The sequence below is a fragment of the Haemaphysalis longicornis genome, unplaced genomic scaffold (assembly GCF_048455015.1).
Source record: "Haemaphysalis longicornis isolate Haplotype H1 unplaced genomic scaffold, Haemaphysalis longicornis Haplotype H1 scaffold_11, whole genome shotgun sequence".
NCBI lineage: Eukaryota > Metazoa > Arthropoda > Arachnida > Ixodida > Ixodidae > Haemaphysalis > Haemaphysalis longicornis.
In genome coordinates, this window is record NW_027526214.1 from 117,007,727 (window position 1) to 117,151,905 (window position 144,179).

At 48.3% G+C, this 144,179-nt stretch overlaps 1 protein-coding gene across 1 annotated transcript; it reads left to right on the top strand.

Annotated features, from left to right (window-relative positions):
* Positions 1-17,375: 17,375 nt before the first annotated feature.
* LOC144160769 (activity-regulated cytoskeleton-associated protein-like) lies at positions 17,376-83,909 on the top strand. The gene is made up of 3 exons (XM_077691943.1): positions 17,376-17,519; positions 78,792-79,452; positions 83,734-83,909. The coding sequence occupies exons 1-3, from the start codon at positions 17,376-17,378 to the stop codon at positions 83,907-83,909; spliced, it is 981 nt and encodes a 326-aa protein (XP_077548069.1).
* Positions 83,910-144,179: the final 60,270 nt, after the last annotated feature.

Consider the following 144,179-nt stretch of genomic DNA (forward strand, 5'->3'; position numbering starts at 1 on the left):
TTATATTTACTAGAAGTGTATCTGACGCTTTAGGGTGGTAGCCAGCGCCACTCTGACTACACGGGGAGAAGGCGACCTTCTTTTCAACCCCCAGGGCGTGACTCGAACGTCTACTGCCTGTCATGAGTGGGTTACTGGCGGGAAGCCCTCTTATGCTACCTAGGCATCAAGGCTGCCAGAACCGAGACCCTCGCTAGGCTTTCGCAGAATAATATAGTAAGGAAATGAGGGGCTCGTTGAGGAAATACAGAAAGATAGGTCAGCAGTCTACAACGCCAAAGGAGGCATAGGGGTGTGGTTAGGCTCTTTTCTTTTTCACTACGGTTAATTAAGTAAACATTTTTTTTAATTATACAGAAGAAAGAAAGAAAGAAAAACACGCGCCCAGAGTGGGGACCGAACCCACGCCTTTCGATTACATGTCGAATGCCTTACCAATTCGGCTATCTGGGCGACTGTGTTCTCCTTCACTTTATGGGCTATTTATATTTACTAGAAGTGTATCTGACACTTGAGGGTGGTAGCCAGCGCCACTCTGACTACACGGGGAGAAGGCAACCTTCTTTTCAACCCCCAGGGCATGACTCGAACGTCTACAGCCTGTCATGAGTGGGTTACTGGCGGGAAGCCCTCTTATGCTACCTAGGCATCAATGCTGCCAGAACCGAGACCCTCGCTAGGCTTTCGCAGAATAATATAGTAAGGAAATGAGGGGCGCGTTGAGGAAATACAGAAAGATAGGTCAGCAGTCTACAACGCCAAAGGAGGCATAGGGGTGTGGTTAGGCTCTTTTCTTTTTCACTATGGTTAATTAAGTAAACATTTTTTTAATTATACAGAAGAAAGAAAGAAAGAAAAACACGCGCCCAGAGTGGGGACCGAACCCACGCCTTTCGATTACATGTCCAATGCCTTACCAATTCGGCTATCTGGGCGACTGTGTTCTCCTTCACTTTCTGGGCTATTTATATTTACAAGAAGTGTATCTGACGCTTGAGGGTGGTAGCCAGCGCCACTCTGACTACACGGGGAGAAGGCGACCTTCTTTTCAACCCCCAGGGCGTGACTCGAACGTCTACAGCCTGTCATGAGTGGGTTACTGGCGGGAAGGCCTCTTATGCTACCTAGGCGTCAAGGCTGCCAGAACCGACACCCTCGCTAGGCTTTCGCAGAATAATATAGTAAGGAAATGAGGGCCTCGTTGAGGAAATACAGAAAGATAGGTCAGCAGTCTACAACGCCAAAGGAGGCATAGGGGTGTGGTTAGGCGCTTTTCTTTTTCACTACGGTTAATTAAGTAAACATTTTTTTAATTATACAGAAGAAAGAAAGAAAGAAAAACACGCGCCCAGAGTGGGGACCGAACCCACGCCTTTCGATTACATGTCGAATGCCTTACCAATTCGGCTATCTGGGCGACTGGGTTCTCCTTCACTTTCTGGGCTATTTATATTTACTAGAAGTGTATCTGACGCTTGAGGGTGGTAGCCAGCGCCACTCTGACTACACGGGGAGAAGGCGACCTTCTTTGCAACCCCCAGGGCGTGACTCGAACGTCTACAGCCTGTCATGAGTGGGTTACTGGCGGGAAGCCCTCTTATGCTACCTAGGCATCAAGGCTGCTTAGAACCGAGACCCTCGCTAGGCTTTCGCAGAATAATATAGTAAGGAAATGAGAGTCTCGTTGAGGAAATACAGAAAGATAGGTCAGCAGTCTACAATGCCAAAGGAGGCATAGGGGTGTGGTTAGGCTCTTTTCTTTTTCACTACGGTTAATTAAGTAAAAATTTTTTTTAATTATACAGAAGAAAGAAAGAATGAAAAACACGCGCCCAGAGTGGGGACCGAACCCACGCCTTTCTATTACATGTCGAATGCCTTACCAATTTGGCTATCTGGGCGACTGTGTTCTCCTTCACTTTCTGGGCTATTTATATTTACTAGAAGTGTATCTGACGCTTGAGGGTGGTAGCCAGCGCCACTCTGACTACACGGGGAGAAGGCGACCTTCTTTTCAACCCCCAGGGCGTGACTCGAACGTCTACAGCCTGTCATGAGTGGGTTACTGGCGGGAAGCCCTCTTATGCTACCTAGGCATCAAGGCTCTAAGAACCGAGACCCTCGCTAGGCTTTCGCAGAATAATATAGTAAGGAAATGAGGGGCTCGTTGAGGAAATACAGAAAGATAGGTCAGCAGTCTACAACGCCAAAGGAGGCATAGGGGTGTGGTTAGGCTCTTTTCTTTTTCACTACGGTTAATTAAGTAAACATTTTTGAATTATACAGAAGAAAGAAAGAAAGAAAAACGCGCCCAGAGTGGGGACCGAACCCACGCCTTTCGATTACATGTCGAATGCCTTACCAATTCGGCTATCTGGGCGACTGTGTTCTCCTTCACTTTCTGGGCTATTTATATTTACTAGAAGTGTATCTGACGCTTTAGGGTGGTAGCCAGCGCCACTCTGACTACACGGGGAGAAGGCGACCTTCTTTTCAACCCCCAGGGCGTGACTCGAACGTCTACAGCCTGTCATGAGTGGGTTACTGGCGGGAAGCCCTCTTATGCTACCTAGGCATCAAGGCTGCCAGAACCGACACCCTCGCTAGGCTTTCGCAGAATAATATAGTAAGGAAATGAGGGGCTCGTTGAGGAAATACAGAAAGATAGGTCAGCAGTCTACAACGCCAAAGGAGGCATAGGGGTGTGGTTAGGCTCTTTTCTTTTTCACTACGGTTAATTAAGTAAACATTTTTGAATTATACAGAAGAAAGAAAGAAAGAAAAACACGCGCCCAGAGTGGGGACCGAACCCACGCCTTTCGATTACATGTCGAATGCCTTACCAATTCGGCTATCTGGGCGACTGTGTTCTCCTTCACTTTCTGGGCTATTTATATTTACTAGAAGTGTATCTGACGCTTTAGGGTGGTAGCCAGCGCCTTTCTGACTACACGGGGAGAAGGCGACCTTCTTTTCAACCCCCAGGGCGTGACTCGAACGTCTACAGCCTGTCATGAGTGGGTTACTGGCGGGAAGCCCTCTTATGCTACCTAGGCATCAAGGCTGCCAGAACCGAGACCCTCGCTAGGCTTTCGCAGAATAATATAGTAAGGAAATGAGGGGCTCGTTGAGGAAATACAGAAAGATAGGTCAGCAGTCTACAACGCCAAAGGAGGCATAGGGGTGTGGTTAGGCTCTTTTCTTTTTCACTACAGTTAATTAAGTAAACATTTTTTTTAATTATACAGAAGAAAGAAAGAAAGAAAAACACGCGCCCAGAGTGGGGACCGAACCCACGCCTTTCGATTACATGTCGAATGCCTTACCAATTCGGCTATCTGGGCGACTGTGTTCTCCTTCACTTTCTGGGCTATTTATATTTACTAGAAGTGTATCTGACACTTGAGGGTGGTAGCCAGCGCCACTCTGACTACACGGGGAGAAGGCAACCTTCTTTTCAACCCCCAGGGCGTGACTCGAACGTCTACAGCCTGTCATGAGTGGGTTACTGGCGGGAAGCCCTCTTATGCTACCTAGGCATCAAGGCTGCCAGAACCGAGACCCTCGCTAGGCTTTTGCAGAATAATATAGTAAGGAAATGAGGGGCTCGTTCAGGAAATACAGAAAGATAGGTCAGCAGTCTACAACGCCAAACGAGGCATAGGGGTGTGGTTAGGCTCTTTTCTTTTTCACTACGGTTAATTAAGTAAACATTTTTTTTAATTATACAGAAGAAAGAAAGAAAGAAAAACACGCGCCCAGAGTGGGGACCGAACCCACGCCTTTCGATTACATGTCGAATGCCTTACCAATTCGGCTATCTGGGCGACTGTGTTCTCCTTCACTTTCTGGGCTATTTATATTTACTAGAAGTGTATCTGACGCTTGAGGGTGGTAGCCAGCGCCACTCTGACTACACGGGGAGAAGGCGACCTTCTTTTCAACCCCCAGGGCGTGACTCGAACGTCTACAGCCTGTCATGAGTGGGTTACTGGCGGGAAGCCCTCTTATGCTACCTAGGCATCAAGGCTGCCAGAACCGAGACCCTCGCTAGGCTTTCGCAGAATAATATAGTAAGGAAATGAGGGGCTCGTTGAGGAAATACAGAAAGATAGGTCAGCAGTCTACAACGCCAAAGGAGGCATAGGGGTGTGGTTAGGCTCTTTTCTTTTTCACTACGGTTAATTAAGTAAACATTTTTTTTAATTATACAGAAGAAAGAAAGAAAGAAAAACACGCGCCCAGAGTGGGGACCGAACCCACGCCTTTCGATTACATGTCGAATGCCTTACCAATTCGGCTATCTGGGCGACTGTGTTCTCCTTCACTTTCTGGGCTATTTATATTTACTAGAAGTGTATCTGACACTTGAGGGTGGTAGCCAGCGCCACTCTGACTACACGGGGAGAAGGCAACCTTCTTTTCAACCCCCAGGGCGTGACTCGAACGTCTACAGCCTGTCATGAGTGGGTTACTGGCGGGAAGCCCCCTTATGCTACCTAGGCATCAAGGCTGCCAGAACCGAGACCCTCGCTAGGCTTTCGCAGAATAATATAGTAAGGAAATGAGGGGCTCGTTCAGGAAATACAGAAAGATAGGTCAGCAGTCTACAACGCCAAACGAGGCATAGGGGTGTGGTTAGGCTCTTTTCTTTTTCACTACGGTTAATTAGGTAAACATTTTTTTTAATTATACAGAAGAAAGAAAGAAAGAAAAACACGCGCCCAGAGTGGGGACCGAACCCACGCCTTTCGATTACATGTCGAATGCCTTACCAATTCGGCTATCTGGGCGACTGTGTTCTCCTTCACTTTCTGGGCTATTTATATTTACTAGAAGTGTATCTGACGCTTGAGGGTGGTAGACAGCGCCACTCTGACTACACGGGGAGAAGGTGACCTTTTTTGCAACCCCCAGGGCGTGACTCGAACGTCTACAGCCTGTCATGAGTGGGTTACTGGCGGGAAGCCCTCTTATGCTACCTAGGCATCAAGGCTGCCAGAACCGAGACCCTCGCTAGGCTTTCGCAGAATAATATAGTAAGGAAATGAGGGGCTCGTTGAGGAAATACAGAAAGATAGGTCAGCAGTCTACAACGCCAAAGGAGGCATAGGGGTGTGGTTAGGCTCTTTTCTTTTTCACTATGGTTAATTAAGTAAACATTTTTTTAATTATACAGAAGAAAGAAAGAAAGAAAAACACGCGCCCAGAGTGGGGACCGAACCCACGCCTTTCGATTACATGTCCAATGCCTTACCAATTCGGCTATCTGGGCGACTGTGTTCTCCTTCACTTTCTGGGCTATTTATATTTACAAGAAGTGTATCTGACGCTTGAGGGGTTGTAGCCAGCGCCACTCTGACTACACGGGGAGAAGGCGACCTTCTTTTCAACCCCCAGGGCGTGACTCGAACGTCTACAGCCTGTCATGAGTGGGTTACTGGCGGGAAGGCCTCTTATGCTACCTAGGCATCAAGGCTGCCAGAACCGAGACCCTCGCTAGGCATTCGCAGAATAATATAGTAAGGAAATGAGGGCCTCGTTGAGGAAATACAGAAAGATAGGTCAGCAGTCTACAACGCCAAAGGAGGCATAGGGGTGTGGTTAGGCGCTTTTCTTTTTCACTACGGTTAATTAAGTAAACATTTTTTTAATTATACAGAAGAAAGAAAGAAAGAAAAACACGCGCCCAGAGTGGGGACCGAACCCACGCCTTTCGATTACATGTCGAATGCCTTACCAATTCGGCTATCTGGGCGACTGTGTTCTCCTTCACTTTCTGGGCTATTTATATTTACTAGAAGTGTATCTGACGCTTGAGGGTGGTAGCCAGCGCCACTCTGACTACACGGGGAGAAGGCGACCTTCTTTGCAACCCCCAGGGCGTGACTCGAACGTCTACAGCCTGTCATGAGTGGGTTACTGGCGGGAAGCCCTCTTATGCTACCTAGGCATCAAGGCTGCCAGAACCGAGACCCTCGCTAGGCTTTCGCAGAATAATATAGTAAGGAAATGAGGGGCTCGTTGAGGAAATACAGAAAGATAGGTCAGCAGTCTACAACGCCAAAGGAGGCATAGGGGTGTGGTTAGGCTCTTTTCTTTTTCACTACGGTTAATTAAGTAAACATTTTTGAATTATACAGGAGAAAGAAAGAAAGAAAAACACGCGCCCAGAGTGGGGACCGAACCCACGCCTTTCGATTACATGTCGAATGCCTTACCAATTCGGCTATCTGGGCGACTGTGTTCTCCTTCACTTTCTGGGCTATTTATATATACTAGAAGTGTATCTGACGCTTGAGGGTGGTAGCCAGCGCCACTCTGACTACACGATAGAAGGCGACCTTCTTTTGAACCCCCAGGGCGTGACTCGAACGTCTACAGCCTGTCATGAGTGGGTTACTCGCGGGAAGCCCTCGTATGCTACCTAGGCATCAAGGCTGCCAGAACCGAGACCCTCGCTAGGCTTTCGCAGAATAATATAGTAAGGAAATGAGGGGCTCGTTGAGGAAATACAGAAAGATAGGTCAGCAGTCTACAACGCCAAAGGAGGCATAGGGGTGTGGTTAGGCTCTTTTCTTGTTCACTACGGTTAATTAAGTAAACATTTTTTTTAATTATACAGAAGAAAGAAAGAAAGAAAAACACGCGCCCAGAGTGGGGACCGAACCCACGCCTTTCGATTACATGTCGAATGCCTTACCAATTCGGCTGTTTGGGCGACTGTGTTCTCCTTACTTTCTGGGCTATTTATATTTACTAGAAGTGTATCTGACACTTGAGGGGTGTAGCCAGCACCACTCTGACTACACGGGGAGAAGGCAACCTTCTTTTCAACCCCCAGGGCGTGACTCGAAGGTCTACAGCCTGTCATGAGTGGGTTACTGGCGGGAAGCCCTCTTATGCTACCTAGGCATCAAGGCTGCCAGAACCGAGACCCTCGCTAGGCTTTCGCAGAATAATATAGTAAGGAAATGAGGGGCTCGTTCAGGAAATACAGAAAGATAGGTCAGCAGTCTACAACGCCAAAGGAGGCATAGGGGTGTGGTAAGGCTCTTTTCTTTTTCACTACGGTTAATAGGGTAAACATTTTTTTTAATTATACAGAAGAAAGAAAGAAAGAAAAACACGCGCCCAGAGTGGGGACCGAACCCACGCCTTTCGATTACATGTCGAATGCCTTACCAATTCGGCTATCTGGGCGACTGTGTTCTCCTTCACTTTCTGGGCTATTTATATTTACTAGAAGTGTATCTGACGCTTGAGGGTGGTAGCCAGCGCCACTCTGACTACACGGGGAGAAGGCGACCTACTTTTCAACCCCCAGGGCGTGACTCGAACGTCTACAGCCTGTCATGAGTGGGTTACTGGCGGGAAGCCCTCTTATGCTACCTAGGCATAAAGGCTGCCAGAACCGAGACCCTCGCTAGGCTTTCGCAGAATAATATAGTAAGAAAATGAGGCGCCTGTTGAGGAAATACAGAAAGATAGGTCAGCAGTCTACAACGCCAAAGGAGGCATAGGGGTGTGCTTAGGCTCTTTTCTTTCTCACTACGGTTAATTAAGTAAACATTTTTTTAATTATACAGAAGAAAGAAAGAAAAACATGCGCCCAGAGTGGGGACCGAACCCACGCCTTTCGATTACATGTCGAATGCCTTACCAATTCGGCTATCTGGGCGACTGTGTTCTCCTTCACTTTCTGGGCTATTTATATTTACTAGAAGTGTATCTGACGCTTGAGGGTGGTAGCCAGCGCCAATCTGACTACACGGGGAGAAGGCGTCCTTCTTTTCAACCCCCAGGGCGTGACTCGAACGTCTACAGCCTGTCACGAGTGTCTTACTGGCGGAAAGCCCTCTTATGCTACCTAGGCATCAAGGCTGCCAGAACCGAGACCCTCGCTAGGCTTTCGCAGAATAATATAGTAAGGAAATGAGGGGCTCGTTGAGGAAATACAGAAAGATAGGTCAGCAGTCTACAACGCCAAAGGAGGCATAGGGGTGTGGTTAGGCTCTTTTCTTTTTCACTACAGTTAATTGAGTAAACATTTTTTTAATTATACAGAAGAAAGAAAGAAAGAAAAACAAGCGCCCAGAGTGGGGACCGAACCCACGCCTTTCGATTACATGTCGAATGCCTTGCCAATTCGGCTATCGACATCGGCTAGCGGTAAGGCATTCGACATGTAATCGAAAGGCGTGGGTTCGGTCCCCACTCTGGGCCCGTGTTTTTCTTTCTTTCTTTCTTCTGTATAATTAAAAAAATGTTTACTTAATTAACCGTAGTGAAAAGGAAAAGAGCCTAACCACACCCCTATGCCTCCTTTGGCATTGTAGACTGCTGACCTATCTTTCTGTATTTCCTCAACGAGCCCCTCATTTCCTTACTATATTATTCTGCGAAAGCCTAGCGAGGGTCTCGGTTCTGGCAGCCTTGATGCCTAGGTAGCATAAGAGGGCTTCCCGCGAGTAACCCACTCATGACAGGCTGTAGACGTTCGAGTCACGCCCTGGGGGTAGAAAAGAAGGGCGCCTTCTCCCCGTGTAGTCAGAGTGGCGCTGGCTACCACCCTCAAGCGTCAGATACACTTCAAGTAAATGTAAATAGCCCAGAAAGTGAAGGAGAACACAGTCGCCCAGATAGCCGAATTGGTAAGGCATTCGACATGTAATCGAAAGGCGTGGGTTCGGTCCCCACTCTGGGCGCGTGTTTTTCTTTCTTTCTGTCTTCTGTATAATTAAAAAAAATGTTTACTTAATTAACCGTAGTGAAAAAGAAAAGAGCCTAACCACACCCCTATGCCTCCTTTGGCGTTGTAGACTGCTGACCTATCTTTCTGTATTTCCTCAACGAGCCCCTCATTTCCTTACTATATTATTCTGCGAAAGCCTAGGGAGGGTCTCGGTTCTGGCAGCCTTGATGCCTAGGTAGCATAAAGGGCATCCCGCCAGTAACCCACTCATGACAGGCTGTAGACGTTCTAGTCACGCCCTGGGGGTTGAAAAGAAGGTCGCCTTCTCCCCGTGTAGTCAGAGTGGCGCTGGCTACCACCCTCAAGCGTCAGATACACTTCTAGTAAATATAAATAGCCCAGAAAGTGAAGGAGAACACAGTCGCCCAGATAGCCGAATTGGTAAGGCATTCGACATGTGATCGAAAGGCGTGGGTTCGGTCCCCACTCTGGGCGCGTTTTTCTTTCTTTCTTTCTTCTGTATAATTAAAAAATGTTTACTTAATTAACCGTAGTGAAAAAGAAAAGAGCCTAACCACACCCCTATGCCTCCTTTGGCGTTGTAGACTGCTGACCTATCTTTCTGTATTTCCTCAACGAGCCTCTCATTTCCTTACTATATTATTCTGCGAAAGCCTAGCGAGGGTCTCGGTTCTGGCAGCCTTGATGCCTAGGTAGCATAAGAGGGCTTCCCGCCAGTAACCCACTCATGACAGGCTGTAGACGTTCGAGTCACGCCCTGGGGGTTGAAAAGAAGGTCGCCTTCTCCCGTGTAGTCAGAGTGGCGCTGGCTACCACCCTCAAGCGTCAGATACACTTCTAGTAAATATAAATAGCCCAGAAAGTGAAGGAGAACACAGGCGCCCAGATAGCCGAATTGGTAAGGCATTCGACATGTAATCGAAAGGCGTGGGTTCGGTCCCCACTCTGGGCGCGTGTTTTTCTTTCTTTCTTTCTTCTGTATAATTAAAAAAATGTTTACATAATTAACCGAAGTGAAAAAGAAAAGAGCCTAACCACACCCCTATGCCTCCTTTGGCGTTGTAGACTGCTGACCTATCTTTCTGTATTTCCTCAACGAGGCCCTCATTTCCTTACAATATATATATATATATATATAAATATATATATATATATATATATTTATATATACATATATATATATATATATATATATATATATCAATGACGGGCTCGTCGAAAATAACACAGAAATAAGAGTTGGCAGTCAAGAAAACCTAGGAAAGCAAAGAGGAGAATGTGGTAGGTCATTGAAACAGATAAAGAATTTGGAAAATACGAAAGATAGTGGAGAAAAAATGCCCGCCAGGTTGGATCCGAACCCACGACCATCAGACGATTGGTCTGGGGCGAGAACAACTACGCTACCGGCGGGGCGATTTTCCCCTCCACTTTCTAGTGCATTTATGTTCAGGTATTCTTGTTTCCTGTCCTTGGGGTTGGTAGCCAGCGCCACTCGGACTACTCGGGGTGAAGATGACCTTCTTTTTAACTCCCGGGCCATGACTAGAGTGTCTACGACATGTCGAAAGTGGTCGAACAGCGTTGAACCCTCTTAAGGTTCCTATGGCACCACGACTGCCAGAACAGAGGCCCCCGCTATGTATGTAGCGAATCAGAATAGGAAATAAGGGGCTCGTTGAAAATAGACAGAAATAACAGTTCGCAGTCGAGAAAACCTCGGAAAGCAAAGGGGAGGATATGGTAGGTCATTGAAACAGGTAAACAATTTGGAAAGAAAGTAGAGAAAAAAAAATGTTCTCTAGTTTGATTTTCAGCGTTTTCTTGACTGCCAAATTCTATTTCTGTGGTATTATCAACGAGCACCTCATCTCCTGTTCTGATTCGCTACATGCATAGCGATGGCTTCTGCTCTGGCATTCTTGGTGCCATAGGAATCTTAAGAGGGTTCAACGCTGGTCGACCACTCTCGACAAGTCGTAGACACTCGAGTCACGGCCCGGGGGTTAAAAGGAAGCTCCCCTTCATCCCGAGTATTCCGAGTGGCGCTGGCTACCACCCCCAAGCACACGACACATAAATACCTGAACATAAATACCCCAAAAAGTGCAGGGGAAAATCGCCCCGCCGGTAGCGTTGTGGTTATCGCAACAGACCGATGTTCTGATGGTCGTGGGTTCGGATCCCACCTGGCTGGCATTTTTCCTCCACTTTCTTTCGTTCTTTCCGAATTCGTTAGCTGTTTCAATCACCTACCCCATTTTCCCCTTTGCTTTCCGAGGTTTTCTTGGCTGCCAACTCCTATTTCTCTGTTATTTTCAACAAGCCCCTTATTTCCTATTCTGATTCGCTACATGCATAGCGAGGGCCTCTGTTCTGGCAGTCTTGTTGCCATAGGAAGCTTAACAGGGTTCAACGCTGGTCAACCACTCTCGACATGTCGTAGACACTCGAGTAACGGCCCGGGGGTTAAAAAGAAGGTCCTCTTCACACCAATTAGTCCGAGTGGCGCTGGCTACCAGCCCCAAGCACAGGAAACAAAAATACCTGAACATAAACACCCCACAAAGTGGAGAGGAAAATCGCCCCGCCGTTCGCGTATTGTTTATCGCATCAGACCGGCATTCTGTAGGTCCTGAGTTGGGATCCCACATGGCGGGAATTTTTTCTCTACTTTCTTTCTTCCTTTCCAAATTCTTTATCTGTTTCAATGACCTACCACTGCCTCCCCTTTGCTTTCAGAGGTTTTCTTGACTGCCAACTCTTATTTCTATATATGTTAAAGTATATATATATATATATATATATTGTAATGCGGGTTTATTGCCTTGAAAGCGAGGAGGAGGAGGGGCACTCAGAAGTGGCAAGCGGATAAGTGTTCCAGCCGGCAGTATATCTCGAGCACTTCACGAGCTTCACGCCGATGGCGATGCCGCTGCGGTGGCTCACCGTGCTGCCTCGTCGTCATCTGCACAATTCATGTGGTCAATCTCCTTGAGTGGCGTACGCCAATCACAATGACATTGCTGACGGTTGTTGTGGCCGCGTAGCTTATTAGTTGCACGGTAGTGCTCGCATGGTGGCTGCGCGCCACTTGCTCGTCTTTCGCACTACAATTACCCCCCACCGGGAAGGTAGCCACCCTGGCGACCTAAGGGCACATTCACGACGGAAGGGTCGTAGTACGGCTTGAGGCGATGCACGTGTACCGTTTCGCGGCCGCGGCAGCGTAGATCAGACGATGGTGTGAGCGGCTCCACAACGTAATTAACGGCGGAGGTTCGTTCGAGTACGCGGTACGGCCCATGGAACTTGGAAAGGAGCTTGCTAGAAAGTCCAGGGGTAGTGGCTGGTACCCAAAGCCATACGAGAGAGCCGGGAGAAAAAACCACTTGTGGGTTGTCACCATCACGCCGATGTTTTTGGTGGAATTGGTCCTCGGAAGTAAAATAGCGAGCAAGCTGACGGCACTCCTCAGCGTGGCTGCAGAGCAGAGAAACAGGCGTGTATTCGGATGCGTCGGGTCGATAGGGTAAAATGATGTCTAGAGGGCAGGATGCTTCACGGCCATAGAGGAAGAAGTACGGCGAGAACCCTGTAGTAGTCTGCGTCGCAGTGTTGTACGCGTAAGTCACAAAAGGGAGAATCGCGTCCCAATCGGAGTGGTCCGAAGACACGCACTTAGCGAGCACGTCGCCGAGGGTGCGGTTAAATCTCTCAGTCAATCCATTAGTCTGGGGATGGTAGGCTGTAGTGCTGCGGTGGGTGACGTTGCATTCTTTCATTAGAGCCTCGACCACTTCTGACAAAAAGACACGGCCCCGGTCACTTAGAAGTTCTCGTGGTGCTCCATGACGCAGGATGAAATGGTGCAAAATGAAGGTAGCAACTTCGCGCGCTGTGGCAGCCGGTAGGGCAGCAGTCTCCGCGTATCGCGTAAGGTGATCCACGGCGACGATAACCCACCGGTTGCCGGCCGCAGTCAGGGGCAGAGGGCCGTATAAGTCTATCCCGACTCGGTCGAAAGGGCGCGCGGGGCAGGGCAAAGGTTGTAACGGGGCGGTTTGTGACTGCGGCGGAGACTTGCGACGTTGGCATTCTCGGCATGATTTGATGAACTTCGTTACAAAGGAATACATTCCTCGCCAAAAGTAGCGCAGCCGCAACCGCTGGTACGACTTAAAGACTCCTGCATGGGCGAATTGCGCATTCGTGTGGAAGTTAGCACAGATTGTAGAGCGTAGGGTGCGAGGGATCACGAACAACCACTTGCGGCCTTCGGGGAGGTAATTCCTGCCATACAGAAGCCCGTCACGAATGGAAAAATGCACGGCCTGACGTCGCAGTGCCCGCGAGCCACTACGTTCTGTAGGGTTCGAAATCAGGTCAAAAATGGAAGATATCCAAGGGTCCTTGCGTTGCTGCCCTGCCATGTCCTCAAGTGGCTCAGATGCCTGTATGCAATCAATGGCCATAATTTCGGACGAATCAGTGGATAAAGGTGAGTGGGATAAAGCATCTGCGTGGCTGTGCTTGCGTCCAGACCGATATATCACTCGGATGTCATATTCCTGAAGGCGAAGGGACCAGCGTGCAAGGCGACCGGAGGGATCCTTCAGCGACGATAGCGAACAAAGGGCATGGTGATCTGTGACCACATCAAAAGTTCGACCGTAGAGGTAAGGCCGGAACTGTGAAATAGCCCACACGATGGCCAAACACTCTTTCTCTGTAACAGAGTAATTACATTGCGCCTTTGTAAGAGTGCGGCTCGCGTATGCGACGACGTACTCGTCGAATCCCGCCTTTCTTTGGGCAAGCACAGCTCCCAGACCTAAGCCGCTGGCGTCGGTATGGATCTCGGTGGGCGCGGAGGGATCAAAATGACGCAAAATGGGAGGTGACGTAAGTAAGCGGCGTAGGGTTACAAAGGCTTCATCGCAAGCAGGTGACCAGGTAGACAGGTCATGACTTCCGCTCAGTAACTTCGTTAGAAGCGCAATGACGGATGCAAAGTTGGGCACGAAGCGTCGGAAGTAGGAGCAGAGTCCGACAAAACTGCGCAGGGCTTTCACGGTAGTCGGTTTCGGGAAGGCGGCAACAGCTCGAAGTTCAGCAGGGTCGGGAAGAATGCCGTCCTTTGAAACAACATGACCTAAAATTGTCAGTTTGCGGGCAGCAAAATGACACTTTTTAACATTCAGCTGTAGCTCAGCGTCGGTAAGGCACTGCAGAACTTGTTCCAGGGGACTGAGGTGGGTGTCAAAATTGGGCGCAAATACCACGATGTCATCCAAGTAGCATAAGCAAGTTTTCCACTTGAGGCCACGAAGAATGTCGTCCATCATGCGCTCAAAAGTGGCAGGCGCATTACATAACCCGAACGGCATCACGTTGAATTCGTATAACCCGTCGGGGGTCACGAACGCGGTCTTGCGGCGGTCGTCGTCTGCCATCGGCACCTGCCAGTAACCCGAGCGGAGGTCTAAGGAAGAGAAGAACTCGGCGCCTTGCAGATAATCTAATGCGTCGTCGATGCGTGGCAACGGGTAAACGTCTTTCCGGGGGATCTTGTTCAGTCGTCGATAATCGACACAAAAACGAACAGACCCATCTTTCTTGCCAACAAGAACGACCGGTGAAACCCACGGGCTCTTAGAAGGCCTAATGACACCACGCTGAAGCATTTCATCAACGTGCGTTTCGATCACGGATCGCTCTTTGGCTGAAACGCGGTATGGTCGTTGCCTCAAAGGTGGATGAGAGCCGGTGTCAATGCGATGTGTGACGGTCTGCGTGCGGCCCAAGGAAGTTTGCTGGCAGTCGAAGGTAGATCGGAAACTGTGAAGAAGGGTAAGCAGGTGGTTGCGCTGGACAGGGTCGAGGTTGTCGTCTACGGAGGGAACGAAGGCGGCCGAATCAGATGCACGGGGAAGAGGCGGGCTTAGCGAGCTGAGCGACAGAACGTGGGATGCATCCGGGAAGTCGTTTATGAGGCGAGCGTCAATAGCTTCGACGCGTCCAAGGGACTCGCCACGATGCACGGTTAAGGGTGAAGAGGAGGTTTTGCAGATGGAGATCATGCTAGCGCCATTTTCGATTTCAAGAATGGCGTAGGGGAGAGGGGCGCCCTGGCGACGCATAAACAGATTAGAGGGGGTAAACACAACAGTTGCGTCAGACACCATATCACAGATTACCGGCACGATAACTGCAGAGGCTGGAGGGATTGTGGAGTCTTCTGCGGCGCACAGCTTGAATGTAGTGGTTCCCTTGGGCACTTAAGTACCACACAGTGGAAATAAGGAGATCTGGGCGCGGGCACAGTCAATAACAGCGTGGTGACGCGACAGGAAGTCCCACCCCAAGATAATGTCGTGGGAGCACGAGGAAAGAACGACGAACTCGATTACATACATCGCGTTTTGCACAAAGACACGGCTTGTGCAAACGGCTGAAGGCTCGACGGGATGCGCAGCAGCTGTGCGGAGACGGAAACCGGATATTGAGGTCGTCACTTTTCGTAATTTGCGGCAAAGTTTGTCGGATATAACAGAGATGGCTGCTCCCGTGTCTACAAGGGCGTATGTGGTGATTCCATCGATAACTACTTCAATCACGTTCGTAACAGACAGGCCAGGGCTTTGGTATTTCGATGGCGCCGCAGTTCTTGCCTCCGGAACTGCGGCGATCAGTTTTCCTCCTGGGCATTCGGACGGCGGCGCAGCGGCGAAATGGAATGGCGACGAGGAAAGGACGACCGACGGGTATCGGGTGCTTCGTGAGGAGGCGAGAGATATGGCGGCTCAGCAGCGGCATTGCTGGACGAACGTGGAGGAGTATACACGCTAGCAGCAAAGACTGGTCTTCGGTAAGCGTCTCCGGACGGCGCGACTCGACGGCGGCAATAGCGCGCTACGTGACCAGGAACTCCACAGAAATAACAAATCGGCCGGTTATCGGGCGTGCGCCATGGGTTGCTGTGAAGCGGTGCCGAGGAAGCTGGAGGAAGGTAAGGCGGCGGCTGCGGGCGGCGTAAGGGCACGTAAGCGGTGGGCGGAGCCTGCCGTGCCGCCATTTCAGCGTATAGAGGCGCCGCTACAGGCAACGTCTGGGGGACAGCTGGCGTTGTCGGTAAGACTTCAGCGACTTCTTCCCTAATAATTCGACGGAGTGGCGACGACAAGCAAGGATCTGGTACCGGCGACGATGGCAGAGATGTACAAGGCAGGAGAGAGATCTGCCGAGCCACCTCTTCACGAACAAACTCCTTGATGCGGCTCAGTAGCGACGGGTTTTCGTCGAGTGCCAGCCCACAGAGCGGCTCCTCACGCTCCACAGGGCGGCGACGAATGAGGCGACGCTGCCTGCGCAACTCGTCATAACTCTGCAACAAGCTGATGACGTCTCGGACGCTCTGAGGGTTTTTCGCCAGAAGCATCTAGAACGCGTCCTCATCTAGTCCCTTGAGTATGTGTTTGATGGTGTCTTGCTCAGGCATGGAAGGATCCACGCGCCTGCAAAGGTCGACCACATCGTCGATGTAGCTGGTAAAGTTCTCGCCGGCCTTTTCAGCTCGCTCTCTCAAATACTGCTCCGCACGAAGCTTGCGAACCGCAGGCCGGTCAAATACTGCCGAAAAGTTCGTTTTGAATGCGGTCCACGCTTGGCGATCCTCTGGGTGGTTGAGATACCATTTTTCGGCAAGTCCCCTCAAAGAGAAACCAACGTTATTTAGCTTCATGCCATCGTCCCACTTATTGTGTGCGCTTACCCTCTCTTAGGCCGAAAGCCAATCTTCGACGTCCTGGTCATCTGCGCCAGTGAACATCGCCGGCTCACGCTCACGGATCACCCCGGAGCAGATGACAGCCGGTTGCGAAGGCGATGTCGTGTTTCGGGCGTCACTAGTCATGGTGGACCCAACGGTAGAAAGCAGGGTGCGACTCCGAAGCTCCAGGCTGGCGGGTACACGGGGTGAAGCTACCGAGCAGGGCGAGGATGGAATCCGCACACTCCACCAAAATGTAATGCGGGTTTATTGCCTTGAAAGCGGAGAGTAGGAGGGGCACTCAGAAGTGGCAAGCGGATAAGTGTTCCAGCTGGCAGTATATCTCGAGCAATTCACGAGCTTCACGCCGATGGCGATGCCGCTGCGGTGGCTCACCGTGCTGCCTCGTCGGCATCTGCACCATTCAAGTGGTCAATCTCCTTGAGTGGCGTACGCCAATCACAATGACATTGCTGACGGTTGTTGTGACCGCGTAGCTTATCAGTTGCTCGGTAGTGCTCGCAAGGTGGCGGCGCGCCACTTGCTCGTCTTTCGCACTACAATATATATATATATATATATATATATATATATATATATATTGTAACGACAAGAGTTAACGATGCACAACAATATTAGATGCCGAAGCGCCATTTGCCCAATCGGGTATGCCCTGAGGATTATCATGAAGACGACGAAGGCCCGACTCGGACGTTCACGCTCACGAGCTGATACCGGCTGGGCCTACGCTCGGCCCGTTGCCTTACGCTACGCCTTCAATGAACCCCCATGATCAACTACCATTGTGACTGCTATTCCCCTTTACAAGTGATGGAGGTCAAGGGTCTCGGTTCCACACTGGAGCTTCGCAACCGGACACTGCCCGAGATGAACCACCGAGAGACCAGCCAGCACCCTGCGCCGTCGGGCGCACCCGTGATCTGCTCTTGCGCGATGCGACAGCGGGACCCAACCATATTCACTGGTGAGGACGACACTGATGTCGAAGACTGGCTGTCGTCCTATGAGCGTGTGAGTGCCTACAACAAATGGAATGATCCGACTAAGCTGCATAACGTGTTTTACGCCCTTGATAAGCTCGCCCGGCGGTGGTACGCGAACAATGAATCAGACATTTCTACCTGGTCGGCCTTCCGCACCCGCTTTGTGGCAGCATTCGGCCGCCCAGCTGTACGCAAGCTCCATGCCGAGCAGCAGTTGCGTGTACGCGGCCAACAAGCTGGGGAAACATTCACCAGCTACATCGAGGAAGTGGTGGACTTGTGCAAGCGGGTCGACCCGTCGATGACGGAAACGGACAAGGTCAGGCACGTCCTTAAAGGAGTGGACGATGACGCGTTCCAGATGCTGCTGTCCAAGGATCCCCAAACGATAGCCGACGTCGTACACATTTGCCCTGAATGTCAACGCCGAAAATCGCCGCCGCCCCGCCTTGCCGGTCCTTTGCAGCCACTACATTGCCCAGCAAAGCCATTCGAACGTGTGGGCATAGACCTGTAAGGCCCACTTCCGTCTACTGCAGCCGGAAACCGATGGATCATTGTCGCCGTGGATCACCTTACTCGGTACGCCGAAACAGATGCTCTTCCTGCCGCCACGGATCGCGACGTAGCGTCTTTCCTGCTGCGCCGCTTTGTCCTTCGACACGGGGCACCTCAGGAGCTTCTAAGCGACCGAGGACGGGCTTTGTTGTCTGACGTTATTGAAGCCCTGCTCTCTGATTGCCACGTCGTTCATCGGACTACCACATCATACCATCCACAAACGAACGGGATCACGGAACGCTTCAATCGCACCCTTGGTGACATGCTCTCCATGTACGTGTCTGCCAACCAATCGAAGTGGGACCTCGCACTCCCGTTTGTAACATTTGCTTACAATACGGCAACGCAGACGACCACGGGATTCTCGCCGTTTTTCTTATTGTATGGGCGAGAGCCGTCCGGCACAATCGACACGATACTCCCCTACAAGCCCGACGCAACAGAATTTACGCCGATTTCAGACGTTGCTCGTCGCGCCGAGGAATGCCGTCGACTGGCCTGTTCGTTTCCATCGACCGATCAGCAGTTTTGATTGCAGTTTTGATCCCGGCTCCCTTGTGTTGCTTTCGGTGCCCTGCTCAACACCCGGTCTCTTCCCAAAACTGACCACCAAGTACCATGGCCCGTACAGAGTCATTGAGCGGACTTCGCCCGTCAATTACCTTGTGGAACCAGTTGCACAAACTACAGATAATCGCCGCCCAGGGCGTGAAATTGTTCACCTGGATCGGTTAAAGCCATACTACGACCCTCTAGTTTTGTCGGGCCCTTGAGTAGCCAGGATGGCTCCTTTTGCACCGGGGGCAATTGTAACGAGAAGAGTTAACGATGCACAACAATATTAGATGCCGAAGCGCCATTTGCCCAATCGGGTATGCCCTGAGGATTATCATGAAGACGACGAAGGCCCGACTCGGACGTTCACGCTCACGAGCTGATACCGGCTGGACCTACGCTCGGCCCGTTGCGTTACGCTACGCCTTAAATAAACCCCCACGATCAACTACCATTGTGACTGTTATTCCGCTTTACAATATATATATATATATATATATATATATATATATATTTATTGCTACAGTACGTGCATAGCCTATGTACCACATTGGGACATGTGCCAGGTACAAGCAGAAACAAGAGGACAATAGCGCACGCGGACTCCGAAAACGAGCTAGATGTCGAAGTAGTAGAGGATCTTGTGTCTGGCCTGCGGGGTGCTCTCGCGAGTGTAAATACACTGCGCGGATACCTCTTGTACCGCTTGGCTACACGTCCTCCTTCACGTCACCGTAACATCTTGGTGGAGGTTGCCAGACATCCCGTCCCTCTCGTCGTCAGCCTTCATCACGCATCTCCTAAGCGGTCGTCATATTCCTCCTGCCAGCATGGCTCCGCCGAGCTAGTCGTCGCCTCCACTGGTCGTCTTTTCGCAGCCACGAGAGCCCGGTTTCTTTACTGGCACGGACGATGTTGACGTCCATGTTTGGATAAAGCGCTACGAGCGGGTCAGCGCCCACAACCGTTGGGACCCTACGTTCATGCTTGCCAATCTTCTTTTCTGCTTGAGTGGTGCGGCACAAACCTGGCATAAAACCAATGAAGCCAAGTTAACCAGTGTGGACTTCTGTAAATTCGAATTCTTGAGAATATTCGGCAATCCCATCCAACGTCAGCTAAGCGCAAAAGCGGAACTTGCATCCCGTGCCCAGACATCGACCGAACGGTAAATTTCTTACATTCACGACGTCCTGGCTCTCTGCCTTAAGGTCGACGAGAAGATGACTGAGCAGGACAAGGTGGCGCATTTGCTTAAGGGAATAGCTGACGACGCTTTTCACTTGCTCATGTGTGTGGCTGCACTACAGTCGATGCCGTCCTAAACAAATGTCGACTGTTCGAGCAAGCGAAGAGCCGTCGCATAACGCAGCAGTTCCAACGGTTCCCCAACACCGCTGCGACTTCTTCCCGCGAGCCACCATCCCCCCAGCCGTTTTCTTCCGCGACTTCTCAGCCTGACTCACTCGAACACACCATCCAAAGAATAGTGCGCCGTGAACTGGAGGCCACTGCTCCTGCCGTTACTCTGCCCCATTCGGTCGACAGCCCTGTTCCAGCCATTTTGCTGATTCAAGCTGTCGTTCGAGACGAGATTAGCAACATGGGTATCCAGAAAGCATTGTCGCTGAGTCCTCCTGCCGCCCGCCACAGTTATGCTCCACCTGGACCTCGCTATGTGTCCGGCCCTCCACGCTACCGAAATCCCGCTGACTGGAGAACCGCCGATGATAAGTCCATCTGTTTCACCTGTCGCCGTGTTGGCCATGTCGCTCGGTACTGTCAGAACCATTGGCTTCGAGTTTCCCGGAACAACTTCTCGGCAGACCATTATTCGACTGACGTGCCTCGCCGTTTTTCCCCTCGCACGTCGCCAGAATCCGTCGCTATTGTAGGTAGCTCTGCCTCCCGATTTGGATGCTCGCCCCCGGCGCCGCGCCACCATTCACGTTCGCAGCAGCGCCGACACCTTTCACCGTTAGCGCCCCTTCGACGCTTCTCAGCAAAAAACTGATGGATGCAGCGCCCAGAGGTGACGCGGCGTTCCGACCCGAGCCCGAAAATCCTCTTTTGACGCTGCCGACTAGAGACAATTTAATCGACGTTGAAGTAGACGGCGTTCCGATCACCGCTCTTATAGACACTGGCGCACATATCTCGATAATGAGTGCTCCCCTTCGTCGCCTCCGTAAAGTTTTGACGCTAACCATGTCGCATGTTGGTGTCGCTGATGGAGGGACACCGCTCGTTACCGGAATGTGCACGGCCCGTGTAACCATTGAAGACTACACAACGACACTCTTGTTCTCTGTTTTAGAAACGTGCACGCATAATTTGAGTCTGGGCATTGACTTTTTCTCGGTACATTGTGCAATAATAGATTGCGCGACGGGTTTACTACGCTTTGAGGTACCGCTTTCGCCCGATGCTCCCGACGCCTCCTTTCACCGTCGTTATGCTCAGCTGAGTTCATTCGTCTGCGCCCTGAAGCCGTCAGGGATGTTCTCTTGTCCTCTTGCCACCCTCTCTCCGACGGTGCGTACCTCGTGACCCCTGCCACCAACGTTCTCCTAACGCACAATGTGATCCTGCCGAATTCTGTTGTAACCATCACAAACAGCCACACCATCCTTCCAATTCATAATTTTGGATTGCATGCCCAAGTACTTCCCCGAGGAATTTCCCTCGCCTCAGTTTCTCCACTGCACGACCTTGACATTTCTGCGCTACCCGTCGACACTTCTCTACTGGCTTCCTCTCCTGACCTCGAGCGGAGAAATTTGGTGCAATGATCAGCTCGGAACTTTCAGGACCACAAGCCCAAGAACTACGCCAGCTTCTTCTATCGTATTCTGACATTTTTTACTTCCAGAACCGCATTTGGGTCAAACACATGCAGTGAAGCACTGGATTGACACAGGCGATGCCAGGCCAATTGACAGGTGACCTTATCGAGTGTCCCATGCGGAACGCGTTGTATACCAAAAAGAAGTAAAAAAAATGCTCGATAAATACACCATCGAGCCTTCTTGCAGTCGGTGGGCGTCCCCAGTGGTTGTGGTAAAAAAGAAAGACGGCACGTGGCGCTTCTGCGTCGATTACCGCCACCTCAATAAAATAACCAAGAAGGACGTGTACCCACGGCCAAGAATAGACGCTGCCCTCGACTGCCTTCATGGGGCTAAGTTACTTTCCTCAATTGACCTCCGCTCGGGCTATTGGCAGATCTCTGTCGACGAGGTGGACCGGGAAAAGACCGCCTTTGTCACACCCTATGTTCTTTACCAATTCAAGTCATGTCATTTGGGTTGTGCAATGCGCCAGCGACCTTCGAAAGAATGACGGATTCTCCACTTCGCGGATTATATGGTCGACGTGCTTGTGTTACTTGGATGACGTCATCGTGTTTTCCCCATCATTCGAAACTCACCTATCTCACCTTCTGGCATCCGACGAGGAGATGGATGTCACGCCGTTCCTGCCTGCAACGCAGCGCAAGGAGCGGCCTCCGATGTCCAAGCCGACAGAAAAGCCTAAAAATCCTAGAATAACAGCCCCGAAAGACGACACATGAACAAACACACACACACACACACTCCAGTTATTCTTAAATTTAAATAATTGGAACAGAAAACAACATCCAATGGAACTGCCGAGCCCTCCTTAAAAATCTTGACGATGTGTATGAGATTCTGCATGCCAGTCAGCCAAGTATCATGTGTCTCCAGGAAACGCACCTCAATTCTAAACAAACAAATTTCTTAAATAGGTACATGGTATTCAGAAAGGACAGGGTTGGCTGCACACACTCTTCAGGAGGTGTGGCAATTGTCGCCCGGAAATCCTTAGCCTGCCACCCTGTCACTCTGAACACTGTCATTGAGGCTGTAGGAATCCGTACGATAATATTTAATAGGTTAATAACGGTATGCTCCATTTACATCTCTCCTGATTTTGCACTTCCGAGCTCTGATTTCGACGCACTGGTTGACCAGCTGCTCGAACCATACATAATAACAGGCGACCTTAATGCGCACAACTCTCTTTGGGGCTTCTCCAGAACGGATGCCCGAGGTCGCCTGATAGAAACGTTTCTTACATACTCCGGAGCATGCCTTTTCAACAAAAAACAGCCTACATACCATAACTTAGGACACAATACATACTCGCATCTTGACTTGGCTGTTGGTTCCGCAGTTCTCTTTCCATGTCTTGGTTGGGGTGCGGGCACAGACCCAAATGGTAGTGACCATTTTCCCACTTCATTAACGTATATAGGTATAGGCCCGAGCAGTCCATCTTCCCATAAAAAGATTAATGAATCAAAAGCAAACTGGATCACATTCACACAAACATCTCAACTACACCACACATCCATAAAAGAACTACACGTGGAGGAAGCCGCCCAACTCGTCACGGCGCACATCCTCGAAGCTGCCAAAATGTCCATTCCCCAGGCCTCCAGTGAATCCCGCAGCCCAAGGAGGCCCTGGTGGAACGAGGACTACAGGCGGGCGCGAGAGGCCCAGAACAAGGCGTGGGGTGTCCTTCGCCGGTACCCCACGTCAGATAACCTCATTTTTTTTAAACGGGCAAAGGCTTTTGGGAAGCGAGTGCGTCGTGAGGCAAAAAGGGAGAGTTGGCGCACCTTCCTCACTTCCATCAATTCATACACTGATACACACAAAGTCTGGACACGAGTACGAAAACTAAAAGGACAACAGACACACACCCTGCCCCTGGTTAGTACATCAGGGGACACATTGGATGACCAGGCTAACACGCTCGCAGAACACTTCCAACACGTGTCCAGCTCAGCACACGCCCTCAGCTCCAGGGGCAGACAGCATTACATACACCTTGATACAACACCTACACGCAGACACTCTTGAGACACTCCTACACCTCTACAACAGAATTTGGCTTTTGGGGCAGCTTCCAAGGTCTTGGAAGGAGGCCATAGTTGTGGCCTTTCTGAAGGAGGGGAACGACCCTTCCTCTCTCGCAAGTTATCGTCCCATCGCCCTGACAAGCTGCCTGTGTAAGCTCCTCGAGAAGATGATAAACCGTAGGCTCGTGTACTTTCTGGAGTACAACGGTCTTCTCGAGGGCTGCCAGGCAGGCTTCCAGGTGGGGCGATCTACCAATGATCAGCTTGATGCACTGGCATCCTACATAAAAGAAGCATTTGTCCATAACGAGTTCTGCCTTACTGTATTTTTTGATATTGAAAAAGCTTATGATACAGCCTGGCGCTACGGCATCCTCGGGGACCTTAATTCATTTGGTCTCTCCGGAAACATCATGAACACTCTTTTAGTTATTTGGCCGAACGAACCTTTCGAGTGAGGGTTGGCAGTGCACTTTCCAATATATATTTTCAGGAAAATGGTGTGCCGCAAGGTGGAGTTCTATGCTCCACGTTGTTTATAGTTAAGATTAACTCCCTCCAAAAGGCATTAGCCGCCGACCATTTCCTGTTCCATCTATGTAGACGATGTGCAAATATTTTAAAATCCTGTAACCTGTCAATATGCGAACGTCAAGTACAGGTCGGTGTAGGAAACTTGCTGGCTGGGCGGACCTTAACGGGTTTAAACTAAACCCGGTCAAAAGTACTTCTGTTGTGTTTTCCCGCAAGCGCGAGATTAACGCGGACCCTGAGATTACGCCTAACCGTGCACCTATTCCTGTTAAACGGGAACACAAGTTTTTAGGTGTAATATTTGACGAAAAGCTCACGTTCATCCCACACATCAAAGCACTTAAACATAAATGCCTCAAAAACACTAAACATTATCAAGGTCCTCCCACCAATCCTATGGTGCAGACAAAGAACTGCTTCTCCGGGTCTTTACCGCGTTAGTCGGGTCTCGATTAGACTACGGCAGTGTCGTGTATGGGTCGGCATCGAAAACTACCGTAAAAAGTATTGATCCAGTACTCCACTTGTGTCTGCGCCTTGCGTCGGGTGCTTTCCGCAGTAGCCCGGCCCAGAGTCTGTATGTTGAATGTAATAAGTGGTGCCTTGAGTACCGATGAACGTATGTGGACTTTCTCTACGCTTTTAAAATTTCATCTTTGAATAACCATCCTTTTAAACCTGTTTTTAATGATACATCCACATCGGCACTCTGTAAATTGGCCGTCTGTTCCTTTGCCGTTCTCACTTAGAGTGAGAGAGGAAGCTTCAAATTTCGACATCTCCTTTTTACACATTTACACATCTTCTTTTACTGACGTCTTACAACCCTGGCAGCTTCAACCTGTGTGTTGTGAAAATTGTCCTTCGTGTGTGTGTGTCCTTCGTGAAAATTGATAAAACCAGGGTACCACAAAATGCTATTTTGCAGCACTTCTTGTCCCAGCAGTCTAAGTATGAATGTGCAGACTTTTACAGTGACGCATCAAAAACTGCCCTTATTGTGTCGTGTGCGGCACACGGACCCGATTTTAGAGTCTCTAAGACCCTGAACTCGAAGACCAGCATTTTTACGGCAGAAGCCCATAGAGTTTTGCTTGTTTTAAATCACATAGTGCAACATGAAATACCCAAGTCTATCATTTTCCCAGATTCACTGAGTGTTGTACATGCATTTTCATCCAACAAGTCTTCTAAAAACCTTATTCTTAATGTAGTGTATAAAACCATTATGTCAGCGTATGCATTAAATCTCGAGGTGATCATGTGTTGGGTTCCTGGCTACTCTGGGATTGCGGGAAATGAGACCACTGATCAGATGGCCGCTGCTGCTGCACGTACAAATACACCGGACATAGCAACAGTACCCTACACCGACCTCAAGCCACACATCAGACAACACCTTCGCGAAACATGGCAAGCACTCTGGAATCAACAGACACACAACAAACTACACATAAAAAAGCCACTCTTGGGACCATACACGACTGACACACACAACAGACACACTGAAGTTGCCCTTGCTAGGTTACGGATGGGCCACACTCATATAACACACACCCACCTGCTCACAGGATCTTCAAGACCTCTGTCTAACAGGTGCGGAGAGGCCCTAACCGTGATCCACATCTTCATACAATGTAAGGCACTCGACATTACACGACGCAAACACTTCCCACAACTACACACACGACATATTCCACCACACCCGTCATACTTCTTAGGAGACGATGCCATGTTTTCTGTTCAGCGCACCTTTAGGTTCCTATCAGAAGTTCACATTTTACAACTCATCTCATACCACTCATAGTTTTACCCCTGGTCCTATACACCAGCCACCTTATTTATTTTTTAACCACTCTTGTTCTTCACCCTGGCCCTTTATACCAGCCGTGCTCATAGCTTTTAACTGATTTTATTTCTTGTTCTCTCCTCATCAAATAACTTTCTCTTTGGCGCTCTTTGCCCATGTCGGCCTCGCGCCAATAAAATCAAACCATCATCATCATCATCCCCTGCAGCTACCACTCATCTGTTTCGACTCCAGGATGGCATCCTTTACCGCCAGAATCTCCGTCCAGATGCCCCTGAGCCCCTGCTTGTTGTCCCTAACCACCTTCGTTTAGACATCCTCAAACAATTTCACGACCTACCTACGGCTGGTCACCTGGGTGTTTCCCGAACGTATGACCGTGTGCGTCGTCGATTTTTTTGGCCCGGCCTTTACCGTTCTGTCCAACGTTATGTGGCCACGTGTGACTTATGCCAACGCCGCAAGAAGCCCACCGCGTCACCACCTGGTCTCCTACAACCGTTAGACGTCCCACTGAGCCCTTTTATGGTGTTGGTGTTGATCTCCTCGGTCTGTTTCCGGTGTCTACCTCGGGCAACAAGTGGGTAGCAGTCGCCACCGATTACTTGACACGCTACGCCATTACCCGTGTTCTCCCCACCAGCGGCGCGTCCGACGTTGCCGATTTTCTTCTACGCGATGTAATTCTTCATCATGAGGAACCTCGCCAGCTGCTTACTAATCGAGGCCGCTATTTATTGTCCCGAGTTGTTGAGGACCTTCTTCGTGCGTGCGAAAGACAACATTAGGTCACCACTGCTTACCATCCGCAAACCAAAGTCCTCACGGAGAGGCTCAACAGGACGCTTACAGACATGTTGTCGATGTACGTCTCCACCGACCATCGCACCTGGAACGTGGCGTTGCCTTACGTCACGTTTGCTTACAATTCATCCCGTCACGACCCTGCAGGCTCGTCTCCATTCTACTTGCTCTACGGCCGCGAGCCATCGTTGCCGCTTGACACCCTTTTATGGGCTTCTCAGCCCTCGACTGAGTATGCCCAAGTCGCCATCGCTCGTGCCCACCACGCTCGCCAAGTTGCCCGCTCTAACCTTCTCTCATCACAAGTCTCCCAAAAGGCGCGCTATGACTCCCGACGCCGAAAACTTTACTTCCCACAAGGATCACTTGTTCTGGTGTGGTCGCCGTCGCGCCGCGTGGGACTTTCTGAAAAACTTCTCTTTCCCTATTCTGGTCCTTACCGTGTCATCCAACAAGTCACCGATGTCACGTACGAAATAACACCGGCCATGCCATCGCCAACTTCCCACCGTTCAACAACGGACGTTGTTCAGGTAGCCCGCCTCAAACTGTACCACGGTACGCGACCAGCGTCTCTATAATTAGCACCGAGAAGGCGCTTTTAGCCGCGGGGGTTATGCTACGGTACGTGCATAGGCTATGTACCACACTGGGACATGAGCCAGGTACTAGCCGAAACAAGATGACGGTAGCGCACGCGGACTCGGAAAACGAGCTGGATGTCGAAGTAGAAGAGGATCTTGCGCCTGGCCTGTGGGGTGCTCTTGCGAGTGTAAATACACTGTGCGGATACCCCTTGCACCACTTGGCTACACGTCTTCCTTCACGTTACCATAACAATATATATATCGTTGAGGGTACAAAATGTTGCTATAACCACACTCAATTTTATATACACCTTGTTTTTTAACGCCATGGGTCATACGCGTTTGATAATTTTTTGGTGATTTGGGTTGCCCAGCACTGAAGAAGGCAGATACCTCTGTGTTAAGCGTTTGCAACCACCGATGCCTTATATATACAGCGTGATTTAGCTCCTTTGCAGCGCTTTGAAGAAACAGTTTTGACAACGAATTTGTTGGAACGTATAAAAATTCAAAAAGTTGTCCTATAGAATCTTTTAAAACTTTGGTGCCCTTTCTAAGGCTTAGCCCACTGCGTGGTTCTGTTTTACAAACACGAGGAGTGTTCCGTAGGATAATCAGTGCGCCCCCCAACTATGCAAGTCCTGCCAACCTGAAACAAATGAAGGAAAAGCGAGTGCATAGGAAAGAACTAGAGTTGTTGAGCGTTTTCGACAAGAAATATTTGTTGTAAAAATTATACTGTCCCTCGGCAACATAAGTCAAAACAAATAAATGTTTCGACTACATCAAGACGTAAAAACTATGTTGTATCTCGGAAATACAATTCAAACCAAATAACGTTAAAAAGAATTCTTGTTTTATAGTTACTATTCGTTTGATAGATATTTAAAAATTTTACGGAAGTACCAAACATTCGCGGCCTTTTTTATGGCAGAAACACTTTCGGTGTGAACTTGAAGTAGTTATTGCTGTACACGTTATTATAGTTTTAGCACCTCAAGCATATTTCAGCTTCTTTGTTGTCATTGTATTTTGAATGTATAGCATTTCTAGGCAATATACATTGTTCTGCCTATGTCAATGAGCATAACGATGAAAGTTAAGTGGAGGTTAAATCTTTTTGTGCGATATTAGTTTTGTATATAAAATATAAACGCTATAATTTCAGAGCCTTCTCAAAGTAAGTTTTGGAAAACGTCTGTTTTCTGCGAACATACAACTTGTTTGTTTTGCACTGCAAAAGTTAGCAAGCTCACTTGTGTCCTTTTTATAATGTTTTACAGCTAAAATTTTAATGATTAGTTCGACTTCACTACAATAGCCCGGAAACATGGCGTACAAAAATTTCCTACGAAAGCTAAGACAGCGTTTCCCTCATCAGATCTTACCACAACAGTCTTACGCGCAACTTTATTACAACGGTGTTCTGCAACGTAGGAAACCATGCTAGTTTTAAGATTAGGGGAACACAGGAGACGGTCAACAAAGCACACGGCCGGAGTTTTTGTTAGCACTGATGCCACGCTAAGAATTCTTGGAAAGCGGCGACAATGCCCCAGTCTGCACCATGATTGAAGTATCGGTACAACGAATGCCGTAGCGTAGGTTTCCATGCCAATAACTCGGGCCCGCGGGTTACTATAAAGGACAATATATAAGGGTCTCTATAAGGGATCGAAGCATTTCTAACTAACCGTTCTCAGTTCGTGCATGTCAATTATAAATCTTCCACGTATCTCAAAGTAACATCAGGTGTACCTCAAGGTTCAGTTCTTGGCCGCCTCCTGTTTCTAATATATATTAACGACCTACCCCTCAGCGTATCCTGCAAAATCCGCATGTTTCGAGATGACTGTGTTATCTATCGGACAGTAACTAACACTCACGACCAAACTCTTCTCCAGAACGATCTTAACCACATTCAAGAATGGTGCGATAATTGGCTTTTGTCTCTTAACCCTAACAAATGCAAACTTATTACGTTTTCCCACCGTAAAAATCCTTTCATTTTTTCCTAACATATCGCCAATTTCCCTGTACAGTCACAACCATCCTTCAAGTATATTGGTGTCACATTGCATTGCGATCTTACTTGGAATGCGCATATTACTAACGTCATTTCATCGGCAAATAAAACTCTGGGCTTCTTGATGCGTCACCTACGTCATGCACCAAAACATGTGAAATTGCTGGCATATCAGTCCCTCATCAGATCAAAACTCGAATATGCCTCCCCCGTATGGAACCCGCCCCAAGCATACCTCATTAACGACCTGGAATCTGTCGAAAATCGCGCCGTTCGATTCATTAATTCGCAGTACTCGTACGACATCAGCGGCTCAAAGGGCATCCCTGTTTCATTCCTCGATGGATGTTGACCTGCTGGGCGCATTTCTGTCCTTCCCAAGTAAGGTGCACTCTATTGTCTTTATAGATTGCTATAAGGAACTGTACTAACTCGTCATCTAATCCCTGGAGTTTCAGCATTCTCCACAGCCGTTCTCTGTTTACGTTGTCATATGCCCCTTTAATGTCCAAGAACGTAATCCATAGTGGTCTATTCTGTGCTTTCGCAATTTCAATGCATTGCGTTATCACGAACAGATTGTCATCCAGTCGCTGTCTTGTCTAAATCCATTCTGCAGTTCCCGAAGTATTTCATTTTCTTCCATCTATGCTTGAATTTCTGATTTTATCGCCTGCATTACGAATCTATACACCACTGACGTTACTGAGAGTGCTCTGTATGAATCAATACTGGCTTTGTCTCCTCTGCCTTTACATATTAAAGTCATCCTACTTTCTAACCAGTCCTCTCGTATTTGTTTGGATTCTATCACCTTATCTATTGCCCTCATAAATGATTCTTACTTTTAGGTCCAAGTAGGTTTATCAGTTGCATTGGTATTCCGTCTAGGCCCACTGTTGTCTGGGGGGAAACCTTTCGCTCTACTTTTTCCCAATTAAGGTTGCTCAAACTTATTTCCCTTTCCGCAGTCTTTTGTGGCGCTGATGTTACCGGAGCAGGTTTCCCTAACACTATTGTCCTAAACTTCTCACTAATCACTCGAAGAATATGCGCCAACGCGTGCTCTCCGTCTAAAAGTTCCCCCTCCTCATCAATCAGGAATTTTTGATGGTTATTGTTTTTTTAGCTTAGTGATTTTACATGGTTCCAAAACTTCTTGGATGCGCTTTTGTCCTTCTTCCGTATTTCTGCCATCCATTGTTCGCTTTTCTGCTTGATCTTTGCTTGCACCATTTTCTGCACTTCTAGTTTTTTCCCACGGCAGACATCCCACTTTTGCTTCACTACCTCCGGTTCCATACCAGTTTTTTTTGCTTCTCTGTGTTCTCTCGACGCCTTCCTTCGCTGGTCAATAGCCTCTTTTATTTCCTTATTCCACCAGCTTCTCGGCTTTCTGCTCCCTTTCCATCGGTTTCGTTCCTTTGCTTCATTCATCTTACCCTTTATGAACGCAATCATTTCGTCGTAATCACAGTGTTTGCCTGGGTATTTATTGATTTCATCTTCCAATTTATCAGCGATGATCTTTAACTGCTCATTACTCAAATTATTTCCTCCTATTGTACCTATTTCTGCATTTTTCCGGGTTGCTCCTCCAAAGTGCAAGCTAAACCGCTTGTGGTGGCTTCCTAAGCTGTCTGTTCCATTTTCATCTATCCTCATTTCCCGCAGCCTTCCGTATACTGTCTCGGATACTAAACTGTAGTCTATGCTCGACTGTCTGTTACCGCTTTCCCGCGTTATTTGTCCGTCACACTTGCTTTCCGTGTTTACTATTACAAGCCGGTTTTCCTGGCATAGATCTATCACTAGAGAACCGTTGTGGTCTGTGTATCCATCCAAACCTTCTATGTGGGCATTCATATCTCCAACTATGAATATTTCGCCCGAATCTTTGAAATCGTTTATATCTCTTTTCAAACAGTTTACCATTTCCTCATTTTCCTCCCTAGCACTACTTCCGGTCCACAGATACACCACTCCTAATCATGTATTTTTCCCCTCTATGGTGCCTCTAACCCATAGATGCTCTTTACAACTTTCATGCACTCTATGCCAGTCGGTCCCTTGTTTAATGAGCATGCCAACACCTCCCCCTTTCTTCATTCCTGTGGTCCTGTTGCAACCTTCGCAGACATAAATTTCTATGATAGGTGGGGCTTCTAGGTCCCGGAGGTGAGTCCGGGCTTAAGCGTACACGTCTATTCTTTCCCGTTCAAGTTGCTTTTGAATTTCCACCTGCTTATCTGGCTTTCTGCCTCCCTGCATATTTATGTAGCTGATTAAATATTTATTGCATTTGTTTTTTTTCTTTCCGCTTACAAGGTCTGTTTTTGTCTTTTTCAGAATTGTTTGCTCCATTGTTTCCACTGAAATGGCTTCTGTCAACGCTCTCAGTTACGTCCGTAGGTTCTCCGTTTAGCTCTCAGCGTTGAGTGTGCAAGTGTCTCTTGCTTCCCCTTCGTCTCCTAGTTCGCCTTCCTTGGCTGCGCGGGGCCCCTTAAAAAGCTACCGCTCTCCCACCTAAGCGCCACCCCACCTTGTTTCCTAGCCTGGGGCTGAAGTGAATCCCGTCCCACTGAAAATCTTGCCGATGTCCGATGCTGCCCACTACCCTGTTCACGTCTATCACTTCAAGCCCAAGTTCCCTGCCGCACCTAACGATCTCGCTGTTAGCAGCGAGCACTACCCGTTCGGTGTGCACGCCCTGCTTCATCACCTCCGGCACGGTGCAGACTGCAATGCGCACCTTTGGGGCCGTCACCCGCAGGTCCTTTACCCCCTTCGCTATCTCCTGGCCAAGTTTTCCCTCCTCTCCCTTTAGAACATCGTTAAGCCCCGCGGCAATCACCACAAGGTTTCTACCTTTACTAGACAAGGCCAGCTGCCCCTTCACTGCAGTCATCACCGTCTGCATCGTTTGACCTGGGAAACACCCCACTTTCACACGCTTATCCCACATTACCCTTTCCACTATGGCAGCGCTGCTCCGCAATGATCCCCACGCTACCATCTGCCACGTGCCGCTCTTTACTGGTACCCGAGTTATCGACTGGTTTTGCTGTCCTATTTTGCAGCACGTGGGAGCAGCTGTTGCCTATTGTTGCTTCCATCCCCGGTGTCACCTCGGCGCATGCCTCCGCTGCGCTGCATGGGCCGAGGTGGTCGTCATTTGTTGGCGAAATCACGCTCATTTCTAGCTTCCTCTCAGCTGCTTCTAACTTTCCCTCAACGGCCCTCCGTACATCGCGTTCGTTACTTAGCGCTGCCTCCAGTTCTGCAACCCGCGTAGCTAACCCCGAGTTATCCGCTTCTACGCGTTCTAGCCGCGACACCACTACGCATAACCGACACGTACTTGCCCCTTCGTCTGCCTCGCCGCCATCCCGCTGAAACTCCTCTGAGTCTACGTGCCGGGGACCGCTACCACACTGTACCAGCTTTCTACGCCTCATCTCGGCTGAAACCCCGACACAACGAGAAAAAAACCGTGCAGGTAAATACTCAGCTTCGGCTGTCCTCCGCTTTCTCTGCCGTTTCGCTGTCCTTCACTGTAGAAACACGCTGTTGTCGGAGCACCAGAAAAGGACGTCCGAACAGGTCGACTGTGCACTGCGCCGTCGTATCGCCACCCTTTCCCTCTTTAATAATTTTTTTTCATTCTTCCCTCAATGCAGCTCCTTACATCCTCCCCCCGACATACATTTCACACCGCACAAGCCATCCACTTCGAGTGTCCCGTTATCGCAACAAAACTGTCACTTTTTCCGCTTGTTTTTTTCCCCGCGCCATCAAGGATTAGAACGACCTTCCCTGCTCCTTTGTTTCAACCACCTGCCCATCATCCTTCATTGCAAATGTTACAAATCACTTGTGCAGCTAAAATTAATGTGTTCAAATGTTTTCTTTTCCTGTGTATCCACCCCTTATGTAATACCCCCCAGTGGGGTCCTTAAGGAAATAAAAATGAAATGAAATGAAATGAAATGAAATGAAATGTTGGCTCCTTGCGAGAAATCATACACTCATGGGAGGCATGCTTCAAAGATAGTAAGTAGAACGCACGCTCTAACTTGGTTGTTCAGCCATCAAAACACACGGTGCCTCATTATAAAGTCTACACATTTATTAAACCAAGTCACAGGCATTGCAAAGGTCACGTACGCATTTGAATGCAAAGAACGCATCTGCACTAGCAGGTAATTGTACCAAAAAATTTGAGCTTTACTCCGCAAGCAGAAGGCTTTCATCACGGGCAACTTAAATTGGTTTCAAGCAACCATGTTTCGCACCATTCTTTCGAAAAAGTGCGTGCATACGCGCCCTGATTAAGGTCTGCACAGAGAAGAAACAAAGTTAGAAGAATTGGGACAACTGACGTACGTGTTGAGTGCAAACACCGCAGGTGCCGGAGCTGCAAAGCAGTTAGAAATGCGAGATATTTGGAAATAAAAATAATAAAAAGAACCACAAAATTTTGTTTGTAATGATCAAATGTAGCGCAGCAGAAACACACTGGACGGAAAGACTACACACTGGTGAGCGTCCATGGTATTTCTGCTGCGCTACATTTGATCACTATGCAATACCAACTAGCCCAGTGTACAGCTTTACTTTAATAGTAATGACGCTACTTTTTGTCTTCTGAAATAGTGACAACGAACGCCGCTCCTATACTATTGTATGTACATAAGGTGAACTTAGCAGGAAAGAAGAAATTCGGGAACACACATATTGGAAATATAAGTCAAAGGAAACTCTTAATTTCTCCTTTCTGCTACTAAACAAAGGCACAATTAAAGAAACTGCTGGTATATGTTGCTGGACGAGGCGTATCCTCCGGTTTCTGGCAACAGCAAACATCATAAACGTATGGGATGATGTTAGATAACACATCTTGTATAAAAGCCGGGGGGAAAAGCTGCAAAAGCTAGATAAAAACAGAATACAGAAAAAACAATTTGACTTATGACCACCTTCGGCCAAAGCGGAAATGGTAATCAATATACAGTGCTACAATATGGGCTAAATATATATGCAGTACCTTTTCTAACTAATGCATCAAATTTATTTTAGAGAAGGCTGTATGCAAAAAAAAAACCTGAAATTGTGATTGATGGTCACAATATACAATAGCTAATTTAGCATAAAAAAGTAGCACACAAAGTTTTTTTCGCAAATAAATAGTGTTCGTACCTTCCTTCAAGGAAGGTGGTATATATCAGGGGGAATGGTGTCGTATTTATGTAGCAATAGAGCGAGGTTTTACGTTAGCTAAACCAGCGGGATTGGGGACAAGACACCCGTACTGGAGGCGAAACGTCTTTTTTTAGATTTTAAGCATTCTCAGTGGCAAACAGTTTTTATTGTTATACCTTCATTACTGGAGACTGTAATAATATGGGGTCTCGCAGTGCACGCTGAGGACGGAAAAAGAGTTCAGTACACAACAGCAGTATTTGTTAGGTTAGGTATGTTATTAAAAATTAGTTGCGGCTTTTAAGAGCCCTACGCACGGCGTTTGCAATGTGAAATCCTAAATACTGAGTAAACTGACAATACGGAAACAAGGGAAGACATCTTTGGTGCGGAAGTTATAGAAATATATTCAATTATTCTTTATGCCTGTTTTTGTAGCGTTAATAATGTCCCGAAGTCAAAGAAGACGCTGTTGTCTTAAAAAACAAGTTTATCGGGGCGAACTTGTGCTCCCCTAACAAGTAAAAAATACAGAGGCGGCGAGACAGGAGTCAAGAAAGTGGCATTGCGTAGGATAGCGTCGTAAGTCGAATCCCGCAGCGTCTGCTCTGCAGGCTTGTATCTTTGGGAGCGAGTGTTTCCGGCACCATCGATTATCATCCAGAACATTGTAGATCAAAGAAGAATATTCGGGGGTAGTGACGTTAGGAGGAAACAGTCTGCTGATCTGAATGAGATAGCCCGTGCGGCATAAAAATAAAGAATGGATGAGGCGCTTCGCTTGCGACACATAAAACAGAGCCGGGCGCAGCCGGGCAGTAAAAACAAACCATAAATAAACCAACCCATGCATTATTCGCGGCAGTACTTCGGGTTTGCGTTCAAATTCGGCATCCGCGATCACGGCACGTGCTTCTTGCGTTTCTTCGAGGAACGCAATTGCAGCGCCCTTGTTTAAATGCTGGTACTCGTCGGTGCAATTAGTGACCAAAACTTGAAATTGGCGTTGCCTAAAGTGCGCAATGCTTTTTGGACAGAGACACCCAGGCGGAGAAGCACCTTTTGGTCCCTCACTACGACAGCTACGACGTCAGGAACCGTATTTTTTTAGTAGACGCTGATCATCAAGCTTGCGCGGGGTTGGAGGGTGACATGATCGTCGGCGATCGTTACAGCAGCATGGTGTTCGGGGTGCGGTTCCGGCGTCATGCCGTGAACGGTACAAAATATAATAAACTTGGCCTGTAGGCCAATTAAATTGCACCATTGTCCATCAAAAAGTGCGTTCCGGGAATTACGTCGCGGCAGCAGTTCGGCGAAATGTCGAAGGCCGCTGGGTACGTACGCACGAGGTGCACGTTCCACTTGGCGTCACGAGGTGGCCTCCTGCTGTGCGTATGCGCGAGCTGCCCCATCTGGTTCTTCCTTCAGCTAAGACGCGAATGATCCGCTCATAACTGAGTAGTATGCTGTCGTGTCTATGAGGGCGACTACATCAAAACCATCGATGGACAGCTGAACGTCACTCGCCACCTTCCTCGAGTTCCGGGTGCGTCGTGGCGTCGTATCTGTTTGTACGTGCTGACGGTAGGCCTTTATGCGCCATCGCCTTCGTCGTATTCGCAGCAGCAGGTGCGGTCATGTCGGGTACGCCTCGCGCTGTTTTGGTGCCGTCGTGTTCACGAGTCACGTCAGGGTTTGACCGGGTCGTCGGGCTGAGGGCAAGGTCTTCACTGATTCGCTGCGTCGTTGGAGTGTTTTCATTTTTCCGCGGTCGTGCAACGTTACCTCAAGAAGTTGCTGCTTTTATTTTCCTCCGCGTGGGCTGGGGCCTTCCACGTGAGAAGTCAGCAATGCTACGGTGGTTCGGCGACTGGTACGGGGAGGGCGACGGTGAACGTTTGAAGCGGGCTTAACCTCGGTTGGTGTTGGACAGGTATTTTTGATCTCAGTAGAGAGCTTGCCTGGTCGGGGGCGTGGCGCGTCCACTTAGAACCCTCGCAAACCTAGCCTCTTGTAGGGAAAGTGATGGACCATGTGGTCGGCCTATCCGCAGTGTTAGCACAGCGGACTATTATCGTGGGTTCGCCATACGTCCGTCTTCCTCGGCGTCTGGTTTTGTGCGGGTGACAGTGGACGGCGGTACGGCGGGGCTTCATGACGATGGATACGAGCAGGTCGGGGTCGATGAACAGCCGCGGAGTAGGTGATCGCTTGTGGTTCGCGGGGTGTTTCCGACGGCGTAGAAGTCCTCAGTGCGAGTTGGATTAATCGAATCATGTCAGTCCGGGAGGCGACTTGCGGTTGCGGCGTGGTTGGGAAAAGCTTCCTCAGTTCTTCGCTAACGACGGCGCAGATTTTTTCCCTCATGTCTTCAGTTCGGAAACAGGGGGTGTTGACGGGGGTTCGCCAAAAACGCGTTGAGTGGTCGATCGTATTGCCTCGAACGCATGATGATGATGATGATGGTTGCATTTTTTTTGCGCAAGGCCTGCTGGAACAAAGAGCGTCACACAATGTATACAACAAAAAACAGTGGTTACTAAAATGTGTAAGCCAGAATAACAGTAAAGTCAACTAAAACCAATGGAGATGGCTGGTGTATAAGGCCAGTGTTGATTACGCATGATAGGATATGAGTTTTAAAAAGTTAACATCAGACAAATATTTCGAAACACGGTGGACATAAACTATGCCACTGTTACCCAAAAACAAGGAAGGTTGTAGTGTAATGTTTTGTCTGTATAGTTCCTTGAATTGTCTGTGTCTTGTTGTGTCGAGTGCCTTGCATGTGATTAAGATGTGGACTACAGATAGGCGCTCCCCACACCTGCTACACATGGGTCTTGCAGAGCCTGTGAGCAGGTGTGAGTGTGTTACATGTGTAAGGCCCACCCGCAACCTAGCTAAGGTAACGTCAATGTGTCTGTTGTGTGGGTCAGTAGTGTATGGTCCAAAGTGCGGTTTTATTATGTGTAACTTGTTATCGATCTGTTGACTCCAGTGTGTTTGCCATGTGTTGTGAAGTTGGTGTCTAAGGTGTGGCTTCATGTCTGTGTACGCCACTGTTGCTATGTCCACTGTTTTCAAGTGTGTAGCAGCAGTGGCCATTTGACCTGCGGTTTCGTTCCCGGCTATTCCACCGTGGCCAGGAACCCAACATGTTGTTATTTCAAGACTTGAAGCGTATGCCGACACGGGGCCTTAAAGACAAGATTAATGTCGTAATATTTGAGCGTTTTCTCGGCAAAAGGGCACGTACAACAGAAAAAGAATCTGTAAACACTTTGGACTTTGAAATTTAATGTTGAACGATGTGATGTAAAACAAGTAAAATGCCGTCTACTTCAGTCGTAAAAATGCTGTTGTGGGAGTTCATTATTTTACACACCTTGAGATTCGGCCCATGCGCAGCACAAGACACAGCCGTAGCTGTCTATGATGCGTCGCAGTTATACTCTGCGCATTGATAGTTCTTTTTCAAGAAGAGGAAATGCTCAATAATGGCTACCCTTGGTGCTTTGTTTTTGTCGAATTTCAGAAACGACAAGTCACAACAAACTGCCCGGAGTTGCCACGGTGCAATAAAATCAGTGATGGGTGTCCTGTGGATGTGTGTAAATGACACAGCCGGCTCAGAAACTTCTGCTCTCACTCTGAGAGGGGACGGCACGGAAATAGATGGACGATTTGCAAAGAGCTGCTCTGAGGATGCATCATGAATGGTTGAATTAAAAGGATGATTTGTCATAGACATGATTTTAAGGGAATAAAACCAGTTAAGGTATGTCCTCTGATAATACAGGGACCATTTTTGACACTCTGCATAGAGGCTTCAACGGGGCCAGTGCGAAACGCAACACAGGCAAGGCGAAGCCCCAAATAAAGCACCGGGTCAAACATTTTTAGTGCCATCTTCGTCGCGGACCGATAAACAACACTGCCATAATCCAAGTGAGCTCCTACCACTGCAGTAAAAAGGCGCAAGAGGAGCTGCTTTTCAGCACCACAGGATTGGTGTGACAGGACAATAAGAATGTTCATTGTTTTTAGGTATTTGTGTTTGAGGTGTTTTAAATGAGTAATAATTGTGACTCTACTATCGAATATTTAGCCCAAAAACTTCTGCTCTCCTCTGACAGGGATTACTACACCATTATTAGAGATATCAGGGCCCGCATGAATCCCGCGCTTCCGGGAGAACACAAGTACATTTTACAGGGTTCAGTTTAAAACCGTTTATGTCCGCCCCGCTAGCAAGTTTGTTCACCCAAAAGCGGACTTGGCGTTTCCAAATTGAGAAGTTACAAGACTTAAGAAATGTTTGGTCGTCATTTACATATACAGAACAGGAAATGGTTGGTGGCAATGCCTTCCGGAGCGAGTTCATATTAACAATTAATAGTGTGCACCTCCAGACACCGCATTGAGGAATGCCAATTTCCTGCACATATACATTGGAACGTGCACTGCCAACCCTCACTCAAAAGGTTCTTTACGACATGTAGCTAGCAAGGGTGTTCAGCATGTTACCGGAGCCACCAAACGACTTGAGGTCACTCAAGATGCCATACCGCCAGGCCGTCTCACAGGCGTTTCTCATATAAAGAAGGCTGTTATGCAAAACTCATTATGGATAAAGGCATCTTTACATACGATTCCAACGCAACCAGTCGATCGTTGGTGGATGTCCAAGCCTTGAAGCCAGCCTGGCTGCTGTCAAGAAGACCATTGTACTCTAAGAAGTACGTGCATCTCCTATTGATAATCTTCTCGAGTAGCTTACACAGGCAGCTTGTGAGGGTGATGGGACGATAACTTGCGGTAGAGCAAGGGTCCTTCCCTTCTTTCAGAAAGGCGACAACGATGGCCTCCCTCCAACACCTTGGAAGGCGCCCCGAAAGAAACATTTTGTTGTAGATGGGAAGGAGGGTTTCAAGTGTGTCTGTGTGTGTGTTGTATCATAGTGTATGTAATGTTGTCTGCACCTGGAGCTGAAGGTTTACAAGTACTGAGTGCGATCTTCAGCTCATGAAGTGAGAAGGGGGTGCTATAAGATGAGGTCGACTTATCACTATCATGCAAGGAATTTTTCTTACAGGATGTTTTGTGTTTTATGAAAGTGTTGGTGTAGTGCGCTGAACTTGACACATGTTGGAAGTCTTGTGCGAGTGTATTAGCGTGGTCTTCCAGTGTGTCTTTTGTTGTACTTACCAGGGGCAGGCTTTGTGTCTGTTGTTCTTTTAGTTTTCATCATCGTGTCCAGACTTTGTGTGTATCAGCGTATAAATTGATGGAAGTGAGAAAGGTGCGCCAACTGTCCCTTTTCGCTTCACGACGCATTCGCTTCCGAAAAGCCTTTGCCTGTTTAAAAGAAATGACGTTATCTGACATGGGGTATCGGCAAAGGACACCCCAGGCCTTGTTCTGGGGCTCGTGCGCCCACCTACAGTCCTCCTTCCACCAGAGCCTCCTTGCGGGGCGAGACGCACTGGACTGGAGGCCTGGAGAATGGACTTTTCGGCGGCGTGGAGGATGTGCGTCGTGATTAGTTGGGCTGCTTCCTCCACGTGTAGGTGTTTTATGGTTGTGTGGTGTATTTTAGGTGTTTCTGTAAATGTGCTCCAGTTTTCTTTTGATTCGTTAAACCTGTCATGGGAAGATAGAGTGCTAGGGCCTTCACCTATATGCGTTAATGAAGTGGGGAAGTGGGCACTACCACATTGGTCAGTTCCCACACCCCACGCATGACATGGAAAGAGAATTGCAGAACCAATAGCGAAGTCGAGATGTGAGTATGTTTTGTGTCCTAAGTTATGGTATGTGGGTTGTGTTTCGTTGAAAAGGCGTGCTCCAGAGTATGTAACAAATTTCTCTATGAGGCGACATCTGACATCCATTCTGCAGCAGCCCCAAAGAGTGTTTTGTGCATTAAGGTCGCCTGTTAGGATGTACGGTTCGGGCAGCTGGCCGACCAGCGCCTCGAAGTCAGAGCTCGAAAGTGCATGATCTGGAGGAATGTAAAGGGAGCATACCGTTATCAACCTATTAAATATTATTGTCCCGATTGCTACTATATCTCTCTATCTCTCTCTATCTCAAGGAGAGTGTTTAAGGAGAGAGGGTGGCATGCTAATGATTTCCGGACGACAATGGCCACACCTCCTGAAGAGTGTGTGCAGCCAACCCTGTCCTTTATGAATACCATGTACCTATTAAGAAATTTGTGTGATTGGAATTTAAATGTGTCTCCTGAAGGCACATCACACTTTGCTGGTTCGAGTGCAATATCTCGTAGACATCATCAAGATTTTAAATGAGGCCTCTACAGTTCCATTGAGTAATATTTTCTCTTCCCATTATGGAGATTTAGAAGCTACTGAAGTCCAAGTGTATGCGTGTGTTCATGTGTCTTTCGGGGCTGTTACTCTAGGATTTGGCTTTTTGGCCCTTTCTGTTGGCTTGGCCGTCGGAGGCCGCTCCTTGCAGTGCGTTGCAGGCAAGAATGGCGCGACGTCCATATCGTCCTCCGATGTCCTGGGGGTGCCCATCGAACCGGGCGCCCCCAGACATGGCCCCCTTTCGGGGGCCCTTCGTTAGAGCCGCCACCGCCGAGGGCGTCGGGGGCGCCAGATGTGGCACGGGCGCTGCGGTGACGGTTGGATCCGGTGCGGGGCCCGTGGTGTGCTTCCCCTCGGCACCCTTCAATGCACTGGAGTACGGGGAGGCAGAGGCTGGAGCGGCACCTGTCCAGACAGAAGTGGTTTGCACCACAACAGCTGCCGCCTTAGCATGCGGCGTGGTGTCGGATTGGGCTGCGTGAGGCAACCAAGCGGGGGGCGGAAGCGGGACCAGGCCAGCCTCGCTGAACTGGGTTCCTGTGGACACCAGACGCCACCCCTCCCCCCGGCGAGTTGCGTCGGCGTACTTCCCCAGGGGGAAGAGCCGACGTTCTTTCGCGCCTCCGGGAAGGTGATGTTCTCAGTTACCTTGATGTTGATTATCTTTTTGTCCAGTTAGAATTTTTCCCACTTGCGGGAGTACGCTACGTGCAGCCCGCCGCAGTTCACACAAGAGAGGGTGTCGGATGGACAGTTGTCACTCGGATGATCGTGCGCCGCGCATTTCGCCTTGTCGTCTCTCCGGATAGTGATGTGTCTCACGACAGTGCCGCCCTGATCCTTCAAGCCGGCAAGGACGTGCGCTGCCGTTTTGTTCAGGAGATCTGTCTCGGATATCACACCCCGTGAGCTGGTGAGGCTCCGATGGGGTGTGACCCTGATGTCTAGATCAGCCAGTGTTGTCTGAGCTAGAAGCTGTGTTAATATTTTCAAGATATTTTGCAATCAAGAAGACTGACTGATATTCCATGGAATGGGATGCACTGGGGTCTCCATGACAAGAAATTGAGAGTAATGATCTGGTTCAGGAAATGTTAAAGATGGCAATGAGGGAAACGATAGTTCGGTGCGGCCCCTTTTAGGGGGCCGATGACGATTGGGGGGGGGGGGGTTTAGACAATACCATAAAGCATAGTATAAAAGCAGGGGACGGGGGTACTTCCTCCTTTGTCGTTACCCTGGTAGTTAGAGAGGTCCCGGAGCTCCCTGCCTGGTAGACACGCAGGGAGCCCATCGGCCGGAGCTTGACCAAGGCTCAGACGGCCACCGTTTGCGGCTTCTACCCTTCACTTTTAAACACGTCGCCATGGTTGGACACAGCTTATGTATGGCAACTCGGGTTCCGTGTTGTCGCTGCTCACCGTCACCAGGAATACTCAAGGTGCCCCGTGCGGGGCTTGAAGGCATGTCCAGGGTCCTCTCCATCATCGAAGCCTTCGGTCACGAAATCAGCGACGGTTTTCGGCGGGTTGCGAATGAGTCTAGCGAAGAGCTCTTGTTTAATTCCCCGCATCAGAAAGCGCTCCTTCTTCTCGTCTGCCATTTCGGGGTCAGTTCGTCGAAACAGCATCTTCATCTCCTTAACAAACACCACAACAACTTCCTTAGGGTGTTGGATTCGCCTCTACAACAACAGCTGAGCTCGTTCGTTCCGTATGACAGTTGTGAATGTTTTCAGAAATTCCGCTTTGAACATGCTCCGTGATGTTAGCGAGCTCTCGTGATTCTCAAACCAGATTTGAGACGAGTGTCCGAGGTAGAAAAACACTTGCCTCAGGGTTTTCTCATCACCCCACCAGATGAAACTTCGAACGCGCTCCAGCTTCTCAAGCCACTCTTCCGGGTTTCATCAGGAGATCCTCGGAATGGTGGGATGCTACTGAGGGTGCTGCAGAACGACGGAAGGATTGGCTTGGTTGAACGCGGCGCTGGTGGTCACGTCTTCCTTCTCTACTTTCTCGGGTAGTAGACCGAGCTCGGGTTGTAAGCCTTGCAGGCAGCGGCTTGCTCTTGTTGGACGGGCTTGGCGGCATCCAGAGATTGTAGGCAGCATTAAAAGTGCGTATCCCGCACCTGCACCAGATGTCATGAAGTCAAAGACGGAGCAGTTGTCCTCATAGAAAACACGTTTATTCCAGCGAACTTGTGCTCCCCTAACAACTAAAAGAATCCTAAGGTGGCGAGGCAGCAGTCAAGAAAGTGGCGTGCGTAGGGAAGCGCCGAGAGTCGAATGCTGCGGCGTGTGCGTAGCATCGTTTTATCTTTTGGCGCAAGTGCTTCGGGAACCGTGGATTTACATCCACAACATTGTACATTAAAGAAGATTATTCTCGGCTAGTAACGTTAGGGTGAAACAGTCTGCTTATCTGAATGGGTTAGCCCGTGGGTCATAACAAAAAGATTGGACGACGCGCTTCGCTTGGGACACGTAACACATCAAGGCGTGGCATGGCAGTAAAAATAAACCATAAATAAACAAGCGCACACATGGTTCCCGGTAATATTTTTATATTTGTTGGTGTTGTGGTACACCATATTTAATGAGAGTAGGGAGCGTGCGGCAGCATAAGCGAATCCTACAACGAAAGTTTAATGCTTCCCGCGAGTGTATATTGTTGAGTAATTTTTACGCCTATAGATATTCACAGTTTCTATGCACTTACCTGTTTGTTGTCCGCATGATAGGTTTCAATAAAGTTGGTCTCCCAAGACCTTCATAGTGGTTACCAAATCTATATTGTTTGCGTTGATCATAAATGGTTATAACGATACATTTTTGCTTTCCGTTCTGAAGTGAATGCTACTTGTTTTCTGTGTTTATTTTTAGATTATTGAGCCTCGAGCACGTGGCATGGTGGACAGCATATCTTTACTGGTTTGCAGTATGTCTTCAGTTGTCATAGCAGTCATTACCAACGTATTGTCATCTACGTAACAGACAAGCGATGCTTTTGGGTGACACAAGGTTTTTGGGAAGGTCGTTAAAACATATCCAGAAGAGAATTTCTACATGGATGCTTCCCTCGGAAACACTCCAGCCGATGCTTCTAAGTTCAGCCAAAAATGTTCGCATGCAGAACATTGTTTCGGATATTTTAATTAGGGTTTCTAACATCTAACGCCACCGATCGTGCGCCTTACGAGTAAAGTTTATCTGCTAATGTTGGTCGGTTTAGGAATCAATCCCCGTTGAAAAACTCTGTTTATTTTGCAAAGATGTTCACAGATATCTTTTGTGTTTGTAGTAATCCCCTTTCTGTGAACCAGTGTAGCAAAAGCGGTGTTGAAGATGATGTTGCGATGACTTTGTGCTACGCAAATCTCATAAAGAGCGTGTATAAACTTTTCGAATAATTTGGACAATACCACAAAGACAGATATTGGGACATGGTTCTTAGTTAAACTTTATTCCTACCTTCAACATAAAGAAAACCTTTGCCGTGTGTATTTTTGGTGAAAAGCCTATTTTCTATATCAGGGTAAAAACATTAGTTGCACAAAGCGCAACAACGTCGGCAACGTACTTCACCGATCTATATGAAATTTGTCTACATAATACTCGCTGCTATATTAAATGTTTAAAATTTTACATCTATCCGGCTCTTCAGTATTAGGACATAAAATTATTGAACTTGGGTTGGGTTCTAGCAACGACAAATGCTGATGCGCGCGAGATTGAAATTGATAATGAAACAAATAAGCCGAATCGTATGCGTCTCATGTACTCACCATCTTAAGAAATTGTGTTTTTGCGAATATTGCAAGGCTCGTCTGTTTCGCTAGAAAATCATGGATGAAGCCCGCCGTTACCCATGCTGGCGCGTGCAGCAAAAGTTCCTTCATGAGGGAAAGCATATTCTTACTAGTTTCCTTTAGGTGCGGAATCTTGTGCTCACTGCTGTGTAACCCTATGCTCACCGACTAAATCCGCACAAGCAGTCAGAGCAGGGAGGTGGGCCATGGCTGTTCGATGTGAATCATCAACCGATGGAGCCGGTTCGTCTTTCTTGATCTACTTATCGACTTACTTATCGATCTACTTCACCGTCGCTCAGCGAAGACAAGGCAGTACTGCCAGGCTCAAGTGCCTACCCTGGCGAAGCGCTGACCAAGCCCGCTCCGACATTCCCGGCGCCTCCAGTCACGGCTAGAGTATCTGCCTTACTCGTGGACGTGCAAGCCAACTCTGCTGCCTTTGGCTCTGTAGTCGAGCTGTCGGCGACTGTAGCATTCGACGATAGAAATACAGTGGCACCCTCTGTCGCCCCTTCACGGGAAGTTTTGCTCGTGCGACAGTTATGGTCAACTGTGAAGGGGGAAAAATCATTCTCATTACTGAGCATATGCTAAAATGTCGAGCCTTGGTTTGGACGACATAACGGTGGCCCTCCGCCCCCTTATTTTTAAAAACCATCTCTGGGAGATGGCCAGCACTACCACGGAGACGAGAATGGGCTTTTTACTTTTTGGGAGTCTGCTACCTCAACTCTCCGTTAAATTGGTTGGGGTGGGCTGGCCACAACTAAATCACGGCCTCACTACATTCTCGTTACCTTGTCACTCTAGGAAGTCTGCCTCGACCAACCCGACCATGCGCTCAAAATCTCTTGTTTTTTCGTTTTCGGCCTCCAGTTTTTTACCTTGGCCCTGCTGTCTCACGTCCTTCCAAAAACAGGTGTAGTGACAGACCACTCATTATCGATGACGCGGCCTACAAGCCCCACCCCCAGCAATGCCACTTCTCTCCCGCGACGATGAGATGGTGCTGGGATGTCGCCATGTGTCGTCTTCGCTCCTGTGTGTGCTGGACCTATGTTTTCCTAATCTATATGTCGCATTTTGGCGTGCACTACCAGAACCATTTTGTTCACTTAACTCCTGGTGTTATCAACGACAACGCGAAGCTTCGCCAGTAATGGTCAGTTCTTGGTATAGGCCTGGTGGTGTCACCAAAGACGAGTGCGAGTTAGCCGTTCATGAGACGAAATAGGGCCTGGTGAAAAAGCTCTGTTCGCATGTATTTACATAAAATTTACAGTAGACGAAGTAGACGGAAAGACCTTATAAACACTCGGTTAAAACTAGACTGCGCATGATTGTACGCGGGGTGTCTCGCTGCACGGACCATGTTAGGGGCCCAGAACCTTAAAAAATACGAAATACCCGCATGTTGGGCAAGGAATGTCTAGAGTTGTTGCACCCAGAGAACCCCACTGGTGCAAGTATTGCTGTCTTACCCTCTCGGCCGCAGCTCTGAACAAACTCGCTAAATTTTGTAAATTACGTTTTAGGCTTGTGTCCTTCAAGCAGCCCTCTCCCAAGAGCCCTTCGATAACTACGTGATGCCCTTGACTTGCTCCTTTTGCCTTTCTGACCTCGAGAAACAAAACACTCGCTCCGGTGGCCTTAATTTCTTTTGCCTTTGGCTCTAGAGGTGTGAGGGAACCCAGCATGCACAAAGAGAGGGGCCGCATAACCCAGTTTAGGTCTATCGGCGCTGTCTTCCCTACAATATTAATAAGGTATTTTCAGTGCATTCTCACATTACTACGAGCAAACCTGCATGCATGATATCGCAAAAAATGTCACGTCCAACGACAAGCGGCACGCTGTTGGATGAACTGATGTACTTGCATAAAGACAAACATTCTTTGGAAGGAATCCTCAATACCTAGACAACCCAAATAGATCAGACGTACTGGCCTAAATACAGCTGCAAGAATCTCCTGTAACAAAAGTGGAATAAACCTGCCCCCTATTTATGACATCTCGGTTTAAAATGTGGCAATGCTCTTCAAAAAATATTGGCTCAAATCCACGCTGTGAAGGTAGTTGGAAAGAAAAAGTTCAAACGACCCCCACAACAATTGCCCATGCGTCGTCAATTGAATTCACACAAGTGGCTCTACAAGGAAGGAAACTAGAGATTCTGCCAGCCGTTAATGAGAATTCGCACCGGCGGCGTCCGAACGCCACAGCAGCGTAGGCCATGGCCGCAGTAGAGTGGAAGACAACGCCGCTGTAGCCCGTCCGTGAGACGGGACAAAGAGAACGGAGAGGAACGTCTTTCGAAGTGTCAGACAGCGGAAACTGGCCATCCTTATGTGCTACCTTGGGCTACACCACTGCGTGACACAAGCGCAGACACCGAAGAAATTCGGCATGTGAGCCTAGTGATTCCCATTTATATCGATTTAAAATAATTAGTTTACGAAGTCTGACAATTGAGAAAGTTGCGGGAACCTTTGTATTCGTTATTTATCGGGACCAGTTGCTGCTTTCGCCTTTTTCAATACGTCTTAAAACACAACCGAATTGGTATTCACCAGTTTAGAGAACGACGTCCCATTCGGGCAAAGCACAGCTCAAAAGGTACTGTTTCGCTAGCGACCATGTGTCTGTATGCGGTTTGTACACTTTATTTCTCCGCTTGAAACCCAATCGTAACGTATTTCTGCAGTAATACCACTTCATTCCAGCGGGCGCGGTTTACTCTGCAGGTGCTGTCGCACAAGTAAATCAGGCCGTGCGAAGGCAGCGCGTAATGGACGTGAAGCTACTCCAGCACAGGCCCAAAACAACCACCGCTAAAGGAGAAGTGAAAGCAGTACCGCCCACGCTGCCACCGGCGAGCAGGCACTTCTACGCAGGGAATGCTGGGTAAATTAGCCACGCCATCTTACAGTGGGCTCCATGAGGAAAACCTTCTCCCCCCCTCCGCTGCCGCTTCCGCCACGTTGGAATTTTGTTTTCCCCCTGACGTCATGAAAGAACCATCAGCTGTCAACGGTAGAAAGCTTTGCTTTTAAAGTTTACCGGCTAGTTCAGGGCTAGATGACAGCCCCTCGCTGCCGTTTTTTCATGGCATCACCAACGTATGCTAACAATAAAATACATCGTAATAGCGTAATAACAGGCACTCAAAAAATAAATTTGACGACTCAAGGATAACACGCCTTTCTTGCCAGCTTAGAGATTCCTAAGACTATTTTGATAAATAAAGTCATTACTCGGTTGGTACCCGGCAGTGCTCAGTGGCCTTGTTATGGTTGATAACCAAAGACTGATGATGATGATGGTTTGTGTTTTATGGCGCACGGCAAACGAGGGCAAAGAGCGCCAAAACGGTGCTTAGGTATGTAGGATGTAACCGTAAACGCTAAAACCGTTCAACAAAACAAGTGAATTAAGTAAAAGACAATGAGGATGGCTGGTGTAAAAGGCCAGGTTGTGATTGTGCGTGGCATGAAATCGTGTTTAAAAGCAACTACGCGTGATAGGAAACGAGGTGTAAAAACTTGATGTCACTAAGAAACTTAAAGGTGCGTTGTACAGGAATCATGGGGTCATCCCCTAAAAACAATGCTGGGTGTAGTGGAATGCGTCGTCTGTAGAGGTCGGCGAAGCGTTTCTGTCGTGTTGTGTGGAGTGCTTTGCATTGAAGCAGCACATGGATCATGGATAGGCCATCTCCACACCTGCTACACAGGGGTCTTGGAAATCCCGTGAGCAGGTATGAGTGTGTTGCATGCGTGTGGCCTATCGGTAGTCGAGCCAGGGTAACTTCATTGCGCCTGTTGTGTGTGTCAGTGGTGTATGCTTCCAAGAGTGTCTTAATAACGTATAGTTTGTTGTCTGCCTGTTCATTCCAGTGTGCTTGCCATGTATAGCGAAGGTGTTGTCTAATGTGTGACTTAAGGTGAGTGTACGGTATTGTTGTTATGTCAACTGTGTTTGCAAGTGCAGCAGCAGCGGCCATCTGATCTGCTGTCTCGTTTCCGGTGATCCCCGAGTGACCTGGCACCCAGCGTACGGTCACTTCAAGACTTAATGCATATGCTGAAATACTGGTTTTGTAAACTATATGAATGACATGGTTTTTAGAAAGCTGCTTAGATGACAATGCACGTACTATACTCAAGGAATCTGTAAAGATGAAGGACTTGGGAATTTTATGATAAACTATGTGCCTTAAAACCAGAAATATGCCATAGGCTTCAGCCGTAAAAATGCTGCTTTTCGAGTTTAGGGTGTTAGATACCCTAAATTCAGGTCCGTGCGCAGCACACGACACCATACGGGCGGTTTTTGACGCGCCGCTAAAAAATTCTGCACACTTGTGTTTATCTTGAAGGAACAAGAAGTGCTGAAGAATTACAATTGTGGGTACTCGTTTTTTATCAATGGCTACAAACGAAAAATCGCACGACACGGGGCGAAGCTGCCACGGTGGTAAAAATGCGGAAAGGGTTGATTTGTAGGTGTCTAAAAAGGTGAGAGATAATTCTGACACTTCCTGTCGCACCTTATGTGAGAACGGAGCAGAGATAGATGAACGATTAAGAAGTTAGGACATGGGTGTATTACAAATAAATGGTTTGAAAGGATGGTCGGTTATTGACGAAATTTTAAAAGCGTACAGAACATCTATGTATGTTCGCTGATGATTTAGGGACCATTTATCGCACTCGACGTATAGGCTTTGTACGGGGCTTGTACGGAAAGCGCCCTACGCGAGTCGGAGCCCCAAGTGAAGCACTGGTTCTAGCATTTTCAGCGCTGTTTTTGTTGCCGACCCATAAACCACGCTCCCATAGTCCAAGCGGGACCCCACCAAGCTTGTAAAGACACGTAAGAGGAGTTGCTTGTCCGCGCCATAGGAGTGGTGTGAAAGGACCTTAAGTATGTTCATTGCTTTGAGGCATTTATGTTTTAGTTCCCTGATGTGAGGGATCAATGTTAGTTTCTCGTCTAATACGACACCTAAAAATTTGTGTTCCTTTTTTACAGGAATCAAGTCACCATTCAATTTATTTCAGGGTCGGGTTGGATACCGCGCCTCTTTGAGAAAACGACGCAGGTATTCTTTCCAGGATTAATCCTAAAACCATTATGATCTGCCCAGCGAGCAAGCTTGTTTGCCCCAAGGTGGATCTGTCGTTCACATATGGACATATTACACGATTTAAATGATATTTGTACGTCGTCCACATACATCGAACAGGAGATTGTTGGTGGCACTGCCTTCCGAACTAAATTCATTTTGACTATAAACAAAGTGCAGCTCAAAACACCACCTTGAGGCACGCCATTCTCCTGCACGTGAACGTTTGGAAGTGCCGAAGCAACTCTGACACGAAATGTTCGTAAAGATAGGGCGCTGGACAGAGTGTTCAGCATGTTACCAGATCTTCCAAAGGATTTGGGGTCTCTAAGGATGCCATAGCGCCATGTAGTATCATATGCATTTTCAATATCAAAGAAAACGGTCATGCAATACTGCTTGTGTAGATAGGCATCTTTAATGTAAGATTATAGCGCTACTAGTTGGTCACTTGTAGACCGCCCCGCCCTGAAGCCTGCCTGGCAGCTCTCGAGAAGACCATTGCACTCAAGAAAGTACACGAGTCTCCTGTTGATCATCTTCTCGAGTAGCTTGCCCAGGCAGCTTGTGAGGGCGATAGGTCTATAAGTGGCCGGAGAAGAAGGGTCCTTACCCTCCTTCAGAAACGCCACTACAATAGCCTCCCTCCGAGATTTTGGGATGTGGCCCGAAAGCCATATGTTATTGTATAGGTGTAGGAGTGTTTCAAGTGTATCTGGGTGTAGGTGTTGTATCATGGTGTATGTAATCTGATCTGCGCCTGGAGCTGAAGGTTTACATGTGCTTAGGGCAGCCCTCAACTCGTAAGTGTAAATTCAGAATTATAACTAGATTTTGACCTGTTATTTTCGTGTACAGAATTTTTTTCAGAAGTATTTTTATGTTTCAGGAAAGTGTTTGTGTAGTGTGCAGAGCTGGAAACATGTTGGAAGTGTCGTGCAAGTTCGTTAGCCTGGTCTTCGAGTGTGTCCCCTGTTGTACTGACCAGGGGCAGGCTATGTGTATGTTGTCCTTTAAGTTTCGTATTCTTGTGCATACATTGTATGCATCTGTGTATGAGTTAATGGATGTAAGGAAGGTGCGCCAACTCTCTCGCTTTGCCTCAAGGCGCACACGTTTTCCAAACGCCTTGACCCGTTTGAACAACAAAAGATTACCCGACGTGGGGTACCGATGGAGGATACCCCACGCCTTGTTCTGGGCCTCTCACGCCGGCCTACAGTCCTCATTCCACCACGGCCTTCTCTGATTGCGCGGGGCACCAGAGGCGTGGGGAATAGACTTCTCGGCGTCGTCGCGGATGTGCGCCGTGAGGAGTTGAGTAGCTTCTTCAACGTGTAGGTGTTCAATGGATGTGTAGTGTAGTTTAGATGTTTCTGTAAATGTTTCTGTAAAGCGCTCTATCTTCATTGAACCTGTTATGGGAAGGTGACCTGTTCGGGCTTTTACCTAAGTATGTTAATGCGGTTGGGAAGTGGTCACTACCATATGGGTTAGTGCCAACGTCCCATTCTAGAGATAGAAAGAGTACTGCAGAGCCAATCGCCAAATCGAGGTGTGAATAAGTGTTGTGTCCTATATTATGGTATGTAGGCTTGTTTGTATTGAATAGGCATGCTCCCGAAGATGTTATATATTTTTCGATAAGGGGACCTCGGGCATTTGTGCGAGCAGAGCCCCAAAGAGAGTTATGTGCGTTGAGGTCGCCTAAAAGAATAAAAGGTGTGGATAGCTGATCCACAAGGCCCTCGAAATCTGAGCTCGAGAGCTGGAAATCAGGAGGGATGTAAACTGAGCCTAAAGTTATTAGCCTATTGAATATTATAGTACGAATGGCAACAGCCTCTAGGACGGTCTGTAACAGGCTAGAATGACACGACAAGAATTTTTGGGCAATGATGGCCATACCCCCGGAAGATATACCACCACCATCCCTGTCGTTCTTAAATACCTGGTAACTATTCAAAAAGTTTGTATGTTTGGAATTTAAGTGTGTGTCTTGTATACACATGACACTCGACTGATTGGAATGCAGTAACTCATAGACATCATCAATATTGTGAAGAAGGCCTCTGCAATTTCATTGCATGATATTTTCTGTTCCCATTATTGAAGTTTAGATCGACTGGAGTATGTGTGTGTTAACGTGTCGGCTTTCGGGGCTTGTAGTCTTGGAAGGGGCTATTTCATTTTCCCTACTGACCTGGACGCCGGAGAGCGTTCCTTCCGCTCAGGTGCATGCCGGAACGGCTCGACGTCTAGGTCGTCATCTGAGGGCAAGGGGGTGCCCAGCGGACTGGGCCCCCTAGACTTGGACTGGGCACCCTTTGCGGTGCCCTTCGTTTTGGCCGCGACCGCCGAGGGCGTCAGGAGCACCCCGGGTGGCACAGGCGGTGCGGCAGAGGTGGGAACTGCTGCGGTGTCCTCCAGCTCCATCTCCTCCGCGCCCTCGCGTGTGCTTCGGGTCGGTGGAGAGGAGGAAACAGTGGGTGCAGCAGCATCCCCACCAGAGTTGGTTGCCACCACAGCCGCTGCTGGCTCAGCGAGCGGTGCGGAGGTGGGTTGGGCTGCCTGAGGCAACCCACAAGGGGGCGGTGGCGGGACCAAGTCCGTCTCGCAGTACTCGGTCCCCGCCGAAACAAGACGCCGCTCCGCCCCCGGCGAGCTGCGTCGGCGTACCTGCCCAGAGGGAAGGAGGCGAATCTCTTTCGCGCCTCGGGGAAGGAGATGTTCTCGGTTACTTTCACGTGGATTATCTTGTTTTCCTGGTTGAACTTCTCATATTTTCGAAAATAGGCGGCATGGGGTCCCTGGCAGTTGGCGCAGGTGAGGGTTGAAGATGGAGAATTGTCAGATGAGTGATTATGCTGGGCGCTATTTGCGCAGGTTAGACGGCCGGACCAAAAGTTGGTGCTGTGCCCGAACCGCTGGCACTTGAAGCAGCGGCGGGGGTTAGGGATGTATGGCCGAACCGAAAATCGAATGTCTCCTGCGTTAATCAATTCTGGTAGTAATGATCGATATAAGGTTAAGATGAGGTGTTTAGTAGGAATTTCTTTGTCTTCTCTGCGTATCGTTATGCGCCTCACTACTGTTACGCCCTGACTTTTCAGACCATCCAGCAGATTGGTTTCAGTTTCAGTATGAGGTCAGGATCTGAGATCACGCCCTGTGAGCTGTTAAGGCTTCGGTGGGGCGTGACCGTGATGTCAAGATCTGCAATGCGTGTCTGGCTCAGGAGATTTGTTGCCTGCTGCTGGTTGTTGACTTCGACCAACAGTTCTCCCGTTCTCTATTTCTTTGCTTTGTAGGATTTTTCTATTATACCTTCTATGAACTTCGTGACCAAGAAGACGGACAGAGAGGTAACAGGCGCTTCTTTTTCAACGGATTGAATGATCAGGAAGCGGGGATAGTTGGCTGGCTTTGGGATTGAGATCGTTGGTAAGGACGGAAATGATACTTCGGTGCGGCCCCTTTTCAGGGACCGATCACGTTTGGAGGGGGGGTTTGATAATACCATACAGCATTTATAGAAGCAGGGGACGGGGCTACTTTCTCCACAGCCTTACCCTGGTAGCTGAGGAGGTCCCGGAGCTCCTTGCATGGTAAACAGATAGAGAGCAAATCCGCGGAGCTTGACCTGGGCTCCGACGGCCACCGTTTGAGGTTTCTACCCTTCACTTTTAAACACATCACCACGGTAGGTTCTTATGTTGGGGGCTCGGTGTCCGCGGTGTCGCCAACACCGTCACCAAGATTGCTCAAGGTGCCCCGTGCGGGGGATAACCAAAGACTGCAAACTTTTTGTTGGAGGCACGTTACTGTTGATCCGGCAGCTCTTATTCGTTTTTCAATACAGGATTATATGATGCTGCTGCAGTGCACAGTTTTGTGTACAGTTTTGTGGGTTTTGTGTACAGTTTTGTGTACAGTTTTGTGGGTTTTGTGCAGCAAACAATAACATTTGGTAAGAAAGAGGTTTTATCAAAATTGTGCTGTTCAGCCGGGTTTTTTCTCAACTAGAATGCCTATTACAAGTGAAAAATTTCAGAATAAAGTGAGGGCTTCAAAAGCGTTTATGACGTTTATAATTTCCTCCCTGTGTTCTCAGGCGCTCTAATTTATTCCGGATAATATCTGCGCTTGGTAGGCAGCCATAAAGAGAACCAGAGGTACTGAAAATGGTTAAAAAGAGCTTGTTATTGAAACCATTCAGAAAGCGTAAATTACAAAAAACGCACATAAGATAAGTACAAATTTAGTTCAGAGTAATGTGTTCCACCTAATTTACACGAATACTGCAGAATAAAGCGTAAAAAATATAAACACTTTTACGGTAGTACTTGTACGTGAACATACAAGACTGTACTGATTCGGTTGCATGACACAATACTTTATCGTGTAATCTTTACAAATATAATTTGGCACAAAAAATCGTATCGACAATGCCACTTTTTTCATCCACCAATGTATTTAAAAAAGATAATTCTCTGGAAAAAAAAGTATTTTTGTGGAGGTGGTTCTATTGAACACAGCTAGAGTTTTATGCAACGTAGTTACACCAACATACCCGCCGCGGTGGCTCAGTGGCTAAGGCGTTGCGCTACTGAGCACTAGGTCGCGGGTTCGATTCCCGGCCGTGGCGGCCGCTTTTCTGATGGAGGCGAAAAGCAAAAACGCCCGTGTGTACGAGATTTCGGCGCACGATAAAGATCCCCAGGTGGTCAAAATTAATCCGGAGCCCTCCACTACGGCGCGCCTCATCACCTGCGTTGCGTCGGCGCGTTAAACCACAGCAATCAATCAGTTACACCAACATACGCTATCTGAAGACGATGATGGCAATGAAGGTCACGCCATGGTACCAAGAATTAGAAAAAAAGGATCTCGAGATGGATTAGCCTTAGTTGGCTTTTATGAAGACCTTTAAATATTTTAAATGAGGGTGTACAGCATTTTTTTTCACCCTGTAGCGTTTTTGTGGGAAACTACGGTACTATTTCAATGGCTTCAGGCTTTTAAGTAAACTCTGGAATTGAAAATGGAGCATCCTCGAGAAAGTGTTTTCAAAGTGGCCGTAAGAGCAACATTAGCAGGCGAAGGGCCCCATCACCTTGTGTTATTCCCTACGTCTTTGTCATCTAACAGTAATTTATTACACTTATGTCTTTATTTGAAGTGCCTATGCAAACTTCACAAAACTGTTTACTGGCTCATGCAGTAGAGCAAACATTTGTTTTTGTATTCCTTTGTGTTTCACAAAATGACTATAGTATTGCAAAATTGCTTCAAAAAACGTGATTGCTGTTGTATTTATAATACCTTTAGTCATTGCTAAAGGTTACTTTTGTAATTTTGCACAACGCAATGCGTCTTTAAAACCAAGTACACTTACTTATTTTTTGTTATTAAGAAGTCTTTAAAAATATCATTCCCACTCAGCTGCCCTAATTATTTTTAGTATCTTCAAACGGTAAGTTTTATTTCAATACTTCGTTGTTTTGCGCTAAATGAAGCTAAAATTTTGTTCCATAGAAAACGTACATATATGGCAATGAAATAAACAATCTTTTTCTCAATGGGTAGCAAAGGTATCTGGAAAAACAGCGATGGCGTTCTCGCCTGATTGGTAAAAAGATTATTGCTAGCTCTGCACCTAGTGGTGAATTCGAGAGCCATTAATAAACGAACAGGAATATACATGCCAAAAACATATCTACTGCATCACTACCGTTATTTTCTCTTCTGCAAAGATCAAATGCTGAAGCGTGGCTTTCGGAAACAATTTTATTCCCTTCTAACATTTCGGCGCGCGCGTTTGTACACCAAAACCGCATGCGTGCTTCTTTCACACGGGAAGTTCAAGTGGGTTGAGGTACGCAATACTGCAGGTGTTATTCTTATACCCCTGTCAACCTGGCACTTTCTATCACGATTGAAGTGAATCGAGACCGAGTTTTTGAGCGCGCTCGACGCACTGCCGCTGCTACACGGTACGTTTCAATCGCGATTGAGAAGTTGAACCGATTGCGCTCGTGTACGCCAGCTCGTGTACACCGCTAACAATGTACTTGCGGCCGGTGTCTGGTAACTCCGCGCAGTCGTAGTTATAAGTAACTAAGTAAATATTACCTCAAGCCTATTTTGGTAAGTTATTTGACACAATGTGTGGCGTTAGTTAAAGTTGTCACATTCTGTGTCATTACTCAGCGGCTATGACAACGCTTCAGCTGAGCTACATGCACGACCTGGGTCTTGCGGGAGCGACGGTCCCGAGCAGTAACTTTCGCGATAACATAGTTCACAGCACTCAGCTGAGACAGCATTACAAATGGGCCAGAGGACGTAGGCAAAAACGTTTGGTAGCTGCCTCGTTGGCGAACTGGAGTCCACAACCAAATGAGTTCGCCCGGGTAGTAGGAGACTGCTGGGTGGCACTGATCGTAGCGTGCTTTGGTTCGCCCCAGGGAGCTAAGGGTGCGCAGTCGAGCCAGTCGCCGGGCTTCTTCAGCGATGCGCAAAGTCTCAGCCAGCGACATATCTTTAGGCGAGGAGAATGGAAGGATGGTGTCGAGGGCTTTGAGGAAGACGGACGTACAGAAGGAAGCACGGAGAATAGCCTGTGACCTCGTGTTTGGCGGTATCTTACGCGTAGGGTATAAAGGGAAGAACAGTGTCCGAATTGGTTTGTTCTGAATGAATGTACATAGACAGCATATTAGTAAGCGTGCGATTTGTGCGTTCAGTGAGTCCGTTTGTCTGCGGGTGGAATGTTGTGGAATGTCGATATTCGGAGCCAAAAAGCCGAAGAAGCACTTCCACGACGTCCGCCGTAAACTGGCGGCAACGGTCACTGATTACAACGCGAGCAGCTCCACGGCATAGAATAACACGATTCAAGAAGAAAGATGCGACATCTGCGGCCATTGCAGTGCAAAGAGGAGCGGTCTCAACGTAGGGTGTCAAAAAAATCCCCACAGACGATGATCTAACGGTGACCTGCCTTGGACTTCGGTAGGGGCCCCATCAGATCAATAACCACTTTGTAAAAGGGCGACATGGGAGGATTCACGGATTGCAAAAGGCCCGGAGATGGAGACGTAAGTCGCTCGTAACGCTGACATTGAGGGCAGCTGGCCACATATTTCTGCGCTGCTGTCTTCACACGAGGCCAGTAAAAGCTTTGCCGAAGACGATGTAGGGTGCGGGAAAGGCCAAAGTGACCTTATGTTACGTCGTCGTGCATCGAAGGGAGAACCAAATGTCGGAGCGTAGTGGGGACGGCAAGAAGTAAACGCGCGCAATCAGCAGAGTAATTCTTCCTGAACGGAACGCCATCGCGGACAACAAAGGGTGTCGACATTGTGTCCTCAGCTGTTGCAAAAAGCTTGCGCAGCGTTGGATCTATCCGTAGTTCGGCCCGAAAGAGTGGGGCGTCTCGGAATTCTGGTGACACGGAAGCCAGACATTCCTGGAAGGTGTCATGGTCGCGCAGTGCGACAAGCCAGCATAACAAGTGGTTGTCCGTCACCAAAGTGAAGTGGCATCCATACAGATAGCAGCGAAACTTTTGTACAGCGAACACAACGGCGAAGTATTCCAGTTCCGTGATGGTGTAGTTGCGCTCGGCTCTGGACAGGGTGCGGCTGGCATAAGCGACGACGTGTTGGTCCCCGTCGTATAACTGGACGAGAACAGCCTCAACGCCACGCCACGCGCATCAGAGTGAGCTCGGTGGGTGCCGTGGGATCAAAGTGGCGCAAAATTGGGCCAGAAGTTAACCAAAATTTAAGCTGCTGAATAGAGAACTCACAGTCGGACGTCCAAGAAAACGCGCTGTCTTTAGAGAGTAAGGACCTCAGGAAATGGGCAATTTGCGCGAAGCCTTGAATGAATCATCGGAAGTAGGAGCACAGACCCAAGAAGCTCCTCAGCTCTTTCAGGGATCGTGGGGCTTGGAAATCGCGCACGGCGGAGATCTTCTTGTGATCAGGCCTGATGCCTTCCTTATCTACGAGGAATCATAGTACGAGGGTTTGGCGCTCCCCGAAATGACATCTTTTTGTGTTCAGCACCAATCCCGCTTCCTGAAGGCGATCCAGGACAATGGCAAGCCTGCTATTGTGCTCTTCAAATGACCTCCCGAAAAGCATGACATCGTCTAGATAGCACATGCAAGTGTCCCATTTCAAGCCACGCAGAATGGTGTCCATAAAGCGCTGAAATGTAGTGGGCGCATTACATAATCCAAAGCAACACATTGAATTCAAAGAGCCCGTCAGGCATTACAAAGGCCGTCTTGTCTTTGTCGGATGGGTGCACTGGGGGTTGCCAGTATACCGACCGCAGATCGACAGAAGAAAAGTACGACGCGGAATGTAAGCAATCCACGGCGTCATCAATGCGCGGAAGCGGATACACATCTTTTTTTGTCACAGCATTGAGTCGACGATAATCCACACAAAAGCGCCAAGAGTTATCCTTCTTTACAAGAATCAGAGGAGCTGTGCATGGACTTGAAGACTCTCGGATGACCCCTGTTTTTAGCATCTCCTGCGTCTTTTTACTTATTACCTTGCGCTCAGAAGGGGACACACGTTATGGCTTTTGAGGAATCGGTGCCATATTCTCAGTGATAATCCGATGTTGCATGCGTGACGCTGGCATTGAAGTTTCGTGGTCATCCCGAGCAAAATCAAATACCGCAGCATGTTGGGCTAGCACCGCAAATAACACCTGCTGCTTATGAGAAGGAGGAAGCAAGGTATTTATTATGCGCTTGAGCTGGGTGGTGTAGTCTGTGTTGTTGGTAGTCGCGTCTGGCGTCCTATTCACCGCATGAATGGTTACGGGAACGTCTTAGTCGGAATGGGCGAGTTTAAGTCCACGAGGCAAAATTACGGGTTCAGTTGAAGCATTCAGCGCCCAAACGCGGCTGCACCCATCCACCACATCAACCAAAGCACGGGGTATAAGCACATTTTTCTTAACTGCGCTTGTCTCATCCGCCTCCAGCAGGACTTCGTAGCTCCCTCGACGAAATATTTCGCACTTTACAGAGACAAACATAGCCGTCATGGCAGGCAGCAGGACGTCATCGGTGGCAGAAAACAGGCCTTTAGTGTCATTGCACCCTTCTTCAAAATAAGCAGGTAGGATTTCGTTTCGGAATGAAATTTCGCCAGTTCCACAGCCGAACATCACACCCTAATTACGTAAAAGTCGATCCCCAATATAACGTCATTAGTGGCCTGGGCTAAAACAATGAACTGCGTTCGAAAACTGTCTTCGCCAAGCAAAACCGTACTTGAACAGATTCCAACTGGAAACAAACGCTCCCCTCCCACTCCACGATACTGAATCTTTCGTTCACAGAAAAACATAACTTTTGGTCCAAGACTGGTTTTGAAAGCGAAACTCATGACTGAAACCGCAGCTCCAGTGTCTATCAAAGCTTCCATGTTCCCACCATCTACAGAAAGAGTCACTTTGTTCTTTGACATAACGACGGGCAGGGGGATTGGTGAAAATGACCTGCCCGCGAACTCACCCCCGTCGGCCGCAGTATCTAGTTTCCCTCGGGTGGTGGGCTCATACGGCGGCGTGGCGTTGGAGATCGCCGCCGTCGAGTGGGGGCTGGAGGAGTGAAGCTCCTGTCGGAACCCGGGGAATTCTTGCGCATTGTAGTTGGCTGGAATGACCGCTGGAAGGGTGCCTTAGTCTGGTTATCTGTGTATGGCCGTCGAGATGGCTGTTCGAATTGCTGGGGAGGCCGACGGCAAAACGGGAAATGTGACCAGGTAGCAGGTGCTCCGTCCACGAAATGCGACCGGTTGTCCTAAGGAATGGCGTGGTCGAGAGTAAGCCGACAGGTGCGTAACGGGTTGGCTCCTCGAAGTAATTTTCATACTCCCGAGTTGAAGGACTGAAAGCTGTACGCCTGTTATGGTCTTCATTGTAAGCGGTGCGCTCATTCCTATTCCCTACTCGAACCCAAGGCACCCGAGAGTGACTCTGGACGGCTTGCACTGTGCATTGCCGAAATACTGGATCAGGAAGAGCGCACTGGTGAAAGCTTTGGTCACGGCACAAACCTTGCTGTGCGAGTTCTTCTCTAATGATGCGACACACAACCTAAGCTATGTCGTTGGAAGGGGTCGAGCCGACGTCCACGCTGGCAACAGTAGTCACGTTCGCCAGGCTTCCAAACTTGTGGGTGATACGTCGCATTTTCAGGGTTTCGAACGCGCGGCAATGGCGAATTTCATCCAGAGCTGACGCCAGGTTTCCCTTAGTTATGACCCCGCACGGGGCACCTTGAGCAATCTTGGTGACGGTACTGGCGACACCGCGGACCCCGAGCCCCCACACTCACGCTGTGACCAACAGTGGAAATGAGTCGAAAGGCGGAGGGATAGAAGCCTCTAACGGTGGCCGTCGGAGCCTTGGTCAACCTCCGGTCGATGGACTCCCTGTCCGTTTAGCGGGTTGGGAGCTCTGGGACCTCTCTAGTTCTCAGGGTAAGGCTAGAGAAGAAAGCACCCCTGTTCCCTGCTCTTTACTATTTCGCATGTTATTTCCTAAACCCTTTCCTAAACATGATCGGGCCCTGAAGAGGAACCGCACCGAAGCCATCTTCAAGCCACCTTCAAACCTTGTTTTCGCAAACCCGGAGAACTACCCACGATTTTTGGTGATGCAATCAGTGGATAAAGAAACACCAATCATTACCAAGTCCGTGTTCCTGATCGCAAAATTTATCGAAAGCGTTGTCGGAGAAAACTACGAGGCAAAAAAGCTAACCTCTGGTGACATGCTGATTGAAGTCAAGAGTAAAGAACGGTCTTTTAACTTATTAAAGCAAACAAGCATTGGAGATCTACCGAACACTGTGACACCCCACCGTACTCTCAATAACTGCCAAGGAGTTATCTCGTCAGTTGAACTTCTCAATGAAAGTGATGCTGATATCCTCGAAGGCCTGCGTGAGCAAGGTGTTACAGCAGTCAGACGTATCACAATGAGGCGCGATGGAAAAGAGATAAGAATCGAACATATAATCCTGACGTTTGACCATAGCACCCTACCAGAGTCTGTGAATGCAGGTTTCCTTCACTGCCAGACGAGACCATACATCGGGAATCCGCGACGCTGCTTTAAGTGTCAACGGTACGGGCACGATATTAACAACTGTCGAAGCCAAGAAAGATGCGCAAAATGCTCAGAGCACGATCACAAGACGGACGATTGCCGCACCGCGCAGTTCAAAAGTTGTAACTGTGATGGGCCTCACGCCGCTTACTCTCGGTCATGTCAGAAGTTCAAAGACGAGAAGGAAATAATAAATCTCAAAGTAACTGAAAACATCTCATTCCCAGAGGCTCGGAAAAGACGTGCAATGCTTCCTTCAAGAAGCTACGCCGAAGGTGCTCGCCGGGGGGTGCGGCGGCGTCAGGTTTCCGTGGGAACCCAGTACAGCACTGCCGACTTGGTCCCGCCACCACCCCCCACCGTGCTGCCCTCGGCAGCCCACGCCGCCCCAGTGCCTGCGGACTCCGCAGTCACAGTGGCGACAAACACGCTCGGAAGTGGTGTCGCTCCTCCTGTGCCTGTTGCAATGCCCCTCTGTGGCTCTGGGGGTACTGCGAACACTGAAACGGGAGCAGCGACTGCCCCTGCGTCATCGGCCCCGCCGCGGCCTGCTCATGGGCCTCGGCCACCTAGCGTCCCTCGGAAGCCCGTGCGAAGGAACGTGACCCAATGGCAACTCCAAGGGAATCAGATGATGAAATGGATGTGACGCCATCCTCACCGAAATCACAGACGTCCAAGGAGAGGCGGCACTCTGTTGAGCGCCAAAAAAAGCCACTGCCCAGGGTAACAGCTGCTACACAGAACCCATATTAGGCACATAAAAGACCCCTTGAATAATGGAACTACTCTACTAGCAGCATCAATTTTCTTTGTGGTCTTTTATAGCAGTTCACAAAATTGTCCAATGGAACTGTAGGGGCCTAATGAGAAACCTCGTTGACGTCTATGAAATTCTGCACAAACACAACCTGAATTTCATGTGCGTGCAAGAAACACATTTAAAACCCACACAAACCAACTTCCTGACTCAATACGCGGTATTCAGGAAAGACAGAGACAGCTGCACTCACTCGTCTGGTGGTGTAGCAATTGTTGTGCAAAAATCTGTTCCCTGTCAATCTCTTCAGCTACTTACTCCCCTCGAAGCAGTGGCTGTCCGGGCAATATATTTAGCAGGTTAGTTACAGTGTGCTGCTTATACATTCGTCCTGGCTACCACCTGTCAAGTTCACAATTCGAATCCCTTATTGGCGAGCTTCCTGAACCTTTTCTACTAGTAGGCGACCTTAATGCTCACTGTAAACTCTGGGGGTCGGAACGCACGGATGCCCGAGGTCGCTTGCGGAAAAGTTTCTTTTATCATCCGGAGCCTGCCTATTCAATAAAAACAGCCTACATATTACAGTACAACACACCACACATACTCGCACATCGATCTGGCTATAGGCTCTTCTATTCTTTTTCCGCTTGTTGAATGGGGAGTGGACACTAACCCATACGGAAGTGACCACTTCCCAGACACCCTAAGATGTCGAGAATCTGGCCCCCAAAATTCAATTCCACATAAAAATTCAGGGAATGTGATGCCGACTGGGGAAATATTAGGGAAAAATCAAAACTCCCCTACGCTGCCATCAGCCATTTAGGCATTGATGAATCTTGCAGCTTCCACACATCGCATATTCTTGAGTCTGCCGAAAGCGCCATTCCGCAGAGCTCGAGCGGTACGCGTAATATTCGAAGGCCTTGGTGGAATGAAGAATGCAGACTTGCGCGAAAGGCACAAAATAAGGCGTGGGGTGTAAGGCGTGGGGTGAAGGCTTAGTAGCCTTCAAGCGATCAAAGGCACTGGGTAGGCGCACTCGCCGGCAGGCAACAAGAGATAGCAGGCGGTCTTTTTTAACTTCAATAAATTCGTACACAGATGCGCTGAAAGTATGGAATAGAATTCGAAAGTTCAAAGGACAGAAAACGCACAATGTACCTTTGGTGTGTTCTACTGGTGACACGCTTTTAGACCAAGCAAATGCACATGCACAACATTTTGAATACATATCGAGCTCTGCCCACTACACAAATACATTCCTCCAACACAAGAAATCCGTGGAACGCAAGCCGATTCGGGATAACAGACCATCAGAAGAGGGGTACAACTCTGAACTCACTATGCAGGAGCTGATGTTTGCTCTCGGCACTTGCAAGGCTTCTTCACCTGGGCCAGACAGTATCACGTACACTATGATCCAGAAACTTCACCCAGACCCTCTCAAAACACTCCTTTACCTTTACAACAAAATATGGCTTGCAGGACGCTTCCCTACCTCTTGGAGAGAGGCAATTGTAGTGGCTACACCGAAGGAAGGGAAAGATGCCTCGCTCCCAACAAGCTACCGGCCAATTGCCCTCACCAGTTGTCTAAGTAAGGTATTTGAGAAAATGATAAATAGAAGACTGACATATTACCTTAAATATAATGGCATCCTGGATAACTGCCAGGCAGGATTTCGTTCAGATAGATGCACAACAGACCGACTGGTAGCGTTCGAGTCATATGTCAAAGATGCCTTCATACATAAACAATATTGTCTCTCTGTATTTTTTTACCTTGAGAAGACATGCGACACTACTTGGCGCTACGGCATTCTTCGTGACCTCAAATCTATTGGTATATCAGGAAATATGCTTAACACAATAGAAGGATACTTGTCAGAACGGACATTTCGTGTAAGGGTTGGGACGGCACTCTCCAGAGTGTCTGTACAAGAAAATGGGGTTCCTCTGGTGGAGTATTGAGCTGTACTATATTTATTATCAAAATGAACACGCTCAGAAAGTCGTTGCCACCTTCAATATCATGCTCCATGTACGTTGACGATGTAAAGATTAGTTACAAGTCTTGTAACCTCTCAATGTGTGAAAGGCAGATTCAACTAGGTATAAATAAACTCTCTAAATGGACTGAAGAGAATGGCTTTAAATTAAACCCACAGAAAAGTACCTGTATCCTGTTCTCAAAACGTCGTGGGCTCTGTCTTGAACCTGACCTTACTTTAAATGGACTACCATTAGCTGTCACAAAAGAACACAAGTTTCTGGGCCTTGTCCTTGATGAAAGACTGACGTTTATATCACATATAAAGAAAACGAAATTAAAGTGCTTAAAAACATTACACATACTGAAAGTCCTGTCTCATCAGTCCTATGGTGCAGAGAAGGAGTGCCTCTTGCATCTTTTACCAGCTTGGTTACGTCCCGCATGAACTATGGAAGCGTGGTATATGGCTCAGCCAGCAAAACTGCTTTAAAAATGCTAGACCCAGTTCTACACCCCGGGCTCCGTCTTGCGTCTGGCGCTTTCCGTACAAGCCACGCTGAGAGTTTGTACGTAGAGTGTGACCGGTGGTGTTTGGAGTACCAGCGCATGTTTACGGCCCTAACGTATGCTCTTAAGATGTCGTCAAGTATAAGGAATCCGTGTAACACTATTATCAGACACATCCACAACGAGCCTGTTTTCAAACTGTCCTTCACTTTCTCTGCCTTTCGCTTTGCGAGTGAGAAGACAAGCTGAAGAACAAGGGATATCCTTCAATGAACTCTATGAAACCAGTGTAACAGACCTTACTGCACCCTGGGATGTGTCATCATTTGCCTGCGACTTTTCATTTAGACAAATCGTTAAGAAGAATGCACCAAGAGGGCTCATTGTACAACATTATCTACACATACAACACAAGTACCAGCAGTACAATGCTTTCTATACAGATGGCTCGACAAGTGCTACTGCTGTTTCGTGTGCTGCACATGGCCCTAACTTTTGCAAGGGAAAAAGGATGAATGTAAATTCTGGAATTTTCACGGCAGAAGCATGTGGAATTCTTCTAACACTACAGCACATTATACGAACAAAAAAATTCCCTCGCACTTCCCCGAGGGGGAGAGTGTGTAAGTGCGAATGCACGGGTTGAATTTGCGCGGGTTGGTAATGTTCGCGAAAGAGAGATCACACACACACACACAACTACAAAGAAAGAAAGATGCATTTATTCACAGACACCTATTTGTGCTGTCGTTGTACTTGATTGCTAGAGCGGATCTCAGCTTTGAAATGTCGTGTCAGTACTCCTTTAAGCGGGTGCATTAGCCCTTCTCACGCCCGATTCCTGGCCAATCCCCCACGTGGGTATGTGCCATGCACAGACACCTATTTGTGTTGTCGTTGTACTTGATTGCTAGAGCGGATCTCAGCTTTGAAATTTCGTGTCAGTACTCCTTTAAGCGAGTGCATTAGCCCTTCTCACGCCCGATTCCTGGCCAATCCCCCACGTGGGTATGTGCCATGTCAGCGGCCAGGCACCGCGCGTCCATCTCCCCCCGTTGCCAAGGAAGACGAGGAGATTCCTGGCCAATCCCCCACGTGGGTATGTGCCATGTCAGCGGCCAGGCAGCGCGCGCCCATCTCCCCCCGTTGCCAAGGAAGACGAGGAGCGCGCGCACCCGCTGCTGTTGCTAGGCGGACGGCGGCGGAATGCGGACGGCGGCGGACGCTTCAGGCTCGCTTAAGAAAATTACCCGCATTTCCCGGAGGGGAAGAATGTGAAAATGCGAATGCACGAGTTGAATTTGCGCGGTTCGGTAATGTTCGCGAAAGAGAGATCACACACACACACACACAACTACAAAGAAAGAAAGATGCATTTATTCACAGACACCTATTTGTGTTGTCGTTGTACTTGATTGCTAGAGCGGATTTTAGCTTTGAAATTTCGTGTCAGTACTCCTTTAAGCGGGTGCATTAGCCCTTCTCACGCCCGATTCCTGGTCAATCCCCCACGTGGGTATGTGCCATGTCAGCGGCCAGGCAGCGCGCGCCCATCTCCCCCCGTTGCTAAGGAAGACGAGGAGCGTGCGCACCCGCAGCTGTTGCTATGCGGACTACGGCTGCGGACGATTCAGGCTCGCTTAATAAGTGCATTCGCACTTATTCCTGGCCAATCCCCCACGTGGGTATGTGCCATGTCAGCGGCCAGGCAGCGCGCGCCCATCTACCCCCGTTGCTAAGGAAGACGAGGAGCGCGCGCACCCGCAGCTGTTGCTATGCGGACTACGGCGGCGGACGATTCAGGCTCGCTTAAGAAGTGCATTCGCACTTAAAACACACCAATCAATTATTTTTACAGATTTTCTAAGCGTCGTCAGGTCACTACACTCACGAAAGCATAGTCGCAATGTGATCATGAACAGAGTCAGTCAGGTAATTGTGACAGCACATGCTCTAGGGCTGAAGATAATAGTATGCTGGGTTCCAGGGCATTGTGGTATTCGAGGAAATGAGATCGCTGACAAAAATGCTGCGCTGGCCGCTTTGCGCAGTGATGTCCAAATCTCAGAGGTACCATACGAGGACATGAAACCAGTAATACGAAGACGTCTCCGCGAACGCTGGCAACACCACTGGGATGAACAAACACACAATAAACTACACACAATAAAACCCCAGATAGGCAAATACATGAAAGACAAACAAAATAGGTTCAATAAAACATCTATGTGCAGGCTTCGAATAGGCCATACACATGGCACACATTCGTATCTCCTAACTGGTTCATTACCCCCAGTCTGCAACAGATGTGCCGAGCGGCTTTATTATTAATCGAATGTATATATATTAATCGAATGTATATATATTAAACATATAATTATTGAATGCAAATCCTTAAACGATGTGAGACAGCGACACTTCCCTGATTTATACAAGTACAGAATTTCACTTCATCCCTCTAATTTTTAGGAGACGAACCAGTGGTCACGAACAAACGTGTATTATCATATCTCGCCGAAGCCGATTTTTTAAATCTCACCTCGTACCACATCTAACTTTCGGATCTCTCAGCATTAAGAGAGCTACCGAGGGTTATGCACCCATCATGGTCACCTTCATCCACCATTATGACCATCTTCATATTTTTAATGTCAGGGCCCCTTACACCCATATATTAAGCTCTTTTAGTATTAGGATTATACTCATAACATACACATTTTAGACACTAAAATGACAGCGAAGGACCACTAAATATTATCTTGGCGCTCTTTGGCCTTGGCTGCCCTTGCGCCATAAACACCCACATACTACTACTACTCCCTTAGTTATGAGGTAGTTATAAATGTCCTCAGCAATACCTTTAAACAGGCGGCCCACTTTGTCCTCGTCTGCCATCGAACGGTTAACGAGGCTGCACAGTTTGAGGGCTTCTTCAATGTATGTGGTGCAAGTTTCGCCCGGGACTTGAGCTCTGCTGCTACTCTGCCTTCTTCTTTCGGGCAGCCGTGTCGCCAAAGCTCGCCAGAAATTTATTGACGAAACTGTCCCACGTATCCAATCTGTGCTCATGATTGTCAAACTACACTAATGCGGTAAAATCCAAGGAGAAGACCACGTCCGCGAGCTGTTCGCGAGCGTCCCAACTGTTGTACATGCTGACTCGCTGGTAGTGCTTGAGCCAGTCCTTTGCGTCTTCCTCGATAGTTTCCTTAAACATCTGTGGTTCTCCCTGATGAGGCCAGACATCGACCCTTCCAGAAGAGGTTGCATCCGTCGCCCCGTTGGCATTGCCGCTTCTTTCGGAGGTAGACTGGCAACACGCCTGCTACGCAGAAAATAGGGTGGTTCGCCTCGTCCAGGACGGCGAATTACCCCGCACCGCTACCAGATGTTACGGACGTAACAAATGGATGAAGGCTTTCTTTGCAAGCCATGCTGAACCACAGGCAAGACGTGGTACAATGGAGGCCGTAGAGCAGTGAGCGGAGAAAACTCTCTTCTTCGCCCTCCTCTTCTACAGGCCAACATACCCCCTCGATCCGGTTCCACTGGGACATACCCTACACAGGCGATTGACTGCCAACTAACGTAAGAGACAACCTAGTGATCGTTCTGTACCTAACACTGCAGCAATATCATAATCTAAACATAGCCCTTTATTACACCGACAGAACGTGTGCAGATGTAATAACAAATTCATGTACCGTCCTTGATAACTTCGGTCACACATACACTGCGCAGGAAAGGATCGTTAACATCCCGAACGAACAAAAAAACGGTTGGCGACTTGCCGCAAAAACAAATGGAAAAAGAAAGCTTCCCTTACGCATGCACCTAAAGATATTTGTGCGTCTTATTCTTTCCCATGTCGATTCTCATATCAACACTGCAAATACCAGGTGCAGGGTGAACGCGAACATGAGAACGCGAACAGTGCTGTACCGGAAGTACGTGCCATAGTTTTCTTAGCACAAAATTGTGTATACCTACGCTCTAGCAAACATGAAAAGTCCGCTGTCTTTCCACATCTCGGCTTTTTCCCGCAGTTCACCAGTCTGTCTGCGCCAGTACGGGTCACTGTCTTTATAGTTTTCTAGGCGCACTCGTTAGAAGTTAGCTGGCGTCGTCTGCCCCCTGATACATTCAAAGCCACTAGGCGCACATTCCCAGCCGCTTTGCCAAAATTCTAAACGCTTTTGCCAGTTTACGCCACTGGCACACTATTTACAAAAACCATCGCAGAGCATTAACAGCAATGGTAATACTGCTTCTGTAAACAAAAAACGGACAATGTCGTCAGCTTAAGCCACGACACGCACTTTGGTTGACTCCAATCGAAACCCGCTGATCCGCTCGCTTCTTGTGATGCTTAAACGAAACGATTCCATATATTGTGAGGAAAGACGACGTAGTGGTCCTCAAGAAAAACAAGTTTATTGGAGCGAACTTCTGCTCCCCTAACCTCTCAGTTAATACACGGGCAGCGAAGCAGAAGTCAGCATAGTAACGTACGCAAGCGAGCAAAGTAGATCGAAAGCCACGGCGTCTGCTCTGCGGGCTTTTATCTTTTGGCACAAGTGTTTCTGGAACACTGACACTGTCCAGTCTATTATTGTCACTGTCCAGATTATTCTGGACAAGTGACAATACGGCGAAAAAGTTTTCTTATGAAAGTAAATAATGGAAGACGCGCTTCGCTTGGAACACAGCCGGGCGTGGTCTGACAGTAAAAACAAACAATAAATAAACAAACTCATACATGGGTGGCAGCATTACCCCCCCCCCCCCTTCTAAGAGTGCATAAACCCGATGCTAAAATAATGGACCGTCCGATCGATCAACAAAAAGGTCCGTCATCTTGCATACGAGGTTTCAAGGGAACCAGGCGAACGACTTCTGGCCGCGTGCGCCGTAGTGATGTTCCCGAATCACCATCGGGGATCACCTCGTCGGTAAGTTGCCGGACAAGTGATAGAATCTGGTAGGGTCCGAAATACCGTCACAGAAACTTTTCACTTAGTCCGCGTCGACGAATGGGAGTCAAAACCCGCACAGCACACGATCCCCAGGGTCGTACTCGGCGTCTCGGCGTCGGAGGTTGTAGCGCCCGGCATCCACCGCAGCTACTGTCCGTTGTACGAACTCTAGCCAGCTGGCGCGCTTCCTCCGCACACTGAAGGTATCCTTGGACGTCGGCGTTGAGGTCGTTTGTATTCTACGTGGGGAAGCATGGCGTCGAGCATCGTAGTCGGCCGTCTTCCGTAGACAAGCTCGAACGGGGTCATCTGCGTAGTTTCCTGGATACCCGTGTTTTACGCTAAGTGACATACGGGAGCACTTCGTCCCAAGTCAATTTCAACGTCGACGTACATTGACAGCATAACCGCGATTGTCTTCTTCAGGCGTTCTGTTAGTCTGTTCGTTTGGCGGTGGTACGCCGTCGTTATTCGGTGATCCGTGTTGCCTTTGCGTAATATCCCTTGCATCAGCTTTCCAGTAAAGGCCGTACCGCGGTCCCTGATTACGACTTCCGGGGCTCCATGTCGCAGCACCACTTGGCTTATAAAGAACTTTGCGACTTCTTGTGCAGTCCCCCTCGGAAGAGCGGCGGTCTCTGCGTAGCGCATCATGTAGTCTGTCGCTACAACAATCCACTTGTTTTCGTACCGGAATGTAGGGAACAGGCCCAGAAGGTCCACTCCAATCTGTTGGAATGGCCTAGTCGGGACGGCGATCGGCGACATAAGTCCGCCGGGTCTCGTCGGTGGGGTTTTTTCTTACTGGCAGTCACGGCAGCTCCGGAAGTAGTGGGTGACGTCGCATGCAAGGCGGGGCGAGTAGTACTTCATCTTGATTTTCCCAATTGTGCGAGCTGCGCCGAGATGTCAGGAAGACGGGTCGTCGTGGCAGGCTTCCGAAATTTCATGATTTGCCGGGATTACAAGAAGATAATTCCCTCTCGTTCCGGGGCTGAAATTCGTCTTCACGAGGACAGAGTTTTTCAGGCTTAATGCAGGTAAGTTGCGTCTGAAGGACCTTGGCATGGCGACGTTTCATCCTTGGAGGTAGTCGAACATGACGCGTAGATCGGAGTCAGCATGCTGCTGCGCTGCCAGGTCGCTCTCAGTAACAACTCGGAAGATTGCGCTGTCTTCATCGCAGTCTTGTGGTGGTGGGTCGACGGGGGTGCAAGACAGGCAGTCGGCGTCGGAGTGTTTCCTCCCGGATGTATAGACTACTGTAACGTGGAATCCTTGCAGGCGCAATCCCCACCGACAAAGACGGCCAGAGGGGTCCTTCATATTGGCGAGCAAAAACAGCGCATGGTGGTCTCTCACAACCATGAATGGTCTCCTATACACGTATGGGCGAAATTTTGAATTGGCCCATATAATCGCGAGGCACCCTTTCTCAGAGGCTGGGTAGTTTCTTTCTTCCTTGGACAGACCACGACAAGTATAGGCGATTACTTCTTCGCACCCGCATTGCTTTTGTATGAGGACGGCACCCAAGCGTATATAACTGGCGTCCATGTGCATTTCTGTTTCGGCGTTTTCGTCGAAATGCGCGAGCACAGGCGGGCATTGCAGGCATTGTTGCAGCTGGCACAAGGCTGTTTGTTGGGCATTTTCCCTGCAGAAAGGGGTGCTATATTTCGTCAGGCGGGTGAGTGGCTCTGCAATGCAGGCGAAGTTTGCGACGAAGATCCTGTAGTATGCGCATAGTCCGAGAAATCTCCGCGCGCCTTTCTTAACGTTCAGTCTTGAGAAGTTCGCTATGGCGGACATTTTCGCCGGATCAGCCCGGACTCCCGCGGCGTTGACGACATGGCCAAAAAACTTGAGTTCCTCATTCGCGAAGCGGCACTTTTGAGGCTTCAATGTTAACCCATACGTACGTATGGCCTCGAGTCAGAGTTTGGACTACTGCCAAATAAATTGAAGGCGGATGATGTCACGACCGTTTCCATGAACAACGCATATACCATGACCAACGCATCGAGTCATGCTGTAGTTCTGCAGCAACTGAAGGAACCACCATTATTTCAGGGATCACCCACAGAAGCTCCTAAGGTCTGGTTGGAGAAAGTGGAGTGTGTTCGGATCTTTAACAGGTGGGATGGGGAAGAAACGTTTTGGATGTCTTTTCCATTCGGAGGATGCAGCTCGAACATGGTTCGAGAACCATGAAAGCTCTTTGACTTACTGCACTCTCTTCAAGAGCGAGTTCCCTAAAACGTTCGGAACCATCGCGCACAAGGAACGAGCCGCACTTTTGCTAGAAACGCGCACGCAACACCGCAACGAAGGGGTAGTGATATGTGCTGAGTAGATGAGTAGGTTGTGTCGACGTGCGGATCCGGAGATGACAGAAGAAAGCAAACTAAGGTTTCTCATGCGAGGGGTAAAGCAGGAGCTTTTTGCTTGCCTTGTCCACCACCCTCGCAAGAGGGTGGCCAAATTCGCGTCTGAGGCGGCCGCGAAGGAGAAGACGCAGGAAGTTTGAACGAGGCACTACGATCACCCGGTCAACGCACTGGTTTCCAAGACGATCGTTGCCGGGGCTACAAGCTCCGACACACTGCGCGAGACCATCCGAGCAGTGGTCAGGGAGGAGCTTCGGAAGCTTTTTCCAATGATGCCGCTACCTCAGGTGGCTTTCCTGACTGACGTCATCCGCGAAGAGGTTCAAGACGCTTTCGGCACTTCTATGCCAACCGAGGCACCCGCGAGCCACAGGCGATGACCTACTTCGCGGCAAATCGTCGCCCCGCCCTGCTCCAACCCCTCTACAAGAAGCTCCGCTGTACCGCCGTCCACTCTCGCTGCCGTTCCCACTGTCACCGCCGTCTACCGTACCGCCGTCCACAGCCCAAAACCAGACGCCGAGGAAGACTGACGTTTCGCGAACCCCGGATAATCGTTCGCTGTGCTATCACTGCGGAGAGGCCGATCACATCTATCGTCGTTGCCCATACAAGGGACTCGGACTGCGTGGTTTCTTCGTCGATTCTTCGTCGACGCTCGTCGGCCTCTCCCTGGCCAATGACCACGTGAGATCGGCGACTACCTATCTGAAACCAGCCGTGGCACAGCCCGTTTCAACCGTTCGCCGTTGCCCTACTCAGCACCTCTACCAGATGTCACGAAAGACGACGCAGTTGTATTCAAGAAAAACAAGTTTATTGGAGCGCACTTGTGCTCCCCTAACAACTCAAATATTACGTGGGTGGCGAAGCAGCAGTCAGCAAAGTGAAGTACGAAAGCGAGCGTCGGCGATCAAATGCCACGGCGTCTGTTCTGCAGGCTTTTATATTTTGGCACAAGTGTTTCTGGAACCGTCGGCTCACTCTAGAACATAGTACATCGCAGAAGATTGTCTGGGCTAGTGACGTTAGGGCGAAACAATCTGCTTATCTGAATGTGATTGCCCGTGCGGCATAAAAGTAAATGGAAAACACGCTTCGCTTGGAACACAGCCGGGCGTGCCCCTGGAGTAAAAACAAACAATAAATAAGCAAACCCATACATGGTTGGCGGCAATATAAACAAAGAAGTAACGGCACATTTGGGCTGCCCTGGCGCACGGATCGATGGTCCTGAATAAATCTGCTTGTCGTTTTGTTTAGAACAAGGTGTGTGCAACACCCATTGTAGGCCTTACTCACTCCCACTCGAGCAATAGAACGTACATTTACATGTTTTAGCATGTCTAAAAAACGTTCATGGCATACCCGGTAAACTGCTTTTGCCAGGTCTATCAAAAAAATGGCCACAACACTGTGCATACTGTCGCAGCATTAAAGAACACTTTTGGGGGTGGGAAGTTTCGTTACTATTGATGATGGTTTGAGTTTAATGGCGGAAGGCCGACATGGGTAAAGAGCACCAAACACAAAGTTATAACACAAACACGCGAATACAATCAGTTAAAGACTATGAACACGGCTGATGTAAAGGGCCAGGGTGAATAACAAGACTGTTTAACAGGTACATAAGGTGGCTGGTGCATAGAAGCAGAGGTAAAACTATGTGTGGTATGAGATGAGTTGTAAGAAGTGAACTTCTCATAGGAACTTAAAGGTGCGCTGAACAGAAAACATGGCATCGTATCCTATAAGCATGACGGGTGGGGTAAAAGATGTCGTGTGATTAGTGGTTGGAAGTGTTTGCGTCGTGTATTATCGAGTGCCTTACATTGTATGAGGATCTGGATCATGGATAGGGCCTCTCCACACCAGCTGCACAGAGGTCTTGGAGATCCAGTGAGAAAGTGCGAGTTCGTTCAATGTCTGTGCCCTATGCGTAATGTAGCCGTGGCGACATCAGTGTATCTATTGCGTGTGTCGGTGGTGTATGGTCCCAAGTGTGGTTTATTACGTGTAACTTCTCTGCTCACTCCAGTGCGTTTGCCATGTTTTCTGAAGTTGTTGTCGGATGTGCGGTTTCACGTCGGTGTAGGGTAATGCGGTTATGTCTACTGTATTCACGAGTGTAGCAGCAGCAGCCATGTGATCCACTGCTTCGTTCCCGGCTATACCACAGTTGCCAGGGAACCAGCAAAGGACCAGTTCAGATTTGTGGACATACACAGACATAATACCCTTGACTATCAGATTGACAACATGGTTTTTGGAAGACTTTGTTGACGACGATGCCCGCACAACACTGAGGAAATCTGCATATATAATGTATTGTGGGATGTGGCTTTGAAGTATATTATTAACTACAACAAGTACACCATAAACCGCTGCTGTAAAGACACTAGTATTACTAGTTCTAGTGACAGTAACGCCGGGCCTGTATGCCGCCCAGGAGAGAGAGGCGGCAGTTTTAGAGGCGTCCGTATAAAATTCAGAACATTGATACTACTGCTGCATATACAAGAAGTGCTGCAGAATTTCACATATGGGAGCTCGGTTTTTATCTACATTTGTGATAGATGTGTCACATGATACAGGGCGGAGATAAAATGGTGCTATAAAATCGTTTACAGAAGTTTGTATGGTGTTTTAAATAGAGACGGAGAGCTCTGACGCTTCCTATCTAACACTGTAAGAGAAGGCCGCAGAGAACGATGGTCGATTTACAAGAAGTTGAGTCATGGACGTATCATAAAACTAATTTAAAAGGATAGTGAGGCATGGATGAAATTTTAAAAGCATAAAGGAGATCTGTCGTTGACGTTGTAGGTTCCATTTGTTGCACTCCACATACAGGCCTTCAAATCAAGTAGTCTGGAAGGCGTCACACACCAGGCGGAGCCCCAGATGGATCTCTGGGTCCAGCATTCTGAGGGATGATTTATTGGCTGATCAATAGACAACGCTACCAGAGCTCAATCGTGAACCTATTCGGCTGTTAAAACACGTAAAACAAGTTGCTTGTCTGCACCTAAAAAATTGGCGAGAACCTTGAGGATAGTCAGCGTTTTTAAGCATTTATGTTTTATTTGTTTATATGTGGGATAAATGTGAGCTTTTGGTCAAAGATAAAACCAAAAAAACTTGTGTTCCTTTTTGACAGGAATAGAGACACCGTGGGGTTGAATGTCTCGATCTGTCTGAATGCCACGCCTCTTAGAAAACAAAACACAAGTGCACTATCTTGGAATAAATTTAAAATCGTTGCTATCTGCCCAGCCGGCTAGCTTGTTCATACAAAGGTGGACTTGCCGCTCGCTGATAGACAAGTTACATATTTTGAAGGAGAGTTGAACGTCTTCCACATACATTGAATAGGAAATTGATGGTGGCAGTGCCTTCTGAAGAGAATTCGTTTTTACAATAAATAAAGTGCAACTAAAAACTCCACCTTGCGGCACACCGTTTTCCTGCACACGAACCCTAGAGAGTGCAGTTCCAACTCGCACGCGAAGCGTTCTTTCAGACCGGTAACTGGCAAGCGTGCTGACCACGTTACCCGACATGCCAAACGACTTCAAATCGCTGAGGATGCCGTACCGCCAAGCAGTATCGTACGCCTTTTCAAGATCAAAGAATACTACCATACAGTACTGCTCGTGGAGGAAAGCATCTTCAATATATGACTCTAACGCAACGGGTTAATCGTTGGTAGATCGGCCCGGCCTAAAGCCTGCTTGGCAGCTCTAGAGATGACCGTTGTACTCTAAGAAGTACATGAGTCTCCTGTTTATCATCTTCTCGAAGGGCTTACACAGGCAGCTTGTCAGGGCAATGGGACCATAACTGGCGAGAGAGGAAAGGTCATTCCCTTCCTTTACGAAAGCCACTTCTATGGCCTTCCTCCAACAGCTAGTAATGTGCCCCGAAAGCCATATTTCATTGTATAGGTGTAAGAGTATTTGAAGCGTGTCTGGGTGTAGGTGCTGCGTCATGGTGCATGTAATCTCATCTGCTCCTGGAGCTGATGGTTTGCTCGTGCTCAGCGCAGCCCTCAACTCATAGAGAGTGAATTCAGAGTTGTAAGAAGTTTCTGATTTGTCGTTGTCTTGTGAAGGTTTTTTTCTGCAGATGTTTTGTGTTTCATGAAAGTTTTTGTGCAGTTTGCTGAACTGGACACGTGTTTGAAGTGTTGTACAAGTGCGTTAGCCTGGTCTTCCGGTGTGTCCTCTGTTGTACAAACCAGGGGCAGGCTGTGTGTCTGTTGTCTTTTTAGTTTTCGTATTCGTGTGCAGACTTTGTGTCTGTGTAAGAGTTTACGGATGTAAAGAAGGAGTACCAACTCTCTCGTTTTGCCTCACGGCGCACACATGTTTCTTACGCTTTGCCCCGTTTTACAAAATGAGGTTACCCGACGTGGGGTAAAGGCGAAGGGTACCCCACGCCTTGTTCTGGGGCTCTCGCGCCCGCCTACAGTCCTCATTCCACCACAGCCTCCTCTGTTTGCGCGGGGCACCGCAGCGGTTGGGAATCGACTTTTAGGCGTAGTCGAGGATGTGCGTCGTGAAGAGTTGGGTAGCTTCTTCAATGTGCAGGTGTCCTATGGATGTGTAGTGTACTTTGGATGTCTCGGTAAATGTGTCCCAGTTAGCTCTTGCTTCATTGAACCTGTTTTGGGAAGATGTACTGCATGAGCCTTTATCTATACTATATGTTAGTGAGGTGGGGTAGTGGTCACTACAATATGGGTCCGTACGCACGCCCCACTCAAAAAGAGGAAGGAGAACTGCGGAGCCAATAGCGAAATAAAGATAGGAGCATGTGTTTTGTCCTATGTTATGGCATGTAAGCTGTTTCTAGTTGAAAATGCATGCTCCAGAGGATGTTAAAAACTTCTCTATCAGGCGACCTCGGACATCCGTCCGAGAAGAGCCCCAAAGAGAATTGTGAGCGTAAAAGTCGCCTGTTTGGATGTATGGTTCGGGCCGCTGGTCGACCACGTCAAAGTCAGAGCTCGAAATTGCAAGAACAGGAGGAACGTAACTGGATCATACCATTATCAACCTCTTAAATATTATTGGGCGGGTGGCTACAGCCTCAGTGACGGTGTACAAGGTGACAGGGTGGCATGCCAAGGATTTGCGGGCGATTATGGGCACACCGCCTGAAGAGTGCGTGCAGCCAACCGTGTTCTTTCTGTATACCAGGTAACTAAGCAAGAAATTTGTGTGCTTGGAATTCAGATGTGTTTCATAGACACACAGTACACTTGGCCGATTGGCATGCAGAATCTGATACACGTCGTCGAGATTATTCAGAAGGCCTCTGCAGTTCCATTGAACTATGTTTTCTATTCGCATTGTGATGTGCTTCAGCTACTGGAGTGTGAGTATTTACATAAGGTCTCTCGGGACTTGCACCCTTGGGAGGAGTTTTTTCACCTTCTCTGGAGGTTTAGATGGAGGGACCCGCTCCTTCCTCTGCAAAGCAGACAGGAAAGGTCCCACATCCATCTCATCAGATGTGAAAGGGGTACCTCCTTCCGGACCCCCCGGACTAGGCACCCTTGCTGGTGCCCTTCGTTTGAGCCGTGACCGCCGAGGGGGCCAGGAGCGCCCCGGGGTACACAGGCGGTGCTGCGGGGGTGAGAAGTACTGCACTTTCCTCTGTCTCTATCTCCACCGCACCCTCACGTGTGTTTCGGGCCAGTGGAGAGGAACCAGTGGATGCACCAGCATCCCCAACGGACGTTGAAGCCACCGCAGCCACTGCTGACTGAGCAGGTGGTGTGGTGGCGGGTTGGGCCACCGGAGGCAACCCGATGGGGGCGGGGGGGGGGGGTTGACCAGGTCCGACTCGCTGTACTCGGTCCCCGCTGAGGCCAGACGAGCCTGCGTCCTCCGGCAAGCCGCGTCGGCGTACCTCCCCGAGGGGAAAGAGGCGAACCTCTATCGCGCCTCTGGGAAGCTGATGTTCTTGTGTACTTTCAAGGGAATGATCTGTTTTTCTTGTTTAAATTTTTCACAGTTCCTAGAATAAAGCAGCATGCGGTCCCTGGAAGTTCGCACAGGTGAAGTTCTCGCATTCATATTTGTTGGTTAGGTGATCGTGTGCTGCAAATTTTGCGCCCGTTGGTTTACTACTACGCGAGGGTGTGCCGTGCCCTAACCGCTGTCACCTGAAGCAGCGGCGTTGGTTTTGCACGCAAGGTCGGACCGGACATCTTGTGAAGCCTGCGTTGACCGACTCAGGAAGTGTTTAGCGGCAGAACGTCAAGATTATTTGTTTAGCAGCTATTATTTGGTCGTTTTGGCGTATCGTGGTTGGCCGAACTGTCGTTACTCCCAGATTGCGAAGACCATCGAGCAGATCTGCTTCAGTCTCCTGTATAAGATATCTATCAGAGATCATGCCCTGGCAGCAATTGAGGCTTCGATGGGGCGTTATCTTGATGTCAACATTGACCTTGCGCGTTTGCTTCAAGAAGTTACAGGATTGTTGTTTGTTTTGGACTTCAGTTAGAACTTCTCCGGTTGTGGGCTTTTCGCCTTGCACGATTTGTCTACAAGGCTTTCAATAAACTTGTAAATGAGAAAGACAGAGTGGAAAATGTTGGGTTTTGATTAATCCTGGAATTTGTGGGAACGGCGCGCAGAAAAGGAGGAGAAAGAGGTAGTTCGGGGCACGCGCAGCATGTGCGCGCTGGAGCGAGACCAGGGACTGAGGCAGTGCGTGCCTGGGCTTCGAGGAGATCGGACGTCTGAGGACGGGTTCGGTTCCGACCTGACTAAAGGTGTGGTTTCTGGGGACTCGGTGTCTTTCTTGGGAGCCGCGGCCAGGCGCTAAGACCCCGGTACCAAATTTGGCGCCGTGGACGTGGGGCCGGCCGTTGGTTCTCGGGAAAGACATTGTGGTCTTCTTCCTCTTTATTCTACAGCGTTCACTGTTCGCGTCGCTGGTGTGTGGGGTATTCCCCGGTAATTCTCTGGAGATTTTTGTGTCGCTTTTCGCGCAGTGGCATTTCCCGTGTGATAGCGCGGCAGCGGTAATCGCTGTGTGCCCTTTTTTTCGTTTCGTGGTGCACCAGATTCCATCATGGAGCGTAGGCCTCGCCGGGGTGCAGCCACGCCTTCTGCTCGACGGAGCCTCTCGGCCGACCCTCACGGTGCCGGATTTGGATCGGATGCCTCGGCGGTCGTCGCTACCCTGGGCCCGATCGGACGCCTCTGCGAGAATCTTGTTAATCGCTTGGAAAATTAGCAGGTGGGGCCCGCTGGTTCCGGGCATGTGACCCCCACGAGCCTCGAGGCGCCGCAGCGCGTGCCGGCATTCCACCCGAGCCTCGCAGTGCCACGTTTCACGGGCTATGACGACTTCAAATCCGTGGCGGACTTCCTGAGCGGTCTCAATGTTTACAAGATGGCGTTGGGTGCTTCGGACGAGTTCGTGTTGACCCGTGTCCTGCCGGTTGCCCTGGAGGCATCGGCTGGTCGTTGGTGGCGCCTCCAGACCCCGTTCGCGTCCTGGGCCGACTTCGAGGCACGCTTCCGCGAGGAGTTATTGCCTCCCGACTACGACTATCGCATCCGCCGTGAGCTGGAGGCACGTACGCAGCACCCGCGCGTGGGCTTGCTCGAATACATTCGAGCTATCCAGGAGCTCTTCAAGCGAGCTATCCCGGGTGCGTCTGACGCGGAAACGGTAAAGCACGTCTTGCGGCGTTGCCATCCGTGCTTCCGACCTTTCCTGCACGGTCGTGATTACTCCAGTTTGGAGGAGATGGCGCGATCAGCTCGAGCAATCGAGGACGCTCTGATATCAGAGCTGAGTTATTTACCCCCTCCGCCAGTAGGGGAGGCACTTGAGCCAGCTTGCGCATGGAGAGACACCTATGAGACTTCGCCACAGCGAAGTCCACAGCCACGTACGGCAGCGGCGGGCTTGAATTCCCCCCGCGCACGAGGTCCTTCTGCCCTTGGCGACGGCGGGAACTCCCCGCAGCGGTTAGAGCCAGGGTTCCTGCGTTGGGAAAACAGGCCCTCTTTACTGGCAGGCTCACCGCTCCCCGACCCGAGTCTCTCCCTTGGTGGTCGGCAACGAAATCCTCTGAACTCCAGAGGTCCTTCTCGTCCGGTCGTCGAGACGGGACGGTCGCGGGGCTATAAGCCCAATGGAAATCAAGCTGGCGGCTGTTACCGATGTGGATAGCCTGGACACTTCCGTCGGGATTGTCCTGAGGTGATGGCTCGTCGCCAAAATATCAACAGCCATCAGGGAAACGAGTACGGCCCGCGATGCTAATGGCCACCAAAGCATCGCTATGGGCTCCGGATATGACGAACGGCGAAAACTTGTGTCTTTTACCCTCTGCTTGTCGTGTTGAAGCGCCGGCACAGCCCATAGCACCGCATGTTTCTGTTTACGTGGTTAGAGCGCACATTGACGCCTTGATTGACACTGGCGGCAGTTTGTCGCTAATTAGCGATACAGTGTTTGAACTTTGCCGAGCACGTGATGTCATGTTGCGCAAATGCAGCACCCGTTTGCAAGTGGCCAATGGTGCTGTTGTTCAAGCACGTGGTGCTGTGCGCTTGCGCATTTCTTGCGCAAGCAGAAGGTGTCGGCAGCGCTTTATGTACTGCGCGGGTTTGGCGGTGCCCATGATTTTGGGCAGGGATTTCATTATTCGCGAGGGCCTCCTGCTTGACATGGCGGGTGGTGGTTACAGATTGGGCAATGACGCAGAACTGATACCTTTTGTGGCGTCAACACATATCTGTACCGTGCCAAGGTCAGCCGCAGTCGCAACGAAATCGGTGTTGCCTGAGCGAATCAGGCAGTTGCTTGAGGATCGTCCTTGCAGTGACTATGAGAGGGAGCAGCTCGCCTATGTGCTGGAGCTGTTTGCCGAAATGTTCACGGAGGCGCCTGGGCGGACAACCGTCCTTCAACATCGCATTGACACGGGAGACGCCCTTCCTTGGAGCTGCAATCCACGGCCGCTCAGCATCCAGAAGAAGGCGAAACTGGATGTCGCCCTTGACGAGATGCTGAACACGGGGATTGTGCGGCCGTCGCAGAGCGCCCATGCATCTCCAGTCGTGTTGGCGCCAAAAAAAGACGGCAGTGTGCGTCTCTGCGTGGACTACCGTCGTCTCAACGACGTAACTGTAAGAGACGCATATCCTTTTCCTGCCGTAGAATCTATCATTTCCTCGCTTGGTGGTGCCCGCGTGTTTACCACTCTAGATTGCTCACGCGGCTTTTTGCAAATTGAAATGCACCCTGATGATAGTCCTAAAACAGCTTTCACATGCTACAGGGGTCTTTTCGAGTTTGTGCGCATGCCGTTTGGGCTGAAGAACTCCCCGAGCTCGTTTCAAAGATTAATGGACATCGTCCTTGACGATGTACGTTATAAGTACGCGATGGCCTATATGGATGACGTCGTCGTCTTTTCGCGCACCTTTGAGGAGCATCTCGTGCATCTCAGAGATGTGCTTGACCGCATGAAACGTGCCGGTCTCACCATCAATCCTAAAAAGGTCCAACTCGCGACAAGCAAAGTTGAGTTGCTCGGCTTTGTCGTGGACAAGGGAGAGCTTCGTCCTAACAATGCCAAACTGAAACCAATTACACAGTATCCGTGCCGACGTGACGTTCAGAGCTTGCAGCGCTTCTTGGGCATGATAGCCTTTTACCGCAGCTTCATCCCTCATTGTGCGGAGCTATCACGTCCGTAAACCAGCTACTACGGAAAGGCGTGAAATGGCAATGGGAAGAGGCTGAACAGCAAGCTTTTGAAGCACTGTCTCGCCAATCGCGGCAACAGCGGCGTTAAGGATACCGGACCTTAACAAACAATTTGTGTTGCAGACCGATGCTAGCGACTATGGACTGGGCGCAGTGCTGATGCAGGAGTTTGAGGGCGTTCTCCGTCCGGTCGCATTTGCTAGCCATACGCTCACTCCGGCTGAGCGCAATTACACGGTCACAGAACGTGAGTGTCTAGCAATCGTGTTTGCACTAAGGAAATTTGACATGTATCTTGACGGTGCCTCTTTCACCATTCAGACAGACCACATGGCATTAACGTGGCTGCAGCGTTTGCAGAACCCTGCTGGTCATCTTGCGCGCTGGGTGCTTGCGCTTCAGCGCTACGATTTTACTATCCAGCACAGGAAGGGTTCGCAGAACCAAGTCGCTGACGCGCTATCGCGCGCGCCCCTGCCGCGATCTTCGGATGCGGAAGCGCCGGCGCTGGTGGCTGCAGTGGATGCTGACGCACGCTGGGGTACGCTGGTGAGCAGGGCAGAACTTCTCGCGGCGCAACGTTCCGACGGACTCTGCCGTAAGATCATTGAGCACGTCGGGGCACAGGGCGCAGCTCCCACCAGCAACAGCGGTGAGTTTGATACATAAGTGTTGGCGGAAGACGGTCTCCTACTACGGTATATCCCGCAGGACGATGACGAAGCTAATTCCTCATTCCGCGCTGTTGTACCGCGTAAGCTTCGGAGGGCTTTCATCCGTTACTTTCATGATTCAGCTCTGGCTGGACACAGCTCTGGCAGAAAAACTTATGAGAAGTTATGTCGGACTGTCACGTGGCCGGAAATGAGGCAGGATGTGCTGCGGTACGCCAGGAGCTGTCACGTGTGTCAGACAGCGAAACCCCGAGTCGGTTGCCCGCCCGGATTGATGCAGTCTGTTGAGAGTAAGAGCCTTTGGCAAATCTTTGCTTGCGATATCATGGGCCCTTACCCCGGCAGCCCGCGTGGGAATTGTTATTTGTTTGTGTTGACGGACGATTTCACGAAGTGGGTAGAGCTGTTCCCGCTACGTACCGTCAATACACCGAATGTATGGAGGTGCGTAATGGAAGTGTTTTCGCGCTTTGGGTTCCCCGCAGAGCTCATAACGGATAATGCCACGTATTTTACGAGCAAATTCTTTGAGGAAAACTGCCGAGCTGTAGGCGTGAAACACAAACGTACGACCACCTATCACCCTCAGGCAAATATAACTGAGCGTGTGAATCGCAACCTCAAGGCGATGCTAATTGCTCATACGGAGCAACACAAGGATTGGGATGCTAAGCTGCCTGAGATTGCATTTGCCACTCGCACCACGGTGAATCGTTCAACCGGGTTTACGCCGGCTTCTCTGAATTACGGTCGGGAGATGCCATTTCCTCTCGACAGGACACTTCCAGAAACGGACGCGGGTTCTGGTCTGTCGCCTCATGCTGTGGCCGTCCGCCAGCGCCTGCGTGATGCGATACAGGCTGCCCGGGAGCAGCTTGATGTTGCTCGTCTCCAGCAGGCGGAGCAGTACAACCGGGGTCGTCGAGATGTTCAGCTTGCGGTTGGCGACATGGTTCTCCGGCGCACTCATCCGCTGAGCGACGCTTCACGCAAGTTTTCCGCGTCGCTAGCTCCTAAATGGGAGGGCCCTTTCACCGTAAGCGAGAAGCTGTCTTCCATCAAGTATCTTTTACGCAAGAACAGGACAGGTGAACATGCAGGCCCGGTTAATATAGCCGACCTTAAACGGTACCATGCGGACTGATCATGTTTCTCTTTTCAGAGGACGCCTTCGCCTAGCGTTGCGTATGGGCGCTAGCGAAATAACAGAATTAGTTTTTTTTTCTTTTACCATCCACATTTTCTTTTTTCTCCTCTGTTTATTCTTTACCTGTCTTTTCTGTAAGCCCTTGATCAGTCCTTTATGGTTATTGTGGGGTTCACCTGTTCCGTAGTACCAGCTTGGCTTCCTCTTTTTTGTCCCCTTTCAATATTTTTTGTGTGTATGTTCTTCTGCACGCTCTCGTAGATGCCCCCGCCACCACTCAATCTTCCTGGGCCCTCTCGGGGACGGGGTCATTCTGCGCACGCACAGGCCCGTTTCCATCCCTGGCTTCCCCGGGCGCCACGTCACCGCCCTCCAACACTCCGCACCGTGGCCACTTGGACGGTCGTGGAGGCAGATCGCTCGGTTGGCTGGGTGTCACGCCTCCCCTGGGAACTCCAGCCCCGTCCTGAACGTGGGGATCCAGCGGCCATTGTCCCAGAGCCTTTCCGGGGCCGTTTACTCTCGGATCGACATCCCCAGGAACCTCCATCCATCTATACGGCAGAGGAGCTCCGTCGCCTTTGCCATTACTTCCGGGTGCCGCAAATCCATGTGCCCACGCACCTGGCAGGTGCTCTGCACCGTGACTGCATGACTGCCGCCATTGCTGCAGCGTCGGCCTCCGCAGGACCCCGAACTGAAGACTCAGTCGCTGCTGCCTTTGCCCTGCTGCTTCACCACCGCCCGGACCTCCTCCGCGACCCTCTCCCGGCCGACCACGTCATCGACATGCCCGACGAGTCTTGACTTTGTTTTTGGAGGGGGGAGAGTGTGGGAACGGCGCGCAGAAAAGGAGGAGAAAGAGGTAGTTCGGGGCACGCGCAGCGTGTGCGCGCTGGAGCGAGACGAGGGACTGAGGCAGTGCGTGCCTGGGCTTCGAGGAGATCGGACGTCTGAGGACGGGTTCGGTTCCGACCTGACTAAAGGTGTGGTTTCTGGGGACTCGGTGTCTTTCTTGGGAGCCGCGGCTGGGCGCTAAGACCCCGGTACCACAAATTCCATGGCCAAAAAGCGCGAGAAATGATCGGGCTTTGGAATAAAGATCGAAGACAAAGGAGTAAAGGATACTTCGGCGTGGCCCCTTTTCAGGGACCGATCGCTTTTTCTTGGGGGGGGGGGGGGTGTTTAGAATATGCTATATATCATGATATAGAAGGAGGGGACGGGGAACTTTCTTCGTCAGCCTTACCCTGATAGCTGAAGAGGTGCCGGAGCTCCCTGCCAGGTGCTCCGGGCAGGGAGCTCCAGGCAGCCCATCCGCCGGAGCTTGACGTGGGCTCCGACGGCCACCGTTTGAGGTTTCTACCCTTCACCTTGGAACATATCGTCACGGTTGATCACTACTTATGTATGGGGGCTCGGGGTCCGCGGTGTCGCCAATACCGTCACCAAGATTGCTGAGTGTGCCCCGTGTGGGGTGTTTGTTACTATTGACCGTCCCTTTATTCGCCAAATTTGCTGCGGTTCAGTAAAATTGACAACTGGGCTAGTTAGTTTTGATTCATCGTAAGTAGCGCTTGAAACGGGAGACAGAAGAGAAGACACACACGACGCCGCTAACTCGCGCTAACTCAAGAACAACCCTCATGCGAATGTCACTCGACATTGCGCAACCCACAAAGATAAGGCCCAGGCTCAATGCTGTCTATTTTTTGAAAACACCAGCGTGTTGTCGCGACACAATCACCGTTTGACACGCGAGGAAATTGAAGCTTTTTTTTATAAGAAAGAACGATAAGTGTGTCAGCCACGCGTCGGCGGCAATTCATGAAAAGGAATTTTTCTTCTTGTCCAATGCATTTACTTAGGTGCTTTGCGGGTTTATATATGTACAGTAAACCTTGTGTTTTTCGAATCGTAATCCTGTGACCTTTGTGTTTATCAGACTGCACCTTCGGGGTTGACCTGGGCACGTGTTCTTTCTTTCTGAGTATATATTTGTGTTTACGCCTAATAGAGTCAGTTGCGAGTTAGCGCCGTCGTGTGTCTCTTCTCTTCTGTGTCCGGCTTCAAGCGCTACTTACGATAAAATTTTGCTGTGGCCCACAGTGTCTCCTATTACACTCTAGAAGTTTCGAGCTAATACTTTCCTTAAGATTTTATAATCAACCTTGGTTGAGCTGATCGGAGATACACAGATATTTCCCTAAGTTTATCGTCGGCCTCTGATTTCGGTATGAAGACCGTGTGTGACACGAGAAACACGCAGGTAATTCTACTGTTTTGCAAGATTCGGCGTAAACAACACACAAAACAGGACCTATGTCATAATAAATTTTTTACAAGGCTTAGCTCAGTGTATCCGGAACCAGGGTCTTCCCTGGGCTCAGCTCGTCAATGGCTCTTCTTATTTCATCTACTGTAATATCCCTTTCTAGACATGCTGATGTGTATTCACCCAGGCGGGGCACAAACTCATTTTTGAACTGGACCGCATCGATAGTCTGACGCGTGAACAACGTCTCATAGTAGTCAGAGAAACTGCGCTCGATGCTTGCCTGGTTATTACACTTACGCCATCGTACTCTATTTTTGCTGGCGCATTTTTCCCTGCGTACCGTTTCTCTGTACTAAGTGCTCCTTTTGTAGGCGTTTCAGCGCACAGGAACTGTTCAGCCCTTGACGTTACAAGTGAATCATGATAATTTTTCTTACCTAATTCTTCGAGCTGCGCCTTCAGTTGTCGAATGTAGTCCCTGAGCATACAGGGCGAGTTATATCCTTCTCTAACAAAGCCATAAAGGCTACTTCGTAGCAGGGCTTGTTTGCCTTTATCTTCGTTTTCCATTGCCCCCGGTCTTACGAGGTGCTTGCATTTTTACCTCTTGTTTTAAGAGTTTCCTATTAAAAGCAAACATCGCGTCTCTATCACGACCGAAAATATTTCGTCTCCATGTGCTTACTGCCTCCACGAATGTTTCGTCTTCGGCTAACTTGTTCATTTTCCATAAGCCCCTACAAAAGACATTTCGCCGCTTCGCGTTCGTACCAAGCGTTAAAAATACCAGTGATCTCTAAACGAGAGAGGCATCACACGGTATTCTTCACACTGTGGAAGTAGATCAACCGATACGTACATGCTATCCAGACGCGCATGGGTCCAGTACTACCCACGCTATCACCAACGTCTTCTAGTGCGAAGTCGGTGACAATACCACTTTGTACTGCCGTACTAGCATCCCTATAAGGTGACGAGCTACTTTTGTCGCGTGTCGGACACACGCAGTTAAAGTCACCAAGTAAAACTACCAGCCGGCCTGTCTCACACCCATTTCTAATTTCATAAAAAAAATTCCTTTCGTGGGCTTTTGGTGGAGCCAAACAACACGCCATTCACTTGAGAGCAAGGCAAAATCGCACACGACAAACTGCCCCTAATCAGACTCAGTGACGGTATTTCGCTTGGCCCCTAAACTAAGCCGAAAGAAAAGCGCGCAACCTCCCGAGAACCCGACTGCTTGAGAAACACAGACGTCATAGCGTGACATGAATGGCTGAACCATACGGTCCGTTTGATCATCCCTGTCAACCTTGGTTTCATGCAAGGCCACAGTGTCGATATTCTCATCTGCCAGAAGGCGGTACATCCGACGTTCGCGTGCCGGGTTCGCAAGCCTGCTGACATTAGGCGTGGGTATGCGTATAGACTTGCCTAAATAAACCATTCTAAGAAAGTGACCACGTTTACTGTGTAGCACTTACGTCCATGCACTCGCTGTAAAAAAGCACTGCGCAGATACTGAAGAACTCACTCTCATTCCAAAACGCAACTACAACATCAGGAAAATCTAAATAAAGCACTCATACATACATACTATAAACTGCAAGCACTCTAAGGGCATTGAGGTCACCACTAAGGATAGTGCACTACTTTATCCTCCCCGCTCTCCACCCTAATAAACACACGGGAAGACACTTTACAGGCAAGAAAGCCACCGAAGACACTCCAAATGTACTCCCTGGAACCAACTACCTAATTAGGTTTAGTTCACTCACGCTTCTCTGGAGCAGTGCAACACCTACACAGAAGAAAAAGTTGCCGACTACGTTTAAAGCGTCGTGCGGACTGGGTGGGCGTGGCCGGGGGCCTTCTAGACTCTGGGGGGACAGTAGGCTTCAGTCCGCGGGCTTCTTACAGCCTGGGGCTGTTGGCGTCTGTGATTGACATACCAGCGCGGAAAACAACGGCACAAAAAAGGAACGAGAAGTAGACAGCACACCGCTGCACTCGCAACTGATTTATTTTGAAGAAAACATTAGTAATATACATAGATCAGTCTCGAACGCGGCGGTAAATTATTACAACGAATAAACACACACACAACACGCAATCACTAATCGGTCTGCACATGTGAAGTCTTTTTGGCATACTTGGTCAAACAAGGGTTTCACTCACATAAGCTTATTTCCGGTCATGCAGCAGTATTGAGGGCTGACTCATACAACAGTCGGCTGATCGTCTAATTTGAAAGGCCTCGATAATTTTACCTGCTGTTTCATCTCTGTGTCTCAACAACACACTTCATCCCTCTTGTCAACCGTCGTCGCCGTCGTCGCAATCGTCGTTAAGCTCATGTAGTCACGCGTTATAAAAAAACGATGGAAAACTCGTTTACGCCTCGAGCTAGAACATAAGGCGTGCTAAAAGCCACCGGGACAATTACTTATGCCTCGTGTTGGAGCTTCATAAAGCGTATTAAAAAAACACCGAGACACCCATTTACCACTTGCGCTAGACAGATTCGTGCTTCACACAAGAGCTTTTAGAACCAAGTTGTATATATGTTCTGATTTCTCATTTAGAGACCCCGACGAATGTCTTCATCACGTCCCTGAAGCTTCCAGGAGCGCGAAAATATCACATTTTTGGCCGTAAGTGCAAAAACTTTCTGTTTGCAGCCACAATGAGTTTGGAGGCGGCGATGCCCAGCTAACCATAACTCAGCTGGAAGGGCGTAGCCAAGAATCATGCGAAAAAGTCATCGATAAGGGCGTCCGCGTCTACACTGTCAAGTGTCGTTCCACCCCACTCACCACTACTTCGCAACGCTGACGACGAAGAAATGGACCTGCGCACGTCGAAGCACCTTCCGAACGCCACACACGAGGAAAAAGGCGACACGGCACCTTTGATACAATACACCAACCGAACCATCCGCCGCACACCTCGAAGCCGAAGCTCGAAACGCAACGCCGACAACGTCGGCTCTACGACGAAGCCGCCAGGCGCGCAAGCCGAAACCTCCACCTCTCCCATCTGATGACTTCAAATCGGCTATCCGACCTCGAAATGGTCTCGTGCTGAGCTAGGTGAGCCCAATGGATCTTTATAATTACATACTACGAGAAGCCAAGCTACGCTCCCAAGATGCAGGCATGAAAATTCGCATCAATGAGGAGCAGAACATCCTTGTAGCAAGCACACCCTACCAGTCCGCAGCCTCTGCGCTCAGCAAGATAAAGAAGCTGACTATGGGTGAAACCACCTACGCTACTGCGTAGGTGTCGGAGGTATCTCCTCCGACAACTCATGTAAGGGCGTGATACACACTATTCACAAGGACGCCACCACTGAAGAATTCATGGAGGCGATCTCAGCACTGGGATATGAACCCCGGATGTGCCGCCGTCTCGGGGACTCAAGCACCGTCCTCATCACCTTCATGGGCAAGAAAGGGCCTTTCACAATATACGTTGGTGGAGTTGAGACTACATGTTATCTCTACAAACAGACCGTTGAGCACTGCCCCGTATTTCAAAAAATAGTCCACCGCACGGACGTATGCCCTCCCCCGCCGGTTGTGCCGACTTGCAAAGGCTGTGGAACCCGACTCACATCGGCGAATCACGAGTGCAAACCAAACTGCGCCCTCGACGGCGGCGACCACCCGACGACTAGCAAGACCTGCCCCAAGCGTTTCTTTGCACCAGTTAACCAGATGAAACAGGGGAAGCCTAACACCGAGCGCAGGTCGAGCACGCCCTCTCGCCAGAAGGGTGACCACTCATCCCCATCTCGATCCAGATCCAGATCTCGGAGCGGTCGCCGCCTGTGCCAGGGCAAGGGGCGACGCACTTCGAGATCTCGGTCACGCTCCAAGTCTCGAGGAAGGCGGCGGAGCACCTTAAGGCGAAAGGAGCCGTCATCGGCGCAGGTGAGGTGGGCACAGATGTTATCTCCTAGAGCTCGTTCCCCATCACCTCTTGGTGCTGCGAACACGTGAATCCAACAGATCCAAGCTGCGAACACGCGAATAATGGAAGATAATGCACAGCTTAAAGCGGAAATAACTAGAATGAAAGAAGAACTACATGCCCAGCTCAGTGGAATAAGGCAGCAGGCGCAACCGAAATTAACTCAGAGAAACACAGAAAGACAGAACACTAACCGCCAAACCGGGTTGAACCCCCGCCATCATCGCTCACACCCGCACCGCAACTCTCAGAAATCTCACAACAGCTCGCAACTATTCTGAACTACATGCAGCAAACTAGCACCCTGTGTGAAAAGCTTGAAGCTCAGATTCCAACTTACCCCGCTCGCCTAGAACGGCGGGACATGAAGCCATATAGCAGACCTACACCCCCCAAGACGATCATACAACCGAAGGTGGCAGTGCACTAAATTAAACAAAACCTCAAACACAAAACCACCATATGGCAATGGAATTGCCGCGGATTCAAAAACAAGTGCGGCTCACTGTCTCAGTTCGTCGCGGCCTCTAACTCACCCGCGGATGTCATAGCACTTCAAGAGACCAATTCCTCCCCTCGCCTTCCCGGCTACGTGATGTTGAGAGAAGGCACTGGTAATAGGACTTCACACGTTGGTGAGGAAACGAATAACTGCTATACAGCACGCATTTCCAACAAGCACAGAAGATGGGAATCTTGGTAGAGCTCACCCCACACGCCGCAGAACCGAATTCAACCGATACACACCCTCTTTCGTTTACACATGTATTGCAGACCCAAATGTAAAGCCGCAAGCCTCAACGATGTGATCACTCAGGCCACCCGCAAAGCGGGAAGTCGTCCTCTTCTAATAACGGGTGGTTTCAACGCGGCCCACCAGTTATGGGGTTATACGTGCAGTAATACACGTGGTTATGCTTTGCATGTCATCATCGAAAACCATGACCTAACTGTCCTGCCTAATCCCGCCACCCACACGCGCATGAGGAAGAGCGTCATCAGGAACACCTCACCAGATTTTGCTATCATTGTCACATCTCTCATGCGGACTGGGCGCACCTAGGAGGATATTTAGGAAGTGACCATGCCATCTTGGCCACTACCATAACGGCACAAAGTAACGAGTCAAAGTCGGCATGGAGCATCTCACTGACTGGACCAAAATCCGAGAAGATCGACAAACAAGACAAAAACCGACAAATCATCCATCACTCACTCTTCAAGAGTGGTTATCCCGTCTCTGTTAGAACGTCCATAACCACACAAAAATAATCGAGACGTGGACCACTACGCCATGCGTGGACGCCTGGCTCCTCCAAATGTGCGAAGCTCCCTGCATTCTAATTAAACGCTGACGCAAACAAAAGCCTCACCGCAAGTTAAAAACGCATTGCTCAGCTTACAAACGAAGCGGCGCGGTACGCCGCTTCATTGTGCAAGGAAAACTGGCTAACCCTCGGCGACGGTATGCGTAACTCCCTTAGCATTTCCAAAACGTTGAAGCTCCTGCGCTTTCTTATAGACCATGGCAAGAGCAAAAAGGAATCCCAACGCACAATGGCCAGAATCCGTCATAAACACTCTGGAAACACACGAAACCTGCTCGCTACTCTTACGGCCCGCTATCTTCGCACTCATCCTACGGAGCCCCTTCCCCCATACTCTGCAAGCCACGACCCACTGTTGGACGACGACATCGATCTGCATGGGGTCACGGCCGCTGTGGACAAGCTTCTGCGCAATACGGCGCCCGGAATAGACAAAATAACCAACAAGGTCCTGGCTAGCCTGGACACCCCTTCCCTGCTTGAGCTAACAGATTAAGTCAATCACATCTGTCAGACGGGCTTACCCCCAGATGAATGGAAAACAGCGGAAGTCAGGCTCATACCTAAGCCAGGCAAACCACCGAGCACTGATAACCTTCGACTTATTTCCCTCGCATCATGTGTAGGCAAATTGTTGGAACCACCAACGACATCTGCACGGCAGCAGCATTCGAACTCGAGAAAAAGGTCAAGGGGTCACCCGCCGCACAACATAAAGCTCTGCAGGCTGGCAAGCAGCTGCAAGGAAGGCCTATCGCCTCGCGACTGCCACGACTACCTCACACGGACCACAAGGTAATTCTGAGACCCAAGGAAGGATTAGAGCTCACAAAGCTTTCCCTCGTCTATGTTGGGGGGACGATTAGACTCGCCGCCAACGTACACTGGGAAAGAGGAAAAGAAGAGGATCAAGTCGTACTGAACAAGATACAAGGTACCATCACATACAGCACGCCGAAGAAAGATGATGCCCTAAAGTACTCGCACTGAAGAAGTGACAGTTCGGAAGTAAAGTGTACGAAGTTACAACCTACATGGCCGCCCCAGAACACTGCGGTAGAGGCGTGGTGCACGGCATTGACCGACGCATCACCGAGGAGGAATTGGAGGTGGGCCTCTCTCATCCAACGAACCCGCCCGTTCTCGGAGTCCGTAGGATGGGTATCGGAGTCGGTGATTATCACCTTCGGCGTCTCCTGGGTCCCGAGGTGGGTGCGGATTCTCGGATCGCCCATACAATGCTTCCTCTATCGCAAGAAACACGAAGTCTGCTTCAAGTGCGGACAAGTGGGCCATCGCTCCGACGTCTGTAACAACGAACCTTCTGAGAAATGTAGGAAATGCGGAAGCCCGCCATCCCCAACCGGCGAACACGACTGCAAGCCAAATTGTGAACTGTGCGGAAAGGATCACGAAACAGGGGACAGAAGGTGCAAAGCTCTCTATCGCACCCCGTACTTAATTAAGAAGAGGCAATGGGAGCGTAAGCTCGACGAGGAGACAAGAAAGCAAGAAGAAGAGAACGGAAAACAACGGCAAGGCAATGGGCCTTCAACCAGCAAGGACACGCAGCGGAAAAGTCGTCAAGACCAAAGCCGGGACCGTGGACGAAGCAAATCCCGGAAGCGCAGCAAGTCGAGAAACATATCGGTCTCGTTTCCTCGAATACCATCGTTGAGGAAAGAAACAACGAACAATACAACGAACCTGTACAGTGCCAGTGTTGGTGCCCGTGAGACGCCGAAGCACAGCACACCAAAGGTAGGCTAGGGAAGTGGGGTCACCCAGGATGCAAACGCAGTAATCACAAACGAGCTACAGGAGCAGAATAGATATCAGAAGGAACTGATTAGGAAATTACGATAGCAACATAAATTTCTAACGGAGCAACTAAAGGCCATGCAGCAACAGATAGAAGAAATTAAGTCCGCCAAGGAATCGGGGCCAGTAGACGAAAAGTCGATGCAGGTGGTAAACACATCTCCTTCTGAGCAACCCGAACTCAGGCAAATCCTTTGTAAGCTGGACGAATACGAAGCTAGGTTCACCACGTTAGAACGAGCTCTCGTAGCACTGCCTGAACAGATTAAGTGTTTGAAAAGAATTGAGGGCAGACTGGGTGAACTGGAGAAGCGTGCGGATCGACTGCAAAAATCGCAAACTAGAAAATTAAAGTGCATGAGGAATCAGGACATCAGAGTCGATGGATCGTAGGTCACACCCCCATCTCTTAGTCTGGCAGTGGAATAGTAGGCGATACGGCAGCAAACGTGCGGTCTTACAAACTTTCCTGGACAACGGCGGAGATCGCCCGGAAATAATTGCGATAGAAGAATGTGGGAAAAATTCTAAATTGGCAGGATACAAAGCATACCCGGGTGCCGGAAACGACACTTGGGTAACCACTTTCGTTCGAAGAAACGTAACAACCATGCAGCACGAGACTGGGAGCACCGAGATAGATCACTCATTAATTGAAGTCATTCCGCGAAACCGTACCGACAAGAGCTTATTCGTACTGAACGTATACAGTTCGCCCAAACAAAGGAAATGTGACTTTGGAGACCTGTTCCTTAGAGCCAAAAGGCTTGCTAATGGTGCTCCCTTGCTAGTTGTGGGAGACTTTAATGCTCCGCATGCGGCATGGGGTTATAGGCAAACCTTGGTCAAGGGCAGGATACTGAACGAAGAGATTCAGCGACACGACCTGCTGCTCATCACGGATTCCACGAACCCCACTCGGCAGGGCAACAGTGTGTCAGTGGACACGACACCAGATCTTACCCTCACGCACGGGGGACTCGAGGCCGAGTGGCGTAACACGGGGGAAGACCTGGGCAGCGACCACAAAATCATAGAGATAGTTGTGAACAATGGTCCTCCGGTTCCGACGAAACGCAAACATAAAATCACTAACTTGGAAAATTTCCGAAACGCAGATGCATCGGTGGGCGAACCAATAAGCGACATCGCCGCGTGGAGTAGAAAGATATTGAATGCCGCACAAGCGGCAATGGATGAGCTAGAAACAGACGAAAGCATAGAAACGATTGACAGTCATCTCGTCAGCCTGTGGAGAAAGAAAAAGGAACTGGAAGGGCAACTTAAAAGTAAGAGGTGGGACAGAAATATGCGCAAAAGGATTGCTGCCCTAAATAAGGAAATCGAGGAATACTGTTTGGAATTGACTCGAGTAAACTGGGGGAACATATGCGATCAGATGAACGTGGGAATGGGGAACGCGAAAACGTGGAAGATACTTAGGTATCTCCTTGACCCAAGCACGACTAAGTCCGAAGCGCGGCAGAAACTACAAACCCTAACTTATAAATTCGACGGGACCACTAAAGAGTTGTTAGACGAAATCCGGAGCAGATACTTGAGCCCGTCCTCCCGAGAAAGTTTTCCCGACTACGCTGGTGCAGTGAACGAGATTCTCGACGCCCCGATCACGATCGCGGAGGTTAGAGCCGAGATAAATCGTCTCAAGACCAAAACGGCCGCTGGACCGGATAGAGTCAGCAATAAGATGTTGAGGAACCTAAATGACGAATCCATCCGTGAACTAACCGGCTATATGCAGAGATGTTGGGACAGGGGCGAGCTTCCACCGGAATGAAAAACGGCTAATCTGGCACTCATCCCCAAACCCGGCAAGAAACTAGGGTTAGAGAACCTAAGACCGATCTCCATCACATCGTGTATTGGCAAGTTAATGGAACATATATTTCAATCCAGACTTGGTCGGTATTTGGAAGACGAGGGAATGTACCCAGACTCCATGATAGGTTTCAGGGCGAACCTTTCGGTCTGTGATATAATGCTACAAATCAAGGAGGATATAATTGACAGCGCGAGCAAAGATACGAGAGTCATTGTTGGCCTGGATGTAGCCAAAGCTTTCGACAACGTCAGACATTCGGCCATCCTGCGTCACCTGAGTGCCCTAAACGTGGGGACCAAAACATACAACTATGTCAGGGATTTCCTTTCAAATCGTACGGCTAATATAGAGTTCGGGGGTGCCTCCCTCCGGAACATCGAACTAGGTAACTGGGGCACGCCTCAAGGGTCGGTCCTATCTCCGACATTGTTTAACGTAGCCATGATAGGACTATCCGAGAGGCTCGATAAGATAGAAGACCTGAGATACACTATCTACGCGGACGATCTCACTCTGTGGATCAACCGTGGTAGTGACGGGCACATTGAAGATATACTGCAGCAAGCCATAGATGAAATTGAAAATTACCTAGAAACTTTGGGACTCAAGTGCTCGGCCGAAAAATCGGAGGCACTGTTCCTCGTCCCCCAGTACAAGCGGAAAGCGAGCAGGAACAACCACAACATAAGACTTAAAGTAGGAGGACAGCAAATCCCCGCGAGGGACAAGATCAGAGTACTGGGGCTTTATGTCCAGGATGCCGGCAGAAACACGGAGACCATACATCGACTAGAGAATGCGGTGGCACATGTTTGTAGAATGATGAAACGCATCTCAAATAAGCATGGGGGGATGAAGGAGCCCAACCTCCTCAGGGTGTTTCAGGCCTTCGGTATCAGTAGGATCCTTTTCGTAGCCCCCTGACAAAATACGAGAAGAATAAGCTGGACATAATAATAAGAAAGGGAATCAAATGTGCGCTAGGTCTTCCCCCGAACACGTCAACGGCCAAGATTCTTAGTTTGGGCGTATCAAACACTTTAAATGAACTCATAGAGGCGGCAAATGCATCGCTACAGCAGAGACTGTTGGGCAGCAGGACGGGTCGCAAAATACTCGAACGTCTGGGATACCAGACCAGTGAACTAGCCAAAGATACACGCGAAATACCAAAGTCGATCAGGGAGAAAATTAAGGTAACACCCATGCCCAGAAACATGCATTCCGCGTATCACGAAGCTAGACGAAAGAGCAGAGCCGAAGCCCTGCAAACCAGATACGGTGGACAGACGAACGTCCTTTACACCGACGCAGCGGCATATCAGAGTAAAACCGCTTACGCAGCAGTAGCGGTTACTGAAAGCGGGGTCCCAGTCTCGTGTTGCACGTTACTGAGTAGGGACGCGACGGAGGCCGAGGAGGTAGCCATTGCCTTAGCAATGACCCGGCCGGAAATTAGAACCATAGTGAGCGACTCTAAATCGGCCATCAGAAATTTCGACCCAGGGAGGATCTCCAGCGCCGCTTGGAGTATCCTCGCAAACGTAAAAAACTTTACAACCGAAGAGGTAACGTTAGTGTGGACACCAGCTCATCGGGGACTCATTGGGAATGAGAAAGCACATGCGACCGCCCGAGGTCTTACAGTCCGGGCGACCGCCGCCAACGCCGCCGCTGCTGATGTCCAGTCGTTGGCCTCAGCCTTGCATGCCGAACCTCCTTCCCAAATGACGGCGAACGAAGGGCCGAGTGACTACAGTGAAATCACGCAATATTATAGACTGGAGAGGAAGATACTACCTCCTGCGGATCCGCAGCTAAGTAGAAAAGAGGAGATTTACTGGAGACGTTTACAGACGGGAGTTTTCCAGAACCCAGTCCTATATAGTAAGTGGCATCCCAAAGTCGTCGATCCAAGATGTAAGAAATCTAAGGGTCGAGCGGACCTCGTCCACATGGTGTGGACTTGTCCTTCGTACAATAAACCGCACCGAAACGTAGCATCCTGGGAGGCACTACTCCTCAGCCGAACCTCCGAAACCCAGCGCAAGATCATCGGTCTCGCCCTAAAAGCCGCCAAGTCCCAAGGGATACCGGCCGACTGATGGGGGGAGGGAGCACCTAACGCTCCCTTTTTGACTGGTGTGTAATAAAGATTTCACTGACTGACTGGAGCACATCGTTTTAAACAGGCTACAAACGTATCTCGAAGATCACGATAAGTAACCTACGACCATGTTTGGCTTTCGCCCTCGTCTGTCTACGCAATACGTCTTACACCTGCTCAAGGAAGAAGTTATGCTGCCCGCCAACCGCAACTCACCCAGAGCCATCCTTGCGCTGGACCTCAAGGGAGCGTTTGACAAAGTTAAACCCGCCACCATCCATTCGAAATGAATACTCTCGACTGCGAGCCTTTAATGTATCAGTACAAAAGAGATTTCCTCGCAGGTGGTACGGCAATAGTTAAAGGGGGAGACTTAACCACAGATCCCACTCTGTTGGGCAGCCGCGGCACACCACAGGGGCAGTGCTCTCCCTTATATTGTTTTACATTACGCTCATCTATCTCCCGCCCTTATTGGATTCTATTACTAGCATACATCACGGCTTGTATGCAGATGACTTTACTATCTGGTCGAAGACAGGATCTCTATGCGAGATAAAGGAGCGCCAACAAACTGCAGCCGGCACGGTAAATCATTACGCCAAGTCTTGCGGCCTACAATGTGCTCCACAAAAATCGGAGCTCCTCCTTGTTTGCACAAGAAAGAAACTCCTCCAGAGGCCAGCCACTCTCACCGTCCACTAGGAGGGCCACACCATCATTCCCTCCTCGCATATCAAGATCCCTGGTATGACCATTCAAGCCAACCGAACAAGCTGCATCCTAATAAATAGGCTGAAAGATACCTCGGACAAAGTCACACATACAACCCAGCTTGTAACCACCAAAAGTCGAGGAATGCGCGAGGAGGACACCGTCTGCCTTGTCCAAGCATTCATAATTTCAAGAATTTGATGCGCCATGCCCTATGCTCTTCTCTCCAAGTCAGAAATATAACGGCTGGATGTCATCATTCGCAAGGCCTACAAAGAGGCCTCGGACTTCCCGGCAGCACGCCCACGAGCAAGCTATTGAAGCTTGGCCTGCACAATACAGCCGACCAGCTCATAGAAGCCCATCTTGAGAGCCAAAGATTGAGGCTGTGCGGAGGACAAGCACAGGTAGGACTCTTCTCTCTCGTCTGGGGCTCACATCTCCTCTGCAGCGTCCGACATCTCAAATGAGAAATGTCGACGACAACATTAGGAAACAGCTGCACGTTTCACCCCTCAGAAAATGCACCCTCTGCATCACAATAGGCGTAGGGAAGCAAGAGCCAAGGCATCCACACATACTACGGGGGAACCAACCACAGTATACACGGGCACGTGTTCCTATCCCGGCATTAGAGCAATGAAAGCCGTGGTTGTCCAGAACAATGAGCCCGTCCCCAGCCCATCCCTACCCGGATACGACCCCTTACGAGTGGAATAAGCGGCCATCGCTCTCGCCATAACGCAAACTTCAGCCAGCGTAATCGTCACATATTCGCAGCACGCGCGCCGTAACTTCTCGTGCGGACGAATTCACCGGACAACCCACCAAATCATCTACTAGCGCCCACCAGACAGATCCATTGTGATCATATGGGCACCCGCCCACTCGTCCATCCTGGGCAACGAAACAGCCCACCTGTTGGCTCGCGAGTTATCCAGCCGGGCTTAGGAAAGCGAGCAGGAGAGGCCAACCTCGCTGATCACGTATCACGAAATAATACATCTATATAAGTTTGGACGTATCACCTACCCAGCACCGCATAAACACCTAATGAAAGAGTAGGAACGGCAGCTCATTGCATTGCAGAAGAATACCTTCCCCCATCCTACTAAATGCCATATAGTGCATCCCACCATATATTGCCCGCTATGACGCTTCTGCGATGCCCCCGGGACGCTCTTTCATATGGTACGGAGCTGCGCGCACGCCCGAATACATTCGAAAAATCCCTCCATTTCTTCTCACGAGATTTGGGAGAGGGCTTTGACCAGCTCCAACCTGAATGACCAGCGCCTGTTGGTGTTGAGGGCTGTTGAGGATGGGAAAGCTCAAGGGGTCTTGGACTGAGGATTCCTCCCCATTGCTTTTCGCAATAAACAAGTTTACTCTCTCTCTCTCTCTCTCTCTCCCCCAACGGCTTCAATATCCGTTCACAAAAACGCCGATGCACCTAGAACACACATATACACTGCATGCTTTGCCCCTCACAAGGTTTCGCGTTAGTGGAGATGGCCCGGGATCTTTTCTATGCAGTTCACCGTTTTGTGCAACCTTGCTTGATTGTGCGGTTTAATGCACCGATGCTAGAGTGGCGGTGAGTCGCGCCGTAGTTAAGGTCTCCGAATTAAGTTTGGCTAACGTGCCCGAAATCTCGAACACATAGGCGTTTTTACTTTTAACATACATCAGAAAAACGGCCACCACGGCAATGCACGCAGCATTGCTGCTACAGGACGGGAGTTGCGCAAGAAAAGCTGTAGTTGCGTTGATGAGATCTAACCACCAATGCTGTTGTTCAATCTGACACAGTTGTAGCCAGCGAAACCTTGGTAATTACGTGTCTGCAGCAATTCTCCAAGAAAACTTCCAGGTAGTTTTTTCGTGCAATATGTTTTCATTATTTCTTAACGTGGTCAGCTGCCATCACGCGCACAAGGAATAAAACGTCGGAAAAATTTCCTTCGGTATAAGTATTTAGTGCCACACTATGGAGGTGTCGTCCGATTTTCTCTGCCTGTGTAATCATTGCTAATTTTTCTGGCGATTAGATTTTTACGGCACAAGGCTCACTATGTCCAAAGAGCGCCAAATATATATTTGTTGATAGCGATAGAAAAGTATTTTCAGTATTTTCATTTCAAGCCTTTCAGTAAAAATTACAGTAACATACAATAAAGTGATAAGGGTGACAGGTTTGAACGGCAAGGTTGGAATTGCGCGCGTTACTGTCGTGTCGAGACAACTATCACGGCACTCTCTCGAGAGAGGGCGCCACGTACCAGAGCGGGAAATGCTGGGACGGGGAACGGCCGAGCAGGCAGAGTGGAAAACATGGCTACTGTGAATAAACGCGTGTGTTAACAGTTCTCTCTCTATGTGTCTTCGGTAAAACCCCCGACAACACGACATGGTGGCAGCGGTGAACAAGGAGTCGCCAAGCATCTCGTGAGTGCCACGAAACGACCAACATGCCGGACGGAAGAGACAACGACGCTCAACAGGCAGCGGCAGTGCGCCCGCACAATGGCGCGAACTTTTTCAACCCGTTCGCCGTCGAACTGCCACAGAAGTTGGACTTCCGGGACCCAAACGATGAAACGTTGGATCGCAAGGTGGGAACGTTATCGCGTTGTGTCAGGACTTGACCTCCGTGACGCGGAAACACAGGTAAACACGTTCTTGTACGCGATGGGGAAGGAAGCCGAAGACGTACTGGCGTCACTAAGCCTGACAGACGCCGACCTCGCGGACTACGGAACAGTGAAAAGCAAGTTTGAGGGACACTTAATACCCTGCACGAACGTAATCTTCGAGGGGGCGAAGTTCAACCGTCGAAAGCAGGAAGCGAACGAGTCAGTCAAAGCGCTCATCACATACCTACACCAACTCACCGAGACGCGTGAATATGGTTCACTGAAAGACGACCTCATTCGCGACCGGTTGGTTGTGGGACTTTTAGACCTTGGACTAAGCGAAAAGCTGCAGCTAGATCCAAAACTCACGCTTCAGTCTGCTAGAAAAATCGCACAAAACTCTGAAATCGTCAAAAAGCAACAGAGCGAGCTACGAGACAGAACAGAGCACCGTGCTGCGATCGAAGAACTTGGACGGTCAAGCGAACACCGGAACCACGGAAGAGGGCTGCGTAAACCAGGCAAGCCTCCAACTCTCCACACTACGAGCAGAAAATTGGGCAAGTGGTGCGGCAGTACAGAACAGCATTTCAAGAAGCAGTGAAAGCTGAGTAAAGCTTCGGAAAGCTGAGTAACAACTCTGGGAAAACTGGTCACTTTGCAACAGTGTGCTTGTCGGGAAGTCAGCAACCGGCAGGGCAAAGAGCGTTGGCACCCAGCACCAGGAGAAAAGGGGCAGCAAACACAGAGCAAGTGTTCCTTGGAGAAGTCAGCAAGGCAGACACCCTGGAACCTTGGTTCATCGCTGCACTTGTGAACAGTCGTCCTGTCCACTTTAAAGTCGACACAGGAGCAGATGCGAGCGTAATCCCTGCTTCACAGTACGACGGCAGCCACATGGAAGCTCTGAAAACTCCAGACAAAAGACTCTTTGGGCCTGGCAGGACACCCATCAACACGAAAGGAATGTTCAATGCAACGATCTCGTGGGAAGGCAAGTATGTTCAGCAACAGATTTTTGTAGTGGAAGGCTTGCAGACAGCACTGTTAGGACGTCCAGCCATACGTGCTCTGGACGTATTGTCACACCTGGACGAAGTGGAGGCTGGCAAACAAAGCTCAGCACGCAGAGCATCGTTTCCTGAGGCGAGGCCAGAGTTCTGCGAACTCTTCACGGGACTTGGCCAAATGAAAACTGTCTACAAGCTAACACTCAAAGCAAATGCTACGCCTTACGCAGTGACAACGCCTCGACCAGTAGCAGTCCCACTCCAGCCTAAAGTCGAACAAGAACTACAGAGAATGCAGCATCTTGGAGTGATCCACCAGGTTTACCACCCGACACCATGGTGTGCGCCTATGGTCATCGCGTTGAAACAGAATGGAGAGAGCAGGATCTGCATTGACTTCACCGAGTTGAACAAGCAACTGATCAGGGAAAGGGTCATCATGCCTACAGTAGAAGAAAACCTGGCAAAGCTGGCAAATGCTAAAGTTTTCAGCAAGCTTGATGCAAATTCTGGATACTGGCAGACACCCCTCGCACCAGAGTCCCAGGACTTGACCACGTTCATCACACCGTTTGGCAGATTACAATTCCTGCGTCTTCCCTTTGGCATCGCAACAGCCCCAGAGTTCTTTCAGAAAGAGATGCTGCGCATCCTTGAGGGACTCCGCGGAATACCGTGCCACCAGGACGACGTCGCAGTTTTTGGGAGAGACCAAGCTGAGCACGACGGAAACCTCACAGCAGTGCTTCGGCGGTTTAAGGATGCAGGAATGACTCTCAATCCACAAAAGTGTGAATTCAGCAAACGAAGAGTCAAGTTCCTGGGGCACATTCTTGACGAAAACGGCATCGCTGTTGACCCGGAGAAAACTGAAGCCATTAGAAAGATGCCACCGCCAGAGAACACAGCTGAACTCAGGTCGTTCCTGGGCATGGTAAACCAGCAGGCAAAATTTCTCCCGGAACTTTCCTGACAAGACGAGGCCACTCCGAGAGCTGTTGCTCAATGAAGCTGCTTGGTGTTGGCACCAGCCTCAACAGGAAGCCTTCTACCAGATCAAGGAGGATCTGGCGACGACACCAGTGTTGTGCTACTATGATCCACAAAGACCTCTGACGATATCAGCATACGATATCGCTATTTACTGAAGTGCGCGTCTTACCATTTGATCTACTTCGGGAGAAAGAAACTGCTGAATGCATCCACCACAAAATAAGAAACAACCTTCTGTTTGACGTGTCTACACTTAATACTCCTATACGCGCAACACGGGGCCATACCTTTGGAAACTTTAACTTAGCCATAAAAACAAATGTGTATGGTGCACGTATGCTGCAATTTACGGGTGTAAAGATCTGGAACAGCCTGCCGCATGACGTAAAAGTCGCGAACTATTTTTCTGTTGCAATAAAAACGCACTACCTTAAAATGAATGCCGCACTTTGAGTTCATGCTTGCAGCTATTATTTGTACGTTCTATCACACTTATACCCCATTATGGAATGACGTGATTATTCTTATACAATATGATGACATCCTGCATTTTAAGTGATTCTGGTGCTTTATTAAGATGTATTCATTGTAACCTGCGTGACAAATGCAGTTGCCGTTGTTATTGCTGGTAAAAATTCAACGTGGTCTTGCCTATTTCACTGGCTTTTAGAATTGTATTCATTCAAGAAATATGGGCTTTAACGAGTGTTTAGAGTGTCTTTACCGTTTTTTAAAATTTACTATTCATGATGTGTACTGACATGCGTGTCTGCAATTCTTGCATTTTTTTATCGGACCCCCTACTAGCCGCTGGCTATGGGTTCAAACAGTTTTTGGGTATGTTTTCTAGCGCCACATAGAACAATAAAAATCGAATTGAATTGAATTGACGCCTCCTCGTATGGCTTAGGGGCAGTTCTTCTCCAAACAAATGACGAGGGCAAGCGACTGCCAGTGGCATACGCTTCACGGGCAATGACGCCGACTGAGCAAAAGTAGGCCCAGGTGGAAAAGGAAGCAGTTGCCACAACGTGGGCGTGTCAGCGCTTTAGGATGTACGTGCTCGGTCTGCAGTTCAGCATAGAGACTGATCACAAGCCCTTTGTGCCTTTGTTTTCAACAAAACGCATTGACGAGATGACACCACGTCTGCAGCGCATCCGCTTGCGTGGGCTGGAGTACGACTTCACAATTTCACACATACTAGGAAAAGACATGCACACAGCTGATGTGTTGTCGCGCAAGCCACTACAGTGCTCCGGCAAACACCTCGCATCGGTCATAGAGGAGTACGAACTTCTCACAGTTGAGCAGCTACCAGCATCGACTGAGATGTTGAACAGGACAAGACCCGAACTGCAAAAAGATGCAACAACGTCACTCGTCATGCACTACTGTACCACCAAGTGGCCCAAAACAGAAACGCTTTCTCCTGAGGTGCGCAAGTATGCTAGTAACGCCGATGAACTGTCAGTCGTACAGGGACTTCTACTTCGGGGCACAAGGATAGTCTTCCCCCCTCTTTGCGGACAGAATTTAAGCAGCGACTTCACACTGGACCCTAAGACGTTGTGAGATGCCGAGCAAGGGCACGAGAGTCTTCGTGGTGGCCAGCAATCAGCCAGGAGGTTGAAACGTACGTGGGCAGATGCCCAACCTGCACGGCGCACCGTCCAGTGGCACCACTTCCAAAACGGCCATGGCAATCGGTGGGCGCAGATTTGTTCTACCATGAAGGGAGGAACTACATAGTGGCTCTGGACTACTACTCAAAGTTTTTCGAACTGGAAGAGCTTAGTGGAACACAAACCAAACATGTCGTCCACTTCTTTGGTGATCTGTTAGCTCGTTATGGCATTCCGGACATCTTGAGGTCTGACAATGGTCCACAGTTCAGCTAACTTGAGTTTCTGCAATTCACAAGCAGGTGGGGAGTAAAACACGGGACCTCCATCCCGCAATACGCACAAAGCAATGGCGAAGCTGAGAGAGCTGTCCAGACTGCCAAGAACATCCTCCGAAAATCTACGGACGTAGCGGAAGGCCTTCTTGCTCACAGAGCCACACCAGGTCCGGAGGGTTACTCGCCAGCCGAGCTTCTGATGGGCCGCAAGCTCAAAACAAATGTCAGCATCAGAACTCAGAAGCTCAAAACGAATATCAGCATCAGTACCGGCAAAACAACGAAGTCATTCGTAAGCGCGAAGCCAGACACTACAACAAGCGGCGTAGAGTGAAAGACAGGCCACCGCTAAACCCAGGTACCGTTGTCCAGATTAGACAAGGGAGCCAACAACACGGAACCATTCTTGAAGCCTCCAATGCACCGAGATCTTACATCGTGCAGACGGCCAAGGGAAGTGTCCGTCGCACAAAAGCACATCTGCAAGCGATACCACAACTTCCACCTCCGTTCCAAGAGCAGAATGGCTACACAGAAGCAGCCAACCAGACCACCCGCAGTGGTCGAGCCATTAGACCACCGCCACGCCTGAACCTGTGACCAAGTCGAGGACTTGTCTTTCAAAAGGGGAAGGTGTCGTGTCGAGACAACTATCATGGCACTCTCTCGAGAGAGGGCGCCACGTACCAGAGCGGGGAATGCTGGGACGGGGAACGGCCGAGCAGGCAGAGTGGAAAACATGGCTACCGTGAATAAACGCGTGTGTTAACAGTCCTCTCTCTAGTAGTCTTCGGTAAAACCCCAGACAACACTAGTTACAAAAAGACGTATAACAGATGAATTTTTAGTTAGTATAATGCGCGTTTATTACAAATCACATGGTCGTCACCAAGGAAGTGGGACGTGTTTGGAGTGCTAGAAACGAATTGCGGCGTTGAGAGAACCAAACCTGTCGCTTGTCACTGCACGAGGACTTCAAAAATTTGTTTTGGGGAATGCATGGGGTATTGCATAAAACATTTTTCCTATGCTCTCTTTCTACTCACATGCAGCTATTTCCTTCGTCTTCAGAGTGCGTTTTCTTTTTTGTTTTGTTTTTATGACGCAGCGTGGCGCCTCCTCCCCCCCGTTCACAAGTACGACACCTGGTTATCCTAACAAAACTGTCCAAAAAGTAACAGGTGAGGTATTTAAAATACCCGCCTTTCTTCTGCCATGATGTAGCAATTCCAAGTTTTGTAAATAGGCGAGTGCCACACGTATGCTTGTGTTATATATTCGCTCGGTTTCACCACAACTGTTATACGGCTCCTTTGTACGAAAACTGGCTGCGAGACATTTAAAATATCGCATGTTTCACAGCCGCCCCCGAGGCTCCACCCTTCCAGGACCCTTAAAACGCCGCCTTTTCTAGTACGAGTTAGCGCGCCAGAAGGGAACTTTGCATTGAGCTCGTAATTTTTTTGGCCCTTATAGTATTGAAAAAAATTTTTAATTGATAGGATTCTGCAATTCGCCATCACTCTACTAATTCTGGAAGTTATGCCCAAGAACAATGTTGTATAGAATTTACTAAGCTGCGTTGTATGGACAACGAAATAAGCGTGGTTCACTCTATAAAGACATTGTGTGACTATAAACACTAACAACAACGCGGCCGGACCGTTATCGTAGTCTTTGGCTTCCACACAGCAGTTTATTGGAAATACGTGTAGGTGTAGGTATACCTCCGGTTCAACGAATTAAAGGATTTTGTGGGCCAGATCTCGGGGGTTTTTACAATACAAATGTTGCAGAGAGTACGGCCCTGATGCACGCCGATGGTTCAAACTTATTGGAGTGTTATGACACCATTCGTAGCACAGCTCTATTACCGTACTATTAAAGCCTAATGAACCACAACCCTGCCAAATATTGTACCACCTTCCCCTTCAGCAGTATTCGGGCAGCGTCCGTGGCTCTTCCACCAGCCATTCTTAGAAGAATTTTCCACGCTGAAGAGATCTTGCGCAGCCCTGCTTTTCCGGCGTTGGCTCGAACCGGCTGGAAGACAGAAACGGTTGCTTTATCAATATTTATTTCTTCCGGGAACCCTCCGTCCCACAGCAGAAAGGAGAAAAGCGATAATAACAAAAGTGTAATAAAGTTCATTCCTAAACTGTGTCATTACTGACAAACAAATTACCAATACGACTTATAAATCCTGTTTCCAGGTTATCTTGAACGTAAGTTTTTGCTCACATTGGAGTTTCTGTTTTTCGAACTAAACACCCATCTTGTAAATAAACATTGCTACTAGAGAGCAGGATAAAGCTGACAGAAAGTAGAATATTTAGGAAAATTATATCGCATTTACGTGCAGATCAAAGCATAGGGGGTGCTTGGAAGGGAATATACATATTTTTGTGTAATTTTAGTGGGCTGGCTTCATACTGACGTAGAATTGCCATGTGTCATTGGTATTTATCAAAACCACAGAGGACATGCAGAGACAGCAAGAAGGCTCACTTATGTCGATATCGAACAATTTACAAGGTAATGTTTCAATCCCACTTGTTTTACTGTAAAACATTGGATACGGTGATCTTTAAATCGGAGGGGCACGCTTGGGCCAATATGGTGCTACGGTGCCAATATTTAACGAAACACATTGCTGATGAAGTAGAAAACGCTTGGAATAGCTGAAGTATGTCGTTAGCTTGCTGGTGAGAATTTGGTAGCTGAGAATGGTGTGTACCATGACAAAATTTGCTGAATACAAGGCACGAGTGGAGAATACTGGAGATAAACAAACGGCAGCGCCCTGGCTTTGTTTCGTGGAGCCGTGAAGCTTCCTCTGGGAAGTACGTGGGAGGAAAAACAAGAAAACAGAAATACAGCTCTTCATTATGAAGACGACACTCTTTCGAAGCGCACATTTTCGCTTTTGAAGAAGGTGTGGGAGTAGCAATACAAAGTGTACACTTTCTGTAACAGGTTCGGAGAGGCCAAGTTGAAAATAGCGAACGTTTCATGGTAAAATAAGTGAAATAATGTAAAAATAATTAAGCAAAAATATCGGCGTAGTTGGAGGGAAGGGAGGCTTTGATATTAGGAAAATTTTAGGGTAGTTTATAACGGCAGAATGGTTCTCCATGAAGTGACGTCAAATGGCCGGTTTTGCGTATTCTTTTTTTGCATAAAAAAACACTGTCGCCGTGTGGTCGCAAGGAATACACGTGCAATGCATAATCCTGCTGTGAGTGGCGTTCCTCCTTCAGATTCTCGAAGCTGCGACGTATCGGACGTTAACCACAAGGGAGTCAAACACGCCGATGAGAGATATCTGAATCAGTGCAATGAGCAGAGATAGAAGTTACACCGTTACCTTCAACGTGAGTTAGGCAGAGTAAGTGGGCCACAGCTCAAGATGTTCGGCCAGAGTTGGGATTCTGGAGTCTGCAGCCATCAATTTTCCGTTGAGGAGGGCCCACGGGCAGTCGACAGTCACTGGCGTAGGCACTGTGGAGAACGTCCGTGATTCTGCGAGAGTGAAGGTGCGCCACCAAATCAAGAAAGAGGTAGCCGGGCGTTTTCTAAGGAATTGTTTTTGTATAAATTGTTTTGCACACAGCTTTTCTGTTAGGCCAACAAAAGCAAATAGTTGCTCCGTTCACTGAGGACACTTTGTGGCCCTTACAACTCAACAGGGCTCACAAATGCGTCGTGCATGACACTGATACAATTATGGTGGTGTAGAATAAACGTCCGTCGTTCATTACCTTAAAACAGTAATAGACACTCACTATCACATTAAACAGAACGAAATATAGTCTTTACAAATTGTGGTATATGTGTCAAAAACAATTATTTCCAAACTGAAAACACGTCGTCCCAACGCTGTGTTTTCTCGGCTGAAGCTGCGCGTTTGTTATGGCTTTGAACATACGAATCTTCCTTCACTACGGAGGTGGCAAATAACTAGGCAACGATGCAACGGCTGCTTGGTGTTTGCCTTATCAGCCCTTGGTGACTGCGCCGCCTGTGCGGGCGGGTAACAAGACGTAAAGCACGTTCTAGCAAGAGTGTTATTACTAATTTAAAAATAGGCGACCGGTCTGAGTTTAAAAGTAGCACCAAGACTAAGAAACACGCTATTGTCTTACACAAACTCCCTCTCAAAATGCTGTATTTGGGAAGATACAGTGAACTCCCTTTAGGACGAAACGTATTATCCCTTAGGCCGAACATTGTGGGAACGTTTCGTTGGTTTTCCGCGCACCCAAGGCGACAACAATCAGCTCATTACTAACAACCTTGAACGTACTCTTCGTCGGGACCACCACTGCTGGTGATTTCGGGTAGCGAACATGCTAATCTTGGAGATGTGCAACGCGGCATTCACGCGACCAGAGAAAACGAAAAGCAAAAGAAAACCATAGCAAACTCGGCCAACGCAGAAAGGGATGGTCTGAGCAAAAAACACCCCTGGATAAAGCTTCCACTTCTACGACACTTCACGCTGTGAAGCCAGCGTCTAAACACAGAACAAAAAAAGCCATGACGAGTTTTGTGGCCGCACTGCTTTAACGGAGAGACGCGTGAAATAAGGAGGATAAAGTTTTGAAAAAAACCAACGACGTAGACTTCGTGTTCGCGAGCAAGCAGCTCTACTGACCAAAGCTGTTTCTCAGCAAGCATTTTTCTTCCCCCGTCGGCTCAAATCACCAGTGCCACGCGTCACCGCCGAGGAAAGGGACGAGTTCCCTCTTTATCTCTGATGCGTTGTCGCTTGAGTCGGCGGGTGTACGCTCAACGTCACTGCTTGGACAGGATGCAGCCAGGCAAGAGCATTTCAATCCTGTCTTATAACAATTCGGACGCTAAAAATACTTTATTTTCTTTCTGCTCCATTGTAAGTCTACATCATTCACAGTCTTGAATAAAGATATTTGCATGCACCTGGGCGTGTTGCCGATTATTCTTTAGGAAGGGAATCTAATAAGGCAAACTTCTGACAAGACGTACAAATAATTATGTTCCCTTCGAGTTCGAGTTAACGGGAGTTCACTCTATTTCATCGCAAAGCAGCATCAAATGCAATAGCGACCAAAACATAACTTCATCTCCCGACATTAGCATCATAAAAGTGTCGAAACACGTAGAAATAGACCTAGAATTGTGTAACTATCATTAAAAATTCATAGGTACAGCAGCGTTTAGGCATTCCAATTGTCCGCACAACAATACAAAAATAGGGAAGGCACCCCCGCGTTAATCAGCGAAGATCAATGTTGCAACTTTGTACCGTTCATAGCAATGTACAGAGTTTATTTGCCACTAAGCCCCTAAATGCCAGCATGGCGGGGCGCAGTACTGGTGAATACAACCAATAATATTTCTACTGTGCGGAGGAAATAAAAGTAAAGATTTGGTAGCGGATCTTCTGTGGGCGGCTTGTTGATTGGAAAATGCTTATTCAGAAAAGCGGAGAAGGAGGAAAGAGGGAGAGTCGGAGTGGTAGGTGGCCATCCTATTACGGTTCAGCCGCGCGCTGTCGCCGCCACCTTCGCCCCATGCAACAGGGCTCCCTGGTCCTCGAGCTGTGAACTGCGCAGCGGATACTCCCATAGCTCTATAGTAGGGGAGCGGCTGGTAAGGGGTTCATTGGGCACATCAAGACAAGGTGCTATTCGGAGTGTCGCAGCGGCAGCAGATGGGTGCATAGGAGATGGGAAGAGGTGCGGTGGAGGACGACCTGGTGGTTGGACGTCAGAGTTTGGATCCTTTCTCTGATGCGGGTGTCGGAAACGGAGAGCGAAGAATGAGGGGGATGGTGCGTCGGCAGGCCTTGTAGAGGTACAAACTGCCGGGGCATGCATGGGATTAGTCGGTTGCAGCCGGTGGAGGGTGGTCGAGATTTATGCGGCTGGCATCGTCTGGGAGGGACCGGGTAAGAAGAGGGCGGGCCGTTGCGTGAGCCACTTCGTTCCCATGGAGGGAGGTGCTGCTGTAAGCCCACGCGATGCGAGTAAAGGGTACAGTGCAGCGTTTGGCTAGGATGTGAAGTGCCACGGTGGAAACTTTGCCGTAAGTGTACCGGCGCCTGCGACTTCAGAGTCCGTGCAGCAGCGTGATTGTTGGAGTCATAGCGTGGGCGATGGCGAGGGCTATAGCTGCTTCCTCTGCCGCGTGTGTTGAAGCTGTGTACTGGCAGGAAGCAACAAGACCCCGCAGGGGTGACCTTGAGCAATCTTGGTGCCGGCATTGGTGATACCGCGGACCCCGTGCCAACATACTCACGCTGTAACCGACCGTGGTAATGAGTTGTAAGTTGGAAGGATAGACACATCAAACATTTGCCGTCGGAGCCCAGGTCCAGCTCCGGCGGAGGGGTCTCTGTTGGTTTACTCGGCAGGGAACTACCGAACCTCTCTGGGTATCAGGGTAATCCCCCGAGCGAAGATGTACCCCCGTCCCCTGCTCCTATGCTATCTTATATGGTCTTTTCAAAACCCCCCGCCCCCAAACGTGATCGGTGCATGGAGGGGGGCCGCACCGAAGATTCTTTTCCTTCTTTGCTAACGATCTCGCTCCCAAAGCCAAATAACTACCCTCGTTTTTTATCCTTGAATCTGTGGAGAAATCGAAGCCGGTTACCTCTGAATACGTATTTCTTGTTTTGAAATTCCTTGAATGTATCATCTGGAAAACATACGACGATAAAATGCGCAGAACGGGTTAAGTGCTAGCTGAGATAAAAACTTAGCAGCAATCCACAATCCTCCAGAAAAAAAAAACCCGTGGCAGATCTACAGATCACGGTCACACCCCGCCGGAGCCTAAACAGCTCTCAGGGTGTTATCTCTGAGGAAGATCTGATTTCCGAAACCAATGCCGACCTTTTGGAATGCTTCGGGGTTCAGGGCGTCACTGCTGTAAAGGGCATATCCATACGGCGCTATGACAAACAGATAGCAACTAAACACATTATCCTGACCTTCCTTCGATACACTCTTCCAGAATCATAAATGCTGGTTATATACATTGTTCTGTCCGCCAGTACAGCCGGTAAAAGGCTTGTCTATAACACAGCGTTCGTACTCTCAACCCTATCCTGCCCCGCCGGAGCGGGATTTGAATAAAACTACTGCGGAATTCTGAAGTCTTAGCCCTTCGCTTTTGCCTCCGACATGTTTGGAACGAGTATTTTAAGGCAGTTTTCGGATGTAGCTGGTTGAAGTTGAAATCGCAGTTATAGACAAGCGTTTTACCGGCTGTACATCCAGAACCCACGGTGCTGCTTCAAGTGCCAATAATTCGGGCATGGCGCAACCTCTTGCCGTGGCCGACGTACCTGCAACAAGTGCAGCCAGCATGTCCATCCTTCAGAAAACTGTGAATCGGAAACCTTCACCTGTGCCAATTGCCAGGGACCTCATGCACTATACTCGCGATAATGTGGAACGTTAAGCAGGAGAAGCAGATAATAATGGCTCAGATCACCGAAAACAGCACCTACCCGCAGTCGCCGAAGAGGTTCGCTGCTTTTCCACAGGGGAGATACGCCAACGCACCTCGCCGGGGCGGAGCGGCGTCTGGTTTCGGCGGGGACCCAGTACCGATATGCGGACTTGGGCCCGCCGCCACCGCCCCTGGTTTGGCTCGGCAGCTCAACCTGCTACCGCACCACTCGCTGAGCCAGCAGCAGCTGTGGTGGCAACAGCCACCATCGGGACCAATGCCCCTCAGGTCCATGCTTTCGCACCCTCGCTGCTTCCACTGGAGCAAACGGAGAAGGACACCGGGGATCACGCATCAGCTCGCACCTTTGCCACATTGCGCGTGCCACCTGAGGTGCTACCGACACCTTCAGCCGTAGCGGCTCAGAAAAGAAAAGGCACCCGAACGGGTGCCAAGTCCAAATGGTATGGTCCATCAGGAACCCATAGGACATCCCAGCATAATGTGGACGTGGGGCCTTTCCTGTTTGCGTCGCAGCGGAAGGAACAGGTCCCTTCTTCCAAACCTGTACACAGGCTAAAAAAGCCCCCTCCGAAAGTCCAAGCCCCGAAAGACGATACATAAACAAAACACTCCAATACCACCGAACACTTCATAGTGGGAAGAGAAAACATATACCAATGAAACTGCAGAAGGATTAAAAATTTTGACGGTGTATACGAAATACTTTATGCTAATCACCCAAATGTAATTTTTGTTCCGTAAACACATTTGAATTCGAAGCACACAAATTTTTATAATAGCTACATGGTACTCGGAAAGGACCGGGATGGCTGCACACACTCGTCGGGCGGTATGGCAATAATTGCCAGGAAATCCTTAGCATGTCACCCTGTCACTTTGGACACTTTAATTGTGGCTGTAGCAATCTACACAGTAATTTCAATAGGTTGATAATGGTATGCTCCACATACATTCCACCCGATTTTGCACTTTGTAGTTCCGATTTCGAAGCGGTGGTTAACGCTTCCAGAACCCTACATCGTCACCGGCGACCTTAATGCACACAATTCTCTTTGGGGCTCTTCTCGCTCTGATGCCCGAGGTCGCCTGATAGAGAAGGATTAACATTCTCTGGAGCATCCCGTTTCAAGAAGAAACAGCCTACATGCCATAACGTAGGACACAATACATACTCAAATCTTGACTTGGCTATTGGTTCGGCAATTTTCTTTCCATGCCTTTAGTGGAGTGTGGGCACAGACCCATATCGTAGTGACCACTTCTCCACCTCGCTACCATATATAGGTAAAGGCCTATGCAATCGTCTTCCAAGAACAGGTTCAATGAAGCAAGATCTAACTGGAATACATTTAAAGAGACATCCTAACTACACCTCACAAGCATAGGACAGCTACGCGCTGAAGAAGCTTTCCAACAACTGACGGCGCACATACTCGGCGGCGCCGAAAAGTTCATTCCCCACTACACTGATGCCCTGTGAAACCAGAGGAGGCCGTGGTAGAATGAGGACTGTAAGCGGGCGCGAGAGGCCCAAAAGAAGGTGTGGGGTATGCTTCGTCACTACCCCACGTCGGGTAACCTCCTGTTGTACAAACAGGCCAAGGCGTTTGGGAAATGTCGGCGCCCTGAGGCGGAATGACAGGGTTGGCACACCTTTTTGACATCCAATTATTCATGCACGAACACACACAAAATCTGGACACATATACGTAAGCTCAAAGGATCACGAACACACCGCCTGCCCCTGCGTAGCACAACAGGGGGCGCATTCGAAGACCAGGCTAACACACTTGCACAGCACTTGCAACACGTGTCCTGTTCAGCACACCACGCAAACAGTTTCATGAAACAGAAAATGTCTTGGGAAAAGAAGTCCCTGCGTGATAGCAACAAAGTCGCACACTTCCTACAATTGTTCATTTTCAATTGAAGGCCTGAAGGTAGTTCTGACCACATGTGAACCTTCACCTCCAGGTGCAGATAAGTGTACATACACCATGATACAGCACCTGCACCCAGACACTCTTGAAGCCCTCCTGCACTTATACAAAAAAATGTGGCTTTCGGGGCACATTCCGCGCTGTTGGAGGGAGGCCATAGTAGTTGCTTTCCTAAATAAAGGGAAAGAGACTCCCTCTAGTGCAAGTTATCATCCCATTGCCCTAACCACCTGCCTGTGTAAGCTCTTCGATAAGATGATAAACAGGAGAACCGTGTACTTCCTAGAGTATACTGCACTTCTCGAGAGCTGCCAGGCACGCTTTAGGGCGGGGCAATCTACCAACGATCAACTCGCTGAATTAAAGTCATATATCAAAGATTCTTTCCTCCACAAGCAGTATTGTATGACCGTTTACTTTGATCTTGAAAAGGCGTACGATACTGCTTGGCCGTACGGTATCCCTAGCAAATTAAAGTCCTTTGGCATGTAGGGTAACATGATGAACACGCGTTCCAGTCACATGTCTGAAATCACGTTTCACGTGCGGATTTAAACTGCACTCTCCAGGGTTCATGTGCACGAAAATGGCGTGCCACACAGTGGTGGTTTCAGCTACACCCTTTCTATTGCGAAACTGAATTTTCTTAGGAAGGCGCTGCCACTATCGATTTCTTGTTCAATATATGTAGCCAACGTTCAAGTCTACTCTAAATCTTGTTAATTGTCTGTCTGTGAGCGCCAAGTCCAGCATGGTGTTAACAAGCTAGCTGGCTGGGCGGATAGCAATGGTTTTAAATTTAATACAGGAAAGTGCACTTGTGTTTTGTTTTCTAAGAAGCGTTGCATCCGGCCGGATCCAGGCATTCAACTCTATAACGTCTCTATTCCTGCCAAAAAGGAACACAAGTTTTTAGGTATAATCTTTGATGAAAAGCTCTCATTCGTCGTACACATAAAACAACTGAAACAAATGCTCAGAAATGGTGACTATGCTTAAGGTTCTCTTGCACATTTATTTTGTTCCTGACAAAAAAGTTTTCTATTTATTTTTATTTATTTATTTTAGTACCCTTAGGACCCGTGACGGGCATTACATAGGGGGGGGGGGGCGAGGTTAAAAACAAACACAACTCTATTTCACCGTTGAATGAGGCGTGATATACACAGTACATCCATCATAGATCGTTCTTCCTCGCGTGTTTTCTGTTTAACAGGGCATGTATGAACGCAAATAATTTAGTACTGCAACAGGGTTATGTATAAGGTGCTAGCAAAGGCAACCCGTAAGATCAAAACCGACCGTAGTCAAATAGCAAAGCATACATACAATAAAATGAAACATTTGTAAACTTTGTGCACGTTACATGATTACACTATATAGACAACATCAACTGCAAAAAAATGCACATTTTAAAACACTTTTTCAACAAAACAGCGGGTAAGGCTTACTGGTCAATATTTTGGGTGATAAATGAATGCAATGCGGTTTGAAAGGAAGATGATTCTGTCAGATGAACAAGACTTGCCGCGAGCAAGTTCCATTCCGGTATTGATAAAGCAAAGGGGGAGTTCTGGTATTTTTTGGTTCTAGCAAAAATCGGCTGTACTTTGTGCGCATGGTCAGTTCGGGGGGAAATGTGATGAGCCGGCAAAATAATAAATGACCTAAAAGATGACTCAGAGTAGTAAAGGGAGTGAAAAAAAGACAAGCGCAAAAATTTCCTTCGGGTATCCAGATTAGGCAGATCAGCAGAACGTTTCAAAGCAGTTACGCTTATATCAGAAGAGTAGGAACGCGGGATAAATCTTGTAGCTTTGTTCTGCACAGCTTCAAGGGAGTTAATAAAGAACGCTTTGTGTGGATGCCAGATAACAGCAGCATATTCTAATGTGGATACTATTAATGCATGCAGTTTGGTATTGCTGTTCGCTTGAAAAAGGCGCCGTTTAAGAAATCCAAGTTTTTACCAACCTAATAGGTTTACGATTGGAATATGGTAGCGTTCTCAAAGGGCCAGCCACTTAAACATACCTCAGAATATTGAACCTGTGCTTCATCTAGGGCTCCGCTTGGCGTGAAGAGCCTTCCGGACTAGTAGAGTTGAAAGCCTGTATGTAGAGTGCTACAAATGAAGCCTAGAACGTCAGTAGCATGCACGTACCTGCTTTGTGCTTTTACTTTTAAAGTTATTTATTTATTTTTTATTTATTTAGGAAGTACTGCAGGCCGTAAGCCCCAGCACGAGGGTACATACATCACACACACACACACAAAACAACAAAGCATCCTGTGTACATACCGAAAATAAACAAGATGAGCCAAGACATCGAAAGTGTCAGTAACTCAATGACAAAACAAAAGGAACAACAATGGGTCAGAACAGTGAAGAAATGCAACAAAATGGTCACCAAAACAATACGCTGAAAAGTGGCTATGACGAATAAAGCATGACAGGTATGCATTTTAAACATTGGGTTCAAGGCGCTCTACTGATAGTAGGTCCTTTCGAGAATTGTTATTCCAATCGTTGACTGTTCGCGGGAAGAAGGAAAATTTGAACAAAAGATAACGCGTGTGAATGACGAGTTGTCCGCGTTGATAGAGTGGTTACGAAGTAGGAGGAGTCAAGACCCCGCCAGCGGTTATTAAGACAATAAAGAAACATAAGGCAAATAAACTTTCGTCGTGATTCCAAGGTTATAATCCCATGGCTCTGCATTGCTTCCTAACTGCGACATTTCTACCATATAATGAATATATGAAGCGCACAGCACGTCTCTGAATTTTCTCAAGTAAGTTAATGTTCTTTTTTGTTTGGGAGTCCTAGACAACGAACGCGTATTCCACTTTAGGTCGTATGGGTGTGTTGTACGCTAAAAGCGTGAACTGAGGTGGAGCTTCTCTAAGTTTATGCCTTAAAATGGACACTTTGCGAAAACCAGACGATGTTACATTAGCAATGCGTAATTCCAGTGAAGGGTGTTTGGTAATGTTATCTCAAGGTATTTATACTCAATACTTCAATTAAAGGGTGATTTGAAACGGCATATTGAAAAAGAAGGGGCTTTTGTTTATTGAAATTCTTAGAAAGACCGACTCGTCTAAGTTCTATACCCCTTTTACTACACCAAGCAAGAACATTGCTAAGCACCGTGTTTAGAGCGAGGTGATTTTTTTGGGACTCAATGTTAGAAAAAAGAATGCTATTGTCAGAAAAAGGACGATTTGGACTGAATCATGCATAACATCCACTATATCATTACAATAAATTAAAAAAAGCAAGGTCCCCAGTACACTACACTGCGGGACTCCGGAATTTACAGGACGGTCAGAAGATCGCCCGTTTACGTCAACATACTGTCTACGGTGCCTTACGTAAGGCGCTACCAATGCGATTAGGTAATTTGGAATTCGGGTAGCTGCAGATTGTGAATCAATTTTTTATGGGGAACACTGTCGAAAGACTTGCGAAAATCTAAAAAGAGGCCGTATACCTGGCCAGCCTTATCAAGGAAGGGTGCAAAGAAATGAACAACAGAAACAGGTAGAGTGACGGTAGAAAACCCTTTTCTGAAACCATGCTGAAATAATCAGAAGATGTGATGTTCGTGAAGAAAGTTAGTATTGTATGTTGCAATGATATGTTGCAGCATTTTACAGCAGGAAGAGGTCAAAGAAATTGGTCGATAATTCGGAAAATGTTGCAGGGGACCCCTTTTTAAAACCGGCAAAACACGGCCCAATTTCCAATCAATTAGCAAGGATGCTGATTTGATGGAACATAAAATAACACGACTAGAAACCTAAAATCTCATCAATTTCTCACCATCATTTTGCGTAAGTTTTTTATGATGCATTCATATGTGAACTCCTTTTCTAATCGTACATCAATCTCTGCTCCCTTTCATTCATTCATTCATTCATCCATTCATTCATTCATGTTTTATTGCGTGTCCAATCAACCATACAGGCTCTTACATTGGTACACAAGTCACATAGTAAAATGTGATAAAGTGAAAATTAAAAACATCACCAATTTATTATAGCTGCAAGCAAATGCTGTTATCGCGAGCACAGATTTATCAGTTAAAAAAACGTGCATGGAAGGCAGAACCGCAAGTCATGACATTAGAAACAGATTTGTTAAGGTACGAGTAAAAACACTTTGAGCCATGAAGAAATCAATATTTTTGACATACCATGACACAGAACATGCAGAACATGACAGAAGAGATCATGACACAGAGCCTGGTCTTCGAATGCGCCCCCTGTTGTGCTAAGCAGGGACAGGTTGTGTGTGTGTGATCCTTTGAGCTTACGTCCAGACTTTGTGTGTGTTCGTGTATGAATAATTGGATGTCAAGAAGGTGTGCCAACCCTGTCGTTCTGCCTTATGGCGCACACATTTCCCAAACGCCTTGGCCCGTTTGACAAATGACACAGAATTTGCAGGCGTTCAGCAGGTGATTTGCTATGTGGCATACTGGTGGCACATAATGTACAATGGCGCGTGAATCACTGAGGGACATGTAAATTGACGCTGTGCAGTAACTCAGGAGCGTCAAAATGACCATTTAGTATCTTATAGAAAAACATGGCGTCACGATAACATCGGCGTATTTCTAGGTCGGTGATGCCTATTGTATTTAAAAGACAATAGTGTTCATAATAAACTTTACGTTCGAAATATGTGTCATAGATAATTCGAACTAGGCGCTTCTGGACTGATTCTATTAGGTGGGAATACGTTTTGGGGAGCTGGTTCCAAACAACGGAACAAAATTCCAAACGCGATCTCACCAAAGAACTAAACAAGTGGATGATGGTATCCGGGCATTTGAAATTACGTGTGAAGCGCGAAATTAAACCCAGTAGTTTAAAACTGGTGTAACAAAAGGACGCAACATGCGGTTTGAAATTAATATGACTATCAATAAGTACTCCTAAATCTTTGATAACGTTTACGTGAAAAATAGCTTCGTTGCCCACCTTGTAAGGAAACAACACTTGCGACTTCTGCCTCGATACATTAATGATTTTGGTTTTAAACGTGTTTAGAGATAAACAATTTTTTATACACCACTGCGAAATGGCACAAATATCCTAGAAGAACTGCGAGTTGGGCTTGTTGGTCTAGGTTCATAATGGGAAAAAGCGCAAAAACAAAACTTGGACAAGAAAGACAACGGGACGAAGCGCTACTAGCAAATGAAAAGTTTATTCGTCAAAACACAAAAAATATATACACACAATCAAAGCCACCGCCAACACAAATGTACAGTACAATCTACAATCTTGTACAGTCACGGGGAACAACCACCAAAAACACTGCATACAACCAAACCGCACGTGTTCATACTCCGAAAGATGCAAGGTACACTTTATCAGCCCTTATCCAAGAAAGCAAACTCGGCATCTGATAGCAAAAAAGAAGGTTGGCTGACAAATATTTTTTCTTCTTTTTTGATGTAAAATGCTTCCATTATCTCTCTTGTTGCCCGCTTACGGTGTTTGTCAAGAACGATGGTGTGCGGTAGCTCCGGATGGCACGCGCATTCCTCGTCGTTTTGGTTTCCATCAGTGAGCGTGAGTGGCAACTCCGGACGGCCCGTGCACTTCTTGCAATGCATGGCCAAATGGGAATACGGTGCCCCTTTTAATGAGCTGTTTTGCTCACGAAGGCGAACGTTCAGGCAGCGCCCAGTCTGACAGATGTACTTTTTTCCACACTTGAAAGGGATACTATACACAACGTCCTCACCACACTCAACAATTTAATGCCATGTCTTATCCCACAACCATCCGTCCTTTTTTCTTTCTTGCCTGCTAACCTTTACACCGCAGGGCAAATCTTAGCCACTTTGTTTTGGGCTGAAAAGACGACGCGCACGCCATATCTGGAAGCAACTTTCTTCAGCCGATGTGATACACCGTGTAGGTAAGGAATGACAGCTATCTTGCCAGGAACTGAACCCACTTCATTTTTCTCCCCGCGGGCCACGCTTCCAGATTTCTTAATCTCCCGGCGATTCCTTTCACAAGCCAAACGAACAGAGTCATCTGGGTGCCCGGCTGTCGTTATCCTGTCTACCTGGGCAGCGACACTCTGTTCCATGAAATGTTCGCAGGATTTGTTCAAAGCTGATTTAATGCAAGAAAAAGCAACACCGTTCTTCACCAGCTTTGAATGGGCTGAACCGTAACTTAGTAACTCTTTGGTAGACCTTGGGTGGTACATCCAGCAAGTGTGAGTTGTAATTAATAAATCCAAATACTGATTGATTGATTGTAGGGTTTAACGCGCCGACGCAGCGCAGGCGATGAGGCGCGCCGTAGTGGAGGGCTCCGGATTAATTTTGACCACCTGGGGATCTTTAACGTGCGCCGAAATCTCGTACACACGGGCGTTTTTGCTTTTCGCCTTCATCAGAAAAGCGGCCGCCGCGGCCGGGAATCGAACCCGCGACCCCGTGCTCAGCAGCGCAATAAATCCAAATACTGGAGTTCACGTTGCTTAGGCACCTCAAACGTGTAATATAAGCCCAAACCCTTTTCCGGAAGGACTTCATGACATCCACAAGTACGCCACAGCCTTGTCCTTCTTTTACTAAAACAAGGTAGTCATCAACATACCTAAAAAACTTAAGATTTCTGTCTACCAGCTCATTTTCACTTGATCTGTCAAATATGCTTAGAAAGATATTAGAAAGCACCGGAGCAACACGAGACCCAATACAAATGCCTGCTTTCTGAACGTACACCTTGCCACCCCAACCCACTAGAGTACACTTCAGATAGAGGGCCAGCAACTCTAAAAATCCTTCCACCGAAATACCACATGCACTCCGAAACGTCGCTTCATCGTTATCTTCGAGAATGCAGGCCTATACACATTGCAACAAAGGGGCATGTGGAATGGAGTAGTACAGGTCAACAACATCAATACTAAAAGCATCTCGGACATTCACACCGTCAGTCCTCAGGTACTCTACAACTTCCATGGAGTTGGGAACCAAAAAAGGATCACAAAGCCGAAGCGATTCCAGATTCTTCTGCAAATACCCGGAAACCAAGTGCTGCCATGAACCCCTTTCAGAAACAATGGTCCGAAATGGGAGCTCCGGCTTGTGTGTTTTTACCGTGAAAAACGCATCCAACACAAGAACCTTTTCATTCTTCACCGAGGACATTAAACGGCATAAATTCAAATCCCCAAGCAACTTCACAGCGCGTCGCCTAACTAAAGAGGCCTTTTCAGTCCTCACGAAAGTTCCTTGTTACAGCGTTTCCGGCCTTCTCAAGGAACACTTCCTCTGGCGTCACAACAAAAAAACCCTCTTTATTGGAAACTGCCACACGAGACCCACTATTCACCAAAAACCTTATCAAAGGCCCGAAACCAGCAGACCGAGTCTGTCTAGCATTGCTAGATGCAAAAACCTGAACGCAAAAACCTGAACAGAGAAACCTATACCAACAACCCCCACTCGCAGTTCTTCTAAATGTCATTTCTAGTACAAAGGGCCTGTCTCCATGTGTTAATAATGTTCTCCTCTCTATCCCCGCCACCATCACCACGTTGATTGCCATCTACATCTGCAAGAACCGGACAACTTAATGGTACACCCGAGTGTCGGTGTGCCCCCTGAAGTTCAGGCTTTCTGTGGTTTGTTAGCACCCACACGTGGAAACTGCCGATGAATTAGCCAAAAGTTAGCCTCCGAGTGGGACCATCAAGTGCGTTTCTTCAAGGATTGCCGGCGAGTAGCCTGCTACCGTGAAGGTGGGAACGGGTACCGCCGTTAGCAGGAGTGGACAAGGTTGTCGGAGAGCGCTACGGAAACCCTGTGTAACCAGCTGCGGCCGACCCTATTGAAGAAAAGGGGTCAAAAGGGAAAGGACGGCACGGTCCTTGTCCTGGGGGATATTGAACTGCCCGACCACCACAGGAAGCTTCTGCAACGTGGTCCCAAGTTCTGCGTGGAACCGGTTCTGGAACCCACCGAAAAGGTGCAGCTGTCTAGGACTTTGGCCCCCCAAGTGAAGGACGACGAGAAACCGAGGTGTGTTACGGAATGCGTTCAGGTTTTTGCATCTAACAATGCTAGACAGACTCGGTCTGCTGCTTCCGGGCATTTGATAAGGTTTTTGGTGAATAGTGGGTCTCGTGTGGCAGTTTCCGATAAAGAGGGTTTTTTTGTTGTGATGCCAGAGGAAGTGTTCCTTGAGAAGGCCGGAAACGCTGTAACAAAGAACTTTCATCAGGTTACTGAAAAGGCCTCTTTAGTTAGGTGACGCGCTGTGAACTTGCTTGGTGACTTGAATTTATGCCGTTTAATGTCCTCGGTGAAGAATGAAAAGGGTCTTGTGTTGGAAGCGCTTTTCACGGTAAAAACCCACAAGCCGGAGCTCCCGTTTCGCACCATTGTTTCTTTAAGGGGTTCATGGCAGCACTTGGTTTCCGGGTATTTGCAGAAGAATCTGGAATCGCTTCGGCTTTGTGATCCTTTTTTGGTTCCCAACTCCATGGAAGTTGTAGAGTACCTGAGGACTGACGGTGTGAATGTCCGAGATGCTTTTAGTATTGATGTTGTTGATCTGTACTACTCCATTCCACATGCCCCTTTGTTGCAATGTGTAAAGGCCTGCATCCTCGAAGATAACGATGAAGCGACGTTTCGGAGTTCATGTGGTATTTCGGTGGAAAGTTTTTGAGTTGCTGGCCATCTATCTGAAGTCTACTCTGGTGGGTTGGGATGGCAAGGTGTACGTTCAGAAAGCAGGCATTTGTATTGTGTCTCGTGTTGCTCCGGTGCTTTCTAATATCTCTCTAAGCAGAGTTGACAGATCAATTGAAAATGAGTTGGTAGACAGAAATCTTAAGTTTTTTAGGTATGTTGTTGACTACCTTGTTTTAGTAAAAGAAAGCCAAGGATGTGGCGTACATGTGGATGTAATGAAGTCCTTCTGGAAAAAAAAAGGCTTGGGCTTAGATTACACGTTTGAGGTGCCTAAGCAACGTGAACTCCAGTATTTGGATTTAATAATTACTTTCCTGCCAACCCACACTTGCTGGATGTACCACCCAAGGTCTACCAAGGAGTTACTAAGTTACGATTCAGCCCATTCAAAGCTGGTGAAGAACGGTGTTGCTTTTTCTTGCATTAAATCAGCTTTGAACAAATCCTGCGAACATTTCATGGAACACAGTGTCGCTGCCCAGGTAGACAGGTTAAGGACAGCCGGGCACCCAGATGCCTCTGTTCGTTTGGCTTGTGAAAGGAATCGCCGGGAGATTAAGAAGGCTGGAAGCGTGGCCCGCGGAGAGAAAAATGAAGTGGGTTCAGTTCCTGAGAAGATAGCTGTCATTCCTTACCTACACGGTGTATTACATCGGCTGAAGAAAGTTGCTTCCAGATATGGCGTGCGCGTCGTCTTTTCAGCCCAAAACAAAGTGGCTAAGATTTGCCCTGCGGTGCAAAGGTTAGCAGGCAAGAAATAAAAAAAGGACGGATGGTTGTGGGATAAGACATGGCATTAAATTGTTGAGTGCGGCAAGGACGTTGTGTATAGTATCCCTTTCAAATGTGGAAAGAAGTACATCGGTCAGACTGGGCGCTGCCTGAACGTTCGCCTTCGTGAGAATAACAGCTCATTAAAAGGGGCACCGTATTCCCATTTGGCCATGCATTTTAAGAAGTGCACGGGCTGTCAGGAGTTGCCACTCACGCTCACTGATGGAAACCAAAACACGAGGAATGCGCGTGCCATTCGGAGCTACCGCACACCATCGTTATTGACAAACACCGTAAGCGGGCAGCAAGAGAGACAATGGAAGCATTTTACATCAAAAAAGAGGAAAAAGAATGTGTCAGCCAACCTTCTGTTTTGCTATCAGATTCCCAGTTTGCTTACTTGGATAAGGGCTGATAAAGTGTACCGTGCATCTTTCGGAGTATGAACACGTGCGGTTTGGTGGTATGCAGTGTTTTTGGTGCTGGTTCCCCGTGACTGTACAAGATTGTACATTTTACTGTACCTTTCTGTTGGCGGTGGCTTAGATTGTGTGTATATATTTGTGTGTTTTGAAGAATAAACATTTCAGTTGCTAGTAGCGCTTCGTCCCGTTGTCTTTCTCGTCCAAGTTTTGTTTTTGCGCTGTTTCCCTTTATGGACAAATATCCTTTTGCAGGTTTACACAGTCCTCTGTTGACTGAATTTTTGAAAACAGCTTCATATAATCCGCGAACAGAAGTACTTTTCCATAATTTATACAACTGGCAACATCATTTATAAAAACAAGAAACAACAGTGGGCCCAATACCGACCATTGTGGCACACAGAGTTAGGAACAAAGGGGATGGACAAAATATCGTGCACACGGACATACTTTTGGCGCGTTGATAAATAACTGAGCATCCATTTACCGAGTACGGGACAGAATCCATAACCTTTTAGCTTTCGTGTGAGTAATTCATGATGGACTCTGTCGAATGCCTTCGATACATCAAAGTAAATGCAGTCCACTTGACCTCTGCTTGAGACCACAGGGGACACGTGGGTCAGGAAAGAACAGAGGTTAGTTTCAACAGATCGCCCTCCCAAAAAGCCGTGCTGTTGAGTTGTTATCAGCTCGGACATATGAGCAGAGAAGCGCCTGCACACAATTCTTTCAAAAACCTTCGAAAAGCCACAAAGCAAAGAAATCGGACGGTAGTTGGACGGGTTACAAACATCACCTGTTTCAAAAAATGGGGCGACTATGCCTTTTTTCCAAAGTTCGAGAAAGACACCAGGGTTGAGCGAAAGATTAAAAACATAGGCCAATGCAGGGGCGATGAGTGAGCAACATCCTTTGATGATGAACAGCGGGATTGGATGAGCTCCCGCAGACCGTTTAGGTCTGAGCTTGTTTATCGCCGCTATGACGTCAGAGACGGTAATAGTGAAAAGGGAGCAGGTTTCAGTACTGGCGTTTTATTCTGTATCTCCTGCATGCAAATCAGGCCAACCTCGTGCGCTAAGTGTCAAATAACATTCGCTAAAAAAGGAGGAAAACATGCCCGTGACTTCCTTCGGTGAGGACAGATGACGGGTTCCAGAATCAGTGCGCACGCGGAAAGAGATGTCGTGCGAAGATTGGCGCGTGTGGTCGTGCACATATTTCGAAAAAGACTTTGGATAAGAGAAGAAGCGTCACAACTTGATGTCTTATTTTCAGACACCATGAAAACCTCCGTTACAAAATTTCTAGTACGGTGGCAGCTTCCCCCGATGTCTTGTGATGTATCGTTCACACGTGTAGAGAAAAACAGAGTGCGAAGAAGCGGGATCGTGCAACATTTCTTGTCTCTGCAGCCCAAATATAGGTGTGCTGAATTTTACCCGGACGCTTCAAAAACTGCCCCAACGGTTTCCTCTGATAAGCATGGTGGCACCATTAGTGTCTGTAAAATTATGACAAGAAATACAAGTATCTTTACGGCAGACGCCTGTGGCATGCTTCTTGTAGCTAAACATATTGTTCTAAATCGAATTCCGAAAAGAGTTTCTATACGAACTCTTTAGGGTTGTGCGTACATTATCATAATAGTAGTTTAAAAACCATGTGATCAATGTTTTCATAACACAAATGCGTATGTATATGCGTTATACCTTGAAGTGAGCGCGTGCTGGCTGCCAGGGCACTATGGGATTGCAGGTAATGAGACCGCAGACCGAATGGCTGCCGCTGCTGCACTTACAACTACAGTTGACATAACAAGAATACCCTACACTGTCACACATCAGACAACAACTTCGCAGAACATGCAAGCACACTGGAATGAACACAAACACAAGAAATTACACGTTATAAAGCCGCTATTGGGAGCATAGAGACACACACAACAGACACAATGAAGTTACCTGGGTCGACAACGGATTTGCCATACACATGTAACACACTCGCTCCTGCTCACTGGTTGTCTAAGACCTGGGTGTAGCAGGTATGGGGAGGGCCTATTCGTGATGCACCTTCTGATTCAATGCAGGACACTCGACATTACTCGACGCAAACTCTTCAGAGAACTCTACACACAACATAGTCCACTACATCCGTCGTACTTTTAGGCGATAATTGCATGTTTCCTGTTCAACGCGCCTTTAGGTTTCTGTCAGAGGTTTATTTCTTACAGCCAATCTCATTCGACCCAAAGTTTTACCCGTGTTCCTATACACCAGCCACTTTATTTACCTTTTAACCACTCTTGGTCTTCATTCGGGCATGTACACCAGCCCTCCTCATAGCATTTAATTTTGTTTGTGTTCACTGTAACCAATTTTAGTTTTCACCTATTCATAAAAACACTTTCTTGCCGCTCTTTGCCGTAGTTGTCCTTGCGCCATTACATTCAAACATCATCATGATCAGGGAAGTAACAAGACGGGTCGCGTCGGAGCGCATTACGGAGCTATGTGTGGCCGTTGTCCGGGGTAGGAGCGACGTCGGGATAGAGGGTTGTTAAGTCACTGCCGTATTTTTAAAGCAAGAGGTGGCTCCGCTACGGCCATCGTCAAATATTGTTTGTGGGGTGCATATGGAGTGGGACAGGTACTACCCGGATGTTCGTGCATAGAGCAGTCCCAAAAAGAACTGTAGGACAAGGCGCTTCAATGCGAAAAAATAGTTCGTAGTATGGGAGATAGGCAGCTCGTGAGCTGTCGTGGTGATGGTGTTCCCCCAGAATGCACAGGGTCTTAACAGGTGGGATCGGTTGGCCGCAGATGTATATTGCCGCGAACCATACATCGGGTTTGTTTATTTGTGTTTTGCTTTTACCGCCCGGCTGCGCCGGTCTGTGTTATCTCTGCGCGAACGGAAGCGCGTGTTCCATTCTTTCTTTCTGTGCCGCATGTATTATCTGTTGTGATAGGGAGAGCTTTCCGATCTAACGTGAACACCCCAGAATAATCTTCTTTGATATACTATGTTCTCGATGTGAATCGACGTTTCGAGACCCACGCGCGCCAAAAGATAAAAAGCCTGCAGTGCGGACGCCGGGGCATTCATTCGACGACACTCGCCTGTGCTAGCCACTTTGTTGACCGCTGCTTCGCCGCCTCTGTATTATTTTGAGTTGTTAGAGGAGCACAAGTTCTCTCCAATAAACTTGTTTCTCCTTCAAGACAACTGCGTCGTCCTTGGCTTCGTGACATCTGGTGGAGGTGCTGGGTATTATATGGGCGATTTCAAAATTTCGCCCATACGTGTATGGAAGGCCATTCAAAGTTGTAACAGACCACCATGGGCTGTGTTGGCTCGCCAATTTGAAGGACCCCTCTGGCCGTCTTGGGCGGTGGAGCTTGCGCCTGCAGGAGTTCGACGTTACAGTCGTTTATAAATCCGGCAGAAAACACTCCGACGCCGACTGCCTGTCCCGCGCCCCCGTCGACCCACAACCACAAGACTCTGATGAAGACAGCGCGTTCTTCGGGATCGTGACGGAGAGCGACCTAGCCGCCCAGCAGCGTGCCGACCCCGACTTACGCGTCACAATCGAGTACCTCGAGGGATGCAACGTTGCCGTTCCTAGGACCTTCAAACGGAGCTTACCAGCATTCAGCCTCAGAAACTCCGTCCTCGTGAAGAAGAATTTCAGCCCCGGAACAAGAGCGGATTACCTTCTCGTCATCCCCGCGGACCTTCGTGACGAAATTTTGGAAGCGTGCCACGACGACCCGCCTTCCGGACATCTGGGCACAGCCCGCACTATTGGAAAAATCAAGGCGAGGTACTACTGGCCCGGCCTTACCTCTGACGTCACCCACTACGTCCGGAGCTGCCGTGACTGCCAGCGACGAAAAACGCCGCCGACAAGACCCGCCGGACTTCTGCAACCGATCGCCGTCCCATCGATACCATTTCAACAGATTGGAATGGACCTTTTAGGCCCGTTCCCTACGTCACGATCACAGAACAAGTGGATTGTCGTAGCGACAGACTACATGACGCGCTACGCAGAGACCGCCGCTCTTCCGAGGGGGACTGCACAAGAAGTGGCGAAGTTCTTTATAAGCCAAGTTGTGCTGCGACATGGAGCCCCGGAAGTCCTAATCACAGACAGCGGAACGGCATTTACTGCGGAGCTGATGCAAGGAGTATTACGCTACAGCAACACGGATCACCGAAGAACGACGGCGTACCACCCCCAAACGAACGGACTAACAGAACGTCTGAACAAGACAATCGCAGATATGCTGTCAATGTACGTTGACGTTGAACATAAGACTTGGGACGAAGTGCTCCCGTATGTCCCGTTTGCGTACAACACGGCTACCCAGGAGACGACGCAGCTGACGCCGTTCAAGCTTGTCTACGTAGAAGGCCGACTACGATGCTCGACGCCATGCTTCCGCACGTAGAAGACGACGACCTCAACGCCGACGTCCACGGATATCTTCAACGTGCGGAGGAGGCCCGCCAGCTCGCTCGAGTTCGTATAACGGACCAGCAGCTGGTGGATGCAGGCCGCTACAACCTCCGACGCCGAGACGCCGAGTACCAACCAGGGGATCGTGTGTGGGTTTAGACTCCCATCCGACGACGCGGACTCAGTGAGAAGCTCCTGCGACGGCATTTCGGACCCTACCAGATTGTACGACGTGCTGGCCAACTTAACTACGAAGTGATCCCCGATGGTGACTCCGGCACATCACGACAACGCACGCGGCCTGAAGTCGTCCTCGTGGTTCGCTTAAAACCTTTCTACGGACGATGACGGACTTTTTTTGTCATTTGTTCGAACTGTCGCTTATGTTAGCATCGGGTCGATGCACTCTTAGAGGGGGGGTAATGCCGCGAACCATACATTGGGTTTGTTTATTTGTGTTTTCCTTTTACCGCCCGGCTGCGCCGGTCTGTGTTATCTCTGCGCCAAGGGAAGCACGTGTTCCATTCTTTCTTTCTGTGCCGCATGTATTATCTGTTGTGATAGGGAGAGCATTCCGATTTAACGTGAACAACCCAGAATAATCTTCTTGGATCTACTATGTTCTCGATGTGAATCGACGTTTCGAGACCCACGCGCGCCGAGAGATAAAAAGCCTGCAGTGCGAACGCCGGGGCATTCATTCGACGACACTCGCCTGTGCTAGTCACTTTGTTGACCGCTGCTTCGCCGCCTCTGTATTATTTTGAGTTGTTAGGGGAGCACAAGTTCGCTCCAATAAACTTGATTCTCCTTCAGGACAACTGCGTCGTCCTTGGCTTCGTGACAATATTGTGTAGTCGGGTGTCGGGTTTCGTGGGCATCCTCGGGTCTTGCTTCGGAGAACAAGGATGGCCGATTTAGGGGGGGGGACGCACACGATAAAACCGCACTTGCGCAGGTAATACAACATGACGTATACAGCAGGTGTAGAAATTGTATTCCTGGTAACTTGGAGAGCCTATGTTTGTCCCGAGAAAAACCTCATCCGCATATACAATATCATGATTATGAGGTATTTGTGTAACTTGCGTGAGACAGCCCAAGTTGAAGACGTTAAAGAGGTAACTGCAGATTACTTATCCTTGGGTGTTCCCCTGCCGGGAGTGTACAATTTGTCAGTGCCGTATGGTCCTAGTTGTTAGGTAGCCGTCTGTTATGTGAGGAACGCCGAGGTTTGGAGTTGTAGGATGGTGCGGTGGATTTCGTTGTCGATAGCCCTTAATCATGTCTAGGTCTACGATGGAGTTTGTGATAGTTTTGCTGAGGTGGGCAAAGATTGTTTCGTTCAATTGTAGGTATACGTTTTGACCACACGGATGTGCCCTGAATCCGAACATGCTCTGCGAAAAGCGGCCAGTATCTTCTAGAAGTTCTGTAATCCGTCGAGCGACCTAATTCCCTTATAAATTTTCCACACATGTCGTTAAGGAAATGAAGCATCGTATTTCAAACCCCAACAGCATGTTTGCTTTTCACAGTAAGTTAGCATCGGCGGGGCACCACTGCGGGGGTAGTGTTTCTTCTTCCCTGTGCCTGTTTTAGCAATGAAGGAGGAAATCCAGATGCGCTTCATTTCGAAGCCGCTTGTATGTAATTTGGTGGTTCCCCGGCGCCGAATTGCGTGTTGACCTCTCGAGTGCTAGTAAGAGTTCCTCGCGTGTCTATTGCTCCTCAAAGGCAGGCCTTGGAGCCCCTCGGTAATCAGAGCTGGAAGCAGATGACAGAGCTAGCACGGAGCAAAAAAGCTTCTTTTGAAGGGAGGAAAGGAGCTGGTCCGGTAGTTGAGAATGATCGTGAATGAGGCGGGTGATATGCTGTGTAGTGGCAGTATTGGATTACGTATTGCCGAATAGGTGCCTAAATATTTTCCATGCTTTCTTTACTCTCAGAGATCCGCTCAGTTGGCCGCAAAACGTTTACCAGTTTTGGTTTTGGAGAGGTTGGGTATAAGTGAGGGCCTCCTGCGTTAGTATTCGGAAGCGCCGTTGGAGTGAGCAATTATGCTTGTAGCGACGGCACCCACCCAGTAAGCCGCTGCGGGCTTACCACCAGTGATCAAGCTGGGTATCAGCTTCTGGGAGATCCTGTGTGAGAATATGCGAGTTCGGCCGTCTTTTCAGTGCATTCTTCAATGTCTTCATGGGAACTGTGGAGGAAAGGCGGCTTTCCAGAGGACCTATCAATCTGCTTGTTCTGCCACTCCGGTGGGGTGGCGGGAAACGTGATTGGAAACACAAAGGCGGTCATGAAAATTTGCTTCCCAAAGTGCCGGCCTTCCGTTACCAATCTCTTTATGGGACATGCCGTGTAAACGTGACATGGGGACGGAATCCTGCGCTACGCTGTTGCCGAGCCAGGTAGCCTGGGATAGAACATATTGCAGGAATAAACGGTTTATGTTGCGTAGCGGGAGAAAACGCTTTTCCTATCACTGATGCGTGTGCATATCTCCACGTACCAGGCAGTGCGTTAAAACTCCAGAGGAGTATGCAGTGACTGTTTCTAGTGAGTAAGGTCATTCTTTGAAGTAGCTTTTCTATGGCCATGAGGGGCTGAATCGGTGGGCTGTGCAAGTTCAAGATAGAGGCTTTTATCCGACGGTTGTGGGGGATTACCTCTCCCAAAGCGTTGTCCATAGCAGACACCGTTAGTATCACTTTGACCGGACGGGTACGCTTCAGAAACATTGCCTTGTGTTGTCGGCGGGTGGTTGGTGAAGGAGTTGTAGCCGAGCAGCGTGGGTGATGAGGGTGTTTGTAGACGTGTAGAATTCAAGAGACTCTTGTTTGCTAATTGTTTGCTAATCGACTGTTCCACTGGTATATAGTTACAAGGGGTTGAAAGGTGTCTGTGGGTCATTTGTCTTTTTAGTTTTTTTTGCCTTGGGGTGGGTGCTCGAGGAGGATAGTCTGCTCAATGGTTGATAATCGTTCCGCGAGGAGACGGCGGGTGACTTCGGGGGCCTCCATGATCATGTGAATGATAGATGCCGTGAAAGTTTTCAAACAGTGTACGGCATATTCGAAGATGCAGGCTGTGATTTGTGTGTTGACAATGTCTTCTACAAGGGCTTGCGTCAGTGGAGTGGGAGCCGTGATTGGCGGGCAGGTGGATTTGGCAGGGCAGCAGGTTCGGCTTTCACTGCATCCACTCCACTGAAGAGTTCAGCGTGTGGCTCATGCAGCTGTTTGATGAAGTCAAGGAGTGCTTGTGGGACGGGAGACGATGTTGGGAGTGCGGAAAAATTGTGCGTGTCGCGTTAGAGGGAGGAACAAGCAGTGCGAAGGCGAGCGGCTACAGTTGACCAGCTTACCTGGTTCTTGGTGAGATGAGGTTTCTTGTTGTTCGACACGGTTGCACGAAGCGGCGCAGGCAGTCCTTACCGGCTGTGCTGTACGGTTGTGAGCACAGTCTGCACTTGTGTTGGCACGCAAGGTGCGTAGATGGAGAGGATAGGCTACAGCGTGGACACTTTTAGTTCTGAGTTTGGGGACACATGTCCATGCGATGGCCACGTTCCCCCACATGCAGAAACATGCACAGGATTAGCGAAATCGTCGGCAACGGAGGAAGATGCTGCCCGCATTAGCATAGAACAGCACGAGGTGACATTGGAAACTCAGAAGCACCGAGCGGGTGGGCCCTTGATTCTTGCATGAATAGGGTCCAGTCGTGCAGGGCAGTGTCCGTAATGGTGGCTTCCAAGCAATGGATTACACCGGGAGGTGCCGGGTGGAGGCTTTACGTACGTGGCAAATTCGCATAGAACAGTTTAGAGTTGAAACGTTTGGATGTTGCTGAGACTGATCGCAAGGTCGGGACCGGGCGTACCTGAAACGGTCACATTTTCAGTCGGTTTGACAAGGAGGATCACTTTTTTTAAAAGTACGGAAAGTCGACCTCACATTTGTAGCAAAATCTTCGGTCAGGGCTTTGGTGGTCTGCCTAGCGAGGTTGATCCCCGCGCGCATATCACACATACGCGGTTGGCCTGCGTGATTTTATCTGCTGGATCCACGGGTCCAGGTGAATGGTGCGTCCAGTGAGCGGGTGGTATTCCATGTCGGCGATCTAAATTGCGGCTGTGGTTTCGCTTCGCCCATGGTCACACGCGGGAGGCAGCGGTCGCGGCCTGTTTGCCGTTTCCCGTGGTCAACAATTTCGTGTTTTATGTCACATTTTTCTCACCTAAGTGTCAGATGATGAACCTAGAAGTCGGGCACTCGGAAGAAGTGGCATTTAGTCCGCGGTAATGCAGATACAAAGAGTAGGAATCATTAAGCGGGAGCCGAAGCGAAGCTGCTCCTGCTGCGTCAGTTTCCTGGTGGCGGATCACCTCTGTGGACTGTTGCGGGGGAAAACCGGCATGTGACGCCAAGGGTTGCAACCTCGATGACAATGCGAAGGACGGCAGTTTAGTAACAGCGATTCATATCCTTCTGTTCAAAAGGGAGCCGACTAATAAAACTAACAAGCGCGGACTAATAAACTCGTCGTGCGCTGCGCACAAAGCAACGATAATGGGCCCGTGCCGTACCATACAAATGTAAACACTGGAATTTCCACTGGGGGTTGGGAGTATTTCCTAGTTTTAAGCAGTGCCAGGCTTTGCAAATAAAAGAATACATAGGAAAACAACAGCGACGGGACAGAAGCGCGCAACTTTCTGTTGTTTGTACAAAATAACGGCGGTAATGTTGCGCCTCACGATTGCACAATTACCACAAACACGCGCACACGTTTCGCAGGTCAGACAAACATGTTAGATGCGACGCATCTCATTCACTCGCCTTGTCCCTGCATCCATCTGGCGTTGTTGTCGGCGTTGTCGGCGTCCACCCCTCCCCCATTCTCCTTGCCGTGCCAGCTGCGCTCTCCGCCGCTCACCCCCTCTCCTCTCCGATAACGAACACTGTCTCGCAAGGGGTATTGAATTGGATACGATTCGATTGGCTTGGCTTGGCTTGGCTTGGATTGGATTGGAGTGGATTGGATTGGATTTGAACTCTGCCATGCTTCGCATCACCTCAGGGTTCCCCTCGGAAAGATGGTGCAACTTTTTTTACTCATTCACTCCCTCACTCAGATAGTCAGTCACTCACAAATGCACTCACATTAATCATACCATACTACAGCAAACCCGAACTTTCCCCCCCACACACCACATTAGTGGGTGCTATATTGGGAAGCCCTTTTCACAAAGCTAGCGTAGATAGCATGGCATAGAAGATGGAGTTCTCGCTATTTACAATGCGAATTACGAAAATAAAACAGCTCACAAATTGGCCTTCATAACTAGATGGTTTATTATAAAGTTTACAAAGCTTAAAACGTTTTATACATGCTATTATTGCAAGACTATGTTTTCTGAAAGCCTGGATCAAAATGAAATACAAATGCAACCGAGCAATATGTAAAGCCAGTTGTCATCACAAGGCGAGTGCCTTGTCTAGGGCAAGTGTAAAAGAAAAACAAAAGAGTGTCACAGACTGTTGAACCACAGCGAAGTAAGACGTCGGAACGGTAGCAAGGGGACAAACAAATCGCGGTCATTTTTACTTGATTTTATTTGCTTAGGAAGTGTAAAATATGATCGAAAGTAGCAAAAGACACATACAATGAAAACATAGCATCACAAGTAATATTCAGCCTAATGTGCCGATTAGAGCAGTCTAGCTCTTTTGTGAACGAAATTCAAGCTACCATGATGGAAAGCTACCAAAAGCATTTAATCTGGGAAGCTTTGATAATTTTCCGAATAAGCATCGTATGGCTTCTGCTGAAGACCCAGAAATTTAAAACACCAGCTCACAGCCGCACATGTCAGTTTAGGAGGCAAAATGACCATCCACATTAGTTTCACATAATTGTGGTGCCTCTTCTGGCCGTCATTGCATTTCGGCACTCATGAAGAATCTACACTATCTTAATTGGGTATGATGGTTAGCTGTGCGGTTGCCTTTATGTTATGTATATCTCCGCTTGTTCAGTTTTCTTTTTGTATTTGGCGTTTCCAGTGAATATGAAATACAACTTTCAGTCAACGCTTTGTGGGTCGTGTTTGTCTCCTCCGACATCTCGTTGTTTGCTCTGTGGCTCAGTATGCATCACCAACTAGGCTACATTTTTGTCACCGACTGCATTGGAAAATTAGTTCGGCTCATCCATAGTTCTGTGGCTGGTCTTTTCCACTTGTAGGCACTCATACCACAGAACTTTCACCGAAGCGGCACCGAGCATTATCGCTACGACGCGCAGCACATCGACGATTGGACCATACGCCCACCTGCAAAGGACGTCACCGGCGCAGCATAAAAGGCACAAGCTCGGACAGACGGGACGCATTTGCACAGCGGCGGTGGCGAGAGGCAGCGGTCCAGCAATAACAACGTGCTTCAAATTTTGCAGTACCGTGTGAAGCAAGTCCTTTCACCGAAGCGGCACCGAGCATTATCGCTACGACGCGCAGCACATCGACGATTGGATCATACGCCCACCTGCAAAGGACGTCACCGGCGCAGCATAAAAGGCACAAGCTCGGACAGACGGGACGCATTTGCACAGCGGCGGTGGCGAGAGGCAGCGGTCCAGCAATAACAACGTGCTTCAAATTTTGCAGGTTGGTTTAAGTTGCACTTGCGTTTTTTTATTGTCTCATCACCGCCGCCACCGCTGCTGTTGCCATTGCTGTGCCATTGCTGTGCCATTGTTGTTGCCAGTATGACTACGCCTGACCCTTGCTTTGTTTGTAACGATCCTCTCCCTGAAAAGGGTTCATACCCGATATGTTCTGAATGTAACTGCGCGTATCATATCGGTCCGTGCTCGGGCCTTTCTAAGCCAAAAAAAAAACTGGACATGTCATGCGTGCCTTGTCTCAGCAAATCGGAACGGGGGTAGTATTCAAAAGCAAAAACGTGACCAAGAAAAAGCATTTGAGAGCGTGCTGCTAGACATAAACAAGAAGCTCGCCGATCTTCCAGAGATTAGAATGAAAGTCGAAACCCTGATGCAAATGCAGGAAACTGTGAAAGACATGGAAGCGTCCATGCAGCTTTTGTCAAACACGTATGATGACGTGCTGAAAGGGGTGAAAGAGCAGTCCACCGAGATCGCTATGCTTAAGGCTAAAATACAGGAAATTCAAGCCGGTAGTGCTCGCCCTGATGTGCTGAAACTGCAGCAGCAAATCAACAGCTTGGAGCAATACAGTAGACGTCAAAACATCGAGATTCATGGGTTGCCGCAAACGCCAAATGAAAATTTGATGGACAAAATAAATGTTCTCGCCGCTGATCTCAAACTTGCGCAGTTGACTGATTCTGACATTGAAGGCCTTCATAGGTTGCCGCCAAAACGAGACAGAATTCCGGCTGTGCTCGTTCGTTTTGTATCGCGCACAACTCGTGATCAATGGATGGCGCAAAAGGGCAAAATGAGGGCTGCCAAATCGGATGTTTACTTTCTTGATAATCTGACGGCCCAGAACAAGAAACTGCTATGGATGATGAAGGAAAGGTGCGCCGAAATGCAGTATGAGTATGCTTGGCAGGACAATGGTAAACTACTTGCGCGAAAGGCCGATGGTCAACGTGCCATACGTATCGAGTGTGAAGCGGACCTCGAGAAGATTTGCTGAACAGTAGCACTGCGCATCGTCGTCTTCTTTCCTTTTTTATGGACAAGCCTCGTACATCTGAATATTACGATGCCGAAGCGTTTATCCGTCTCGTTAACTCTTTGAACCTTAGAAAGAATGACAACTTGTCGGTTTTTCATGTTAACATTAGAAGCATGAAAAACAAAATATTCGAGCTTGACAATGTTTTTCAATCCCTCCGGTACAACTTTGACGTTCTGGCTTTTACAGAGACATGGTTCTGCAATAAGGATGATGTTGTTGCTTTGCACGGGTATAGCTCAGAAGGGGTATATCGAAACGACCGAAGGGGAGAAGGAACGTCTATTTACATTAAAAAAGGGCTAAAGTATGAAATTTTATCCCAGTTTTCCAGAGTATGTGATCATTATGAGTCCATTTCTGTTGTGTGCCTTGATTCGATTATTATGTCAATTTATCGCCCACCGTCTGGCGATACAAAAGAGTTTATGCGTTATCTAACAAGTGTATTAGAATACTCCTTAAACCTCAGTCTACCCGTTATCCTTGTTGGTGACTATAATGTTGACATGCTTGCTCCTAACGCCCGATGTCAAACTTTACAAGATGTTATTGAAGAATTTTTCTGCCGGAATGTGATTAATTTGCCAACAAGAATAACTCCTGAAAGCCAAACACTCATAGATTTGTGCGTGACTAATTTTGAACCGAGTACTGTTACTGCAGGTATCCTTACAGTCAATTTAAGTGACCACTTACCCATATTTGCTTTCTTTAGTAAAATGACGAAAAAGAAATGTTTGAAGGACCATCCTGTGCTATGTCGTAATTTCAATGAGCCAGCCCTAGTTGCATTTAGGGTTATGATTGAAGGGACTAAGTGGGATGACGTGTACAGTTGTGAAAACCCTGATGACTCGTACGACCTTTTTCTCAAGAAGGTTAAGGACTGTTATGATAATGCTTTCCCTTTAAAGCCGGTTAAGAGGTATCGACGATCCCGAAAACCTTGGGTTACTCAAGAACTTTGTAACCGAATAAGAGCAAGAGATAAACTTTTTGATAAATTCATTCGCCGAAAAGACCCTAAAATATTTTCGGAGTACAAGCGCGTAAGAAATAAATTAAACTCAGACCTACGAAAAGCAAAGATAAGTTACTACAAGTTAAAATTTGCTTCCATATCTAATGATCCTCAGAAAATCTGGAGCTTGGCAAAGAACATCATAGGTGTCCCCAACACCTCTCTTCCAAGTACACTCACGATTGACGGTGTACAATATAGTGATCAGGCTTTAGCTGAAAAATTCAACCAACATTTCCTTACTTCTTGTGCGCCATCGCAGACACATTCTTCGTGTGTAGGATTAGACGAGAGTACTTTTCCTCGAACTGCAAACACAATTTTCCTCACCCCAAGTACAGAGGTCGAAATAACTTCTTTTCTGAAGTCTCTAGCTAAAAGCACCGCACCTGGTTATGACGATATAAAAGCTGAACCTATCAAAACTGTAGCCTATATTTTGAGCTCCCCTTTATTGCATATTTGCAACAGCGCATTCGTCACTGGCATTTTTCCAAAAGGAATGAAAATTGCACGTGTGGCTATACTGCATAAAAGTGGCCCATTTGACAATATTAATAATTATCGCCCAATATCCGTCCTGCCGCTTTTTTCTAAAGTTCTAGAACATTTAATAAAAACGAGGCTAACTAAGTTTCTTGATTCTACTCATGCTATTGTAGACGAGCAGTATGGCTTTCGGGAAAAAAGATCAGCTGAAATGGCGCTCCTAAATATAAAAGAGAAAATCGCAAACAATTTCGAGCAAAATTCGTTCACCGTTGGGTTGTTCCTCGATTTTAGGAAAGCCTTTGACTCAATTCGACACGATGTATTGTATCATAAACTCCCCTTATATGGAATCCGTGGTGTGGCATTAAATTTGATCACCAGCTACTTGTCGGGTCGCTTACAATTTACTTGCCTTAATGGGTTTCGATCGTCGATGAGACCAATTTTATACGGGGTCCCGCAGGGCTCTATTTTGGGTCCATTGTTTTTTCTGCTTTACATAAATGACATTGTGCATATACCTCTGACTCCAAACATTACGTTGTATGCCGACGATACGAGTGCTTTTTTCTCCGGAAGATGTTTGCGTGAGATTGAGTCGTCAGTCCATACTTGGCTCCGCGAATTGTCAAGTTGGCTAATTTGCAATCATCTTCAACTGAACGTTAATAAGACCAAATTTGTTGTTTTTAAGCCCAAGAATAAACCTGACAATTGTAGTATATCCTTAGAATTTCGTAACACCATAATTGAACGTGTGTCCACATACAAATTTTTAGGTGTTCTGTTCAATGAAATTTTAAATTGGACATATCATGTAAATAAAGTTCACGCAAGTATGTCCCGGGCTATAGGCATGTTATTCAAAATCAAGTGTTTGATTCCAACCTGGTTGATGCGTCAGTTATACCATGCTCTTGTGCAGTCACACCTTCATTATTGCGTTTCAGTTTGGGGTACCACAACCGTAACACATTTAGACAGGCTGTTAATTTTACAAAAAAAAGCAGTTCGATGCATAGAGAATGTGCCGAGCTCACACCACTCGAAGCCGTTGTTTTTAAAACACAACTTGCTTAAAGTAACTCAATTGTTCGACCTTAAGCTTGCTGTTCATATTCGCAGTGAAATGAATAGAGACGCACTGTTTCTTGATCCATACACTCCAGTTAACCCGCGTTACAATCTTCGACCAGGGGCTCTTAAGACCCCATTTATTCGAACTAACTATGGTGCACAAAAACTAGATTATATAATACCCCATTTTCTTAATACAAACCCGGTAATATTCGACATAGTTCTTAAATTTACCTCACTGCTCAGACTTAAACGAAATATAAAACGACATTTTTGTACTTCAATTGTCTAGAAGTCTGCACTTGTTCCTTTTTTTAAATGAGGTCAATTTATGTGCTATGTGATCCGTTTTCAGCTTCTGTGTTACATTTGATGTTCTCTGTCGGTTTTCTTGTAAACATTGTATAACGTTGCTTTTGCTTGCTTCTTTCGTTCTTTTTTTCTTTTCTTTTCTTTTTTTTTGCTTCTTTTCGTTTTTTTCCATCACCATTGCTGATGATCGCCTTTTGTAGTCATTGTATAACGCTGTTCTTTTTTTTTTTTTGAAATCTTTTTTTTCCTCTCTCTCTTTCTCTTTTTTTGCTGCTCTCGTCAACACTGTGCAATGCCGACCGCAGGGGCAGTAGGCCGTCGTCAGGCAGAGTACATCTGCCTTTTGCCTCTGTGCCCCAGGCTACTCCTGTCTGAATAAACTTCAACTTCAATAGACACAATTTCAGGAGCAAGGTGATTCCATTCACGGGAAGAACGAGGAAAGAACGACTGCGCAGCTGCATTAGTATGATAGCTGAGAATGCCAACTTTGTGACGGTGATCCAGGCGATGGGAAGAATACAGGGGCTGTGGAATAAGTTCGTTGTGCAAGGTAGAATGATGGTACAATTTATGAAAAGTTGATAGGCGGGAGAGCTTTCTTCGAGGCGACAAAGTAGGCCATGATAGATTAGTTTTCATTCCACATATGCTGGCAGTGCGATTGTAATTTGAAAATACGAAATGTGTAGAATTGTTCTGAACTAGTTCAAGCGAGGTAATCAAGTTGTGGTAATACCGATCCCATACCGAAGAAGCGTATTCCAATTTAGGTCGATTTAATGTTTTGTAGAGGGCTAATTTTAATGAAGATGGAGCTCTAGAAAAGTTACGGCGTAGGTACCCAAGCGTGCGGTTAGCGTCGTTGATCATCTGTTCGGTGTGCAGTGCCCAAGTGAGATTTCATGTTATGTGGACGCCTAAGTATTTGTACGACGTAGTAGATGCAAGAGGTGTGTCATTTAGATTGTAAGTAAATTGACTGCAAGCACTTCGGGACACGCGCATAACTTTACACTTATTAATGTTAAGTTCCATTAACCATAAACGGCACCAGTTAGCAACTTTGTTAAGGTCAGACTGAAGAATACAGTAAGTATTTATATTGTTTACCTCACGAAAAATAACGCAATCATCATCAAATAGATGAATACTAGAATTTATGTCACAGGGAAGGTCATTATTTTAAATTAAGAATAAAAGAGGCCCAATTACTGATCCTTAATGAACGCCAGATTGTACGTCGTTGAAATTAGAATTAAACCCGTTAGCATAAACGAATTGTGAGCGGTTTGTGAGAAAACATTCAATCCATTTGAGCACGTTAGGATCAAGATTAAGATTTCGGTTCTTAAAACCGCCACTGGAAGCACATGTAAATTGTGTGTGCGGACACAGACAAATTACTTTTGTGCGTCTTGTGTGTGTGTGTGGGAACACGCACACACGCATCCGCACGCGCACCCACACACATACGCACAGACTCACGTAGACGCTAACCAGAACGCACGCACGCACACACGCATGAGCATACACACACAGAGAAATCAAACACGTTTTTGGGTTCCCAGTTTATTCCTCAACAACCATTTCTGAACTACAGATAACCTTCAACGGTGTGGCAAGATTATTACAGACGTAGAAACGGTTCTTTAACACATTTTGCACTCGGATGGACAAAAACCAATCCTGGTACAATAATATTATAGTAAAAAGGAATATTTGCTGTGCTCTATTTGTCACTCTACTTTGGGAGTTGTGTACTTCGCAAGTTATTTGCGCCCTTTCTCAACCCCATCATGTTGTATTTGCACTGGTAACCCTAAAGCTGTAACGCCAATGCGGCTAAAGGTTTCCTTCCCATTCCGGGGTCGCCAACCAATTAGGTCAAGTTACAAACACCTTTAGCGACATATTTACTACAAGAGCAATTTTCTCACCGCACCTTATGTACTTGGCATTGATAGCAGCACCCACTTTCCATTACTTTTATTGCGTTTTTACACATACGGAATACTATGTTTGAAAACCAGTACCTCTAATGTGGCAGCTTTTCTTTTATAGAGGTGCAGTGCCACACGGTACACACTGTAATAACCACCACACCTAAACTATTTATTATAATACAAATCTGCAAAACGAACTTTGTGTCATTGCCTTCCACAGACCTCTTAATTGGCAGCATTTTTTTGCGCACTTCCACTGCAGCTTTTGCGTCGTTACGAGTCCTATTTTTAAAGCCGCGTCGCAATTGATGCTGCAGGTTTTACGTGCCAACGTGCGGACGCTACTACGTGTCGACGCAAGTGTCAGCGGAGTAACACACTAAAACTTTTCTGCTCCAGAAATTTGCGGAGCAGTAATTTTTTCATTCATCTTTAATTGCTGGGGCACTCTCTGTCTCTTTCTCTGACAGTTTGCGCATGGAGACTACTGGTATTCCTAAAATGGGACTTTCGTTGCTTCAACTTTTATCATCCTAGGACTTGCCGCCACTACGAATAGAAGTAACAAGCCCAGTACGCAAATAATTAAATTAGGAGCAGCCTGGCAAATTGTTTTTGGGTCACTTGTGCTCTTTGCAGAAACCGCCCTTGATAACATTTTTTGCCCGCTTTCTCTGCCTGTTTGCAATAGCAGTAACTTATATTCCTAATGCCCTGCCGCCAAGCATTACCAAAATTTCCGGCTGAGGCGATTCGCCATCTGCCAGGCAAAGAAAAAATACTGCATGAAAATATTTAGTACATGCAAGAACCGGGCAGCATTATTTCTGTACTTTCAATGTGCTTAGGGAGACACTCTAGATTATATTTATTTTCCTACTTCACGCCCCATTCGCGCATAGAGACTACTGACAATTTCAAAAATGTAGCACCAATGCTTCCGCAGTTTTTCACGCTGGAACAGGTTAGAGCAATCTAAGAGGAAGAAACAAGGGTCGTACCCTATTATCCAAAATGAAAGCAATGTACGCTGCGCTGTTTACATCTTCGGATTGCTTAGGACACCATAATTCGTCACGCTTTATTTTCCACCTCTCACTGTATATTAGAGGAGGAATCCGGTAAGCCACAACCATCGCACACTCCACAAACCTTAATATATGTTCTGTAATATGCAGCGGGGCTCATTTTTGAAGTCACTGACACATCCTGCACAGGAGATTCGCCCTCGACGTTCTTCAGGCGGTGGAATAATTGCTGCAGCTATGGCGCAGCCATCACAGGGGTTGCTTCCGCAGGTCATCCTCACTTGGCGCTTGGCTGCTATTCACGTCTTTCAAAAGCACTCCGCCACTGAAACCACCATTTTTGGGGGATAGCCCGCCATGTCCAATCTCGCAGCTTGCTGCAGCAAGCTTGCATGCATTTTGCGCGGGCAGGACCTAGTCAGTGCCGCTTTCATAGGATTCTTCCCTATGTCCAGCTTCAAGAGCTTCAAATGGACTGACTGGTATGGTAGGATGCCCTTTTGGCGAGGAGGTACATACTGTCAACACAGCTGACTATCACCAATGAAAAGGCGCACGTCCAAAAACTGCATGATACCCGATTCTGGTATCTCGTGTGTGAACATAAGACCCTCTGCCCACTCAACGAAGATATGGAGCACATCCGCAATCATCTTCCCTCAGTCCTCGGTACAAACATGCTCGATGACAACAAGAAAATCGTCCACATATCTGCATACATTGATTACCGAATTGTCTTCAAGGCGAAGGGAGATCTACATATGTGTAGGTCGCGGATTGCCAAGAATAGTTCGCTCAGGACAGGGGCAATGCAGGAGCCAATGCATACACCCCTTTTTTGCACGACCAGGCTATCCTGGGACCTTTCCACCGTAGAAGACAGATAACAGTAAAAGAGTGTCATGAAGTTATCAGAAGATTCGGCAGCGAAATTCTGGTAGGGCACAGCCACACTTTCATCAATGCGCTACTACACCGTGCACATTATGCGGTTTTTCTGGAGTGAGTAAAATATATATGGCACATCAATGAAAAAAGCAAATATACAACCTCCTGTCGCTCCTGGCTACGAAAACAGCCAAACACCTCATCTGAGTTGCGTACAAAAAATAGATTGCCCAAACGCAAGCCATTGAACAGCTTTTGTAGAAATCTCGACAAACAGCCCTTGCCAAGAGCCTTTCTCCGTCATAATTGCTCGAAAGTCCACCTGCGCCTCCCTAGATTTGGAGCGTACAACATTTCTAGTGCATCACGCTTGGCTCCCACTATTTGTTTTTTTAGCTTAGGCGGGTACAGCGCCTCGAACAATCGCCGGGCTTCCCTTTTTACTTGATCAGGATTGGCTTGAGTGAGCACAACATCTTCAAGCCTAGTAGGTTGAGAGAATACTGCAGAGTTTGGAGCGCGGCGATGGGGGCTTTCCACGTTGCTAACCATGCCCGCATCCCAAATATATGCGGACCAGGTGCATCCCAAATTTATGCGGACCAGGTGCATCCCAAATTTATGCGGACCAGGTGCATCCCAAATATATGCGGACCAGGTGCATCCCAAATATATGCGGACCAGGTGCATCCCAAATATATGCGGACCAGGTGCATCCCAAATTTATGCGGACGGGCGTCTTGTTTCTATGCAGTTCTCAAACTTTTGTGATTACAGGCAGGGCGAGAAATGAGTCAGCGCTCTATCTTTGGTACATTCAAACAAATAAATCTATTTTCTGGTGACAGAAGGGGTGTCCCTTGACCATGCTTTATCGGTGGCTGGTGTGCAAACGTGTCGGTGACGATCACGTCTTTTAATTCGACCGCACGTTTTTTGTACTTCCATTTAAATAGTGATCAGAGCAAGTGCAAAGGTTGCGTAGTTTCATTTCTACGGAAAATTGTGTTGCATTTTTTTGCTTGTTTTCAATCATTTCATAAACACTGCCATCCACCTATAGCGGTACCACATATAACGATATCTCGGTTATAACAATGGGTCGACTTAAAAGCCTCCTTTTATGCTTGGGGGCTATGAGAGGAACAACCAGATATAACAATGTTATCCACCCCATATCGGATACAACAATGAAAACTTTGCCGTCTGAACGGCATGTTCCATGCAAAATAATTGTAGCATTTATATTTATAAATTTCTCTGAAGCGAAATATACGGTGAACAGACAAAAAATTAGCATAGGCGATTTCGTATCTACTGGCATTGTAGCCTTCAGCGCGTCCCACCTGTTGAAAAAGCCGAGGAGAGCATCGCGAGTTTGCGCGGCGCGCTACTATACAGATGGCGCCAGCTGTGTCACGTTTTGCGCCTTGCTCCTCGACCGCGGAGAGACTCAGAGGAATAAAAAAATGCGAAAAGTAAACCCGCTAAAAGCCTTCACCCGCCCGTCAGTCTCTCTCCCTCGGCACACCAAAGAACTGCCCCCACAGTTTTCGCAGCAGCTGGAAGCTATGCGCACCGCGTTTGTGAAGCTCAAGTTTCCGCGGACGCAACTGCAGATTCCGGACTACTTCGGCGTGCCCAACCCGAGATGCGCTCATGGGAGTAAAGAATAAAGTCTTGTTTTCGACGGCCTACTTCCTCCAATATTTATTCGTTGGTGCAAATAGCGATTTCAGCACCGGGGCTACAAAAGGTACGTCCGGCGACGATTTTTTTACGGCAGTCAAGATACAACGATCACCGGTTGTAACGATCATATTTTTAGGTTTTCTCGATATCGTTATAACTGGACTGCACTGTATGCGTGTTTGGCTGTTCCCATTCGGGATACAACAACCTGAAGTATAGCATTTTGTTTTCCTTCTTCGTCCTGTGTTGGCCAAAAATTTGAGTTTATACTCCATTTAAACTACCTGTGAACTAATATCTAATCTAACATACGTATCTTTTACTACGACTGCAATCTATATCGTCCCACTACAATAGTAACATGATGTAATCCTCTAGCGTGACGGCAGTAGTAATAAAATTGTTACTCCCGGGTAATGCCACTAAAACTCACCTGAACTTTTCAT

What these genes read in the sequence shown, in the direction of transcription:
- LOC144160769 (XM_077691943.1), top strand. Translation starts at nt 17,376, where the DNA reads ATGAACCACCGAGAGACCAGCCAGCACCCTGCGCCGTCGGGCGCACCC. An exon ending in GGCTGTCGTCCTATGAGCGT is followed by an intron (nt 17,520 to 78,791) that starts GTGAGTGCCTAC and finishes GAAAATTAGCAG; the next exon opens with GTGGGGCCCGCTGGTTCCGG. An exon ending in ACAGCGAAGTCCACAGCCAC is followed by an intron (nt 79,453 to 83,733) that starts GTACGGCAGCGG and finishes CGCACCTGGCAG; the next exon opens with GTGCTCTGCACCGTGACTGC.